The sequence below is a fragment of the Pan troglodytes genome, chromosome 1 (genome assembly GCF_028858775.2).
Source record: "Pan troglodytes isolate AG18354 chromosome 1, NHGRI_mPanTro3-v2.0_pri, whole genome shotgun sequence".
In the NCBI taxonomy this organism is placed as follows: domain Eukaryota; kingdom Metazoa; phylum Chordata; class Mammalia; order Primates; family Hominidae; genus Pan; species Pan troglodytes.
This window is the reverse complement of record NC_072398.2, coordinates 106231844-106376022: the sequence shown is the minus strand read 5'-3', so window position 1 is coordinate 106376022 and position 144179 is coordinate 106231844. Positions and strand designations below refer to the sequence as shown.

General features: G+C 36.3%; 1 pseudogene; it reads left to right on the top strand.

Annotated features, from left to right (window-relative positions):
• LOC741515 (Ras association (RalGDS/AF-6) domain family (N-terminal) member 8 pseudogene) lies at positions 91226-92791 on the top strand (annotated as a pseudogene).

Here is a 144179-nt window from a genome sequence, read left to right as displayed (position 1 = left end):
GGAAGACAGGTTTTTTGGATATAATGAACTAATATTCTATCCAGAGAGTAAAGAAAGACTCAACGCTGTTTCAGTTCATAATTCTTCCTGTGAGTCTGTGTGAACTTTCACGTGTTAATCTCTCTAACTCAATTTTCTCATGTGTAAAGGAAGATGATAATACCTGACTCATAGAGAATAAAAATATATAAAGTTCTTTATAAGAAAACATGAGTGCTAATATGTACATCCTTATAAACCAAATAAGGCAGGTATAAAATGCCCTGACACGGAAGTTATTACTGTAAATGACAGCTAGTATGTTGTGATAAGTCCTCAATATTCCTATTAGAGTAAGGTTGTCTGAACTTAGGGTTGTCACCCAAGGGAGGCTGAAGTGTCATTTCAGTCATCAGCATTACATTGTGAGATTGCTCTAGTTAGCAAATCTAATTCTATTCAAAGGAAATTAAAATTTTCACTAGCATGTGCATTCTAACTTAAACACTGAAATTAGTGAATAGAATTCTTAGCTAAAATTAATAATATTTTGACAAAGTGTTCTGCTGAAAGCTACCAAGTTGGATTGAGATACAATTCTGTGAACAGAGGTAATAAAGATTATATCATTTTACTAGATTTCATGGCTTAATTAATCAATATATGGAATTAATATTGGAGAACTCTAATTATTACAGGCTTTTGAGGTAGAAGCAGTAATTTTCCAAATATGGTCTAAAGTCATCCGAAGGGTACCCAAACTAATCTAACAATACAAAGTACTTGCTATGATGATTCTTACTGGCAAATCACACCCAATTCCATGAATGTTCATTTTTATGTACAATAAGTGCATTCACCAATAATCTACCAACATTTAATATTCACTAAAGATCCAACTACCAGATGACACTTGGCAAAACTACAAAACTCCTACTGTGCATGGCATATATAAACTCAAAGTTATTACTAAAATTATTATTTTTATGGCAGCAAAGCTGAAGACATTGATACAGTAATAGAATATAAAAATAGTATGCAATGTTATTTGGAGCACCCACCCCTCTCTTTCAACTGTCTACCCCTGCTCTGAGTACCTCTGTTCTCCCAGTGGAGGCTATAAAAAACTTTAAAAAGGGGATCAGATTTTATCCTGCAATATCTGCCAAATAACATTTTTGGTAATTAAACAGGTACCACATGACACCATACTTAAGTAATGTTTCAAAACTCTTATATACCCATTTTATATAAGAGTCAGTGAAGTAGTTCCTTTCACATAATTTCCACGAAATCATGGTTAAAAAGTATTATTAGGGAGCCCTCAGAAATACTACAATAATGACATTGTCTCAATTTGTGTTTAAAAAGACCATTGTTTTAAAAGCAAAACACCTTGGAAAGTAATTCGCTTAGAATTTCATTTTCAAAATGGTAGAATAAAATTGTTTTAAAAACAGAATTGTTTAACTAGGCTAATAATATTTTTCTCAATGCCAAAGACTGTTAATCTTCCAAAGTATTCCATCTCCCTAAAAATCAACAGCATTGATTTTAGAGAATCTTATTTGATTTTTTCAAAGAAAATTAAATAAAAATTACAAGAAATACTTTTAAATTGTGCACATTAAGGTATCAGTATTTCAATTTTTTAAAGAAATAACTTTTAAATAAAAGCAATTTTTTATTTAAATATTTGAGTTAAAGCAGTGCCTAGAAATCAAATCAGTTTTGGTTTATAGCCAACATCTGTTTTTCTAAAAATGATAGTTTTATGACAACTGTGTACTACTGCTGGCCTCCAAGTAAGAGAGATTAAATGTTTTAAAAGAGATCATTTCCTGTAGTATTGATTCCTTGGCATCCCACCCTTTCAGGAACTCCCCCTCCCTTACGTCTTGGGGTTCTGCTACAGTTATTAATCATATTATGCTATTTATACCCAGCTGCAAGGGTAGACATGTCCCCACGCCTGACCAATCATGGCACTTCATTGTCCTCTCCTCTCTCTACAATAATTGGTCCAAGAGATGGGCACAGGGCCAAAGTCCCTGCATGAGATTTGTTATTAGACTCCAAAAAGATGAGAAGCTTTAAGGACCCTGTATGACTTCGGGGTTCAGAGCTACCTTCACTGCTACACTGACAGTCTAGCTGAGAAAAAATCCAACCCAGAAGAAAAGAGAACCAAATAATAATTCTAATGACCAACACTTGAGAACATGAAGTTAGCTGTTACTGATCTATGCCTGGATTTTAATGTATGTAAGTCAATAAATTTCTTCTTAGCCTACATTAATCTCAACAGCGTTTCTGTCACTTGCTACAGAATTCTTACAAATACAGAAACTGATAAGTAAATTAAGATTTTTTTCTTTCCTGCTGAGATCTAAGCTATATATCACAAGATACTTGCTGCAAACTAGATAACCATATCCAAAGAGTAATATATCTCTGGAACTACTCCATTAAAGTGAATTTTTAAAAGTTATTTTATTGGAGGAAAAAGCAAAGCCAATTTAGCTTAATTCTATTTAAGTTCAGAAAATGAAGCATTAATAAATACTTGTTTTTTTCCTACCTTGTAGGATATTTTCCTTTCATAAAACTACTTCTGTTAAATGCCATTATGTATAGTAAAATCCCATTTTTCATAGTCATGTGTAATTCCCAATCAGAACAACAATGAGATACAGGCTTGCCTCTCACAAACTCCCCTGAAGCCAGAAAATAATAATTATGTGTTTCAAATTATGTGCAAAAAAAACAGCAAAAGCAAAGAGGCTAAAATGCCAGAAAGTTTTAATTAAGTAGATCGGTTACTGTTCACATTGTATACCCAAGACAATAAAAAGGGAAGCCTCCAAATAGAAAAGATCTTAATTATTAATAAATTTGAAACAAAATTTTTTCCAATTACCACTGCATGATATTTTTTAAAACCAAACCCTAAACTCCAAACAAATTATGGCAAAAAAGTTTAACCCTTCATAACCCATACAGAGTCTCTAAAACAATATCTCTCAGTATGTGTTAATAAAACAAGTACCTAATCACCTATGAGGACAGCGTGTCCTTTCTCAGGTATTTAGATATGTCATAAGTCAAATTATGTTCCTCAAAATGTAATCTATGTTCCCCTGGCCATGTTGGGATGACTGAAATGGGTGGGGGCTGCAGGTAAGTGGGTTGCTCCTGGAAACCACTGCAATGCAGCTGAGTGGCTGCATCAGGATAAATTGCTAGGGTTCAGGGAAGAATGGAGATATAATGATGCCACCCTTCTCACTGGAAGCCAATCGGCTGTGGCTGTAACAAAAGGGAAGGCGGGATTAAGATGAAAATATATTTTTCAATTCCCTTTTTCCTAGGCTAGCAAATTGTGTTTTCCCATAAAACTGGCTAGACTTCCAAAACAACACAAATAGGGCTATTAACCATAAAGAACAGAACTAATGGTACATTAAGGGTTAAATAAAAATATTCATAGTATAACATTATGAGTGGAATGAGGCTGAAGGCAGAAATAGCATTAAGCACCTTAGAGCATTATTTCGAGGAGATAACACATTTAAAAAAAACTTACAGGAGACTATTCATAATGGAACTACCTACACATTTAAACAATTAATATGATCTTCCCTCTATTTTCCAATTATTCTATAATGTGGATTTTGTGCCCTTGTACAAAATAATTTCCAATTATTCTATAATGTGGATTTTGTGCCCTTGTACACAAACACACACAAAATTATTGAGATGGACCACACTGTAAACCTTTCTGTATGGAACGTTTTTGCCCTGTGTTTTTCTCCTCCTCTGCTTCTTACCTACTACTGGAAAGATCCTAATTCCACTCAACCAAAATCTGTCATCTTTCAAAACCCAAACAAGTTCAAAATTATTCACAATTCATTCCTCAACCACTCAAGTCAGAAAACAAGGGCAGATGGTGTGGATCCTACCAAGATATTAAAAAGAAAAAAAGAAAAGAAATCATTCTTTCACTTCATGTACACATTTAATTTCCATAAATTCACTGTACATACCTAGATGAGGATAATTTCTTAAAAGTTTTTTTGTAAAACATATCTTTTTAATGCAAGCAAATTACTTCTTCTGGTATTCGACCAAAAAACTGCAATTGGTTCCAACATGGGTGGTAAAGTGGCATGTAGGACTCATCCTACAAACAGTACAATATAGTATTTTATGCACAATTTAAGGGCTTTTTGAAAAGACAGTTTTGCTTATATTTGATTTCCCTCTTTTTGTGATGACTTGAGAACCCAAATCCTTTCTAAAATGCAGCTCCACTACTTTTTCGAATAGCACACTATGCAGCCAGTTAGTCTCATTTTCACCAAAATTCATACTAAGACCTACCTAAAGAGTTTTAAACACTGGCAGAAAAGTGAAAAAGGCAAAACCCTTACTACAGGTATTCCTTACCAATGAGTCATTAAGCTCCCACTAAACTGCCAGCTTCTTGAAGACACACATTTCTGACTCATGTTTATATCGCCAGTGCTAGCTCCATGCTGGCACTTGGTGGGTGCACCACTAAGTATCTGCTGAGGGAATGAATGCGTGCCAGTAATAGGACTTCTTATTTTTTCTGTATTAAATAAAATATGCATCTTTTCTTGGAAAACATTCTGAATAATAGTTGTTCTTCAAAAACAAAATATTAGCAAGATATTTTGTTAGCAAAATTAGCTAGAAGAGCAATGAATGGATTTGCCTCTTTCCCTACAAACATGTCTCATAACACCAGCTTCTAAGTTTCTGAAACTCTTACTTTAGACAATAGTTTTAAATTCAGGGCATTCACTCTATCTACCAAAATGTAGTATTTCAAGAAAATTATTGCTCAAAATTTCAGAAGACAAAAAATAATTTATTAAAGGCGAAACGGTTCTAGTCTTCAATACCAAAACACTTATCTTTTGTCAAATCACACACACACACACACACACACACACACACACAACCCTGACATTCACAGATTTTGAAATTGGTAAATAATATTGAAGTAATCCATAAAAACAAGATTCTCTTTCAACATACTCCCAAAACACTAAGTCCCCCCAAAAATTACAAAGCACTTAGGGGTTACATAGTAAAGACTCTGTATGAAACTATCACTTGAGAAGATTAGGCACTGACTTCATAAGTCAGACACTTGAATGAATTTAGAAGATTTGTTTTGCCACCAGTTTACATAAATTAGCAGAAAAAAAATCACAAAAATTTGTCTCTCAAAACAAAAGGTTTTATAAAGTATGTCCCAGGATCTCAGAGGAAAAATAATGTATACGTCCCAGGAACACAGAGTTATGTTACATGAAAATCAGTTTTAGCAATAAACTGAATAAAATTTAAAATCATCTAAAAATCAAATGGCCAAATGTTAAGTATTTGTTTGTACCAGTAAGATAGCAAGAAATTAAAGAATTATTAAAATGCCTCAACCTAGGAAAATAAAGTTTTACAAACTAAATTATAAAAGTCTGGGGGTGAGGGCAGGATCAATGAAGTACCCAAAATGATATACTAGAAAATGATATACGAGAAAAGTTAACAAAAGTATGTGTGTGTGTATATACATATACATATATGCATATAATATATATATACACACACGTATATACATATATACATACTGAGATATTTGGATATAGTACTCTTAGAGAATGATGGAGAGAAAATATTTTTTAAGTACAAAGATGTTAATGATATAATAAAAGTCATCAAATATCATGCAAGCAAATCAGCTTGCAATTGCTAAGGTGTAAGCCCATTACTCATATGAATTGAAGGTGTCAATGAACAGAATCCAAAACCTGAACCCCTGAGTTATTAAGAGCTTTAGGGAAAAAAGAAAAAAAAACTACCAAAATTTGAAATAGGAAATTTTCAACTACAAGGTTTATCAAAATGTAATGCTACTTTCCCTAGCAAAGGGGCTTGGCTTGCTTCTTTTTCTATTGTTTCTAAAATAATCTCTAGGTCTCTAGATTTTCTTGTTTTAAAAAAGGTACGAAGAAATGTATTGTAAGCCTGGGAGGCTAACAATTAACTCTAAATTCTCTTACCTTTCCCATCCTCATATATTACAACCACCTAAACAAAACTCATCAAAAATCCCAAATTTCCCACTAAAAAAAAAAAAAAAAACAACAACTAACAAAAAGATTCAAGAGATAAGAAAGGCACAGCATTATTTTTATTTGAATAACATAAATATTTCTTATTTTAAAGCATCCAATAATGTTTCTTCACCAACAGGAAGTGTATTTCTAGGAATTAGTCCATTTTAACAAAACTCCCTTACAAATTGGATGTCCCAAAGAGTCAGCAGTGAAGACATTTACCTACCTTTAACATTACCCAGGAACTGTTTCAACTTGGTTTTTATTTAAACAAACTATAACATTGTTTCCTATGATTTCCATCCCTGGATACACTACTTGCTTAGGGTAGTTGAATGTAATGTGTACATATGGCAGTAGACAATGATTTCATGTATTTATTGTACTGATACTTAATCTCTGGAATAAAATACACATAATTTACTGAAACTTACTGAAAGCAAACTGCTGAAATATGAGCTTAAAGGTGTATGAAGAACCATAAAACTCTGCACAATTAGAGTCTGGGGAATTTTAGAACAAAATTCACTACTTGTATATTAATCAGAATAGAAATGGTTTAAGAATATATACTCAGTAGTAAAATCAAAGAAACTAAACCTAGTCATAGTAGTATATCACAAAACAATTTCACCAGAGGTCCAAAGTTCAACTTTACTACTGGGAAAAGACAAAGTTCAAACTCAAATGACAACTTTTCTCTTTGCAGAAAAATAAACAACAGGGTCATAATTAAGAAACAGGTAACTAATTGAGCCAAGCAATAGGTGAAACCAAAGATTCTTCTATAAGCGGGCAAAGTACTGACTACTAAGTACTACACTAACACTAAAACAATAAGAAATTACCTAATTGATTCAGGAAAAGCTTCAGATTAGAAACCGTATTTTAAAGAGTAACTTTCAATTCTCTATTAAAGATTATAACAACAAAAAAAGGGGAAAAAAATCAAAGCTAAAGACAGTAGCTGCCAGAAAGATGTTAAGTCACCTGGCTGATAGTACTGGCTTTGGGAGGGCGACCCTTAGCACCTAAGTGAAAAGAAGGCTAGGAAGAATCAGTGCTACAAAAGCCATGTTCTACAACCCAGCTCATCCTTCTGCCATGGACTTTGTCAGAAGACAATATGAGAACATTTCCGATTAGTATTACATCTTACAAAAATGGTTAAATTTTACTCTTTCACTGTGCTAGTCTCTAAATGTCATGTTATGAATATGGTTTAATAAAAAGCAACTAGTCAAGACAAGAGAGAGCTAAGTACACTTTACAATACCTTACTAAATTGAAAAATCAATTTCTGTCACAAAGTTTAGATAAAAGCAAAAAATAAAACAATGTTTATGGCAAGTTTCTTTTTAAATTCCCTTACTCTATTTTCATCCTTTCCAAAATGAATCACAATAAAGAATCTTTGTCTCTTCTGAAAATAATATTTGTTTTTAATCAAACTCAAAAGTTCTACAGATAACCTCTTCAAATTCTTAATTTCTAGTATTTAAAGTCTTGTGTTTAACCTGCAAAAATCTTGCTATTTTATAACAAATGTTGCTTTTAAGCAAAGCCATTTAAGAAAGCCATTTCATATAATACCTAACATGAGGCTATTAAGAAGCTAAGAATACTATTTTTAAAAGAGATTAAAAATTTTAAATTACGACCTGCTTAGAAACAATATTAATCTCAAATAACACAGACATAATGGTATCTTGAGAAATTACTGACACAAAGTGTCTCTTCAAAAAATAAGTGTAGTATTCAGAACTTTATTACTAATGACTACAAAATGTTCTGTGGCCATTAATACGTTATTCCCTTTATTTTGGCTAAATCTTTAAAATGGAACAGTGTCTGTGGCTGTCAAGAGGGCAAAACTGTATTACTCTAATAATGTCAACTACATACGGGGGCATAGGATGTTTATTCCACACAGTTAATATTACTAATGCTCTAAATCTTGAATTATTGTTAAATATAATATAGAGGTTGAGAAAAATGTATAACAGGTAGATTAGACTAATGTTATGAAATAGTCATCTCTTCAGTCTTCTAAAAAAGATCACAATAATTTAGAATACACCAGCTTCCATGTCAATATATCAACTTTAAAATTTCTAAAAATAAGTTATATTCTCATCTATGCCCTAACGAATCAAAACAAAACACAAAGAAATGATGCAGATGTTCTCACTATTCACTAACTCATGGGATTTGAACTAAGATTTGGCAGCTAGACTAGTAAATGCTGTCTATATAGCCTTTTGCATATTACAGACAGTGCCTGACTAGCTGAATTACAGCCCCAAAAGTCTTTCCTCTGCCTTTCACACATGGCTGTAAAAGTTAGAGTTAAGAAAAAAATTTACAAATTCTCAAAACTATACAGAAAAAGCTGTTTAAAGTCTGCCAAAGTTTGAAAAAATTAACAACAATAAAAAGAAAACCTCACCACATAAACCCATACACTTAAAATGAATACGATGGAATACGCTATAGAAAGAAAATCTTAATTATGACCTTAGGAGCATGTGAGTCTGTGTGTATACATATCCACAATACACAGACATATGTAAACTGCACCACAAACCATCAAGCCCCATTAAGCTCAAGGACTATTAAAGATATATTAATATTTCCAAAGCGAGCTGCTGAGAAAGAAATGAGAAGGAGATAACATATTAAATTTTTATCCAGAATTTTCTAGCATTTTGCCATCAAGGGATGGACTGCTACCTAGCCCAGGTAACAATTAACCAGCCCATTATATTTTGATGCACCGTATACTCAGTAGAGCACATTCAGGAAAAACAGTTTGGTTTCTAATAATGTTACAATCACAATTCTCTCTCCCACAAACATCTAAGACGACAGAACCACATTCTATCTATGCTGAAACAAAACCAACAATGCTGTCTATAACAAATTCATAAGAACTACTACATACTATCAGATCTCACTGTATGCTGTCTCTGATCAATGCTTTGAAACTGACGAGTATGCCATAAACATAACGTGCTTTGCAGCAATTTTTACTAGCATAAAAGATACCAGGGCAACAGAGGCTCCTTTAACCTACCACTTCAACAAAATTCTGTAAAATCAAAAGCGTTACAGAAGCTTTCACTCCGCTAGGCACCTAGGTCTTCCTTCAAAACCCAGACTCTATTCAACAGCTCCCTGCAAGAACACACCAGTCTGCCACATATCACATATTGTACCGTCATCGGTACTCAGACACCTGAACCACCTGGACTGACAGAGTTAGGCTGTCAGCTCTGAGATGTCTGCTAGAGTGCAAGAAACACTGAAGCAGCTAAGCCCTTCCAGGTACACCAGGTGGTAACCTTGGCACCAAGTGCCTCTATAGTAAAGTCCCTTTTTCCCTGTTAGAAGACGCGTAAGATCGTTCCAAAGAAAATGCTACAATCCTAAGGGCCTTTTTGCACAACACAGAGAGGAAAAGGCTGGCTTTCTCTAGTCAAAAACTCTTGTCTGCGGGGGGAGATGGAGCTACAAATGTAGGAAACCCAGCTTCTAGTCGCAATTCTGTGACAGCTAGCACAGCTAGCAGAGCAACCGCGCCAAGCCAGAGCTCAGTTTTCCCATCGGCAAAATGGGACTCACCAACGCCACCCCTCCCCCTCGTCAAGGAGTCAGGCACACCCCAGAGGTCTAAGATTACCCGGGACAATACGCGGTGGGGAGGTGCCGCCGCTCCCAGGACGCCCACCCTGAAGCCCCTCTCCCCAACACCCCGAGACAGATACGCAGGGCCGGCGTACCTGGTTTCACAGTCTTGAGACGGATGGGCTCGCGGAAGTGGCGGATGACAGCCAGAGTGTCCCGGTTGGTGAGCCCGCTGACAGGCGTCCCGTTTACCTCCAGCAGCACATCGCCTGGGCTGGGCGCCTTGCCCGAGACGACGCAGCAGGTGCCCCCGCCGGGCTCCTCGCGGAGCCGCCCCAGGTAGGGGAACTCGCCACGCTCCGCGCCACCGCGGATCTCCGCGCCGAAGTCGCCCGGGGGCCCGGCCCAGGACACGGCGCACTCCTGCACCTTGCTGAGCCAGTGCTTCTTCTTCTTCAGCGTCTTCGACATCCCGAACCCCGCTGCACCATGGGGGAGACCCCGCGCGGGCGGCCGGGGCGCCGCTCCGGCCCCGTCTCAGACCGGGGGCCCTGGGCGGCCCGCGCAGCCCGGTAAGGGGGGCCTCGTCGCTCCGGCCCCCACCCCGCGACCACAGCCCGCTGGGGGCCCGGCCGTTCCCAGACCCGAGACGCCCCTTGGACGCCCCTCCCGGCTGCGCTCCCCGGGGCTGACCGGACTCCGCGAGGGCCACCGCGGGTTAGGCTGAAGAAAGGAAAAGGGAATTGTCCCCAGGAGGTTCCAGAAAGGGCTTCGGGTGGGGTCACTGCCGCCGGCTGGTCCCTGGGCTCAGCGCCCGAGCGGCGGGAAAGGCTGAGGCGGGGGGGCGGTGAGGTGAAGGGGGAAGAGCCGGGAACGGGAAAAATCCGTCGGGGTCGCGCAGAAGCGCGCGTAGACCCGTCGCGGGATCGATCGTGGCCGCTGCGGAGCTGTAGCGCGGAGACCAACGCCTGCCCAAGCTGCCAGGAAACTGCCGCTTTCAAACCAGCCGCAACCTCTTCCTCCTCCCTTTTCCCTTCCCCCTGCCCTCGCCCATCCCTCATCCAGAGCCCCGCCCCCTCCCGCCGCGCGGCGCCCGGCGCGCTGCCGTCACAGGCTGGGCGCTTGGGAACGAGCCCCGGCACCGGACTCTCGCGCCAGGGATTGGCCCCCGGCGGGCAGGAGGCGGACCGCCAACGAGAATGGGGACCACTGGTTGGTCGGTGCGAGTGGAGGAGGCGGGCACTAGAATGACTGAAGTTTAGAGAGGGTGGAAAAAAGAAGTTTGGAGAGTGAGGGAGGGCGCAGAGGAGGGGCAGGGGAGTGGAACGGGCTGTAGGTCGCAGGGCCGGGAGAGGCCCTCTGCGCGGCGGCTGGAGCCGAGGAAAACTCGAATCCGAGGGGGACCGAGCTCCCCGAAGTAGGGGCGTGGCCGGCGAGTTAGGCGGAGACGCGGGCGGAGCCTCTGAGCCTGTGCGGGGCGCAGAGAGGGGCTGGTGTGCTTAGATTGGAAGACAACGTGCGGAGTCCTGAGCCGGCCGAGGTTCCGGGGCCTTTAGGGTGGCCTGTTACAGCCGATAGTTTGCATTGAGTGGATATAGCTTGTTCATTCGTTCATTCAACAAATGTTACTGAACGCCCACTGAGGCAGGGCTTAGGAGTCCGGTTGATGAAAGATATAAAATAGAGTCCGGCACTGCTGTGTGACCTAAGACAAATTAGACAACCTCTCTGAGCCGCAGCGTCCTCAGTGGAAAGTGAAGATTACAGAAGATGTACAAAATAACTGCATAGTGCCTGACAGTGGGTGGATGCCTCTTAAAGTTTGGTAGCTGCTGCTGCTGCTGCTGATGATGATGACGATGACGATTTTGTGTTAGATATTGTGCTAGGTACTGGGATTCAAGGGTGAAGAAAACAGAAGCCCCGCTATTGAGGAGGTTACAGTCTAGTGGGAGAGACTGAGAAGTAAGCAGACTGCCTGAGGTGAGGGAGTGGGGTGGAGGTAGAAGGTGGATTATTAAGAACTAACCTGGTAGCCAGCAGATCTGGTTGGAGTCCTGACATGCTACTTACTTGCTGTTTGACCTTGGCCAAATCTCAGTTAAAGGAGGTGGAGGGAGAACGAACATTAAATGAAAGATATCGTAGATCCCTTCCAGCTCTAATTTTTCAGAAATTTCACTTGAGCTTTCTCTCTTCCCCGGCATGACTTACACTCTTCCCTGTCTTTGGAATGCCCTTCATCTCATCTCTTTTAAAACTCCTCTCCGTCCTCATCCCAAATGCCAGCTCTTCCAGGTAGCTTTCTCTGATTTCTTGCCCTCAAGTGGAAAGTGTTTTCTCTGAGCTATGATCTTTGTTTCACTTTTGCAGCATGACATTTATTTGTGTAGTCTCCTGTCTCCCTTTAATAGTAGGTGAAAGCCCTTATTTAACTCCACACCTCAGATAGACTGGACCAAGTTTCAATAGCTGCAGTGATTTCTTTGACACCATTGTATCAGTCAGGGTCCTGGCAGGAAACAAATGGCATTTTGCAAAGATGTGGGCAGGGTGTGGGAAACCACAAGAGAAGCTGGAAGCCTGAGGCTACAGCTCCTAGATCTGTCCAATCAGGGGAAAGAACAGTTACCGAAAAATCCAGACACAGAGGGCCACCTGACAGGAGTCTGTGACCTTCAGTCAACGGATGCAGTCAGCCTAAGTAAACACCCAGCAAAGTACCTGGGGGATTTATATCTAACTCACCACCCTCCTCCAGTCTCCTGCTGGTGCATGTCAATGGCCAAGTCCAACCAGAAGCCAGAGGGCAAGGGAGGCTTTTGATATAGTTCATATCAGTCAGTTGCAGAAAAGGAAACAGTGCATCTGAGGGGAAAATATTCAGCACAGACACCATGTGGGTGGCTCAGATTTAACCATGTGTGAGACAAAGCTTGGAGTATTTTTTTTCTAAATTACTACCTATACTAATGGATTCCTGGATAAAATCTTCATAACCCACACATCATCTGTTTTTGCAGGAACTCTGGGAAAGCATCTTTCTGTGTCTAGATTGCATCTGTTAGAATGACTTTGGCCTCAAGGAACAGAATATTTGGCAGTAGCTTAAAGCATGAGGTCATTTACTATATCTTCAATATAAATTTAAGTGCAGATAGTTTCAGGGTTAGTTGAGCAGCACAATCATGCCATCAAGGACCCAAGCTCTTTTTTGTGTTTGCTCTCTGCCATCACATGCATGTGAGCTTTTGTCTCCAGGTTTGTCACCTCTTAATTGCAATGTGGCTGCCATAGCTCCAGACATCACATCCACAGAGGTCACTGCACAGAGCAGGAACAGAAGAAAAGGAAGTGCTGTGCCCCATTTTTATGAAGGAGAAAAATATTTCCCAGACTTTAGAATCTTCCTTATTGTCCAGAAAATGGTCATATGCCACATCAGACCAGTCACTGGCAAAAAGGGATAGGATTGGCCACAGTTCATTAAATTGATCACAAGTCACCCCTAAACAAAATGAGTGTTCTGATTGAGAGCAGAAAAGGGGAAATAGTTGCTAAGTAGGCATCCAACAGTGTTTGCCACATGCCTCAACCATGAATAAGTTGTATTCATTCTTGGGCAGAAAACTGCAGTGGTTCAGAGCTTGAGCAAATCAGACTGCAAATCCCAGCTTTTCTACTTACTGCAAATCCCAGCTTTTCTACTTACTAGCTCTGTGATCTTGAGCAAGCTATTTAACCTTGCCTATCCTCAATTTCCTCATCCACAAAATGGGTTTGATGACAGTGTTTACCTGAGTTGTCGTGAGAACTGTATGAAGCTATTTGAATCAAGTAATTTGAGTCAAGCTATTTGATAACATAGGGTGCAGCATAGAGCAAACAGTAAACTTTTATTTTAGTTTGTGCTAAATTGTACTATCTTTGACAAAGCTAAAAACATTGTATTAAATTCACCCATCTTAGTAAGCTTTGGTTCAGTTTTTTAAATATTCTAGAAATAAGCTACCCATGCTATTGAATTAATTCTGGTAGGATATTATTTTGGCAATTATTACATAAAGGGGTCATATTTTAAGCTTCTGTCTCTAAAATGACACCTAATTAAATAATCGTATTGTATTCATGTTTATCACGACTTTCCAAAAATAATGGTTGGTTTAATAGTTGTGATTTCCATTGGGGAATATTAATAAACCAAACAACATGGAACAAAAATAACAAAAATAAATGAGGCAATTGAATTTGGTGATCTCCAAGGTTTCTTGGGGCTATCCCTATCTAATCTATAGAGCTAGAGATAGCTATGTGTGTTAGGCCATTTTTGTGTCATTATAAAGAAATACCTGAGGCTGGGTAATTTATAAAGAAAAGAGGTTTAGTTGACTGACAGTTCTGCAGGCTGTACAAGCATGGCCCTGGTATCTGCTTGGCTTCCTGGTGAGGCCTCAGGTAGGATTCAGTCATGGTGAAAGGTGCAGCAGTGGCAGGCACATCACATGGTGAAAGTGGGAACAAGAGAGGGTGGAGGTGCCACACACTTTTAAACAACCAGGTCAGGTGTGAACTCACTCATCGCCAAGAAGACGGCACTAAGCCATTCATGAGGGATCCGTCCTGTCCCCATGATCCAAACACCTCCCACCAGGCCCCACCTCCAACACTGGGGATCACATTTCAACATGAGATTTGGAGGGGACAAATATCCAAAACATATCAATATGTTTCACTATGGAAACTTTACAAGTTCAGTCCCAAGATGGCTGCAGAGGCTCCAAGTATCACATCCACACACAATAATGGCTAAAGACTGAGAGGAGGGAAAAGGATATTTCCTTTCCTCATTTCGTTTTTGTAGATCAAGGAAGCCTTTCCCTGAAAGGCCTCCAGCAAGACTTCTCCTCTAGCTTCTTGGCCACAGTTTCCCAAATTTCCTTTACTAAATGAATCTTTGCCAAGGGTAATGAAATATCCTATTACTTATCCAGTGTCACCTCTGGTACTCTGAAGGGGGCCCTGCCTCTTTGGCTGCACCATATAGGGACAAAACTTGGCAGGGAGGGGGTCTCTTAGTAAATACAGGGAGGGGAGATTAGCTTTTGGGTAAGCAACTCACAGTGTCTGCCATGTGTACACTGCATTGATTTGCTTCTAATAATTTTTTTTAAGCAAGGTGGAAAGTTTGTTTTGTTTCATAATATTGTGCCTAATGTTTCTAATGACAGTTAAGTAAACCCACTCCTGACCGTGCGTGGAGGCTTAGGCCTGTAATCCCAGCACTTTTGGAGGCCAAGGCAGGCGGATCACTTGAGGTCAGGAGTTCAAGACCAGCCTGGCCAACATGGTGAAACCCTGTCTCTATTAAAAATACAAAAATTAGCCCGGCATGGTGGCAGGCACCTGTAATCCCAGCTACTCAGGAGGCTGAGGTGGGAGAATCGCTTGAACCAGGGAAGCAGAGGTTGCAGTGAGCCAAGATTGCACCATTGCACTCCAGCCTGGGCATTGCAGTGAGGCTCCATCTCAAAAAACCCACTCCTTTAAGTAGAAAACTTCAGAGTGGAAGTATAAATTTCCCATTTTTGGAAGTGACCCATACTTAGTTACTTCTTTGTACAATCAGGGATGCCTCATATGGTGGTGCAATTCAGAGTCTATGTGAGTAGTGCCCTGGAGTTGTTCATGGCTCTGTGCCAAAGCAAGACAAATGGAGGGGCAAATGTTAGATTTCGTTTATATTTATATTCTCACTAGTTTCATGGAAACCTGAATTTCTAGTAAGAATAAATCAAACCATCATTATGTAGATGAAGTCATTCTCAACTATTGAGGTGGCAGAGGGTGGGGAAAAGGTGGAGTGGACGGATGGAACAAATATGCGCCTTTTATACAGAATATAAGAAAATGTGTCCTGTTTTTTTCCCGCAGATAATTATAATAAAATCATCTTAAGTTGTTAAAATTCTGATTCACAAAATCTTTCACTGGGTTAGAAAATATTTATATTTACACATATAATGGAAATAATATATGTAATGTAGTCCAATATTAAGAGCTTAGCCAAATTCAGTATTAATGTTCTATTGTACTTTATAGTTTGTTAGTGTTTTTATTTGCCTAGGTTATGGGCCAATTTGTATGCCAATGCTAAAGTATGCTCAATTACAAAAGCAATAACATGGAAATTTTTATTTCAGTTAAATAAACTAATTCATTGTTTAAAATCAGTATTACTGTGTTTCACATATAAACATGCATTTTTACCCATAGGTGCACTTACCTACAAATGACCAAATGAATCCAGCCCAAATTCAGAGAACAACAGGAACATTAAAAATCAGTTTTGGCCAGGCACAGTGGCTCACGCCTGTAATCCCAGCACTTTGGGAGGCTGAGGTGGGCTGATCACCTTAGGTCAGGAGTTCAAGACCAGCCTGACTAACATGGTGAAACCCTGTCTCTACTAAAAATACAAAAATTAGCCAGACATAGTGGCGGGCACCTGTAATCCCAGCTACTCGGGAGGCTGAGGCAGGAGAATCGCTTGAACCCAGGAGGCGGAGGTTACAGTGAACTGAAATCTTGCCATTGCACTCCAGCCTGGGCAACAGAGCAAGACTCCATCTAAAAAAAAAAGAAAATCAGTTTCAGTGCCAACATGTTTTGGAAAGGGTAGTTAGTTAAGCAGTTAGGTGTCAAGTTTGTCTAACAAAACAGGACAAAGAGAACATTGAAAGAAATGGAAAATGCCAAAATGCCCATCTTTCTAAAGGCCACCTTTTCCCCAAGGCTGGCCTGGATTTCCTATAGGTGGATGTCATCTCTTCCTTCTCCAGTGTTATTTCTATCTATGTGTTTTATCTTTTCCAGTAGACCTCAAGATCCCTGAGGGCAAGATCTCTTTTTGGTTCATTTGTGTATCTCTCATTGAGCTGGGCGCTTTGTCTTTGGTATAGTTAGCACACATTCATTTACAGCAATGAACAGATTTACAAGGTCCTTCCTTTCATAAGGAAGAAGACAGTAAACCTGAAACAAGTAAATTATCGGGATAATTTCAGGTAGTTGGCCGGGCATGATGGCTCATGCCAAGGTGGGTGGATCACTTGAACCCAGGAGTTTCAGACCAACCTAGGCAAGATGACAAAACCCCGTCTCTACAAAAAATACAAAAATTAGCCAGGCATGGTGGCCCATGCCTATGGTCCCAGCTACTCAGGAGGCTGAGGTGGGAGGATCACCTGAGCCATGGGAGGTCGAGGCTACAGTGAGGTATGATCAGGCCACTCCACTTCAGCCTGGGTGACAGAGTGAAACGCCATCTCAAAAAAAAAAAAAAAAAAGATAATTTCTGGTAGTAATAAATATAAATAAAATAGAATATGAAACAGAATAAGTGTAAGTGATTGGGTGGTTAAAAGTAGACACAGGCTTCATTAGATAGAGGACTTAGAGAGAGGGCCTCAGGGAAAGTAACAGTTGTGATGAGACCTGAATGACAAGGAAAAGTGAGCCATATGAAGATACAAGTCCAGCACGTTCCAGACCTACACAAAGAACTTAGGTAGGCCTTTGTCTGAGTGAATGTAAGGAACAGAAAGAGTGCTGGAGTGGGGTTATGGAGGAGAGAAGGTAGGAAATGAAATCAGAGAGGTAGGCCAGATACATAAAGCTTTTAGGTCAAAGTAAGGAATTTGGAACTTATTCTGAGCACAGAAGCTTTAAAGAGAGGAATGACATAATCTGGTTTACATTTTAGGTCTGATTGCTATGATTCTGACTGCTATGTTGAAAAGGATGGGTGGGGGTGACAGTGGAAACAGAGAAGGCAGATAGAAACCCAGAATGAGAACCCACTGAGAGATGACAGTAGCTTGGACCAGGGTAGAAATAATGCAGATGAAAATTTGTTGAAGGCACTGTGGTAACCAGAAATTATAGCTTTGATTTTCTAGACTGATCATAGCTAAAGAAACATACATTACAATTGTACTTAATAAGGAATTTTGTGGAGTGTAATTGTTTTGTTGAAATGTCCTGTCCCAATAAGATAACGAGGAGAACAATAGAAAGTAAAAAGTTAGGAAAAGTTCTTAATTAAGTTTAAATTTATACAGGTTCTTTGTTTTATTACGTTTATTCAGAAGAGCTTCCAGAGAGATGTAATGTTAATTTCAAGGTTTTTGTTTAATCTCTTAAGAAAGTAACATCCACTCAAAGCACATGATGACTTAAAGTTTTTGAAACATTTATTCTATAGAATGTGTTATATGAAGTAGAATTTGTTTCTTAAATTATAAACTAACTCGCAAGCCTAGTTTTTTAAAACAGCTCTGACACCATATAAAATCATTTAGGTTATTTGACTAGTTAGAAAACTTCAAATTTTTGAGTCTTATTTTCCCATTGCAGACTGGAAGCCAATAGTGACTGTGGCAGATTCCAATAGAAAGCACAAACTGAGGCTCCTTTACTTCAACAGAAGGAAAATTCTCATTTACTTGGCTAAACTTAGGTGTAGTGCTTCCAAACACACACTCCCAAAATTTCACAGTAAATATGATTGGAAAAACACCACATGAGCTTAAAGTAAACACACGCCATTCAAAGACAGGATACTGTGGTCTTTCTTACACTAACAATTACTGACTTAACGATGCTTCCACGTATGATTTTTCAACTTTACAGCGATGCAAAAGGACTATGCATTCAGTAGAAACCATAATTCAAGTACCATCCAACCATTATATTTTTCACTTTCAGTACAGTATTCAATAAATTACATGAAATATTCAATGCTTTATTGTAAAATAGGCTCTGTGTAAGATGATTTTGCCCAACTGTGGGCTAATATGACTGTTCTGAGCATGTTTAAGATAGGGTATGCTAAGCTTATGATGTTTGGTAGGTTCAGTGTATTAAATGCATTTTCAGCTTACCATATTTTCAACTTACAATGGGTTTAACCAGGATGTAACCCCATCACAAGTCAAAGAGCATCTGTACTTAAAAAGGAATCAAAGTAAGGTCTATACTGAATTGGCCTTCATTCAAAAATAAAGAGAAATCCAAAAGAAAACACACATGTGCCCAACAGCTATGTGAAAAAATGCACAACATCATTAATCATCAGAGAAGTGCAAATTAAAATCACAATGAGGTATCACCTCACACCTGTCAGAATGGCTATTATCAAAAAGATGAGGCTGGGTGCAGTGGCTCATGCCCACAATCCCAGCACTTTCAGAGGCCGAGGTCAGAGGATCACTTGAGCCCAGGAGTTCAAGACCAGCCTGGCAACATAGTTAGATCTTGTCTCTACAAAAAACAATTTTAAAAATTAGCCAGGCATGGTGGCATGAGCCTGCGGTCCCAGCTACTCAGGAGGCTGGAGGATCACTTGAGCCCAAGAGGTCAAGGCTGCAGTGAGCCATGATTGTGCCACTGCACTCCAGTGTAGGAGACAGAGCGAGATCCTATCTAAAAAAAAAAAAAAAAAAAAAAAGAAAGGTAATAAGCGTTGGTGGTGAGGATATAAAGAAAACCCTTGTATACTGTTGATAGGAATGTAAATTAGTATAGCCACTATGGAGAACAGTATGGAGGTTCCTCAAATAAAAACCAAAAAATAGAATTACCATTTGATACCATATGATCCAGCAATCCCACTTCTGAGTGTATATCCAAAGGATTTGAAATATCTGCACTCATGTTTATTACAGCAATGTTCACAATAGTCAAGATGTGGAATCAACCTAAGTGTTCATCAGTAGATGAATGGATAAAGAAAATATGGTGTATAGATAGATAGATAGATAGATAATGAGTTAATACTATTCAGCCTTAAAAAAAAAGATGGAAATTCTGTCCTTTGTGACAACATGGATGAACCTGTAGAACATTATACTAAGTGAAATAAGCCAGGCACAGAAAAACAAATACCACATGTTCTCATTTATATGTGGAATATAAAACAATCAAACTCATAGAGTCAGAAAGCAGAATGATGTTTACCAAAGTCTGGGGGGTGGGGAGAATGGGGAGATGTTGGTCAAATGATACACTGTTTCAGTTAGGCAGGACACAAATTATAAGTATTTGAGGTGATGGATATGTTAGTTAGGTTGATTCAATCATTCCAGTGTGTGTGGCTGTGTGTGTGTTACATACATATTATATATATACATATCATAACATCACTTTATACCCCATAAATATATACAATTATAACTTGTCAAAATTCAATAATCTCTTTTAATAGAAAGTGATCTTTCTGGGTTTGGGATGAGGGAGGGAGATGAATTTCAGTCCAGAATCAGGGCAACATTCTAGGTAACATGGGTTCTGATGAGGTGCTTCTATGCTTAGAACCCAAAATTAATCTTAGCGAATTTAAATATACAATAACTGTCCAGCCACAGTCTGATAGGCACAACTTGGACAAAGAAAGTGACAGAGTATATCAACAGCAAGCCTTCAGAACCATTCATACAAATGATACCTGGTTAATTTTCAAGTTTGCCTTTTCAGCCTTGGTGTGTTTGACAATGTTTAAGAGTTAAGAGATTGAAATTTTCAAGTTGCAAGCTGCTATGGACTGAATTGCATCCTCCCCAGATTCATATGTCAAAAGCCCTGATCTCCAATGTGGAAATAGGTTTTTTGGGAGGTTATTAAGGTTAAATTAGCTGATAAGGGTGGAGCTCTAATCTCATCTCTTCCCCCACTCTCTTCCTCCCACCATGAGAGGACACAGAGAAAAAGTCAGCTGTCTACAAGCCAGGAAGACAGCCATCACCAGAAACTGGCGACGCTGCCGCCCTGATCTCAGACTTCCAGCCTCCAAAACTGTGAGAAAATAAATTTCTGTCATGTCAGCCATTTAGTCCATGGTATTTTGTTATGGCAGCCTGAGCTGACTAAGACATAAGTAGTTAGAGTGATCCTTTCCAAAAAATGAGTGAGATCTTGTCTGTCTTTGCTTAACACTGCATTGTGTTACCATTTCACTCTGAGTAAAAGCCTTTGTTCCTACAGTGACCAACAGGCCCTACCTGATGTGGACCATTTTCATCCCCAGCCATTATCCATGTATCTCTCTAATTTCATTCATTACTGCCCCCTATTCTCCCACCTGACTCCAGCCCAACTGTCCTGGCCTTCTTATAACTCATGCTACATGCAGGTATGCTTCTGCCTAAGCTCTCCCTCTGCCTGGAGTGCTCTTCCCCCAGATATCTGCATGGCCGATTCCCTCACCTCCAAGTCTTTGGTCAGATGTCACTTCTCCATGGCCTGTACTCTGACCTTCCTATTTCAAAATGCAACATTTTCCCAACCCCTAACCCTCCTTATACAGCCCTCTCTAGCTTTTCTTTTCTTTGTCCACAGCATTTAACCCTTTCTAATATACTATACAATTTATGTGTTATATCTATTATTTTGTCTGCTTCTACTCTAGAATGTAAGTTTCAAGAGGGAAGGAATCTGTGTTTTGTTCACCGGTTTGTTCCTGATGTCTAGAAGAGTGCCTAGATCATAGAAGGATCTCAATAAATACTTGTTTACCCAAGTACTTTCAGACATTTTAGCTATACTAGGTAATTGAAACTTCATGATTTTAAATAATTCAATCTATAATCATCCTATGAGGTAATCATTATATGCCTACTTGTAGTGGGTCAGAAAGCTTAATATAGTCACTCACAGGTTTCTCAACATTAAGTGTGAATCAAAACTTGCATTCAGATATTTATGCTCCAAATCTAGCTTTCTTTCCTATATCATGGTAGTCATTTTAAGACATTTCATAGTGGAACAAAACGTCAAAATACCCAGGTTAAGAAACAGTGATCACCATTACAACTGCATCAAAATGGTTACAATTAAAAGGACCGACCCTATTAAGTGTTAGCAAAAAATGTAGACTTGGGAAATCCCATACACTGCTAATAAGAATGTAACATGGTTCAACCACTTTGGTAAACTGGTAGATTCTACTAAAGTTAGCATATGTGTACTCTATGACCCATCAGTTCTATTCCTGGGTATATATCCAACAACAATGAATACGTATATCCTCCAAAAGGTCTATACAAGAATTATTCATAATAGCCTGAACCTGGAAGCAATCCAAGTGTTCATTATGACTAGAATGGTTAAATAAATCTTGGGATATTCTTACGATAGTATATACTATACCGCACAGCAAGGTAAGAAAAAACTAATCTGCACGTAATAAAATGGATAAATATCCCAGCACTTTGGGAGGCCAAGGCAGGCAGATCACTTGAGCCCAAGAATTCAAAACCAGACTGAGCAACATGGTAAAACCCCATCTCTACAAAAATAGAAAAAATTTGCCGGGAATGGTGGGGCATGCCTGTAGTCTCAGCTACTTGAGAGGATGAGATGGCCGGATCACCTGAGCCCAGGAGGTTGAGGCTCCAGTGAGCCATGATCACACTACTGCACTCCAGCCTAGACTACAGAGTGAGACCTGGTCTCAAAACAAAGCAAAACAAAAAGATAACTATCACAGGCATAATTTTTAAGCAAAAGAAACCTGACACAAAGATCACTATGTGATTCCATGGATATGAATTTCAAGAATGGGCAAAACTAATACATGGTGATTGAGGTCAGAGTAATGGTTTCCTTTGAGGGAGTATTGACTGAAGGGGGCACAAGGGACCTTCCTAGGGTTCTGACAGTGTTTTATATCTGATCTGGGTGTGTTTTACAGAGGTATAAACATATGTGGAAATTAATCTGATTGTACACTTAAGATTATACATTGTACTATGTAAGATATATATGTAGATATATATATCAATGGAGAGAGTTTTTAAAATGAATAGTATTTATCAATGAGGAAATAATGGATTAAATGGTTACAGAACCCTGGTTAGCCATGAAAAAAAATGTTGATCCTTGGGTTAGCCATGAAAAAAAATGTTGATCCTTGATTCGTACCACATTCCTTACTTAAAAATAAATTTCACTTGATCAAATATTTAAATATAAAAAACCCAAACGGTACTAGAAAAAAGATGCTAAAATTAGTTCGTAATACTGGAGGAAGGCAGTCTTTCTGGTCAAGACACAGAACACAGGATAATCTTAAGAAAAGTTTATTAAATTTGATTACAAAAAATTTAAATGTATATATGACCAAATAATTACCATAAACAAAGTTTAAAAATAAATGACATACCTTTTATTTCTTGGACCTATGAAATAAATAAGTAAAAATGACAATCTTGGAACAAATATTTATAATATTGTTGACAGAGGCAATTTTCTTCTTATACAAGGAACACTTATAAATCAATAAGCAAGCAAAACAAAATAAATAATCCAGTGGAAAAACAGGCTAAATGAGATTATAGAAAAAAACGGATTTTAAACATATAGAAAACATCAGCCTCGTTTTTAAATAATAATAAAATTCCATTTTTTACCTAACAGATTAGCAAGGATCAAAAAGTTTGATAATATGTTGCTGAGATGAGACTATAAATTAGTATAGTTCTTTGGTGGGCAACATGCCAGCATTAAAATTTTTAAATTTTCAGTGCAGTTTCACTACTAGGAATTTTCAAAGACATATACTAGCATGCACATTGTAGCACTGCATGTAGTAGAGAATGTCTAGAATAGAGGCTGGTTAAATGAATTGTGATGTATACATTCAACAGACTATTATGCAGAATGAAGTAGAGCTTCACATGCTGATGTGGAAAGATTACATAAAATATATTTTAAAGGTATAGAATTTTTTGCTCCTATTTGGAATAAAAAGGGGAAAATAGTGGATATACATATTTGCATGTACATGCCCATGTTCCTCTGAAGGATATATAAGAACTGATGGCTGTAGTTGTCTCTGGGCAATGTGACTAGGAGACTGAAAAGGAGAAATGTTTTTTTCACAAAATGCCCTTTGCACTGTGAATTATTAGTAGTAGTATTAGTAGTAGTATTTTCACTAAGTGTATATACATTACATGAAACTGAAAACATTATGTTCAAGAAAGAGGGGGGACGTGGAGTGAAAGGGAGGAGTTGGGGGAGAGGGAAGAGCAAGTGGTAGAGGAAAAAGAAAAATAATCAAGACCTCCACTTCTACATGTCCCCGCATCACCTAGCCCTGTGTCTTACAGATGGTGTTCTGAATAAATAAAACTCTCTACTAGTCTCGAATCTCGTCCAAGCCTTAGTTCAATGTTTTTAACGTAGATTAACCTTTTGAAACCGGACTATTTCGGGTATGAGATACTCAGGCTAGGGAATTTTCTGTTTCTTAAAGGTAGTTTATGCTGGTAAGATATTAGAGTTTACCTCATGTTATTAGCTTTAGAGAAGATGAAGGATAAATCAACAGTGATGGAAAAACATGATCACACCAAAGCAGCATGCTACCTGTCTGAAGCTAAAAATGGATCTGTTAAATTTACTAGAACAAGACCTATTAGCAGAAATTCCATCATTGTTGGTTTTTGGAGAGATTTGGGGTTCAACTGATTTCTAGGTTTCAGGTGGCTTGCAGAGGAGGTTCTAGCCCATGTTTATCTTGATCTAGGACGTTAATCTGTATCAAAAGGAAGTTATTTTAACGTGAATCTTAACAAAGTTTTACAGAATATTAATAGAGGAACAGCTAATATAAATAGGAAGTAAGACTTGGGAAATTAGCAGCAATTCAGTTTTGAATGTATATGTCAAGTTAGTGGATTTTTAAAGGTTTGGTAAAAATAAACATGAGGAAAATACTCGCCTATCGTGAATAAGATTCCTTCTAGTCGTAAGAGTAGAAAAACAAGAGTACAAAACAATTGACATATAGAATTGTTGAAGTTTAGAAACAACAATGGAGTTATACTTTTTATAACCAAAATTACAACCTTTCCTAGTTGCAGAAGTAGTGTGCAGCGAATGCAGCATAGTTGAACAAGGGACAAGCTTGTTTAAGGGGCCAAAATTCCCAGTTCTAGAAGAATGTGATGCCCAGACCTTTGGGGACCTTATACTCCCTGTACTCAGCTAAACCGAAAGCATGCTGTTGCTGCTTCCATCACCACCAGAGCAGAAACAAATACTGCGGAAGCATTGTGACCTGTAGAGGCAGATTCTCCCACCTTCTTTCAGTTTTCATGTCATCCCTTAGAGGCAGAAATGCATTCTCTTGATTTCTTTTCATGGATCTCGGCAAAATGCTTATGTAACAGCTTGGCCTTTTCACAAAAATTAAGCTCTGTGCTAGGACAAGTTGCTAGTTGTATAAATAATTCTAAACTTTGAAACCCCAAAATATATTATTTTAAAGGTCTTGAGTGTTCGTTCGGATTATAAATTGTGACATTTATGCAGAAACAAATCTGGATTGAATCCAGGGATATCCAGTGTGGCTGGAGCAGAGAGGTCTATGGAGAGAGAAGGTCATAGAAAGGATTGTGAAAAGAAGGTTGGAAGAAACTTGGACTATATTTGGTAATTATGGAATGCACTCATGCATTATAGAATAGAATAATATAATAATCAAAGTAGTGCTTTTAGACCATGAAAGATATGAGAAATTGAAGGAGAAGAAATCATTTTAAAATAAATTGTATATGTAATGAATAATGTCAGAAAAGCATTACAAATTGTTACCAGTAGTTGAGTAATTATCTCTTGAGCAATAGAATTATCACTGTTTTGTGTTTATCTGTGTTGTCTACTTTCATTGAGAATGTATGACTTTGTGTTGCTTTGCTTTAAAGAAGCCCTAAATTAGGTAAACATTTATTTTATAATTGAAAAATTCAAACAAATACAAGAGAAAAGAATAAAATGAACCCATACATCTGTCAACCAGATTAAACAATTACCAAGATTTTGCTGTATTTTCTCTCTCTCTCCTTTTTCTTTCTTTCTTTCTGTTTCTTTACCAATGTCTTGCCCCTGTTCGTTCCTGCACCTTGCTTTTCAGCACAGCAAGATGTCCCAGACTCCTCTGAATTTCCTGCCACAGCCCTGAAATCAGTCCATCTTTCAAGGTGCTCTGTGTCCTTTCAGTGGGTTGAAAATTGTTTTAAGAAACAGAGGTATAAGCTGACAGAAATTTTATACAGAGGTGATTCTTGAACAATTATGGGTGTTATCCTCCTCAGAGTTGTAGAGAAAATAATTAAAATAGCATAAAATAAATAAGAGTAAATTCACTTTAATAAACATACTAAAATGAATCTGTTTTTAAAACAAAACATTTGTCAGCATTAAAAACTTACCCTGTAGGTAACCCTGCTCCTGAGTTGATTTCTTCAATTTAAGAAATATTTCGCTTCTTTGTCATCTTTTGAATAAAAATTTTAAGCCTGCTCTTGCCGGATAAAATCTAGCATCTTTTAAACAAGCACCTTCATTTCATTTTCATAACTCTTAGCAAAATGCTAAGTAACATCTAATACCTTCTCCTTACTGTTTAGAACAGTTTTCATTCTCTAGTTTAGCCTAAACAGATAAAGCCCAACCCTGTCACCACCCTGGTCTCAGACTTCCAGTCTCCATAACTATAAAAATTAACATCTGTTTAAGGTGACCAGTGTATGGTATTTTGTTATAGCAGCCAGAGCTCACTAAGACAATGTATAAACATATATGTTTAAATAGTAATAGCTAAAGCATGAGAAGTATTTACCATGTGCCAGGTGCTATTCTTAAATCCTTTACATACATTAACATTTATAATCCTGAAAAAAAAAAAACTATGAAGCAGGCACCGATTACCTTAATTTTTATAAATAAGGACACTGAGGAATAAAGAGTGAATAAATAGGAAGCCCAAGACCAGTCATCTATGACATGACACAGTCAGAATTTGAATCCAGGCAATCTGGCATCAAACTCGCTCAGGGCTCTTTTTTCTCCCTAACAAATAGAAAAACCCTGAATCTCAAAACCACAGCTACAGAGAAATTACTGTTCAAGAGTGAAATACCAGAGTCCTTCATTTTAAAAGCAAAAACAAAACAACAAAACAAAACAAAAGAACAAGGTGCCCACTATCACCATTGTATTGTCAGGCTAACCCAATCATTCAGTTAACAGTTGTATAGTTTTTACTCAGGAAAGAACTAAAACATGTTTATTGTTTACAGGTGCAGTTTTCACATTGCATTATGTAAGCTCCATGTGGGCAGGAACAATATTTTCATCTTTGTATCTCAATCATTCCTTGCAGATAGGAGGTAAATAACAAATAAAATGAATACTTTTTGAATGAATTAAAGTTGATAAAGCACTGGATTTTGAAAGTCATGCATATTGCATCATGATACCTGTGTGCAGATGACCACATGTTGTCTAAATTTGGACACTTAAAATTTTTTTTTGTTTTTGTTATTGTTCCTCAAATTCCTTTTTACCAAAATCTGGACACAAATGAAAGAGGATACTAGTACTAATTACACCAGGATAACAACCCTTCTTATTTGAACAGTTTTGCTGCATAAACCAGAACTGAACAAAATAACTGAGTCCCAAGGTAAGGTAATGTGTGAAGGTGTTATTGTACCATATTTTAAAAAAATGTTATGCTATTTTATAGTATAAATTTGTCACATATACCTGCAGCTCCTTTCTCATTACCCTTTTTTTTTTTTTTTTTTTTTTTGAGACAGTCTCACTCTGTCGCCTAGGCTAGAGTGCAGTGGCAAGATCAGAGATCACTGCAACCTCCACTTCCCAGGTTCAAGTGATCCTCCCACCTCATCCTCCCAAGCACCTAAAACTATAGGAACATGCCACTATGCCCAGCTAATTTTTAATATTTTTAGAGAGAGGGCCTTGCTATGCTGCCCAGGCTGGTCTCAAACTCCTAGGCTCAAACAATCTTCCTGCTTTAGCCTCCCAAAGTGCTGCGATTACAGGTGTGAGCCACTGCACCTGGCCTCTTTACCTATTTTTATGACTTACTAGTAAAAACTTTTCCTGCCATCCTTTAAGTCCTTTATTTATGCTGCTGTTTTAAACAACATAAGTATCTGCAGATATCTACCTAAACATTTAGTCTTTGTTCTTTAGGTAAAATTTTAAAGTAAACTATAAATACCATATGGTATTTTCATAGTCAAACTCTAGAAGCTCTTTTATGTGTAATTCCAATTTTTAAGGTTTTCTAAACTTTGGGATCATCTACATATTTTAGAGGTGGCAAAACTTTGTAGACCAAGCCAGAGAGGTATTCTTTTTAGTAAAAACAAACAAACAAAAAAAACCCAGGGTCTTATCTTTGAATTTTTGTCTCTGATCAAAAGACCAACATTTATGGTTTCTATGAACTCCTTTTCTATTCTAGCATTTTGAAGATAGTGTTGATGGTGAAAATCTGGTTGTTTACATCCTAACTTTCCTGTTTTGTCAACTCAGCCTTTTAAGTCTCTTATGAGCCAGAGCAAGGATATAATATCATTTGTGGTATTATTTGCAAACATGAAAGGAAATCACTGTGTGGCTCAGACACCACTCACATTCCATCGTCGACAAGGAAGCAAAAAACATAGCATAGTATAGATTTAAATGGTTTGCCTGGTGTTTCATAAAACACTTGTTTCATTTACTTCTCCAAGTCTGTGCAATTCAGCTCAGCTACTGTGAAGCAGAAAATATTATCAATTAGAGGCACAGTATGTTAGTCCTGAATCACAGGGCTTCAGTACCCTGGTGTGTTATGATATCCAAGCTCTACCCTGCTCCCCCCACCAGCACACACATCACAGCAGGAAGGGATGTGTTCAGAGGCTAGATGTGTACTGAAAATTAATAGAGAGAAGAATTGAAAAGACAAAAACTTAAGAAACAAAAGTTTTTAAAAGGTAAAAATGTGGAAAACCATAATATGACCCCCAACTATTGCTTCTTTTAGTATAGTAAGACTAGATCTCTAAATTGACAAAATTGGAAATGACAAACAGGTCACTTAGGCCCTCACCTCAAACTCAATATACCTAAAATTGAACTTATGCTAATCCTTTCTGTCCCATCTAACTCCAAATTCTCAGTCGATAATGGCAAGACTACCAGCAAAGGCTAGAAACTGAAGTCATCTTAACTGAAGTCCAAGCCTCTTTCATTCCCATGGCAATCAGTCTGTATGTGCTGTAGGTAATTTTGCTTTGAAGTATTTCTGGAATCTGACATTTATTCTTCATTTTCATTGCCTCACTCTAATCCAGACTTTCTCTGATTTGTTTCTGGACCATTAGAACAACTTTCCAGCTTGTCCTTCCAGCAGCACATAATCTTCCACTTTTAATCCATCTTATGTACTTTGTAAGTGGCAAATTAATCTACCCCAAACACCACTTTCACTTTCCTCTATAGGGAGGCTCAACAGCTCATGGACTTCAAGACCCTCTGTGATCTGTTTTCCCTTACTTCCTCCTCAATATACATTTTTTTTTTCCAAGACAGAGTTTTGCTCTTGTTGCCCAGGCTGGGGGGCAATGGCAGAGTCTCGACTCACTGCAACCACTGCCACCTGAGTTCAAGCAATTCTCCTGCCTCAGCCTCTCAAGTAGCTGGGATTACAGGCATGCACCACCACGCCCAGCTAATTTTTGTATTTTTAGTAGAAACCGGGTTTCACCATGTTGGCCAGGCTGGTCTTGAACTCCTGACCTCAGGTGATCCACCCGCCTCGGCCTCCCAAAGTGTTGGGATTACAGGCATGAGCCACAGTGCCTGGCCTCAATTTTATCTCATTGGTTCTGAATATTTATTCTCTGATGTGGTCAAGGCCTTTTCTACACAAGCCCACAAACTATAATCCCTGCTAGCTGTTCCTTGGCCTTCTTGCCTGGCATGCCCTCTTTTCCCCCTCTATCCTTTAAAATTCAGCAACAAGTTCAAACCCTAGCTCCAACCCTTGCTTTCTCTGAATTATATCGTTTGACCAACATCTGACTCTTTTTTTCAATAAACAAAGCACTGTGCTATCACAGTGTGTGGTTCATTCAACCCTGAATGAGGGCAAACAAAGGTCATAGTGCTGGAGGGTGGGCTCCCATGTCAGATATCCTCTTTTAAGAATGTGACATTGGGTTAATTATTTAATCTTTCTTAGCCTCAGTTTATTAATCTGTAAAATGGGGATAATAATAGGACCTACTTCACAGAGCAGGTGCTATTATGTTGAGAGATGAAATAAGACAATCCAAATCAAATACTGAATATTATGCCAGATATGGCAGTGCCTGGTAAATGTTATTTGTTATAATTCATGAGATATTTGCTAGTCCAGGCTCATGGGCCCCACCTAGAGGGGTTCATGAGCCAAGGGAAGAGAAAGACTTGATGTGTGTATGTGCATGTGTGCATGTGCAGGGCTGGGGAGGTGGCATTGAGGATGGCACTGAAAGGTAGTGGTGCCTTTAACCAAGGTAACTAAGGAACCCAGGAGGAAGGTTGGGTTAATGAAGAAAGGATGCTGTGGTTGATTAGGGAGATGTTAAGTTTAAGGTGCTAACAGGACATCAGTGGAGCCATGCTTGTCACCTATATTCAGTTTTCGCCTCCAGATCTGCTTTCCATCCTTCCCCACTCTGCCCTGGGCCCCAGGAGTACTGATCTGAAGGGCTACAGCCGTAGCCTCCTGTGCCCTCTGGCTTCTGTTTGAGTTTAGCCAATGGGGAGCCTAGCAGGAAATAAGGAGGGGGAAGAATGGAGCCTGGGTATTTATTTCTCTGGTTTCTTCCCAGCGAGACCACCGTCAGGCTGGCTGCATCCCCTGAGAGGAAATTACAGTTCTCTCAAAGCAGCCTACTCTTCCCAACTTTCTCTCCTTCTTGGTTCTGGTAATTTCTTCCTCTTCTTATCCTTTCAGATTTAGGGCTAGTAAAAGCCCAGCTCACAGTAGCCCCTCATGGTTCTCCTCTCCCCCAAACCTTTTTAAGTAGTCTCTTTGCAAACAAACCCTCTCTGAATTATCCCAATTTAAATGTGCCATCTGTTTCCTGTTGAGACGTTGAGTGATATACCATGTTGGTCTGGCCATTTGGATTTCAGGTCTAGAATTTGGAAGAGAGATTAGGATTGGAAATATAGATTATAGAGTCCAGGTGAAATAGGGAGAGTGAATGAGATTGCTAACTGAGGGGAAGTAGATGGGGAATGAGCATTAAAGGCAGACCCTGGGGGACTTCTGTCTACTCCAAACAGTGAGTAAAAGAACACTTCGAGAGTGAAAGTAGTAACTTTTCTTATGACTCTGATCCTCCTAACAACTGTCAGGCCCTGTTGACACCTTAAACTCAACATTTCCCTTCCAGAAGATATAGAAATGTTATCCTACTGATGGGGCAGTCATTTTGAAACATTGTCAGGGTGCTTGACAACTTGGACTTGTCTTGGAAACAGATTCTGAGTAAATTATGCATGCCTATATGTGTAGGAACTTAATTTTTCTAATTTTTTAGTTGTATTTTTTAATAGGCAATACATTGACATAATTCAAAAAGTAAAAATAAAAATAAAAAGATACACATTGAGAGTCTCTTTTCCACCTGTCCCATTTACCTTATTTCTCATCCCCTGCTTTCTATAGTACCATTTTCTATAAGTTGCTTGTAAAATATACAGGTTTATCTTGAATATATTGTGGGTTCAATTTCAGGCAATCACAATAAAGTGAGTCACACAAATGTTTTTGTTTCCCAGTACATCTAAAAGTTATGTTTACACTATTCTTTAGTCTATTAAGTGTGCAATAGCATTATGTCTTTAAGAACAATATACATACATTATTTTTAAAATACTTTATTGCTAAAATATGCTAACAAACATCTGAGCCTTCAGTGAGTCATAATCTTTTTGCTGGTGGAGGGTCTTGCCTCGATGTGGCTGGTTGCTGACTTAACACAGTGGTGGTGGTTGAAGGTTGGTGGCTGTAGCAATTTCTTAAAATAAGCTAACAGTGAAGTTTGCCACTTTGACTCTTCCTTTCACTAAAGATCTCTCTGAAGCATGTGATGCTGTTTGATGCTTTTGCCCACATTAGAACTTCTTTCAAAATTGGAGTTAATCCTTTCAAACCCTGCCACTGCTTTATCAACTAAGTTTATGTAATACTCTAAATCTTTTGTTGTCATTTAACAATGTTCATAGCATCTACACCAGGAGTAGTTTCTGTTCAAGAAACCACTTTCTTTGCTCATCCGTAAGAAGGAACTCCTGATCTGTTCAAGTCTTATCATGAGATTGCAGCCATTCAGTCCCATCTTCAGGCTCCACTTCTAATTCTAGTTCTCTTGTTATTTCCACTACATCTGCAGTTACTGCCTCTAATGAAGTCTTGAGCCTCTCAAAGTCACCCATGAGAGTTGGAATCAAATTCTTCCAAATTCCTATTAATGTTGATATTTTGACTTCTTCCCCATGAATTATGAATGTTCATAATGTCATTTAGAATGGTGAATCTTTTCCAGAAGGTTTTCAATTTGCTTTGCCCAGATCCATAGAAAAATCCCTATTTGCGGTAGCTATAGCTTTACCAAATGTATTTCTTAAATAATAAGACTTAAAAGCCAAAATCAATCCCCAACCCATGGGCTGAGAATGGATATTGTGTTAGTGGGCATGAAAAAAACATTCATCTCCTTGTACATCTCCATCAGAGGTGATTCTGAGGACCCCAGTATTTTCAGAATGTCAAATAAGCATTGGCTTCAACTGCTGCACTATCACCAGCATTGTCACAAGCTGGATCCCGTAAGAGGAGAGCCAGCCTGTCCTTTGAAGTTTTGAAACCAGGCATTGACTTCTCCTCTCTAGCTATGAAAGTCTTAGATGGCACCATCTTCCAACAGAAGGCTGTTTGGTCTACATTGAAAGTCTGTTGTTCAGTGTAGCCACCTTCATCAATTATCTTAGCTAGATCTTCTGGATCACCTGAGGCAGCTTCTACCTCAGCAGTTGCACTTTTCTGTTTTGGGGATGGCTTCTTTCCGTAAACCTTATGAACCAACCTCTGTTAGCTTCAAACTTTTCTTCTGCAGCTTCGTCACCTCTCTTAGCCTTAATAGAACAAAAGAGAGTTAGGACCTTGCTCTGGATTAGGCTCTGGCTTAAGGGAATGTTGGGGGTGGTTTGATCTTCTATCCAGACCACTAAAGCTTTCTCCACATCAGCAATAAGGCTGTTTTGCTTTCTTATCATTTATGTGTTCACTGGAGTAATATTTTTAAGAACTTTTCCTTTGCATTCACAAATTGGCTAACTGGTACAAGAAGCTTTGCTTGTGGCCTGTCTTAGATTTTGACATGCCTTCCTCACTAAGCGTAATCATTTCTAGCTTTTTGAAGTGAGGGACATGAGACTCTTCCTTTGATGTGAACACTTAGAAGCCATTGCAGGGTTATTAATTGGCCTAGTTTGTTGTGTGTCGAACACATAGAGAGGCCCAAGATGAGATAGAGAGAGCGGGAAGAATGGTCAGTCAACGGAGCAGTCAAAAGACAGGCAATTTATTAAATTTTCTGTCTGACATGGGTGTGGCATGCAGCTCCTCCAAACAATAGTAACATAAAGATCACTGATTACAGATCATTATAACAGATATACTAACAATGAAAAACTTTGAAATATTGTGAGAATTACCAAAATGTGACACACAGACACAGAGTGAGCACATGCTCTTGAAAAATGACACCAAATACACTTGCTTGAGGCAGGGTTGCCACAAATCTTCATTTGTAAAAAATGCAATATCTGCAAAGTACAATAAAGCAATGTGCTATGAAATGAGGAATACCTGTATTCTTTCCTGTTTCTTCATGTAAATACAAGCTAATATGATATATTCTTATTTTCCCTTTTTCTTACCCAAAAGGTATTATACTAGATGACTACAACTTGTTTTTTTCACTTAACAGTATATACTGGAGATCATTTCCTCTTTCTTTAGAGTGCTTCCTTATGTTTTATGTAACTGTATAGATTCCATAGAGGGGAGATACCATTGTTTATTGACTCAGAATGTAGAAGAGCTTTGATGAGTGCTCTGCCTACCAACCTCAAGTCCCTAACTACAGCTCTCAAACCTTTTCCCCTCCCTGAAAACGTCAGTGCCCAATTCCTACCCACCTGTCTTCAGGGATTTCTCTCCCTCTAAGAAGAAAACAATTGAGGGCTTCAGAAGGAGCTTCCTCAATTTGCTGCTATCGAATATAAAAACCCACCTACATCTGTGCCTACCCTCCTCCTTTCACAGGCTGCAATACAGAACACTTTCACCTGCTGTTGAATGCCGATCCTTTCCCCTCTGGCTAGGATCTCATCTCCTTTCAGTCTTCTCAGGACTCTACTATTGACCCTAGTTTCCCTCTTGTATATTAAAGTTTCTTTCTTATACTTGGATCACATAAAAATACAATTAACCCACCTCCCCACCCCCTTGAATTCTCTCTCTAGCTACTGCCCTGTCTATCCCTCTCCTCTTCTTCAGAGCCAAATTTCTCAGAAGAGTTGTCCATAGTCAAAGTTTTGATTTCCCTGCTTGCTACTCACTTTTTCATCCATTTCAGCCCAATTCCACCCCATCACCCCACTCAGGCTTTTCACAATATGTTCCCAATGACCTTCAGATCACTCAACAAGTGTATGTTTTAGTTTTAGCTTTAGTTGACTTCTCAGCAACATTTGATACCCTTTATGATTCTCTCTTTTGGAAATACTCCGATGACACTATACTCCTGGATTTCTCTTACACCTCTGGCTACTTCTCCATATAGTGGGGATGATTCTCAGTCCATAGTTACATGTTCAAGAAATAGGACTAGAACTGGAGTGAGTTGAGTGAAGCATTCACCTTGAGTGTAAAATTAAGGGGATGCAAAAAGTAAACAAAGTGAATAATATTTTAATGCAATAAGTTTTTAAAAACCCAATTAATGTAAAAAATCTACATTGAACAAAATATCAAAATTTTAAATGAAAACCAATGCTATCTGATCCAGATTGGAGCCTAAGGCAAATGGAAAAATGTATGCCTCTGTATACATGTTTTTATGTGGTTTTTAATGGTCAATTTGTTCCCTGAACATTAACATAGGTAGAAAAATATTGAAAAATTAAAGAGTAGGTATATTACCACATTAAGTTTAAATATATTTTATCTGTACCAAAAGGAATTCTGATTTTACTTCAATTTAATTAAAATTCATTTAGATCATCACTTGGTCAAGAAAATTTATTTATTTATTTATTTTTATTTTTATTTATGTATTTTTTTTGAGACAGAGTCTTGCTCTGTCGCTCAGGCTGGAGTGCGGCGGCACGATCTCGGCTCACTGCAACCTCTGCCTCCTGGGTTCAAGCAATTCTTCTGCCTCAGCCTCCCGAGTAGCTGGGACTACAGGTGCATGCTGCCATGACTGGCTAATTTTTTGGATTTTAGTAGAGATAAGGTTTCACCGTGTTGCCCAGGCTGGTCTCGAACTCCTGAACTCAGGCAATCCGCCTGCCTTGGCCTCCCAAAGTGCTAGGATTATAGGCATGAGGCACTGCTCCTGGCCGGTCAAGATAAATTTTAAAACAGGGTAATCCTGTTATCTCAATTGAAAACAAGGTAATCAAGTAAGTAGATTTGAAAATTTTATTGATGAGTTTGCTCCCATGAAAGCCAGGGGCACATTTTTCCTTTCACCTTAGACATCCATATGACACATCATGGAACTGTTGAAAATAATCGCATTTAATTCTAATTTTTAAAGCAAAGTGCAGACTTTTTGCTACTGTCCCACCATCATGGTGAGAAATTTAACTTCAGTTATTTTTGAGCTTCCCATCCTAGAGCTGGGCAAAGATCTCAAGCCATACATATCACCAGGGCACTGGGAGAACCCTCTGACCAGTGGCCATAGACTCTCATTATCTGCAGAATACACTCACCCAGATCTACTTGGGGCCTTCAGGCCCAGGAGGTTCTGCTGCATCTAAGGACTCTGACAGGCCCTAAGATGCTCATTCAAGCAAACAGGGATGTAAGTAGTACACGTGGTACTTCTATTTTGTATGGAGACGAACTAGTCTGAAATAAGGAAATATATACATCAAGGATGACAGTAAATGGCTTGGCTGGTTGATCAGGCACCTAGAAAGTACACGATTAGAAGATCACAAACAGTGCTGGGTAAAAAGCAAGTGGATGGACCTATGGAAGTGAGTAAAAAAGCCTGTGGGTTTTTTCATCTCACCATCAAAGCTCTCCAGAGAGCATCCACGGCAGGGGAATTACTCAACAACTAGGTGGAATTAGAAGTCCTTGGTTGACTTCTGTTCTTGGGTATGACAATGCTTTTGCAAGAGGCCACAAGTGGGGTAGCATGGTAGTGAGGGTAGAGGCTATGAAAGCATTCAGCTGAGTGGCTCCTCTGACATGGAGATTGATTTAACTACTGCTGTTGCTGAATGCCCATCCTGTCAGTAGCAATGAAGGATTCCAGTTACCTCATATGATGCAATCTTGTGATAAAAACAGATTGTGATTTATTAGAAAGTTAATTACATCTGTACTGTTCAACTCTAGAAGACTCAGTGATTCATCTTTATTGGAATTTACACTGTTCTGGATATGGGTGTCTGACCACCCATTCTCTGCCAAAATTCCCGCTTAAGGCTTACAGAATGTCTGACTTTCATTCATAGGTTCCTCATAGGATCTCAGGTGGAATTTACATTAATGAGATTTTCACCATCAACCAAGAGATATATTTTCTGATAATTGGAAGTGCAAAACTGTGCATGACCACAAGATCTATGACTCTGTACATCCTCATTCAGAAGCAGTCATTCTAATAGAAAATTGAAATAGTCTATTAAAGTTTCAGATAAAACCCCAACTTAGATATAATACCCTGAGAGATTAGGGTGCTTTCCTAATGGAGTTGATGCATAGGACATACAACAAATATATGATGTTGAGTTCCTAATATCTAGAATGCACAAATCTTGGGAAAAATGGGCCAGATTCGGATTGTCCCCTCTTACCATTACTCCCAGTGACCCCTCTTAACATTACTTCTACTTATTAATTTGTGATTTAGTCTCCCAAACTATAAATCTTACCGTATTAAAGATCCTGAGGGAGACTGCATTCTTCAAGACACTATGTGAGGACACAGTAAGCTCCAGTGAACGGGCATTGATGGACCAGGAGACCAAGAATGAAATTACTGTATTGAAAGGGTTAATTGAATATGTGGAGCTAAGGCTGCTGCTACACAATGAGGAGTGGGATGAGTAGTCTGGAACTCACTGAATTTGTAGAGCTGTCTTTGTGTTTCTCTGCCTGGTGATAATAATGATCTGGTATGAACAAGAAGCTGAGGACTTAGAATCTACAGCTTAGGCTGGCAGAAGTACTAAAAAACTAAACAAAATTCAAAATAAAGATTATGAATGGCAAGGCATGGTGGCTCATGCTTGTAAACCTAGCACTTTGGGAGGCCAAGGAGGGTGGATCATTTGAGGTCAGGAGTTCAAGACAGGCCTGGGCAAAATGGCAAAACCCCATTCCTACTAAAAAATACAAAAGATTAGCTGGGTATGTTGGCATTCATCTGTAGTCCCAGCTACTCTGGAGGCTGAGGTGGGAGGATCGCTTGAACCCAGGAGTTCAAGAGTTCAGTGTTCCGTGATCATGCCACTGTACTCCAGCCTGGGCAACAGAGTGAGGTTCTGTCATGATAAATTAAAAAACTAAATATATAAAAGAGATTACAAATAATATTTATTTCTTTGAAACAAATAAAAAGGACTAGTTTGTTCCATTACCATACTACTAAAGGTTGCCTTTCATAGATTCCTGCATCTTGAAGGGTCTATGAGAGAGAAGATTTATTGATGGGGATTGTGGCAGACATTTTTCCTACCCCCTCGCACATCCTTTCAGCTCACCATGATTTTAGCTGCAGTTACAGCTGATTCTATAAACTCAGGTTCCTAGAAACTAAAGTTATCACTGTGCATTTTTTCCAGTTATTTCTTCAGAGCCTTCTCCATAACCATAGAATACCATTCATTTTATCACCAAGAGAAACCCATAATTGATGGGGGAAGATACAACCCCTGGGATAAACTCTCAATTGATGGGCAATTGAGGGTTGTTTTTGGAAAGACAATATTGGAAAATATTCATATCTTTCTCTAAGATTCCAGAATACTTTAGTTCTGACTATTCAGAACAAACCTGTTATTAGAATGCCTTCATTTTTTCTTTTCTTCATTATATTTCTGACTCTCCTCACTTCCTAATCTAGATTCATCTTGCAACTAAACTGCCCACACTCCGTCCTTTCTCTTAGGCTCTACTATGGGGAAAATTCAAACTGAGAAAGGCAGACAATGTCTTATTTTGCCATTGTATTTCTAGTTTTCATAACAATTCTTGGTATATTGTAGTACTAAGTGGTTGTTTATTTCCAAATAGTGAAGGTCATTGACCACAAAGGGAAATAATATTTAAGAAAACATTTAACTGAGAAGAGTAGAAACAACAACAAAAATATAGTCTATGTGTCATTATTTTTTTTTGGAATAGTGCAAACATTAGAAGAAAGTAAAAACCAAGCAGATAGCTAATTAGATAGAAAGGAGATAGATAGATACGTACATACATACATACATACATACATATATACATACATACATAGATACATAGATAGATACATAGACAGATACATAGATACATAGACACGTAGATTAGATAGAGGTACTGAACAAAAGCCAGAAGAAGAAATAAGGAAGGCAGTAAAAGTTCTGAAGAATGGCAAAAAAGAATTATTAAAACGCTACTTTCATTTTCTCTTTATCTCTCTCCTAATCACCACTCCAAAATTTTTTTGAAATTGATGTATTTTAACCCAACATATCCAAAATGTTTATTATTTTAACATGTAGTCAATGTAGAAATTATTAGAATTTTTTTCATTTTTTTGCTACCAAGTCATCAAAATTAGGTATGCATTTTTCACTTACAGAACACCTGAATTTGGATTTAACCCACTGCAGTTACTCAGTAGCCACATGTGGCTAGTGGTTTGATTCATATACCTTTAAGATTCTTTTATTCCTCTGCAGATCACTTTGCTGCTGTTGTTGTTTTTGGTTTTCTTTCCAAGACCCCAATGCGACTTTCATAGCTTAAATCTTATATCAATTTCTAGTTCAAGCTGACAACTAGAGTGTCTGAGCTGGGCACCCTAATTGGCAGACTGCAAATCTTCTCCGCCCAACTATGGCTATAGCACTGTATCCCAGTATACTGTTGCCTGCTCAACAGGGCTCAGAAGAACAGAATCCCAGATTGATTGCCAAAGATATCCCACAGCAAAATACGGTTGAGTAATTTTAATAGTGAATCTTTTTTTGTGTAACTACAAACATTAAATAAAAGATATATAATTTTCTTTCATAAACAAGTGATTCTATAAAGCAGTTATTTGAAAAAACCTAAATTTTACTCTTTAAGATTTACTCTGTGTTCTTATGGGATAGCTACCTATTTTTCTAAAAATCTTTGTATATTTTGTGAATATATGAATGTGAGTTATCATCTTTGATACTGGTGTTTTAAAAGAAATCTAGAAAATTTGCTATTTGTGCACATGTTCATGTAAGCCTAATGCTCAATTACATATCAGTAATTATATAATACATGTATAATATATATGAATATATATGTAATATATATAGAGAGAGTGAGTGAGAGAGAAAGATAGGCATCACATAGCTAACAAAACATCAACCTTATGCTAGAATTTTAACAAAATCACTGCTGAATTCCTTGAGCTATACCTGTTGTAAAATGGATTTTTTTGTTTTTTTTTGTGAGATGGAGTCTCACTTTGTCGCCCAGGCTGGAGTGCAGTGGCGCGATCTCAGCTCACTGCAAGCTCCGCCTCCTGGGTTCACGCCATTCTCCTGACTCAGCCTCCCGAGTAGCTGGGACTACAGGCACCCACCACCATGCTCGGCTAATTTTTTGTATTTTTGGTAGAGACGGGGTTTCACCGTGTTAGCCAGGATGGTCTCGATCTCCTGACCTCGTGATCCACCCGCCTCGGCCTCCCAAAGTGCTGGGATTACAGGCATGAGCCACCGCACCCGGCAAAATGGATTATTTTTTACGGAAAACTGTATATGCCTAATGAAGATTGGCTTAAAAAATTCCAAATTCACATGTGAAAAAATTGGTTCATCATAGTTTCATGGCTACAAACTTGCCTGTTTATATTTTTGTCAGGCCATAATACTTCATATTGTTTGCTTTTTTATTATTTTTTTTAAACTAAGAAAGGATGAGTGATTAAGGATGCTAGGAAGAAAATGATTGCCTTTTCGAATTTAATTAATTTGACTTTAACTCAAGACAAGAGATTCTGCTAGCTGTCAGCTACTATTTGGGTCTCTAGCTAATTGAAGCTCTGAGGGAGCCTATTAAAATTGTTCAAAAGTCAAGACCCGCTTAAAACATCTCCAGCATTGCCACACAAAAAGTGATGGTGATATTATTGCTCACATATCTTGTTTATTGCCTTTGTCTTGAAAATGAGCCAGAATATGCCATCAACTTAGCTCTGCCTTTTATTTTTATTTTTGACAAATGCTTTGAAATGCATCAACATTTAACGTACAATACTTTTATCATGCTAATACATACATACCTCGTGATAAAACGGATGTAAGAACAATTTAGAGTCCCCTTCTCTGGAACACCTTCCAAAGTATTTTATTTCTTTGTGTTTTTAGAGCACCAGTTTCTATACTTACAAATATTTCTGCTAAAATAAAAATTATTTGCCTGATTTTGTTTATTCACAGCACTATCAATTTAATAATCTGGATCTGCTGGCCATGTTTAGAGTGGGGTTTTTAAACTTGAGACTTACTAAAGAAATAAAAGAGTATGTTGCCCATAATTAAACTTATACTCTAAAATAAAATCTATATTAGGCACTCAATCTACATTTATACATTTTAGAGTATGTGACTTCTTCTCTAATAGAATACTCTGGTTTCCCCACTGAGATATAATGTGACAATCTTCATAGTAAAGATTAAAATGTAGCTCTAGGCAAACTGACACACACACCCTCTTGTGTCTCTTCCTTTTTTCCACTTATTTTTACTAGTTCTGCTCTATGCCGTGGTACCCGCTGCCTACCTAAGGGACATCGATAATGGATCTTAGTCTTTCTACATTCACATGCTCAAAGATTAATGTGTGCGCATCAAGGCTATAAATTAATTTATATGAGAAGCTTTTCTTTCTCCAATATTCCCTGCAGGATCATAGCTATGACTTTGAGATATTGAAGCTCTCTTTCTCTCTAAACTTACCACATGGGTTGCATTGTCTCTGGAAAGTGAGCTTCAAATTCATGAACTAAAGCACTGAAGAAAGAGACCATAAAACCCTTCATGGCAGGAAGAATTCATTTCTTTTCAGAGGGACACTTGCAAACCAATGCTTAAAGTTTCAGCAACTGTGATGCCATAATCATTTCTGAAAAAGACAATCAAACTGTCCCAGGGAAGGCTAGCTAAAATTTTTACTTATTTATAATTTCATCTGCATCATTATATTATTGCTAGCATAAAAACAAGTACCAGGTTCCTACTTTATAAACACTGTTTAATGAAGTGGCCTAGCCTCTATGACATCACCAAATAAATATATCATGCTTCATTTTAGGATTCTTATGAAGGACAGACTCTGTGAGTTAACCTGTGTGAGAAGCTTTAGGCCCAAAGTTTTATAGACTTTCATTACACACACACACAAACACACACACACAAAACAAAACAAAACAAAACAAAATCTTTTTCTTCCATATACAGTTTTTAAAATCTTCAAATAAAGATTTTTATATATTTTAAAATGATATTTATTCAAATTCTTATTTGAATTCTGGACTATAAGTTGTTTTAGAACTGAGTTTCATTCATCATTAAATGCCTTGCAGTAAACAGTACCTGGCCCATGGTAAACATCAATAAGTGATTATGAAACGAATGAATACAAAGCAAAGCTAAGTAGGAATCAAGCACAGATTTCATGCTGATCTTTTTATAATACAATTAGTTGTGGCTCATAAACTATTAAGTCACAAAATCAACTCTCATAATTTTATAAAAGATAAGTAAAAATTGTATGTGTAAATAATTTTTCTGATACTGTATAGTCCTATTGGTGTTGGTTTATTTAAAATAGTAAGTTTTAAGATTTGGTTTTCGAGATACATCTGGGTGCTTATCCTGGTACACTTAAATGAGTCATGTGATCTTGAAGGGATTTAAGTTTTCAGCCTGGAAATTAGAGGCCTAAACCAGGGGAATAGCTAAATTCTTTTTCGTCTTTACAGTTAGATTAAATCCTTTGAATTTCTTCTAGGTGTTACGTACTGCCATGTGACCCTAATTCTCTATTTGAAGTATATATTTTCATTGACATTCTACTTATTTAGTTTTGGCCGTAAAATAAGAATTCTATTACCCTAAACTCTGTTTATCTCTTTATTACTGTCAATCAAAATTTAATTCAGTGTTATAGAAATAAGTTAAGGTGGTAATATATATAAATAAAAATTGATAAATGAATAAAGATTATAAACTAGGAATTTAGGATTCTGTTTCATTCTGAAAATGAGAAAGAAGAAAAATTGAGAGTGTATACAGAGACTTCAACAGTATTGAAAGTGCTTTTTGCTTAAGCTGTTTCGTGGGTTTATGATGATTCATTATATTGCTTAAAATGAGTTTAAATGATATGCCTGTAACATTTCATAGCAAAAAAGGAGACCAATAATCTTTCTTTTACATTTTAACAATTAGAAAGTTATCATAATACTAGTTCCTCAAATTATTATGTATTTTACCCACATACCAGGCTCTAGAAATAAAAAAGTTCATAAAATAAAGCAAGAATAAATCACTTTCAGGAAGATTGTTGTTAACTTCTACTCTTACAAAATCACTCATTGAACCTAAACCCAAATATCTGTAAAACAAATAGCGAATTAATAGTTTCCTGAGATCTTAATATTTTTTCTCATAACTGGCCTATTTTATACATATCATTTCTAAATAATTTTGATAATGAGAGTAAACCATATTCCCGCAAATTCTCTTGGTACTATTCAATACTGTTTTATATTAAGTACAAAGTTAAAATTAAAATTATAAACATGTTATTATAAAGAAGAATCACATTACTTAGAAATAAAATGATGTATTCTGTGCTGTACTTTTAGTGAGATATAGTTTTACTGTTATATAGAACAATAATTAGTTAATTGTAACCTAAATGTCTTTTAGTTACTAAAAACGTTAACGTAAGCCTACAAATCTTTAAACATTTAAATTGCCAATAGAAGGTATATATCTGTATGGCCAAAATAGTGGTATATTTTGATGCAAACTTAAAAAAAATACCCTTATCTTTAAATTGAACTCTCAAGTGAGAGATAAATATATCTAATCACAGACATACCCTGGTTGCATTGGCTTAGATATAGCGCTTGATGGTACCAACTATGTTTATTGAATCCTCGATGACTAACGAGCTCCTGAGTCTTTTTCATTATTATAGCTTCCTATAGTTGTGAGGTTTTCTAGCACATACGCATGAGTACATTTATGTTTAAATAAATGTAGGTTTCAAAATTATGGCATATAAAATTCCTATTTAAAATAATACTCAGACTTCATATCTGCAATATTCACATGCATCTTTGTTGAATAAAAAATATAAAAGTAAAAAAATAAATTTCTTTCTTAAACATATCAATTTGTTAAACTCCAAAAGTAATTTATATTAAAGAGTTTATTGTGAAAATTATCAATATATAGCTTGAAATGCCATAGCCTGGTGTGATACTATTTTCATCAAAGAAAAAAAAAGCTACACGAAATGGAATTTTAAAGAAACATACAAATGATGGGCTATTTTAATTTAGCAACAGTTTTCTCCTTTAAGGCTTCCACTCAATTTATGTAAGAATCAGCTTTTATTTCATATATGGCAGTCCACAGAAGAAAAATGTTATTCAAAAAAAGTTTCATGTAATGATTATTTTAAGCGATAACAATTTTTATCTACTTTGTTTTTTACTTATTTTTACTGTATATATTTAAATAAAATCAAAATGATAATCTAGAATTCAGTTTTGGAACTTTCCAATATTTTAATATTATATCATGCAATATTTTACAATATGATCGCAACTTTTTAAATATTATTATCACTATATAGAAAAATGCAAGGGAGAAAAATCTAAAGCTTTGAAGCTTTGTGCAGTTACTGTAGTAGCAAATTTAATTATCTGTGAACAAGTGGCAGAAGTAATAGAAAGTCAAGTGCCTTAGTTAAGTGGAGATGTTTACTTCCACATTTATAAATATTTACATAGTATTGTTATTTTATATACATTTACCTAGAATAAAGTTAATAATACAAAAATTCAAGAAAAAATGTTCGTTGAGTATACTAAAGTTATAAAAAGTGGTAGAAACTGTCATCTATCTTATAATTTTCTTAAGTATAAAATGGCTTTTGTATGTATGTGCCATATTCTTTTTAAACTTTACAATTTTCTAAATTTCTGTTTGGACAAATGTATAGGGTACATAAGAAATTTTCTCATGTGTGTATTATGCATAGTGACCCAATCAGAGCATTTACAGTGCCCATCACTTGAGTACAAACCTTTTTTTTCAAGTATGGTCGCCATATTCTGCTGTTAAGCATTAAATTTATTACTTTAATCTTATAGTTTATTTGTACCTTTCAACCTACTTCTCTTTATCCTCCCCTTTACCCGTGACTCATCATTTCCTGTCTCTGTAATCTATTTTTTCCACTCTCTACCTTTATGTGTTCAATTTTTCTAGCTCCTACATGTAAGTGAAAACATTTGATATTTATCTTTTTGTGATTGACTTGTTTCATTTAAGATAATGACTTCCAGTTCTATCCAACTTGTTGCAAATGGCATGGTTTAATCTTTTTATGACTAAATAGTATTCCATTGTGTATATATACCACATTTTCTTTATTCATTCATCTATTGATGGATACTTAGGTTGTTTTATATTTTTGCTATTGTCAATAGTACAGCAATAAGCACGTGAGTACAGGTATCCCTCTGATATACTGATTTATTTTCCTTTAGATAAATAAATACACAGCAGCAAAATTGGTAGATTGAATGGTAATCCTATTTTTGACTTTTTGAGAAATCGCCATATTGTTTTGCATAGTGGCTTTGTTAGTTTACACTCCCACCAATGGTATGTAAGTGTTCCCATTTCTCTGCATCCCTGCCAACATTTTTTTTGTCTCTTTAATAATAGCTCTTCTCACTGGGATAAGACGATATTTCATTGTGGTTTTAATTTTTATTTCTGTGATGATTAGTGACGTTGAGCATTTTTTACATACCTGTTAACCAATTGTATGTCTTCTTTTGGAGAATGTGTATTCACGTCTTTTGGCTATTTTTTAATGGGATTTTTTTCCTGTTGAGTTTGTTGTGTACTCTGAATATTAGTCCCCTGTTGGATGAATAGTTTGCAAATATTTTCTCCTATTCTGCAGGTTGCTTATTCAATCTACTGATTATTGCTTTCACTATGAAGAAGCTTTTTAGTTTAAGTAGTTTTCTATTTTTGTTTTTGTTGCCTGTGCTTTTGAAATCTGTCACACATATTTTGCCTAGATCAATATCCATGAGACTTTTTCCTAGCTTTTCTTCTAGTATTTTTATAGTTTCAATTCTCACATAGTAAATCTTTAATCTATCTTGAGTTAATGTGAATATCACTGTACAATATATGGTGCCTTGTGTCTGGCTTCTTTTACTTAGCATAATGTTTTTAAGGTTCACACATGTTATAGCATGTGAAAGTACTTTACTTTTTAAATAAACTATATTTTTAAGAACAATTTTAGATTCTAAAAAAAAAGCAACTCCAAGTGGAAGGTACAGAGATTTCTAACATACCTGTTTCCCCTACATGTTTAAAGCATCCTTCTTATCAGCATTCCTTATCAGAGTAATACATTTGTTACAATTTATGGATCTACACTGACACAACATTACATTAGGGTTCACTTTTGATGTTGTACATTCTATGAGTTTGGACAAATTTATGTCATCCACCATTATATTGTCATAGAAAGTAATTTCACTGACCTAAAAATTATCTGTGCTCTGCCTATTCATCTCTCTCTTCCCTCTAGCTCCTGAAAACCATGGATATTTTTACTCTTTTTCATTTTACAGAATAGTTGAAGTGATACCATATGTAGCCTTTTCAGAATGACTTTTTTCCATTTCTTTTTTTCCTTTATTCTCTTTTAAAAATAAAACATGACACGTGCAGAATGTGCAGGTTTGTTACATAGGTATATGTGTGTCATGGTGGTTTGCTGCACCTATTAACCCGTCCTCTAGGTTTCCTCCCCTCTTCCCCAACCTCCACAGGCTGTGGTGTGTGTTGTTCCCCTCCCTATGTCCATGTGTTCTCAACGTTCAACTTCCACTTATGAGTGAGAACATGTGGTGTTTGTTTTCTGTTCCCGTGTCAGTTTGTTGAGGATGATTGTTTCCAGCTTCATCCATGTCCCTGCAAAGGACATGATCTCATTCCTTTTTATGGTTGCATAGTATTGCATGGTGTATATGTGCCACATTTTCTTTATCCAGTCTATCACTGATGGATATTTGGGTTGGCTCCATGTCTTTGCTATTGTAGATAGCGCTGCAATAAATATAGGTGTGCATGTGTCTTTATAGTAGAATAATTTATATTCCTTTGGGTATACACCCAGTAATGGGATTGCTGGTATTTCTGGTTCTAGATCCTCGAAAAATCGCCATACTGTCTTCCACAATGGTTGAACTAATTTATATTCTCACCAACAGTGTAAAAGTGTTCCTATTTCTCCACAGCCTCACCAGCATCTATCGTTTCCTGATTTTTTAATAATCTCCATTCTGACTGGCATGAGATGGTGTCTCATTGTGATTTTGATATACATTTCTCTGATGATCAGTGATGTTGAATTTTTTTCATGTTTGTTGGCTGTGCAAAGCTGTAGGCATCATGCTACCTGACTTGAAACTATACTACAAGGCTACAGTAACCAAAACACTATGGTACTGGTATCACAACAGAGATATAGACCAATGGAGCAGAACAGCGACCTCAGAAATAACACCACACATCTACAACCATCTAATCTTCAACAAACCTGATTAAAAATAAGCAATGGGGAAAGGATTTCCTATTCAGTAAATGGTGCTGGGAAAACTGGCTAGCCATATGCAGAAAAGTGAAACTGGACCCCTTCCTTACACCTTATATAAAAATTAACTCAAGATGGATTAAAGACTTAAATGTAAAATCCAAAACCATGAAAACCCTAGAAGAAAACCTAGGAAATACCATTCAGGACATATGCACGGGCAAAGACTTCATGGGATAATGCAGCAGAACGGCCCTCTCCAGATCTCAGTGCCTTAATATTGGAATTTCCCAGCTTTCAGAACAGTAAGCCAATAAACTTCATTATAAATTACCAGCCTGATATATTTTGTTTTAGCAATATAAAATGAATTAAGATATATATACACACACACATCTACACATATATACAAATATATAGATCTGTGTTTTATATAAAACAGACTGATTCACCTCCTACTAGACAAATACCATAAAATATACAGATTGAGTATACAAGATATCTTTTAGCAAAATAACGACAGAACTATGATGAGAAAAGCTTTGAGAATAACCAAAACATTAAGAGTTTGGAAACTTATTCCCATATGCAATGCATGAAAAACAAGTAGATCAGCCAGCTCCACCCTCATTACAATAAGTGAGTAGTAGAGTAATTGGGTGGGACAAAGTTTGGACTAGAAATAAAAAGATTGAGAATATATTCTCAGCTTGCTTCAGAAAAGTGTAACCTTGTCTTAGTTCACATTTTCAGAAATATGACAACCTACTTTCATTAACATGATATTCATATTTATTTCTCCACTTACATGCTTTGTTTTTAAAATGTATATATAATAATATATTCATTTTGTATTATGTAGAGACATAATGTTATTGTATCATTGTTATATTATGTGGAGACATAATGTTATATATGTGGAGACATATATAACATACTATTATATGTTATATAATAGTATCATGTGTATTAATAAATAATATGTAAATATATAAATATATAATTATATATGATACGCATAACATACCTCATGTAATTACATAAACAGAATAACTGACATAAATAGCTTAAAAACAAACATAACTAGTTAAGCATAAAACTGAAATGTTGAATCAAATATACATGCATTTGGTAGAAAAGAGATTGGTCAAATATTCACAAGCATTTATCTTTCAAAGAATGTTGTGTTTTGTAGTGTGCTTTATGAAGCAAATGTGGTGTTGATTAATCAGGAAAGTCAGTTTTAGATATTATTTAAGTAGACTTGTACAATATCAATACACTAATAAACAGAAAGGCCTTGTTTAAACACAGTCAATTATTCTTGTATCTCTATACTGTTAGATCAACAAATTAGGAACTCTTTGATACATTCTGTACAATCAAATCATCATCAACTGTCAATTGAAAAATGATAAACTTAAAATGGCTAAAGGCACACATTGTTTTATGGAACTTTACAGATACTGTGTTCTTTTAACAAACTGAAGATTTGTGGCAAGCCTGATCCAGCAAGCCAGTTGGCACCATTTTTCCAACAGCATATCCTACTTGGTTTCTCTGTATCATATCGCATTTTGATAATTCTCACAATATTTCTAACATTTATAGTTTTTATTTTTATTATTATACCTGTTATGTTAATTTGCGATTCGTGATCTTTGATGTTACATTGTAATTGTTATGGGACACCACAAAGCACATCCATATGAGGCAGCCAACTTAATCATAAATGAGTGTGCTCTGACTGCTTCCTCAACCAGCCGTTCCCTTGTCTCTCTCCCTCTCCTTAGGCCTCCTTATTCCCTGAAACACAACAATATTAAAATTAGGTCAATTATTTATCCTACAATGGCCTCTAAGTGTTCAGATGAAAGAAACAAATTATACATCTCTTTCTTTAAATCAAAAGCTAGAAATGATTAAGCTTAGTGAAAAAGGCACATAAAAAGCTAAAATAGACTGAAAGCTAGGTCCCTTAGCCAGGTTTTGAATGGAAAGGAAAAGTTATTGAAGGAAATTAAAAATGCTACTCTAATGAACATACAAATGATAAAAAAGCAAAACAGCTTTATTGCTGATATGAAGAAAGTCTGAGTGATCTGAATAGAATATCAAACCAGCTACATTTCCTTAAGCTAAAGCCTAATCCAGAACAAGGCCTTAAGTCTCCTTAGTTCTATGGAGGCTGAAAGAGGTGAGGAAGCTGGAGAAGAAAGTTTTAGGCAAGCAGAGGTTGGTTCATAAGGTTTAAGGAAAGAAGCCACCTCCATAACATAAAATTGCAAAGTAAAGCACCAGGTGTTGATAGAGAAACTCTAGCAAGTTATCTGGAGGCTCTAGCTAGGAAACTGGTAAAGATAGTTACATTAAGCAACAGACTTTGGGTGTAGAATAAACAGCCTTCTATTGGATGAAGATGCCATCTAGGATTTTCATAGCTAGAGATGAGAAGTTAGTGCCTGGCTTCAAACAGTCAAAGAACAGGCTCACGCTCTTGTTCTGGGATAAAGCAGCTGCTGACTTTAAGTTGAAGCCAATACTCACTTTCCTTTCTGAAAATATTGGGACCCTAAATAATTACACTAAATTTACTCTGCCTGTGCTTTATAAATGAAATAACAAAGCCCGAATGTCAACATATCTTTTTTCCCCCTTAATTGTGCTCATAAATACTTCAAAATTTAGAATTAAAAAAAAAATACTTGAGAAGTGACCAAATGGAAATTATAATAAAGTGGCAGTTTAAGTTTACAATACTTATTGATTCTTCAAGTCATTTAAAGCACCTTAATATATTTATAAATATTAAATATACATTTTTACTTTATAACACAGTACATAAATCTTGAACCAATTTAGTGTCAGTTACCTTGTGTTGATTAATATTCCTTTGAAATAAGCAGTAATTAACTCAAAAGCTATTTTTATATCATAATTAGTTTAGCATAATTGTACTGAACTAAGTAAAAATACTGAGAATTTCTGATATCATGTTCTTTTATGTTGCTCAGTGAGGACAGTCACCAGATAAAATCATAAGTATTATTCTCAAAAAATTTTGGAAGGCTATAATAAATTAGAACACCACATTTTAAAGTTAGATATTAGTATGTTTCAAGGTTTTTGCCTAAAATAGCATCTATGGAAATGGCAAGATTTATTACATACTAAATTTGCAAAAAACAAAAAACAAAAAAAACTACTATCATATACATTGATTTTTTAAAGTTTAATATGAACATTTATAAACAGGAAATGAGTATTTTAAAGATATTTCATGATTAGATCCTTGAGACGTTTTTAAACAAAGCCAAATTTAGGCTAGGCACTGTGGCTCACGCCTGTAATCCAAGCACTTTGGGAGGCTGAGGCAGGTGGATCACCTGAGGGCAGGAGTTCAAGACCAGCCTGGCCAACATGGTGAAGCCCCATCTCTACTAAACAAAACAAAACAAAACAAATACAAAAATTAGCTGGGGGAGAGAGAGAGAGAGAGAAAAGAAAGAAAAAGAAAGAGAGAAAATAGAAGAAGATATCCATAGGAAACAAACAAAAGAAAGCAAGCCTTTTAGTTACAGCAAAATACAATAGAAAGTTTCAGGAAATAAAGTCAGCATAAATTGAAAAAGTAATGTAAAAGTTTGTGGGTTATTTTTTAAAAGAGTAACAAAAGATTATTAGAATAAGGAATTACAGAACTGTTGGATATGCTACTGTAAAACAGTAAATAATTACAAGATTAATCTCAAAAACCTCAGAATGCTATAGCTATACTTTTAGTTTCACATGGCACTGCAAATCTGAAGAGTTTTAAAATGTGCTTTTTAAAGTATGTGTTTTTGTTGCTCAAACAAATAAGTGACTCAGGTGCCATAGCCTCATTTCTTATGTTGGGATGTTAATGATGTCTGAAATAGAAGATGCAATGTGAAGAAATATATTAAAGTGTTCTAAATAAAATAGTAATGTATGGTTACAGGCTATATTCATCATTACTCAAAATTTATCATGTAAAATATTCCATGTAAATTGATGAAATTTAAATAAATATCTAGAATATTAGAGCAGATGCTTGTTCCTTGTGATCTAATATACTCACCAAATAGGAAACTGTTGACTTTTTAAAGCCATCTATTATTTCATTTGTGTTTTCTTCATTATCTTTCTGTCGGACCATAATTTGTTTTAATCATCTTGAAAAGATCTAAACAGCCAGCAACACCCTGCTTGGTAAAAGTTATGAGAAGTCATTAATTCTTTTAGTGATTTTCATAGCAAGCTCCAGAGCAATTGGAAATTAATGCCAAAGGTCACTTCACATTAAAAATATTCCAATAACTTAAAAATGCAGGAATTTATCAATTATACAGTTATTGCTGGTAAAACAGAACATGTAATGTTTCTATAAATATCTATGAGAAAATTGCACTAGGCCTCTATTCTACTGACAGTATGCTAGAATAGTACCAATATCTTTATAATTATCAACACAATACAACAAATGAGGGTTGGCAGATATTGTTGATATATTTATAAATGCAGAAACATTAGCATTATGATAATTTTGCCCCTATTGTGAACATATCTTTCTGTACTGATGAACAAGAATAAGCATAACCATTGATATAAATGACAAAGAATATTAAAATCTGTATTCTGTAAAATGGTAATTGTCTATAATATTTTATTTTATTTAATTTATTTAGTTTTTGAAGTTCTTAATTTTAATCAAAGGAGATTATTTTGGAACTTTAAGGTTTAATGACTGCCCTGCTGGATTTTGGACTTGCATGGGGCCTGTAGCCCCTTTATTTTGGCCAATTTCTCCCATTTGGAATGGGTGTATTTACCCAATGCCTGTACCCCCATCGTATCTAGGAAGTAACTAACTTGCTATTGACTTTATAGTCTCGTAGGTGGAAGGGACTTGCCTTGTCTCAGATGAGACATTGGACTTGGACTTTTGAGTTAATGATGAAATGAGTTAAGACGTTGGAGGGCTGTTGGGAAGGCATGATTGGTTTTGAAATGTGAGGACATGAGATTTGGGACAGACCAGGGGCAGAATGATATGGTTTGGCTGTGTCCCCACCCACATCTTATCTTGAATTGTTGTTCTCATAATCCTCACATGTCATGGGAGGGATCCAGTGGGAGGTAATTGAATCATAGTGGTGGTTTTATCCCATGTTATTTTCATAAGAGTGAATAAATCTCATAAGATCTGATGGTTTTATAAAGGGCAGTTCCCCTGCACATGCTTTCTTGCCTGCTGCCATGTAAGACTTGCCTTTCCTCCTCCTTGGCCTTCCACCATGATTGTGATGCCTCCTAGCCATGTGGAACTGTGAGTCCATTAAACCCCTTATCTTTATAAATTACCCAGTCTTGCACTTGTCTTTATTAGCATTGTGAGAACAGATTAATAGAGTCATCTTACTTTGAATTCCTAGGCAAAAATTTTCATAATTTTACTAAGTTCTATGGACAGAATATAGAGAAAAGAGAAAAGGCTTAGTACAGGTTTCTTTCACTACTTAATAGTAAAAATGGTTAATGGAGGAGGGCAGAAACTAAAATAACATTCTCCTAAAGATGCTTCCCCTGTGGATCACCTGGATGCTGCTGTGTTGACATAAACATCATAACAGTGATTATCTTTATTAATTTAATAATCTGGTTAAAATCAACCTCAAATAGAAAACAGATTTGATTGTTATTGATAAATGAGGAAAACAGATCAAATGTATCAGAGATCAAGTGGGTTTGGCTTGGAACTGACAACAAATGCCAGAAAAATCCACCCACCGTCATTTGCCACAATTATAGACGCTTAAGCAAGAATCTAAAGTTAAAGCTTTGAAAAACTAATACTTTCTAACCAAACCTAGATAAGTATTACTTCTCAGCCCAGAAGACAGTATTGCCAGAGAAAAACAACAAAACAAAAAGAGTGAGAAACAGCAAAGGAAACTCAGAACCTTGGTAGTCCAACATTGAAGTTAGAGATGTTTGGGGAACCTCTCGCTGGTGCAAGATAAATGGTTGCAGTCATTTGAAGAGTGGACTCAAATGTAATGCTATTTCCTCAACTTTGTCTCCCAATCTCAAGTTTCTGACCTCAGCTTGAAAAGGGCTTCTATAATCTGTCCAGTTTAATTTTCTGCTCCTGACTTCACCTTGCCCTTTTTGTTTATTTGTTTTAATGAGAAGCCTCTGCCAATGCCTAACTGTAAATTTTAACCCTCCTTTGATTAGCATGTTCAGGTTTCTCTCCTACTTCAAATTAACCTCAGCTCCTCTCATGTAACTAAATTTTACTATCTCCAGCATTGTTAATCAACTTAGAACAGCCCCTGAATTCTACTCTTAGATAGATCTCAGTCTTCAAAATTGTAGCCAGAGCCTCTAAGGGTAAATTGGGTGAAACTTCTTATCAGCATTTATCAGATTTCTACACTCAGGCATTTCTCCTCTGGCTGCTGAAACTGTTCCTGTTTCTTACTCTGTGGCTACTTGGGGAATTTCTCCTGAGCTCTAAACTCAAATCCAAAAGCCTTCTATTGAACGAAGCAGAACAGAAATTGCTGAAAAATTAGAGCACTACAGTCCCTCATTAAGAATTTACGGAATTATTATTCACAGAAATATAGAAGTTCCCTTTTTTTAAATTCAGTTTGGTTTTCTGCCAGTTGTACTTCAGGGGGGAAATTCATGAAAGGTAGGACTGCCTGATATACCAAATGCCTGAAAGAACCCATGATATAATGTACAAAATTTAATGAAAGATTTGGAACATTTTGGCTATAGTAAAGCATATTATAACCCCAGAGTACCTTTTTAAGAAAAAAAAGTTGTTTTTGTCTGCATGTATTACTGCAATTCACCTTTTGTGTAAGGGTTCTACTTTTTATTAATAAAATGACAGCTGATGCAATATTCATAAGTTGCGCATTTATAAAATGGTATCTTCCCATATATTTACCATGTATCTTCTTTCATGTAAAGAAACAATATCTGTCCATCAAGACTCTTTTGGTATTTCTGTTTTGAATTATCCAACATGAATTTCACTATCAAACTAACAGAAATAGTTATAAATCAGTACTTTGACATGAGTTGACTATCATCTCTCATTATTAATACCGTAAAACTACACTCCTAGATAGTATATATCAGCTTCTAATTCCCATTATTACCCATAAAGGATTACGATAAAATTTTGCATTTAAGTTTTATTGAAGATTTTCTTAAGAATTGCAATCAGTGTACATAAAACTTCAAGACAACAGAAATAAATCATTTTTATATATGCTTTAAAGTCTCGAATATGAAAAGCAGCTCATCATATTCTTTTCAGAATTTAGAGCTATAAGTAAAACAAGCCCACGGTTTAAAAAAAAGTATGCTTTGTTTATTAGATAATAAAAACATCATGGCATTTTTATTTTCTTCTTTTCAAAGAAACTCAGTGTTAAGTTCTCAGACTTTATCATCATAGATGTTCAAAAAAATTTACATTTTTATTCACCTCCCTTTTCAATTTATTTAGCTCATGGATTTTATTTTTTATAGTGCTTTTTTGATTTATTATATCTGTGATTTTTTAATAAATTAGGTAAAATATACTTTAGAATTATATTGGCTATATATTTTAAAGTATTCTGATGATTCATACTTCTATTTTCACAGTGAACTGTAGTTAAGATAGGAGCAAGACTGACAATAAAAGGGGCAGAAAAAACAAGGTATATTTTTGGTTTAATGTGTTAAATGGGTACAAGATGATAAAAGTTATGTACATAGATATGAATAAAAATGTGTTAATTTTTATAACAAGTAGAAATTACTAAAGATTAGAAGAAAGGTACATATGACATCATGAAAATTCTTCTGAGGTGTTATTTTGATATCAGTTCTTTAAAATGAAGACTTTAGTCAGTTGGATGGTCCAAAGAGAAGAGACAAGAATAATTCTAATTTATGCTATGCTAAAAAACAAAATACAAATTACTCTCATGGAAAATGGTGGGCAAAGAGCTGTTGGAGCAGGGGTAGTTTTAACAAAAAAAATAAATAGAGGAAATGACAGAAATAAATGCTATGGCCAACATTTTCTATATATAACAAAACTATTCACATAATACTACAGGACAGTTCTAACAAGGCATATACACTTATTTTACAGCTTAATATATAAACATTATCCAAGAAAGCATCTACCAGGCTGTCAAAAAACAAATGCACATCATCATTAGATAGTGGGGAGAAAAAAAGCATTTAAATGTTATTGAGACCATTCTCATTTTTATGAGTGTTTGTTGTATCATTCACATTATAATTATCATCATTTACATTGATTGAAAATTAGAGATTAGATTATATCCTTCAGGATATATTGCTGCAGGCCTAGTGGCTTAAATTATGTTATTTTCATTGAATATAAAAAACATACCATGCAAACATTTACATTAAGATCTAATTTCCCTCATTGTTGAACACTTTAGATAGATATTCCCAATATTTCTTGGAATTATTACTTTCAGGAGAAATTCATAAGAAGGAATATAGTACCTCTGAAACAAATGATAATGTCCTAGAGAAATAAGAGCATACAAGAAAAAAAAAAAAGTGAGGCACTTTCAAAAGCCGTATCCAAAGCCTTCAGGAAACATTTTGTGCTGCTCTAAACATAATGGTATTCTAGTTTTTATATAAATTCACATCAATAAGACAGGTCTTGTTAACAAAGTTTTCAAACATTTTAATACATATTTTAAACAAAGTTTATTCTTTATTGATATTTATGTTTTAAAAATTCCCTCTTTAATATTCATTATTTGACTACATTTTTACAAATTTTCACTCATTAATTTTTAATATTATTTTGTGTATATTTTTAATGAGTAAAACAATTAACATGCAGTTTGTATAAATAATTACTACAGGATTTCTGCTCCCAGCAATAGAGGAACAGCTTAACTGAAAACAACTGTCTCAGTGAAGACAAGTAAAAAAACCTATATTTGGAAGGCAAAAAAAAGATGTGAGGGACAAAGATCACGCAAAAAGTAGTGATCTGGATAAGTTTTGCCTTTTGAAGCATTTTTCAATTTTAAAATAGGTGCTGAGAAGCAAAACATTTGGCAGAGCTTTTTACAGTCACATAAACAGTGGCTGAAGCATTGAAGTTTAATGTCCGACAAAGAAGTCAAGCATGACTGTTAGGGAACAGAAAGGAATAGGCCTTAGTGATAAAAGAAATTGTCAAAATCTAGAGATCACCAAGACTGAAGTATATCTTCCAGTCATTTGATTAAAGGTTATCTGTGCCTAATTATTCAACCCCTGGAAAGCAAGAATATATTATTTCTGAAGAAAGGTAACAGGATTAAGAATTTCAAATCATGATAATTTTTTTAATTCAATTTTTAGCATTCAATTAAATTATGTAAAAATGACAAGAATTTACAAGAAACAAATAAAATAGCAATAGTAATGACAGCAAACATTATTCAGATATTAGGGCTAATATGTATATATATTATTTTAATAAAAGTGTTATGTTAAAAAATTTTAAGTGACAAGATGAAATATTTTAGCAAAAAAATAACAACATAACAAGGAATCAAATAGAAATATTACAACTTGGAAACAAAAGATAAAATTAAGATAAAAGGTATACTTTAATGGCAAATTAGACAAATCAGAGTAGAGAATTATAGCCCAAAGACTGAAATACATGTAGAATTCCAGAATAAAACACATAAAAAATAAAATAATATATCAAAAAACCCACCTTTTTCAAATGTGACATATGAAACCTTGAAAATCTCTCCTGTTCTTAGAAAAAATAAACCAATGAGTAAACTAAAAATCAGTGATTTTTTTTGGACTATCAGTAAACTGAATTTGCAGTGCAAACCACCACCCTGAAAATATGGAGATAAGAAGTCCAGAGGGTCTCAGCCATGATTTGATACCCTGGAGCAGAAGTTACTGGAGCGACAGATTGGTAGGAATACTAAAATGTTCATTATAATTAATTGCTAGAGCTTAAATGTAGACTGGAAAAAGAGTAAGAAACTCCAAGGGCTCTAGTATATGGGCGCCAACACATGTTTTTGTGGTTACCTCTTGGAATCCCACCAGTTCTCATATTGTAAAGCTAAGAAATATCCACTGACAGACTGGCAGGGAGACTGGAAATTAAGCATTGTGAAATATGTTCAGAACATTATCTATTAAAAAGACCTACTCTCCAGAGGGAAATATTTTATCAGAATATGTCTTTAGTTGCAGGAAGACATTTCTTCACACTCTAGCACCTCTTAACATTTCTTTCTTACATAGGAGGGAAAAAAATTTACAGCACTGGGGAGATAGTTGTGAATGTCACAGTTCAGAGACATAGGATTACTAAAAGACTGAGATTTAATCTTAAGATTTAGACTGCTTCCTCATCTTCACATATTAACATCAAACCAACAGGTACTTTAGTGTAATTACAGTAGATTGCATCTGAAAGCGGGAAAAGAGGCAAATTTTTTCTGAGGAGAGTACATAGGGAAGTAGAAAGTCAAAAGTGAAGACAAAAACAGGACATTAGAAAAAAGTTAAACCTCTGGTAACTACAGTTATAGAAAATATTAAACACAGCACAACTCCTATTCAGATTTACATAAACCCTCACACTAAAGGTGTACTTACCACAGATGTTATTACTCAATACAATATTTCTGATTTTCAACAAAAATCATAAGCGATGCTAAAAGCCAAGAAAAATACAATCTGAAGTAACTAAGCAATCAATACCAGACTCAGATATGACACAGATATTGAAATTATTAGACAGAGAATTTAAAATAATAATTATTAATATTTTCATGGCTCTAATGAAAACATAGATAACATGTAAGGAAAATAGATTACATTAGCAGAGCAATAGAAACTCAAAGAAAGATTCTAAAGGAAAAGCCAGAAATAAAAATATTGTAACAGAACTAAAGAATATCTCAAAAATACTATAACATATATGAAGCCTAGCATTGACAGTGTCATCAGAAGACTGGACACAGCAGAAGAAAAAGCAACATTGAGTTTAAAGATAGATCAATAGAATATTCCAAAGCTGAAATGTGGAGGAAACATCTTGAAATAAAATATGCACAAACTTTGGGACAATTTCCAAAGGTATCACACATTAATATTAGTGATATCTAAAAAAAAAATAGAAGACAGAACAGAGCTGCAGAACTATTCAGTTAATAATAGCTGTGAATTTTTCCCAATTAAAAACACATAACAGATATAAAAAATAAGGAAACAAATATGAAAACAAAATAAGACAAGACCAAAACACCTGGGCATATTGTATTCAAACGGCAGACAAACTAACACAAAGAAAATATCCCGAAAGAGACTGTGGAAGGAGTTGAGTAGGAAACACCTTAGCTATATGAGAATTACAGCACACTTCTCATGATAAACCATACAAGCAAAAACGTAGTGGAATGACGTTTTAAATATTGGAAGGACCATCATTCTCAGTAAACTATCGCAAGAACAAAAAACCAAACACCGCATATTCTCACTCATAGGTGGGAATTGAACAATGAGATCACATGGACACAGGAAGGGGAACATCACACTCTGGAGACTGTTGTGGGGTGGGGGGAGGGGGGAGGGATAGCGTTGGGAGATATACCTAATGCTAGATGACGAGTTAGTGGGTGCAGCACACCTGCATGGCACATGTATACGTATGTAACTAACCTGCACACTGTGCACACGTACCCTAAAACTTAAAGTATAATAATAAAAAAAAAATTATAGAAGAAAAGATAGGAGAAAAGCTATGAGATCTTGAGTTTGGCAATGGATCTTAAGATTACATTCAAAGCATGACATAAAAAATTGATAAGTTGTACTTTATTAAGATTGAAAACTTCTCCTCCATGAAATACTGTTAAGAGAATAAATAGATATACCACAGATTGGGAGAATATATTTGCCAAACACATATCTGATGAAAAATGTGGATTCAACATATAAAAATAACCTAAAATTGAACAATAAAAAGAAAAACAATAAATTTTTTAAATTCACAAATACACGAATTGACCCTTTACTAAAAAATATAAAGATGGAAAATAGGCATAAGAAAAGATGCTTTAGTTTGCTTCTAATTAGAGCACTGAAAATCAAAATAACCAGGTGAAACCCTACACACCTGTTAGAATAGTAAACATGAAAAAAAACTGTCAATACTAAATATTACTGAGAATGTGGAGCTATAGCAACACTTATTCATTGCTGGTGGGTTGCAAAATTGTACAGCCACTTTGGAAACAGCTTTACAGTTTCCTGAAAAGCTAAACGTTATCTACCATATTATCCAGCAATCATGCTCCTGGCGTATTGACTTAACAATTTTGAAAGCTGATGTTGAGAGATGACAACATGCTAGCAGCCCTGGCTCGCTCTTGGTTCCTCCTCTGCCTCTGTGTCAGCTGCACTGTGGGGGCCCCTCTCTGGGGTTGGCCAAGGCTGGAGCCGGCTCCCTCTGCTCGACGGGTGGTATGGAGGGAGAGGCACAGGTGGGAGTTGGGGTTCTGGGTGGGTGCGGGCTCCACCAGTCCCACACTCAGCAGGGCCAGCTGGCGCCTGCCTGGGCTTGATGGGGGGATGAGCTCCCTCTGAGCTGCCAGAGTGCCTGGGCTAGGTGCCCCAAAGTCGGGTGGGGAGTGTCAGTGAGAGGTGAAGCCGGCTGGGCTTCTGGGATGGGTGGGAGAACTTTTGTGTCTAGCTAAAGGATTGTAAACACACCAATCAGCACTCTGTGTCTAGCTAAAAGTTTGTAAACACACCAATCAGTACTCTGTGTCTAGCTAATCTAGTGGGGACTTGGAGAACTTTCGTGTCTAGCTAAAGGATTGTAAACGCACCAATCAGCACTCTGTGTCTAGCTAAAGGTTTGTAAATGCACCAATCAGCACCCTGTCAAAATGGACCAATCAGCTCTGTGTAAAATGGACCAATCAGCAGGATGTGAGTGGGGTCAGATAAAGGGATAAAAGCAGGGTGCCCAAGCCGCTGGCGAAAACCTGCTGGCGTCCTCTTTCCTGCTGTGGAAGCGTTGTTCTTTCGCTCTTTGTAGTAAATCTTGCTGCTTTTCACTCTGGGTGTGTGTTTCTTTTGTGAGTTGTAACACTCAGGGCAAAGGTCTGCAGCTTCACTCCTGAAGCCAGCAAGATCATGAACTCTCTGCAAAGGACAACAACTTGGGCCAGCAAGACCATGAACCCTCCGTGAAGGACGAACAACTCTGGATGGGAAGAAGGAACAATTCCGGATGCACAACTTTTATGAGCTGTAACATTCACTGGGAAGGTCTGCAGCTTTATTCCTGAGGCCAGAGAGAACATGAACTCACCGGAAAGAATGAACGCCATCTTTAAGAGCCGTAACACTCACTGCGAAGGTCTGCAGCTTCGCTCCCGAAGTCAGCGAAACCACGAACCCACCAGAAGCAAGAAACTCCAGACACACCATCTTTAAGAATCATAACCCTCACCGCAAGGGTCCGCGGCTTCATTCTTTAAGTGAGCAAGACCAAGAACCCACCAATTCCGGACACAAGGTCAGCACAAAAATTCAAATGTTTATAGAAATTTTACTCATGTTACTGAAAGCTGGAGTCAACCAAGATATCCTTCTATAAACAAATTAATAAATACAGTACAACCATACACTTAAATGTTACTATACATTAAAAAGGTTGAGTTACCAAACAAGGAAACAACATGAATATTGTTGAATGCATATTGCTAAGTACAAGGAAGCAGTCTGAAAGATTACATACTGTATTATACCAGTAATATAAAATTCTGGAAAAACAAAACAGTAGTGAGTATAAAATGATCAGCGGTTGCCAGGGGTTTGGGTTGGGCAGGCAGTGTGGGATAGGTGAAGCACAAGGAATTTTTTTTTTTCCTATTTAAAGGTTAACCTTAGACTGGGTAATTTATAAAGAAAAAAAGATTTATTTGGCTGACTGTGCTGCTGGTTTGAACACTGGGCCTCTGGTAAAAGCCTCAGGCTGCTTTCATTCATGGCAGAAAACAAAGGGGAGCCTGTATGTGCAGAGTACGCGGTGACAGAGGAAGCATGTAAGGGGGAGTAGGGGCAGACTATTTTTAACCATGGGCTCTCATACAAACTAACAGTGCAAGAACTCACTCAGGCCCCCCATCACCACAGGGAGGGGATTAATTTATTCATAAAGACTCTGCCCCTATGACCCAGACACCTTCCATTAGGCCTCACCTTCAACACCATAGATCAAATTTCAACATGAGGTTCAGGGAAGCAAACATCCATACTATAGCAGGATACATGACATTGCATTTGTCAAAATCCATTGAATTATATGGCACAAAAATATGAACCTTAATGAATGCAAATTTTTAAAATATCATGTAGGAGGTGTAATGATTCAATTGTGGAATGAGGAATGTGACAAAACAATGTGACTGTGTTCAAAATGTATGAAACTGGCTGGGCGCCGTGGCTCAAGTCTGTAATCCCAGCAGTTTGGAAGGCCGAGGTGAGCAGATCACCTGAAGTCAGGAGTTTGAGACCAGCCTAGCCAACATGGCTATAAACCCCGTCTCTACTAAAAATACAAACATTAGCTGGGCATGGTGGCAGGCGACTATAATCTCAGCAACTTGGGAGGCTGAGGCAGCAGAATTCCTTGAACCTGGGAGGCGGAGGTTGCAGTGAGCCGAGATCACACCATTGCACTCCAGCCTGCGCAACAGTGAGACTTCATCTCAAAGGAAAAAAAAAAAGTATGAAACAACCTTACTAAAGAAGGTTGAGGGAATAGTAACTCCAATAGAGTTTGTAATACTAAAGGCAAAGAACTGTACATAGCTACTATATTCTGGTTAATAAAATAGTTTACCACAGGGGTTGGATAAAAAGTTTGAATACTCTTATATGTATACTGGAATTGAACAATTAGGCAAATGGATGGCAAATGATAGAAGTCAGATTTCTCACTGTGTGAGTTGGAAGTTACAGGTAAGCAAGAGAAGATGGGCAGAACAATTCACATAATAGTGAATTAGAGTCAGAGACACTAGTATGAATTTGCTTAGTCTGATATAGAAAAATTGGTAACAAAAAATATTTACAGAAATGCGTATGCACACATACTAGTATACACACCTGTATTTGTGTATGTATCTATGCCTTGTTTTGTCTGGGCCTAGAGGACCTTTTGAGAGGGTCTAGAAATAATGACACCGTGGTAACCCAACAAGGATCTGGATCTTAGTTTCCATTCTCCAATTAAAAGAACCAGAGTTCACTAAATACAATTCTCGGATGAGTTCAAGAAGTATACAAGATAAGTTTGGGCCATCTTTCAGTGTCAGAAAGTAAGGATGTGTACCACAGTACGTTCAGTAAGTACTTAAAGAGCACCCTTGCAGATGATCATTAAAGTATTTGAACTAAAATGACTCTAAATTTCTACGGGAAGCCACAATAACACACTAAAAATAATTAAATTAAATTTTGAATTAAAGAGCATTTATCTGTCTTTAATACTGTAAAAATACTTGAAACTTCTCTATTGAAAAATGCTAAAATATCTCTGTGGGTGTAATGGCAAATACAAAAACATAAATCAACAGACACTGACATTTTCAGCTCTACTAATCAAACAAATGGGCTCTTCTTACTATAAAATCTAACACTGAAAGTTTGAGCATGCTTATATTGATATTTTGGACAGATTTTATTGTTTTAAATGTCTACAGAGGGAATTTTTATGAAACCTCTGATAAAACAAGTAGAGTTATAAATCAAAATTTTAAAAGCAGTTATAAATCAGAAAATCAGAGAAAAAAGAGCATAGTAAAGCCTTAAACACATAATGAAAGAGTATATATGTAATAAGAAAAGATGTTATGTCCATGAAATAACAACAGAATACAATATAAAAGTCACATGAAGAGAACAAAAATTATTGTGTCTGGGTGTATCTGCCTTTGTGTATGAAGTAATCCAATCATAAAGTTAGAATATAAATTTGAGAATATTCTCACAGTAAGCTGAGCATGAAAAAAATTAAATGAATTACAAAAATTATCAGAGATAAATTTTTAAAATTTGAGATATAGTTCAGGGAGGTTAATATCCAAACTAGAAATTCCAGAAAGCTTGGAATAATAGTATGGATGGGGAAAAAGATCAACAAAATATAACACAGAAAATTTCTCAAAACTTTATTAACCATAGAGTGTTTAGAATATTGGATGAAATAAAAATGTGAATTTGATAATATTTTGTTTTCAAACATATACAAATTATGACATTCTTAAAATATTTTAAAAAGGAAAGTAATTTTAATCTAAAAAGCTAAACTGGAAGCTAGAAAGCATTTTTTAGTTTTTAAGTCTTCTCTTTTTCTACATTGAATTCTATATCTATCCACTTTATCAATGTAATATTGAAGTAAAAATATTTTCAGACATGTGTGGCCTCCAAAAACTCACTTCTTGCTCACAATTTCTCAGAAACTACTGGAAGCATTTCATCAAAAAGAATTTAAACAAAAACAGCATCCAGAAAATAGGGAAATCAGTGCAGGAAAGAGAGAAAGGGGGAAAAAAAGGAAAAAAGAAAGAAAAAAAAGAAACCCTGATTTGATAGTAAGAAGAGAATCACTTCTATATCAGATCTACTGAGAACCACTATTTATAATTGGTTAGTAATTTGAGTATTTGTTAACATATTGAATGAAATTTTCTGGCAGATTTTTGGCATGAATTAATCATAAGTACTTAGAAGAAACTAAGCAAATGGAAAACAAAAGAAACAAAAATACTCATTTCCTTCAGGAAAAAAAAGCAAATTGCGTTGAGAAGAAAATGTAATTTTATTTTATTTGCTGACTCAGCTTTGAATAATACTTGTATAATTATATTAATGTTGATCTAAACAAAACTATTATAATGTTGTTTTGCATGTGGTAGAAGAAATATATGTCTCTGTGTTTATGGTAGAGAGATAATATGAGGGGCATAGGTCTTCCTTTTTCCCAATAGGAAGTCAGTCTAAAATTAGTAATATTAGCATATTTAACATGTAATTTTATAATATTTAGCATATTTATTTTATAATATTTAGCATATAGTATTTGTATACTAATATTTAAATTAATGTATTTAGCATATAATATTTAGCATATTATTTTATAATATTTAGCATATAATATTTAGCATATTTAACATGTAATTTTATAATATTAAGAAACAAAGGAAACAGCTAAAAGCATGAAAAATACCCTTTTTTAAGAAGCAGGAATTGACAAAAGTAGAAAAAAAGAGACTAGTTTTTTTTTTTTCATTCTCCCCATTGAGCATTTATTCATTATTTACAAATAGGTGCCCAAGGCAGGAAGATCGCTTGAGGTCATCAGTTAGAGACATGCCTGGGCTACACAGCAAGATCACATCAATACAAAAAACAATAATAATGATAAATAAACAAATTAGCTGGACATGGTCTCACACACCTGTTAAATCCCAGCTATTCAGGATGCTGAGGTGGGAGGATCATCTGAGCCCAGGAGTTTAAAGCTGCAATATGTTATGATGGCACCCTTGTACTCCAGCTTGGATGACAGAGACAGACCCTGGTCTCTAAGAAAAACAAGAAAGAAAAAAATAAGAAAACGAATAAATACTAGTAACTTCATTTCATACACAAGAAAATTGAAATACAAGTATGTTAAGTGATTTCCTAGGTCACCAAACTAGTAGTAGAACTTCAGTATCAAGCCATGTAGTTTGCCTTTAATGTCTATGTTCTTAACAACAGTAGTTATAGTCCCTAGAATGCTTTGACTGGATAAACTATAAGTTAATCAATGTTAAAAATAAGAAGTAAGTTTGAAAAACTTTAATGTGTTCTGAAACATTTAAAAATATTTTATGTCGATATTATTCCCATGTCAAAGATAATTCAATGTGTAAGTCATGTTTAATTTGAATGTTTGTGTGAATTTAAATATTGGGGCATGAGAAAAGCTTATGAATATATTGTGTATAAACATTATTACCACTAAAATTCAGAGTCTCTTGAGAGGTGAAATTTGTTGACCAATTTTTGTGAGTAAATAGTTATTTTATTGAGGAAGCTTCACATAGACAAAACCTGAGTCTCAGAAACACATGAGTTCATTGCCAATATTGTGACAAAACTGCACTAGGCTACTTATGTTGATTTACAGGGGAAGCTAAGTAAATTTAAACAAAACATAAATGATAATTCACAAAAAAAAACCAAGAAAAAATAAAATCAGAAAAATACTCTTAAATTTAAAAATAGAATAAATAATTAAAAATTTGCTTCTGAAGCATTCCTAAGACATCACCTTCCTATCTTGCTTTGTTGTTAGGTAATGAATCAAATGACACAGAAGTTAGTGCAAATTTATTTTTTGTAGACGTTCAACCTACTCTATAAGGGTGCCCCTGGGCAGACTTCTGGTGCAGACGTCTTCTCATTCTCTCCTTCAAGCATAATCACCATTGAATGTGATAATAAAGGATTCCAGCCATGGCAAATTTGGCATTGTGTCCAGTTTAGTTAAACCCAATATCAAACAATAACTAGAGCTTATTCCAAACCATTTATATGTAAATGTCCCAAACGTGGATCTTTTTAAAGGAATGTACTGACAAGATATTTTCTCTTTAGCAATCCTGCAGCTCAAGTTATGGACTTCAGACATTTGACATAATTTCCTAACATCCAAGAAGATACTAAAATATCTTATGAAAATTTAGAAATACATATTTAACATATTATAGTTCTACATAAAGAGATTTCAGCTGATTTATGAGTGCAAAGACACCCTTCACATTTAGAATCAACCTCAATCAGAGAGGCTAAGATGTTTGCCTACATACCTGGTACCAAAATTACTCTCAACCTGGCCTGAAGCCACCTAACAAATGTTGAATTAAGAAAATGTTACAACATGAGTTAGGTTAGAGCTCAAAGGACTTGTCTACATTCAAGGAGTTTTAAAATAAACACTCAGACACAATTCAGGGTTGTTTGGAATTTTGTTTAAGAGCCAAGCAGAAAACAAGTGATGTAAAAGATAAATAACTGACAAGAATATATGCAAGTATGTATGTATTCAAAAACCACAAGGGAAGATTATCTCTTTGTTTCATTAGGCAATATACTATGAAGCAGATCTACACATTCCATGAGATTATAACTTTTAATTGCTACATTTTTTTCCTTTCTGCAAAAAGGGGGCATATTCATTAAATTTGTTCTCTAACTTTAACATTAACTGGACTAGTTTTAATGTGTTATCATTCTCCTAGCCAATAATAGGGCAGGAAACTAAGTCTGAAAATTTAACTTCAGAGATATTCACACTTGCATATCGACCACTAGCCAGTCGACCTCTAAAAATCTCACTCAGTTCAGCTGACCTTTCCACATGAACTTGCAGACTTAGTTTGTGTTTTGTCTAATCGCTTGGCATTTTTCATTTTAGAATACATTGAAAATTGAATAGATTCATTTTAAAAGATGCAAAACTTTTACCAAAAAGTCTTAGAGACATAGCAGGTGATGAAATTAAAATGATGCAATTGTAGCACAAATTTTCTTTTGATGATTATATTAGCCATGGGATTTCATTTTCTTTCAGGAGATGATATGTGATCCAGAACTTAAATATATTTAGGTTATTTTAAGAAACTCAATATTCCATGGGAAGGTCCAGAATATGTAGACTACCAATACTGCTAAATTGTGTGTTCCATTTACTCCATCAAATACATTAAAGATTAAATTAATTAAAATAAAATCTCACATTGTCACTGATAATTGTATCTCACACCTTTTATAGGTGAGAATTTTATTACAACATTTTTGACATTAGCTTATAGTAATTGAAACTCCAAAGTAGTCTCATTATAAGGATCTCTTGTATAAATGTATTTCATTGCATAAACCAACTGAAATAAAATGTTCTCAAAAGTTTATTTTGCTAAACTATATACTTCCATTTTTTTCTCTCTAAATATCACTTTGTATCTGCATTCATACACAGCAAAACAATTCTATGAGTGCTTTCATTTCTATTCCAAACTGCAACTGAGAAATGTTTCTAAAAATGATGGATATAAAACATTTCCTCAAAACTGATGTTAACAGAAAAGACATTAAAGGTTGCTTCTACAAATGAGGACAAATGTTGGTTTTTTATAAATAGAGTTCTACTGTTCTTTTCATGTGTTCCGTCATTAACCAGAGTATCTGGATTATAAAGATTTTATGATTCTCTCAACACATATAGTCTGATTTAATTTTAGCATTCTTATTGATTTCAAGGGGTGTCACAGAGGGCAGAAGGATGAAAAGGGTTGACAGAGTTCAACATATGGCATCCAATTAGAGACACAAGAGAATATCAGTACTTTCTCTTTTACTCATAAAAAAGGAAACACTCTACTGCTATTTATTCTTGAGAGAAGAATACACACTAGATTCCAGTCAAAGACGTTATGAAATATTTGTTTTTATCATATTTTATCATGGTAGATTTCATGAGTTATACATAAGTTTTATGTGATTTTTAAAACAACAAGAAATACAGTGAAAAAACACTGGGTTTGACACAGACAATATTACTTACCATCAATATGGTAAACTTGGATAATTTATTTAACCTTTCTGAGCCCCTGATAGAAATGACAATCTTTCTCACAAAGTTTATATTAGTTTTCTAGGTGTGCTGCAACAAAGTAACAAAAACAGCGTGGCTTAAAACAACAAACATTTATCATCTCACAGCAGTTGAGGCCAGAAATTCAAGAACAAGGTGTTAGCAGTGCCGTACTATTTCCGAAACCTGTGTGAAAGAATCATTTCTTGCCTCTCTCCTAGCTTTTATAAGCTTGCCAGCAATGCTTCTTCTTTAATTTGGACTGTCTGCCTCTGTTGCAGATGTCATTCTCCCTGTGTCTCTGTCTCTGTGTCTCTTCTCTTTTGATAAGCACACCAGTCACGCTGCAATATGAGCCCACTCTATTCAAGAATTACCTCATTTTAACTACAGGCATACCTTTCTTTTAGTTTGCTTTACTTTGTTTTGATTCATAGATACTGCACTTTTTTTTTGAGATGGAGTCTTGCTCTGTCACCAGGCTGGAGTGCAGTGGCGCGATCTCGGCTCACTGCAACCTCTGTCTCCCAGGTTCAAGCTATTTTCCTGCCTCAGCCTCCCAAGTAGCTGGGACTACAGGCACATGCCACCATGCCTGGCTAATTTTTTGTATTTTTAGTAGAGACGGGGTTTCACCACATTAGCCAGGATGGTCTCGATCTCCTGACCTTGTGATCTGCCCGCCTCGGCCTCCCAAAGTGCTGGGATTACAGGGGTGAGCCACAGCTCCCGGCCCAGATACTGCCCTTTTTTTTTTTTTTTTTCTGGATTTTATTTTATTTTATTTATTTATTTATTTTTTTTTTTTCATTTTCTTTTTTTTTTTTTCCTGCCCTTTTTAAAAATTGAAAGTTTGTGCAATCCTATATCCAGCCAATCTATCAGTGACTTTTTTTTAACAGCATGTTCTCACTTCATGTCTCTGTGTTACATTTTCATAATTCTCACAATATTTCAAATATTTTTATTATTAAAACTGTTATGGTAATATATGATCAATGACCTTTTATGGTACTGTTATAATTGTTTTGGGGCACCACAAATTATGCCCATGTAACACAGGAAACTTAATTGATAAATGTGTGTTCTAACTGATCCACTAACCAACCATTCCCCTGCTTCTCTCCCTATCCTCAGGCCTCCCTATTCCCTGAGACACATGATAATGAAATTAAACCAATTAATAACCCCATATTGGCCTGTAAGTATTCAAGTGGAAGGATGCATCCCAGGAACTCACTTTAAATCATAAGCTAGAAAAGATTAGGTTTATTGAAGAAGTCAAATCAAAAGCTTAGACAGGTTAAAAGCTGGACCTTTTGCACCAGTTGGATAAGTTGTAAATGAAAAGAGAAAGTTTTTGAAGGGAATATAAGGTACTACTCCAGAACACACAAATTAGAAAAAAAAAAGCAAAAAGCCTTGTTACTAATAGAAAGTTTGGTCTGGGTAGAACAAGAAGTCAGATGCAATATTTCTTTAAGTCAAAGCATAATCCAGAGCAAATCCCTAAATCTCTTCAATTTTTTGAAAGCTGAGAGGGGTAAGGAAGCTGCAGAAGAAAAGTTTCAAGCAAGCAAAGGTTGGTTCATGATGTTTAAGGAAAGAAGCTGTCTCCGTAACATAAAATTGCAAGATGAAGCAGCAAGTCGTGAAGTAGTCACTTTAGCACGTTATCCAGAAGATGTACCTAAGATCATTGATAAGAGTGGCTACACTAAACAAGAGATTTTTGTGTAGACAAAACGTTCTGTTACTGGTAGATGTCATCTAGAACTTTCATAGCTAAGGAGGAAAAGTCAATGTTTGGCTTTCGAAGACATGCTGACTACCTTTTTAGGAGCTAGTGAAGCTGATGACTTTAAGTTGAAGCCAATGCTCATTCAACATTCCAAAAATCCTAAGGCCCTTAGTAATTATACTAAATTTACTCTGCTTGTGCTCCGTAAATTAAGCACAGCCTGGATGGTAGTGCATCTATTTAGAGCAATGTTCAAAGAGTTTTAAACCTGTATCAGTCTGCTCTCACACTGCTATGAAGAAATACCTGAGACTGGCTAATTTGTAAAGAAAAGAGGTTTAATTTACTCACAGTTTTGCCTGGCTGGGGAGGCCTCAGGAAACTTACAATTAGAGTGGAAGGCACTTCTTTACAGAGAAGCAGGGGGGTTCTCTGTGAGAAAATGATTGCTGAGCGAAGAGTGGGGGAAGCCCCTTATAAAACCATCAGACTCCTGTAAACTCCCTCACTAACATGATAAAAGCATGGGGGACCACCACCATGATCTAATCACCTCCCACGAGGTTCCCCTCTTGACACATGAAGATTATTACAATTGAAGGTGACATTTGGATGGGGACACAGAGCCAAACCTTATCAAAGCCCATTGTTGAGATTTACTCCTAAGAAAAAAAAAAATCTCCCTCCAAAGTATTACTGTTCATTAACAATACACCTGATCACCCAAGAGCTCTGATGGAGATGTACATGAAGATGAATGTTTTGTTCTTGCTAACACAATATTTATTTTGTAGATCATGGATGAAAAGTAATTTTAACTTTCAAATCTTATTTAAGAAATACATTTTGTAAAGTTGTAATGCCATAGATAGTGATTCCTCTGGTGGATCTGGGTAAGGTAAATTTAAAACTCTTTAAAAAGCATTCACCATTCTAGATTCCATTAAAACATTCATGATTCACGAGAGGATGTCAAAATATCAAAATTAATAGGAGTTTAGAACATGTTCATTTCAACTGTCATAGATGATTTTGTAAGGTGCAAAACTTCAGTGAAGAAAGTCACTGCAAATATGGCGGAAATAGTAAGAAAACTAGAATTGGAACCTAAAGATATAACCGAATTGCTATAATCTCATGGTAAATCTTGAATTAATGAGGACTTGCTTCTTATGGATGAACAAATAAACTGGTTTCTTGAGATGAAAACTACTACTGGTAAAGATGTTGTAAATACCGTTAAAATAACAAATGATTTAGAACATCCCATGAACTTAGTTGATAAAGCCGTGTCAGAATTGGAAAGGATTGATGTCAATCAATGTGACAAAGTTTATTGTTGTCTTATTTTAAGAAATTGCCACAACCACACCAGCCTATAGCTACCACCATACGGATCAGTCAGCAGCTATGTACATTTGAGACAAGACCTCCACCAGCAATAAAGATTACAACTCACCGAGGGCCCTGATGACAGCTAGCATTATAGCAATAATGTAATTTTTCATTAATATATGTACATTTTTAGACATAATGTTACTGCACAATTAAAAGATGAAGACATAGTATAAAAGCAACTTTTATATGTACTGGGAAACCTAGAAATTGGTGTTGCTTGCTTTATTGTGTTATTTGCTTTATCATGGTGGTCTGAGTCAGACTTGTAATTACATCTGCAATGACTGTATTTTCAAATAGGAACACATTCTGAGATACTGTGGGTTAGAAATTCAACATATTCTTTTTGGGGAGACAATTCAATCCACAACAGAATTGGAATAAGGGCTCAAGAAAAATATGATTAAATTTTCTTGCACAATATTTAGCAACAGTTTCTTAATAAATATTAAAAAATAATTGAGAAGAGAAAGTTTAAAACAAATAGTCTTTGGGTCAATCAAGAGGCTTATACTTACAATAATGACTAATAAAGTTAATAGGACATACCTCACCAACTAGGGGGTTAATTCAGAGATTCAGTAACACATTGTATAGACAGGGGACTACTAGGTTAGATTTTACAGAATACACATTGGAAGAGGTTGTACCTGTCTCATTTTGAGAACTTTAAATACAGTGAGGGGACCCGTAACCATTCTGGTTCAATAGATTAAGGAAGCCAGGATGTGCTAGAGAGTTAATATTTTCATAAAGTTTCATTGTTTCTGATACCAAGCTCTTGCTCAAAAAACAAACATATTTCAGTGAATCCTACAAATTTTAGACTGTTTTCAATCTTAACGTAAATATTTACTTTTAGAAAGTAAATTTTCCTCTGGAGCTGTTCCTAGTTTACATGTCAAGATTTGTCTGTTATTTAGCTACTTAGATTCCATACCTTCTTTCCATAAAGTACATGGTATGAAGCTAAAACAAGGAAGAAAATTAAGTTTGTTACTACAGTCAGAAAGAAGTAGTGACCATGATAATCAGGCTTCTTAGAAAGAAAAAAAAAGAATATGAGAAAATAGCTTTGCAAGGCATTCAGATTTCCAGATTCTTTTTCCGCTCTGTTCCTCTGAATGACTGAAATTCTCCTACATATAAGTCAATGTGAATTATCTGAAGAAGTTAAAAATGTGGATTTATGTGCTGGGGGTTAATGGGTAGAGTTAAGAGGTTGAACCCTCCCTATAGACAGGTATAGGTCAATAATTATAAATCAAAAAATTTATGTACTTTAAGGTGCTCTCTTGAAGAGCAATAATATAAAATTATAAGTACATAATTAGATTAAACAGTGAGTACTCTATTAGAATGAGATAAAAATTTACAAATTACAATGCTTATAAATACAAAAGGTCACAAAATTTAGAAAATAAAAAATATATTTATACATTGTCAGAGAAAATTCTATATTTCTCCTATATATCTGTGTTTTTAAAAGTTTCATTTTGTTTTTAATTGACACATAATAATTGCACAAATTTATGGGGTATAATGTGATGTTTTGACACATGGATACATTGTGTAATGATCAAATCAGGGTAATTAGCAAATTCATCATCTCAAACATTTATGTCTTTGTGGTGAGAACATTCAAAATCCTTCTAGGTATTTTGAAATGTGAAATACATTATTGTTAACTATGCTCACTCTGCTGTACAATTGAATTAATATATCCTAACTAACTTTGTACCTGTTAAACAGCCTCTCGCCTTCTCCCCTCTATTCTACGCTCCCCATCCTCTGGTAATCACCATTCTATATTTCCTGAATCTGAATGTTGGCCTGCCTTGCTAGATTGGGGAAGTTTTCCTGGATAATATCCTGCAGAGTGTTTTCCCCGTCACTTTCAGGTACACCAATCAGACATAGATTTGGTCTTTTCACGTAGTCCCATATTCGTTGGTGGAACTGTAAACTAGTTCAACCATTGTGGAAGTCAGTGTGGCGATTCCTCAGGGATCTAGAACTAGAAATACCATTTGACCCAGCCATCCCATTACTGGGTATATAACCAAAGGATTATAAATCATGCTGCTATAAAGACACATGCACACGTATGTTTATTGTGGCACTATTCACAATAGCAAAGACTTGGAACCAACCCAAATGTCCAACAACGATAGACTGGATTAAGAAAATGTGGCACATATACACCATGGAATACTATGCAGCCATAAAAAATGATGAGTTCATGTCCTTTGTAGGGACATGGATGAAATTGGAAACCATCATTCTCCGCAAACTATCGCAAGGACAAAAAACCAAACACTGCATGTTCTCACTCATAGATGGGAATTGAACATTGAGAACACATGGACACAGGAAGGGGAACATCACACTCCAGGGACTGTTGTGGGGTGGGGGGAGGGGGGAGGGATAGCATTAGGAAATATACCTAATGCTAAATGACGAGTTAATGGGTGCAGCACACCAACATGGCACATGTACACATATGTAACAAACCTGCACATTGTGCACATGTACCCTAAAGCTTAAAGTATAATAATAATAAAATTAAAAAAAAATCACCATTCTACTCTCAATTTCTATGAGATTAACTTTTTTAGATTTTACATTTGGGTGAGATTATGTGGCATTTGTCCTTCTGTGTTTGACATATCATACTTATATAATGTACTCCAGGTTCATCCATGTTGTCACAAATGACATTATCTAATTATTTTCAATGGCTGAATAGTGTCACAATTTATAAAACCTTTTGTTTATCCATTTATGCATTAATGGGCACTTTGGTTGGTACCATATTTTGGCTATTGTGATTAGTGTCGCAATAAATATGGGAGTACAGATATCGTTGACATACTGATTTAATTTCCTTCGAATGTATATCCAGCAATGAGATTGGTGGATCATATGGTGATCCTATTTTTATTTTTAATTAATTATTTATTTTTAATTTTTGTGGGCTTATAGTAGATGTATATATTTATGAATTACATGAAATATTTTGATACAGGTATGCCATGCATAATAATTAAATCAGGGCAAAAGAGGTACCCATCACATGAAGCATTTATTCTTTGTTTTCAAACAATCCGATTATATCCTTTCAGTAATTTGAAAATGTAGATTTAAATTATTTTTTACTGTAATCCCCCTGTTGTACTAGCAAATACTAGGTCTTATACATTCTATCTAATTATTTCTTATACTCAATAGCCATCCCCACATCCTGCCTATCCCCCAAATACCCTTCCCGGCTCCTGGTAACCATCCTTCTACTCTCCATCTACACAAGTTCAAATGTTTTAACCTTTGGTTCCAACAAATAAGTGAGAACATGCAAAGTTTGTCTTTCTGTGCCTATCTTATTTAACTTTACGTGATTACCTCCAATTCTATCCATGTAGTTGCAAATGACAGGATCTCATTCTTTTTTATGACCAAATAGTTATCCGTTATGTATATGTACCACCTTTTCTTTATCCATTCATCTCTTGCCTATGAATATGAAGTTTTCCTAGAATTATTTATTGAAGAGACTGGCCTTTTCCCAGTGTATATTCTTGGCAATTTTGTCCAAAATGAGTTCACTGTAAGTATATGGATTTATTTCTGGGTTCTTATTCTGTTCCTCTGATCTATGTGTTTGTTTTTATGCCAGTATCATGCCGTTCTTTTTTAACCATTTGATAGAATTCAGCAATAAAGCCATTGGGTCGTGGGCTTCTTTTTGCTGGGAGACATTTTATTATGGCTTTAATCTCATTATTTGTTATTAGTCTGTTCAGTTTTTGGATTTATTTATGGTACAATCTTGGTTAGTTTTATAGGTCTAGAGATTTATTCATTTTTTATATATTTCCCAATTTATTTGCAGACAGTTGCTCATAGTTGCAACTAATGATCCTTTGGATTTCTACAGTATGAGTTGTAATGTCTCTTTTTTGTCTCTGATTTTATTTATTTGAGTCTTCCCTCTTTTTCTCTTTCTTAATTTTTTTTTATTAATTAGTCTGACTAAAGGTTTGTCACTTCTGTTGACTTAAAAAAACTTTTTGTTTCATTGATCTTTTGTATTGCTTTTTTCGTTTCAATGTCATTTGTCTCTCCTCTGAGCTATTTTTTTTCTATTAATTTTGGGGTTGGTTTGCTCTTGCTTTTATAGTTACTTAATATGCATTCTTAGGTTGTTTATTTGAAGTTTTTCTTATTTTTTGATGTAGGCACTTCAAATGATGTATGCACTTCAAAAAAAAAAAACCTGATGTGATCTAACATATGGTTTATCCTTGAGAATAATCCATGTGCTGAGGATAATAATGTGTATTCTGCAGCTGTTGGATGAAATGCTCTCTAAATATCTACTAGGTTTATTTGCTCTGTAGTTACGATTAAGGCTGATGTTTCTTTGCTGATTTTTGTCTGAAAGATCTGTCCAGTGCTGAAAGTGCAGTGTTGAAATTTCCAGCTGTTATTTTATTGGAGCCTATCTCTCTCTTTAGCTCTAATAATATTTGCTTTATACCTCTCTGTGCTCCACTGTTGGGTGCAGATATATCTAAAATTGTTATATCCTCTTGCTAAATTAGCCCTTTTATCATTATATAGTGACTTTGTCTCTTCTTATAGTTTATGTCTTAAAATATATTTTGTCTGATATAAGTATAGTAACTCTTGCTCTCTTTTGGTTTCCATTGGCATGAAATACCTTTTTCCATAACTTCATATTCAGTCTATGTGTGTCTTCATAGGTGAAGTGGGTTTCTTGTAGGCAAGAGGTTAATCGGTCTTGTTATTTCATTCATTCAGCCAGTCTATATCTTTTGATTGGAGAGTTTAGTCCATTTACATTCAGTGTTATTATTGATAAGTAAGGACTTGCTCCTGCCATTTTGTTATTTGTTTAGTTGTCACTTTATGGTCTTGTCTTCCTTCTTTCTGTTCTTCCTGTTTTCCTTTTAGTGAAGGTAATTTTCTCTGGTGATATGATTTGGTTTCTCACTTTGTATTTTTTTGTGTATCCATTGTATTATTATTATTATTATTATTTTGGTTTGAGGTTTCCATGAGACCTCCATATACTATCTTATAACCTATTATTTTAACCTGATAACAACTAACAGCATTTGCATAATCCAACAAGCAAAAAAATACTAATAAAAACTTTTTTAACCTTATTTCTCCACTTTTAATCTTTTTGTTGTTTTTATTCATGTATTATTGTACTAAGTCTTGAAAAATTGTGGTAATAATTATTTCTGATTGGTTCATCATTTAGTCTTTCTACTGAGGATAAGAGTAGTTTACACACCACAGCTATGGTGTTATAATGTTCTGTGTTTTGCTGTGTACTGACTATTACCAGTGAGTTTTATACCTTCAGGTGATTATTTACTGCTCATTAATGTGCGTTTCTTTCTAACTGAAGTACTCCCTTTAGCATTTAATGTAGGACAGGTCTGGTATTGATGAAATTCCTCAGCTTTTGTTTGTCTAGGGAAGTCAATTTCTCCTTTATGGTTAAAGAATATTTTCACCACATATACTATTGTAGTGTGAATTTTTTTTTTCTTCAGCACTTTATGTTATGCCTCTCTCGGCTATAAAATTTCTACACAAAGTCTGTTGACAGACATATTTGAGCTCAGTTGTATGTTATTTGTTTCTTTTCTCTTGTTGCTTCTAGAATTATTTCTTTATCCTTGACCTTTGGGAGCTTGATTGTTAAGTGTCTTGAGGAGTCTTCTTTGAGTTAAATCTACTTCGTGTTCTATAACCTTCTTGTATTTGAATATTGATATCTTTCCCCAGGTTTGGGAAGTTTTCTGGTATTATCCCTTTTAACTAAATGTCTATCCTTATCTCTTTCTCTGCCTTCCCTTTAAGGCCAGTAACTCTTAAATTTGTCCTTTTAAGGCTATTTTCTAGATCCTGTAGGCATGCTTCATTGTTTTGTTTTGTTTTTGTCTCCTCTGACTGTGTATTTTTAAATAGATTGTCTTCAAGCTCACTAATCTTTCTTCTGCTTAATCCATTCTGCTATTGAAGGATGCTGATGCATTCTTCAGTATGCCAATTGCATTTTTCAGCTCTGGAATTCCTGTTTGATTTTTTAAAATTATTTTGATCTCTCTGTTAAATTTATTTGATAGGTTTCTGAATTTCTTCTCCGTATTATCTTGAATTTCTTTGCATTTCTTCAACACATCTATTTTGAATTCTGTCTGAAAGATCACATATCTTTGTTTCTCCAGGAATGGTCCTTGGTTCCTTATTCATTTCCTTCGGTGAAATCATGTTGTCCTGGATGCTGTTGATGCTAGTAGATATTCTTCAGTGTCTTGGCATTGAAGACTTATGTATATATTGTAGTCTTTATTGTCACAACTTATTTGCAGCTGTCCTTCTTGGAAGGCTTTTCACGTATTTGAAAGGACTTGGGTGTTTTCCTCTAAGCCGTGTCTATTTTAGGGGCACCACAGGCCCAGTAATGCTGTTCTTGCAGACTCATAGAGGTACTGCCTTGATGGTCTTGGACAAGATCTGGGAAAACTTTCTGTATTACCACATAGATCCTTTTTGTCTTCTCTTACATTGTCCCAAACATACAGAGTCTGCCTCTCTGTTCTAAGCCACCTAAAGCTGGAAATAGAGTAACACAAGCACCACTGTGGCCACCACCACTATGGTTATACTGGATCAGACATGAAGCCAGCACAGTGCTGGGTCTCTCCCAAGGCCTGTTGTAACCAGTTCCTGATGACTGCCTATGCTCACTCAATGGCCTGAGGCTCTCCAATCAGCAAATGGCAAAACCAGCCAGGTCTGTGTCTTTCCTTTTAGGGCTGTGAGGTACCCTAGGCCCCGGGTGGGTCCTCAAGTGCCAGCAGGAAGTCAGGGGCCAGAATCAAAAATCTACCTGGAATCTATCTGGAGTTCTCTTGTATTGTGGCCGAACTGGAACTCAAACCACAAGACACAGTCTTTCCCACTCTGCCCTCTCCTTTCCAAAGGCAGAGAAGCCTCAACTCATAGCTACCACCACCCAGGCCAGGAGGAGTACAGCCAGACTACTGCTGATGTTCCCTTAAGGCCTAAGGTTTCTTACATCAGCTTGTGGTGAATGCTGTCTGGCCTGAGATCACACTTTAGGGCAGTGGGCTCCCCTCTGGGAGTCAGCTGAGTTTGGTCTGGTTTTTCTTTCTGCTGTAACAGGACAACACTGAGTTCAATGTCTCACAATTGCTGTGTTCTCCATCCCCCAGCACCCAGAGATACTGTTTGCACCTTGCCTCTGCTGAGGGTTAATGTCAGCCATTCAGGACTGTGTTTTCTATCTCTTCAGTGCTTCTTTCAGTGATGTAAAGTTAAAATGAGGTAGTATGAGTGCACACCTGATTTCTAGTGCTTTTAAAGGTGTGTTTTCTGTATACATAGTTGTTAACTTGGTGTCCTCACAGGGAAGATGATCAGTTGAGCTTTCTATTCCACCATCTTGTTCTGCCAGCACAATCTATTTGTATATCTTCTTTTAAGAAATGTCTATACAGGTTTTTTGCCTACTTTTTATTGAAGTATAATAACTGCTGAATTATTTGAGTTTCATACATATTTTGGATATTAAACTCCTATCAGATAACCAGATGTATAGTTTGTTAATATTTTGTTTCATTATGTAGGCTTTACTTCACCCTGTTGATTGTTTTCTTTTTTTGTGCAGAAGCTTTTTAATTTGATGAAATCCTTTGTCTATTTTTGCTTTTGCTGCTTTTATGTTTGAGATTTTTATCTAAAAAGTCTTTGTGCCGAGCAATGTCACGAAGTGTGTTCCCTACGTTGTCTTCTAGTAGTTTCATACTTTTCATTCTCACATTTTAGTTTTTAATTTGAGTCAATAGGTGTCTAGTTTCATTATTCTTGCATGTTGATATCAAATTTCCATCATACTATTTATTGAAGAGACTATTTGTTCTCCAATGTGAGTTTTTGACAACTTTGGAAAAACTTAGTTGGCTGTAGATGCATTTTTTTGAAGCATTTATTCTATTACATTGGTCTGTGTGTCTCTTTTTATAACAATACTATGCTGTTGGCATGACTGTAGCTTTGCCTGTCATACAAATCTTTGTCTTAGTCTGTGACTAACACCAAATCTTAGGTAGTGTGATGCATTTAGCTTCATTTTTTTTGCTTCCATAATTACTTTCATAATTCACAGTCATTTGTGCTTTCATGGGATTTTAGGATAGTTTTTTTTCTGTTTCTGTGAAGAGTGCCATTGGTATTTTTATAGTGATTGCGTTGAATCTGCAGACTGCTTTGGCAGTATAAACTTTTTAAAAATATTAATTCTTCCAATTCATCAACTTGGAATATATTTATGTCCTCTTTAATTTCTTTCATTTATGATTTATAATTTTCATGTAGTGCTGTTTCACTTCCCTGGGCAAATACATTTCTAGAAATTTTATTTTTTATAGCTATTGTAAATGGGATTATTTTCTTTATTTCTTATTCAGATAGTTTACTATTAGCATGTAGAAGTGCTACTTGTCAAGCACATCCATGTGAAGAGAGCCACCAAGTTGTGTCTTTGTGTGAGCAACAAGGTTGTTTATTTCACTTGGGTGCAAGTGGGCTGAGTCCGAAAAGAGAGTCAGCCAAGGGAGGTAGGTGTGGGGCAGTTTTATAGTACTGGGGCAAGCAGTAGAAAGTTACAGTTAAAGATGGTTATCTATTGTCAGCAGAGGAGGGGGGTCACAAGGTGCATGGTGGGAAGATCATAAGGCTCATTGTCCAGAAGAAGAATGTCACAAGGTCGACTGATCCATCAGTTGCGGCAGGGCAGGAACAAGTCATAATGGAATGTTGTAAGGCTGACCAGTCAGTTAAGACAGGAGCTGGCTGTTTCACTTCCTTTCTAGTTTTTGGTTGCCTCAGGCCATCTGGATGTATACATGCAAACTTGGTCTCAGAGGCTTTACATTCCTGTCTTCTTATATTAATAAGAAAAATAAAGCAAAATAGTGGTGAAGTGTTAGGGCAGCAAAAATTTTTGGGGGTGGTATGGAGAGATAATGGGTAATGTTTCTCAGGGCTGCTTCAAGCAGGATTAGGGTCTGTGTGGACACCTTAAAGAAAATTTTATAATGAGTTACAAGGAAGAGGAACTTAGGCTGTGGGGAGATCTTGAGGCAGAGGATGGTATCGTCGGGTTGTTAAAAGTAGCATTTGTCATATAGAATGACTGGTGATGGTCTGAATGTGGTTTTGTATGAATCGAGAAACCAAACAAAAGACACAAGACCTAAATAAGAGAAAGAGAAACACAGGGACCAGGGAACTAAGAATAGGGAGGAGACAAGAGACCCAGTTAGAGAGTGTCCAGGTGGGTCCAGTGTAATTATTTGCCTGGTTGGCGAGTTTTGGGGCTCTATCCTTGAGTTTTTTTTATGTTGTCATATACCAGGCAAGATTGATTTAGGTAAAAACAACACTCTTCATTTAAAAATATACAAAGTCCTCCTTTTTTAGCAGTGAGTAGGTCAAGGCCTCAGCAATTTTGGAGGACAACTGTGGCTGAGGAGTCAACCTGGGCCTGACGGACTGATAAAGTTTGTGATATATCTGTAATGCTAATAGAAAAGTCACTAGAAAGGCTGTGGAAGGTTGTGACAGAAGTTGAAACGCCTGCTATTCCAGCTCCAAGGGCGATAGTGGAAGCAGAAAGTCCTAACCCTACAAATAGAGGGATTCAAGGAATAACTCTTTTTTGTCTGGTTGGTGTCATTAGAGGGACAAGAAGTTGTTCAGTCCCATTTACAAATTAAATTTTGGGAATCAGAAAAACTAGTGAACATGTACCTGTCCTATTAGCAGGTAGACACATGTAGGCGGAGGAGCCACAGAGGCAGAAGAGGCCTTGTGCAAGGCAAAATTGGAAATGCAAAGTGAAAAGATGAGAAGGAGTAGTAAAAGAGGTGTCTTGTACCCAGTCTCCTAAGGATCCAGCTAGGGCGGCAGCCATCAGAGGTTGTAATGGGGACTGATGGGGTAACTGCATAGAGGGGGAGGTTCAGTTTTCATGGTGTATGAGAAAACATTGAGTATCTATGAGCAATCTTTCAGTGTTATTTAAAGGGCTGGGTATAAGTAAACAAGAAGAGGGCATGGGAGGAGAATCTGGAGAGCAAGGGGAAGGTAGCCGAGGATGGAGTGAAATGCAGGGTAAATGTTTTCCTAAGCAATAATTACTGCTAATGTTTTTAAGTTTGTAAGTATTGATAGAGAGCTTATCTGTAATATGGAGCTGGAAAGCCCCAATTGTTTCAGTGATGTGTGTAGTTGAACTTTGGAGAGGAAGAGTGAAGGAGGATTGAGAAGGGAAAGGTTACCCAGTGGAATTCCAGTGGGTCTTTGCTGAGAGATGCATAAAGGAGCAGCCACAGGAATAGTAGTTTGTGTTGTGAGGGGTCCAAATATGGGGGAAGTAGAGTTGATATAAGGAGAAAGTCTTTTTCAGTAAGTGCAGAGAAGGGCAGCAGCTTGCTGATGTGAAATGTCTGGGGAGGTTTTGCTGGACCTGTCTAGAAAGTAAAGAAGTTCTTCAGGAGGGTAAAGGTGAGGGCTGTTAAAGGAAGTTCAGAGGTGTAGGGAGACAGGAGATGTTGCCCAGTCTGTATGTAAGGCAGGGACAGCTGTGTAAGCATAGGAAGAAACGGAAATGCAAAGCCAGCAATTGTCCACTAAGGAGGGATTAGAAATGGCTAGGAGAGAGTGAGTGAGATTGATAGTGTGGTGGAGATAGCTGGGGAGATGTAGAGGGTGGCATGTAATGGGAATGAGAATAAGAGTGAGTATAAAAGTAAAGAATAGGACTTCACGAGGGTGAAAGTATTGGAGGGTCCCCTGCCAGCAAAGATCCTCTATCCACTCCAAGAGGGAGTCAAGAGTGGCAGATTGAGGATAGCACAAGAAGATATCAGTTGTGATTGTTTGGAGAAACATTGGAAACTGGCAGTGTAAATAAGAGCAGGGCATTTATGAGTAGTTGAGAATGGTGAATAGGAGTATGACTAGACAGAAGATAGTATGGATGACAAGTTTTCAGGGCACAGTCTAATTAGTGGGGCTGACTGCATAAAGTCCTGTTGCAAAAAGTAGGGTAAAGGATGAATAGATCTAATAGAATGAAGGGACATATTAGGCTCATAAGGTTTATTAATGTTCTTTAGAAATGTGAGTGAGTTTAAGGGAAGAAGGAGAGAGTACTTGCGACTTCCAGGAGGAAGAAGAGAAATCGGGCTAGCTGTCTGATGGGCACAGCTTTACTCTGGAATGATGAACCCAGTGTGGGTGTGGTGTGGGGGTGGGTTCCTGCAGATGAACAGCCATTGGGGTACTATAGATGACTAAGTGGGATCCGGTCCACTGAGGTTGTAGAGTCTGAGGGGTCAGATTCTTAGCAAGAACTGACTGTCAAACTAGAGTGTCTTCATATGGCTGGAAATCTGGAGTAGGCAAAAGAAGATTAGCAGCTCGGAAAATTTCCTGTCTAGCTTGATGGAGGACTGGAAGATAATCACCTAGAGAGCAGGTGTCTGGAATGAGACTGGGGCCTAATAAAAAGGAGCATCCATACAGGAGCTCAAATGGGCTGTACCCTGTAGCATCCTGAGGACAGGCCTGAATTCTGAGAAGGGCAAGTGGTAAAAGTACTGTCCAGTCATTTTTAAATTGGAGGCTGAGTTTGCTGAGGTGTGTCTTTAAAAGACCATTAATTCTTTCTACCTTTCCTGGGGATTAAGGGCGATAAGGAGCATGACGTTTCCATTGAATGCCCAGGTCCTGGGAGACTGCCTGAGTGACTTGACTAACGAAGGCTGACCCATTGTTGGACTGTATAGAGCTAGGAAGGCCAAATTGAGGAATTATGTCATATATCAAGGAGATGATCACAGTGGCCTTCTCAGACTCTGAGGGAAAGACCTCTACCTACCCAGTGAAACTGTCTACCCAGACCAAGAGGCATTTTAATTTTTTGTCTCGGGGCATGTGGATAGATTCAATTTGCCAGTCCTGGGCAGGAGCAGATTCTGATGTGTAGGGAAGGGAGGGGGCCTGAACAATCCCTGAGGAGTAGTAGAATAGCAGATGGAACACTGAAAAATTATTTCCTTGAGTATAGATTTCCACAATGGAAAGGAAATGAGAGGTTCTAAGAGGAGGGCTAGCAGCTTGTAACCTACATGGAAGAGGTCATGCAATGATGACAGAATAGAATGGGCCTGTGAGGCTGGAAGAAGATATTTTCCTTGGTCCAAGAACCATTTGCCTCGTCTGGGAAGAGATTGATAGGTGGAAGTTTCAGTGGGACAGTAGGTAGGAGTGACCAATGAGAAGGAGTAAAACTGGCCATGAGGGACAGAAGTTGGAACACTAGCTGCTTCTTCAGCTACCCTATCAGCATAAGGGTTGCCCTGAGCAATGGGATCTAATGCCTTTTGGTGGCCTTTGCAGTGAATGACTCCAGCTTCCTTTGGAAGTAAAGTGACCTTGAGAAGAGTTTTTATTAAAGAAGCATTAATGATGGAGGACCCATGCATAGTGAGGAAACCTCTTTCAGCCCACATAACATCATGGTGGTACAGTATATGGAAGATATATTTAGAGTCAGTATAAATATTGACACATTGTCCCTTTGCAAGACTGAAGACCTGAGTTAGGGCAATGGGTTCAGTTTGCTGAGAGGTAGTGGAGTGGAGCAGAGCAGTAGCCTCAACGATAGATGTGGAAGATACTATAGCATAGCCTGCCTTTGCTGGTGAGTGATGATTAGGCCTGGTGGAACTGCTGTCAATAAACTAAGTGTGGTCTGGATAGGGAACAGGAAAGAGGGAAATATGGGGAAATGGAGTGAATGCCAGGTGGATCAGAGAGATACAGTCATGGGGGTCAGGTGTGGTATCAGGAATAATGTGGGGGCCAGCCTAAAACAGTAAGGTCAAGTTGTTTGGGCAGAAAGGCTACAGGGTGTGGTCCCAGCTCTTGTGTAAGAATTCTGACCCCATAGCCCTGCACTTCAGCTAAGTGTAATGAAAAAAGGTTGGGATGAGTTGGGAGAGCTAGTGGGGGAACAGTTTCTAGGGCTATTTTTAAAGAATGAAAAGAGGAGTGGGGAAAGTATTTAGGATCTATGGGGTCAGCTAGGTTTCCTTTTGTGAGTTTATGTAATGGTTTAGTCAGGATGGCAAAACCAGGTATCCAGAGGTGAAAGTACCTAACTATGCCTAGGAAGGAAAGGAGTTGTTGCTTTGTAAAAGAGGTTGGGGTTTGGGAAATTAGCCAAACACAATCGGCAGGGAGAGCATGTGTGTTTTTATGAAGAATTATGCCAATGTAGGTAATGGATGGGGAAGAAATTTGAGCTTTAGAAGGGGATACCCAATATCCTCTGGAGAATAAATGTTGAAGGAGCAGGAGGGTATCTGCTTGAGAAGACTCAAAGGAGGGACTACAGAGTAGAAGGTCATCAATTTTGAATTGAATAAGGTGAGAAGCAGAGGGGAGGAAAGAAAGTAAATCATGAGAAAGAGTTTGGCTGAAGTAATGAGGGCTGTCCTGCAAGCCTTGTGGCAGTACAGCCCAGGAAAGTTGCTGGGACTGATGGGTGTCAGGGTCAGTCCAGGTAAAAGCAAAGAGAGGCTTGGATGAGGGGTGCAGGGGAATAGTGAAAAAAGCATCTTTAAGATCAAGAATGGAATAGTGAGTTGTAGAGGGAGGTATTGAGGACAAGAGAGTGTATGGGTTGGGCACCACAGGGTGGATTGGCAAAACAATTTGGTTGATAAGGCACAGATCCTGAACCAACCTGTAAGACTTGTCCAGTTTTAGGACAGGTAAAATGGGGGAATTGTAAGGAGAGTTTATAGGCTTTAGAAGCCCGTGCTCTAGTAGGCAAGTGATAACAGGCTTTAGTCCCTTTAGAGCCTGTTGTGGGATAGGATACTGGCTTTGAGTGGTGTAAGGGTGATTAGGTTTTAATGGTATAGAAATGGGCTTGCGATTGGTTGCCAGGGAGGATGTAAAGGTGTCCTATACTTGTGGATTAAGGTGGGGGTATACAAGAGGAAGACGTGAAGGAGGCGTTGGGTTGGGAATAAGGGTGGCAATGAGATGTGGCTGTAGTCCAGGAATGGTCAGGGAAGCAGATAATCTGGTTAAAATGTCTCAGCCTAATAAGGAAACTGCGCAGGAGGGGATAACTAAAAAGGAGTGCATAAAGGAATGTTGTCCAAGTTGGCACCAAAGTGGAGGAGTTTTAATCGGTTTAGAAGCCTGGCCGTCAATACCCACTAATAGTTATGGAGGCAAGGGAAACAGGCCCTTGAAAAGAAGATAATGTTGAGTGGGTAGCCTCTGTATTGATTAAGAAGGGGATAGGCATACCCTCCACTGTAAGACTTACCCAAAGCATCTGTGATGGTCCAGGAGGCTTCCAAGGTGATTGGGTAGTGTCAGTCTTCTGCTGCTAAGCTGAGAAAATCTGGGAAGGGGTCAGTCAGAGAGCCTTGGGCTAGAGTTCCAGGGGCTCTGGGAGTGACTGTCAGGTGAGTTGGATAGTCTGATTTCCAGTGGGGTCCTGCACAGATGAGACATGGCTTAGGAGGAATCCTGGGCTGCGGGCACTCCTTGCTCCAGTTGCCAGATTTCCAGCACTTGAAGCAAGATCCTGGGGGAGGAGGTCCTGGAGGAATGCCTGGCCACTTTAGTTTAGGCGTTTTGAAGTTCTTGTGTGCTGGAGATGCGGCTGGGATTTCTTTCACAGGGGAGGCAAGTAATTGCAGCTCAGAAATATGTTGCACTTGGCTGTCATTTCTCTATTATTGTACACCTTGAAGGCGAGGTAAATTAAGTCCTGTTGTGGGGTTTGAGGGGAGGAATCTAATTTTTGGAGCTTTTTGTAATGTTGGGAGCAGATTGGGTAATAAAATGCATATTGAGAATAAGACAGCCTTCTGGGTCTAGGGCAGTAAAGCATCTCAGGGTTGCTGCCAAATGAGCCACGAACTGGCCTGGGTTTTTGTCTTTACCTTGGGTAGTTTCTTTAAGTTTGTTATAATGAACAGCTTTGTAAGCTGCCTTTTTAAGCCCTTCAACTAGGCAGGAAATTATATAATCTTGCCTAGCTATACCTGGGGAGCCTGTCTGGTATTCCTATTGGGGATGTTTATGGGGAACTGCCCTCATGTCTTCTTGAAGGTCTGGCTTATGACACTGGTGGGTGTCAGCATGAGATTGGGCCAGGGTATAAACTCTATCCCACTCATCTGGGGAAAGCTTAGAAGCTAGAATGACATTAAGTCACTCCAGGTTAAATTGTAGGACTGGGTTAAATACTGGAATTCCTGCATATATTTAGTGGGGTCTGATGAGAAGGAGCCTAAGCATTGATTAATTTGGGAAAGGTCTGATAGAGAAAATGGTACATGCACGCACTCTGACAATACCATCAGATCCAGCCACCTCTCAAAGAGGAAATTGTTGGGCAGGTGGGGGAATATTTGCTGCAGAACAAAGTTGTAAGCCAGACCAAGTGTGGGGAGGGGAGGTGACAGAAGGGTTATAGGGTAGGGGAGCAGAGGCTGAGGAAGAATTGGGACTTGATTCAGCCTGCCAAGGATTGACCTGGCGGGGGTGGAGAGATGTCAGAGGGGTCTTCAGAAAAGGAAGAGTCAGAAGATTCAGCAGCACGTGGGGTTGGGACTGAAGGGACAGACAGGAGGAAAAGAAGGAAGATTTGGGACTAGTTGCATTGGAGCAGAGCTAGGGAGGAACCAATGTGTAAAAGAATGTCTGGATGTCAGGCACCTCAGACCATTTGCTCATTTTTTTGACAAAAATTATCTAGATCTTCTAGGATGGAGAAATCATAAGTGCTGTTTTCTGGCTATTTGGAGCCATTATCAAGTTTGTATTGGGGCCAAGCAGTGTTGCAGAAGAAAATAAGATGCTTAGGTTTTAGGTCAGGCAAGAGTTGAAGAGGCTTTACATTTTTTAGAACACAAGCTAAGGGAGAAGAAAGAGCAATGGAGGGCAGAAGTTTCCCCATAGTAAAAATGTAAGTTTAGAGAAAAGAGGGGTAGAGACACGGAGAGAGGGGGGTGGTATTTGCCACCCAGAGGAGGTGGTACTTGCCACCAAGGTGAAGGATCAAGGCAGGTGTCCCCACGGTGATCGAACACATCTGAAATGTGGGTGAATAATCAGGCAGGTGTCCCTGCAGTGCTTAAATACCAAGAGAAGACTGTCTTCCTGAGTCCATGACAAGCACCGGGGTTTTGGGCCCATGGATAAAACGTGTCTCTACCAGAAAAGGAAAGGAACTGAAATTAAGGGAAGGGAGAGATTGAAGGGTGGCACTGAAATTGAAAGGAGAAAGAGGTTGAGGGATAGTGAGAGAGGTTGGAGAAGAAAGTAAAAAGAGACCACTTACCCGATTTAAAATTGATGAGGTGTTTTTTGGGCTGATCTGAGGACCCTAGGTCATAGGTGGATTTTGTCATGGAGCAAAGTACAGGAGGACAGGGGATTGATCTCCCAAGGGAGGCCTCCTGATCCAAGTCGTGACACCAAATGTCAAGCACATCCGTGTAAAGAGACCACCAACAGGCTTTGTGTGAGCAACAAGGCTGTTTATGTCACTTGGGGGCAAGTGGGCTGAGTCCGAAAAGAGAGTCAGCCAAGGGAGGTAGGGGTGGGGTAGCTTTATAAGACTGGGACAGTAGAAAGTTACAGTTAAAGGTGGTTATCTATTGTCAGAAGAGGAGGGGGGTCACAAGGTGCATGGTGGGGAGATCATAAGTCTCATTGTCCAGAAGAAGAATGTCACGAGGTGGATCGATCAGTTGGCGCAGGGCAGGAACAAATCATAATGGAATGTCCTAAGGGTGGTCAATCAGTTAAGACAGGAGCTGACTGTTTCACTTCCTTTGTAGTTTTTGGTTGCCTCAGGCCATCTGGAAGTATACTTGCAGGCTTGGGCTCAGAGGCCTGACACTACTGATTTTGGCATGTTACTTCATATACTGTAAATAAACCAAGTTTATTGGTTCTAACTGTTTATGATGGAGTCTTTAAGGTTTTCTATATATAAAATTCTGTAATCTGCACATATGAATAATTTGATTTCCTCTTTTTCAATTCAGATGACTTTTATTTCTCTTTCTTGCCTAATTGATCTTGTTAGGAATTCCAGTATTATGGAATAAAAGTTATGCAAATGGAATCTTTGTCTCATTCCAGATCTTAGAGGAAAAGCATTCAACTTTTCCCCAAACTGTGAGGTTGGCACATATGGCTTTAATTGTGTTGAGGTATGTACCTTCTATGCCTAACTTGTTAAGAGTTTTTATTATGAAGGATGTTGAATAATATCAAATACTTTTTCTGTATTTATTGAAATAATACAGTTTTTGCCCTTCATTCTATTAAAGTAATGACTTGCACTTACTGATTTGCATAGGTTGATCCATCTTTGCATTGCTGAGATAAATCTCACTTGATCATGGTAAATGCTATTTTTAACATTTTGTTAAATAAATTTAGTTTGCTAATATTTTGTTGATGTTTGCATCAATGTTTATCAGATATTTTGGCCTATAAATTTCTTTTTTTCTTGTCTGGTTTTGGTATTGGAATAATGTTGGCCTCATAGAATAAGTTTGAAAGGTTTTCTTCCTTTTAATTTTCTGGAATATTTGAGAAAAAATATGTTAGTTCTTCTTTAAATATTTGGTAGAATTCTACAATTAATATTTTAGGTGTTCGGCTTTTCTTTGATGGGAGATATTTTATTACAGATTCAATCTTATTACTTATTATTATTCTGTTTATATTTCCTTTTTTGATTCAGAATTTGTAGGCAGTACGTGTCCATGAATTTGTTTTTCTTATAGGTTTTCCAATGTGTTGGCATATAGTCATTCACAATAATCTCTTATAATCCTTTGTTTTTCTGAATCAGTACTGTCTCCTATTTCATCTCTGATTTTATTTGAATTTTCTCCTGCTTTTCCTTTGTAAGTCTGACCTAAAGCTTGTCATTTTTGTTTATCTTCTCAAAAATCCAGCTATTCATTTCATAGAATTTTTTTACCTATATAATTAATTGACACATAATAATTGTACATATTTATGGGATAGAGAGTGACATTTCAATGCCTGTATACAATATATAATGATCAAATCAAGTGTGAAACCTGAATATCTGAGACAGACTCAGTTAATTTAGAAAGTTTATGTTGCCAAGGTGGAGAAAGTGCATTCTTGACACAGCCTCAGAGAGCCTGATGACATAGGCATATGATGGTCAGGAACAAGATTGGTTTTATACATTTTAGGGGGACTTGAGACATCAATCAATACATGTGAGATGTTATTGGTTCCATCCAGAAAGGTGGGACAATTCAAAGCAGGTAGGGGGCTTCCAGGTCACAGATAGGTGAGAGAAGTGGTTGCATTATTTTGAGTTTCTGCTTAGCCTGTCCAAAGGAGGCATTCAGATCTGCATTTATCTGAGTGAAAAGAGAGGTGACTTTGAATAGAATGGAATGCAGGTTTGCTGTAAGCAGTTCCCAGCTTGACATTTTCCTTTAGCTTAGTGATTTGGGTGCCCCCAAATTTATTTTCTTTTCACACAAGGTAATTAGCATATGTGCCACCTCAACATTTATTAATTTTTAAAAATTTCAATAGTTTTTGGGTAGTTTTTGGTTACATGGTTAGGTTATTTAGCAGTGATTTCTGAGATTTTGATACACCCATTTTCTGAGCAGTGTACATTCTACCCAATATGTAGTCTTTTATTTCTCACCCCCCTCTGATCCTTCCCCCCAAGTCCACAAAGTTCATTATATTATTCTTATGCCTTTGCATCCTCTTACCTTAGCTGCTACTTATAAGTGAAAACATACAATATTTGGTTTTTCATTCCTGAGTTACTTCACTTAGAATAATGGCATCCAGCTCTATCCAAGTTGCTGCAAAGGCCATTGTTTTGTTTCACTTTATGGCTGAATAGATTGTGATGTGTATATATACCACATTTTTTTAAACCACTCATTGGTTGATGGGCGTTTAGGTTGGTTTCATATTTTTACAATTTTGAATTGTGCTGCTATAAAGATGTATGTGCAGGCTTCTTTTTCATATGATGACTTCTTTTCATCTGGAAAGATATCCAGTACCAGTAGTGGGATTGCTAGATTGAAAGGTAATTCTACTTTTAGTTCTATAAGGAATCTCAATACTGTTTTCCATAATGGTAGTACTAGTTTACATTCCCATCAGAATTGTAAAGGTGTTCCCTTTTCACTACATCCACACCAACATCTATTATATTTTGACCTTTTAATTATGGACAATTTTGCCAGAGTAAGGTGGCATTTTATTATGGTTTTAATTTGCATTTCCCTAACAATTAGTTATGTTGAACATTTTTTTCATGTTTGTTGACCATTTGTATATTTCCTTTGAGAATTATCTATTCACGTATTTTGCCCACTTTTTGATGAGATTGTTTGTTTGCTTTTTCTGATTTATTTGAATTCTTTGTAGATTCTGGATATTAGTCCTTTGTCACATGCATGGTTTGCAAAAATTTTCTCCCACTCTGTGCATTGTCTGTTTACTCTGCTAATTATTTCTTTTGCTGTGTAGAAGCTTATTAGTTTCATTAAGTCCCATTTATTTTTGTGTTTATTCCATTTGTTTCTTTGTTCTTAGTCATAGTTCTTTTTTTTTTTTTTTTTTTTTTTTTTGCCTAGGCCAATGTCTAGAAAAGTTTTTTGAATGTTATCTTCTAGAAATTTTGTGGTTTCGGCGCTCGCGCACCGCGGCACCCCCGCCAGTGGCGTCCACACTCACCTAGCGCGGGCCGGGAGGTGCGCGGAGAGGGAACGCCGGGGGGCCGGGGCCTCCAGCCGGTGCGGGGCGCGCGGCGCCGGGAGCGCCGGGGAGTGCCGGGGAGTGCGGCGCGGGGACGGGCACTGGGCGGCCGCGGAGCTCCGGGTGCCGCCGCGTCCCCAGCGCCCCGGCCGGCCCCTCTGGGCGGCCTGCGGGGGCGGCGCAGTTGCGAAACTGAGTGCCTGTGTAGATCCTCCTAGAATACCTGTGTGGTGCTGTCCTTCCTCAAGACTACCTCATTCTCACTGGCTCGGAGACTCCTGCCTGCTGAGCTGACTACACAGACTTAGTCTTCTCCACTCCGTGTTCCTGCAGCTAGAGACATGACCTAACACCCTGATGACCACTCTCAGGGACCTTGAGTGACTGGCCGGTGCACCATGGAACTTAAAGTATGGGTGGATGGAGTTCAGAGGATTGTTTGTGGAGTCACTGAAGTCACAACTTGCCAGGAGGTTGTCATAGCCTTAGCTCAAGCAATAGGTCGAACTGGAAGGTACACCCTTATAGAGAAATGGAGAGATACTGAAAGACACTTAGCACCTCATGAAAATCCTATCATATCCTTAAACAAATGGGGGCAGTATGCTAGTGATGTGCAGCTCATTCTACGACGAACTGGGCCGTCTCTCAGTGAGCGACCCACTTCAGACAGTGTGGCTCGAATTCCTGAAAGAACTTTATACAGGCGGAGTCTGCCCCCCTTAGCTAAACTGAGGCCTCAGATTGACAAATCAATCAAAAGGAGGGAACCGAAAAGGAAATCACTGACATTTACAGGAGGTGCCAAAGGATTAATGGACATTTTTGGAAAAGGTAAAGAAACTGAGTTTAAGCAAAAGGTGCTGAATAACTGCAAAACAACAGCAGATGAGTTGAAGAAGCTGATCCGTCTGCAGACAGAGAAGCTTCAATCCATTGAGAAACAGCTGGAATCTAATGAAATAGAAATAAGATTTTGGGAGCAAAAGTATAATTCCAACCTTGAAGAGGAAATTGTCCGTCTAGAGCAAAAGATCAAAAGAAACGATGTAGAAATTGAGGAGGAAGAATTCTGGGAAAATGAATTACAGATTGAACAGGAAAATGAAAAACAGCTGAAGGATCAACTTCAAGAAATAAGACAGAAAATAACAGAATGTGAAAACAAATTAAAGGACTATTTGGCACAGATCCGGACTATGGAAAGTGGTCTTGAAGCAGAAAAATTGCAACGGGAAGTTCAAGAGGCACAGGTCAATGAGGAAGAGGTTAAAGGAAAGATCGGTAAGGTCAAAGGGGAGATTGACATTCAAGGCCAGCAGAGTCTGAGGTTGGAAAATGGCATCAAAGCTGTGGAAAGATCTCTTGGACAAGCCACCAAACGCTTACAGGACAAAGAACAGGAACTGGAGCAGTTGACTAAGGAGTTGCGGCAAGTCAATCTCCAGCAGTTCATCCAGCAGACAGGGACAAAAGTTACCGTTTTGCCAGCGGAGCCCATTGAAATAGAGGCCTCACATGCAGACATTGAAAGGGAGGCACCATTCCAGTCTGGGTCCCTGAAGCGACCTGGTTCATCTCGGCAGCTCCCCAGTAATCTCCGCATTCTGCAGAATCCTATCTCATCTGGTTTTAATCCTGAAGGCATATATGTATGACATTATCTGTCTTTAGGGAGGAGACCCAACAGAGGTACCAAGGACAGTAAACTTCCTTTTTGATTTGTGCCAATGATGAACAGAGGATCTATTCCACAAGCCGCTGTATGTTTTTTCTCTCCTAAATTGCATACCACTTGGAGCCATACCCTGTGCACTGATGCTAAAGAACAAAGAAACTGTGTTTTCACACATCAACAGTGTTGATATTTTTGTCCAGCAGCTATAATGCAAAGCCTTCGTTTTTATTTGTAGCATTTTGAGAGCTTTAGGAAAGTATTATATAGTGTGTATACATAAATAAGCCGTGACTTAAGTAAGAGTGAAGAGAAATTTGTGACTGGCTTAGTTTAATTTATTTCATGTAATCAATGTGTGAATGTTGATGTTTTAATATTTTTATTGACTTATCTTGTGACTGACTTACGTTACATATTGTGTGATTATGACCGTGTGCATGTTGCCAGACTCCATCCATGCATTGCTGATTTACACTACACAAGTGTCCTAGGGTGCTCCACCATCGAAACTAACTCCACAGGAAGCCACTTGCATTTGTTTTGTGAAACTGTCCTAGCCATTGCTTAATTAGGTGAAATAATTCAGGGTTTTTTAAAATCTGGAATTTAGTCATTCCTTTACAATATTTCCAAATATATGTGTGGCCACAGAGCATAACAGATATTTTTCATGAGCTAAATTGTATGTATAAAACATTTGCAGTGTTTCAGACACTGTTGAACAAAAATGTAATTGTTAAGTATGTATCCTAACAGGCATGGGGTTTCCTGTTACATTATGTGTTTTGTTTCTGCCGTGTCTTATCATTTACACTCATGGATCTTCAGAATTAATCTAACATGGAAGTTATAGATACCTGAAAGCTGGGTTGGTCTACTTCAGGAACATTGCTTTAAGTGATGTATTTTAAAATAACCCGCTTCATATGTATGATCTGTTGGTGTACACACCATGGGTAAGGTATTGCTTGCACATAATTTGCTCTGCATATTATGGACCATTGTGGTTTCTTCCAGTCACTTAGATGGAAAGGAGATTAAACCTAGGTACTTTTTAGCAAGGATATAAAGTCAAATTCAGCATATGTTTTTATTTTTAGGCTTGACTTTTACAAGACATTAATCTCCATTTGTACATATGTTATTTTATTTGTAAAACCAAATATGACTCAACACCTTTTTGATGAGTAGTGACTTAACTAAGATTTACAAGTAATATTTAGACAGATTCAGTCAGACACCACTTAAGCCATTTTTACATTCCCTCTGGTTAGATTTGGTACAGTATAATTAAGACTTTAATCTGAAATTTAAAGTAGTTTTAATTCTGAAGAAGTTACATCCTCTGTATTATTTACATGCAACAAAATAAAAGTGGATTAATATAGTAATGCCATGGTAACAATAGAGCTATGTCTTATGCATGAAGGCAACTTTGGATGTTTTAACACATTTGACTGGTTTAGTGAATGCTGACAATGCTGCTCTACTTAGGTTTCCTATGAAATTTTTAAGAATGGCTATGAGACTGTATAGAAGCTTCTAGAGAACTGAAAGTCATAATGCAGAGTTGCCTTTTCTAGTGCAGCTAAGTGGCGGACCTCAACTGAAGATATGAGTTTCTTTGGGTTCTTGGAGTTATCAAATTGATCTTGCCATTATGTTACTTTGCAAATAACTGAAGTAAATGATTCTTACCTAAATAACCACAACCTGTACACATTTGCTCACAATTTATAGTAGTTATTTTCTATCTACCTATATTTAAAATTAGGATGATTAAAAAATAATTTATAGATTTTGTGACAGTAATGATTTACATATGCCCAATATATGCCTTATTTTTAAATAAGTCATTCTGTATAAAGTCATTTTGTTGTTGTTCAGAGAAATCAAGATCTTATTCACAAAGAAAAACATTTTATAAATTGATCGCATTTTCTTTAAGTCAAAATGTTAAACTGGAGGCAGTATTAAACTTTGCAATTAGGAGTTTCAGAGATGCCTTGGCATACCACGAAAAACACTGTCAATATCCAACTCATTATAAATTGTTATCAGAATTAACCTAATAACTTTAAGTAAGGACAAGCAGCATCCTAGCAACTTGTAGTAGTCTTGGGTTCCCAGCAGAGTATCACAGTTAACCTCTCTGACAACTTCATCAGAATTTCCAAGCTGCCAAATAATCTTCATAGACCTAATTACAGATTTAAAAAAATTTCCTAGGCGACGAAAGTATAGAAATGTGAATATGATGAATACATTGAGAAGCTGTACTTTTTAATTAGTTATATTACTTCTGGAAGCACATATCTAAGGAATATTTTCTAAGACTCAGAGGGAAAAAACTCATTTTCATAGGATCATCTGAAGATACTTTAGTATATTTGTGATCATTTTTATCTATTGCAAATACAAATGAATTAGATAAGTGCCACATCCTGGATGCATTTCGGAGGGGTAGTGGGCAATGGTATACAAAAATACCAAATATAAAATTTTCATCTGGGGGAATATTCAGGTTCTAAATACTAAATTAGATTTCAATGTTTTGTGTTTTTTAAAAAAAAATCATATTGCAACTTGTTTTATCATGATTTTCTACAAGTATTAAATACATTTAAAGATCTTTTTATCTTACCGAGAAATAATTTGGAATAGCATTGGTATATTTGACCTTTTGAGTGTCTGTCATCCTCAGAGAATGGCCCATAGTGTGTTGCCTGTGGACATAGTGTCCATAGTCCCTTTCTTGTCCTTCTGAGATATTTTGGTTTGATAACATTTTGTTTTTTGTCTTGATGCACAGGGACTTTTTGATAATATGAGACTTCAGTTGGTATTAATAGGAGTTACCTATTTAATTCTCCCAGTCATCAATGAGGTAATCATCAATTCCTATAGTTCAAATTAGTCATAAACAAGAGCTACAGCAAGACTGATAGAGTAAAAACTATATAAATACAGTAAAAAAAAAAATAGAATTTATGGTGTGAAATGTGAAGTATAGCAATATATAACAAGAACATGTAAGCACTTGCTTCCACAGCATAAATGTAATTTACATCTGCATTAAAGGATAATTTTCTCTGTGAATAAGAGCAAAATGGTCTTCAGAGAAACAGACTGTTCATTTGAAGCCATTTCTGTAAACATCTTCCAAGATACAACTGTAATGGATTGAGGAAATAACACAGAAAAGACAAAAACTTTTGATTTCAGGCATGCAAAGTGCGTGGGCAGATGGACAGTTCCCATTGTGCATTGCCTTTGATAAATTGGGCCTTAATTTATATAACGATGCTGTGTTCACATCCCTCTTCTACCTAAAGTTGTCTTTATTGGTTTATATTGTGTTAAATTTAGCTTATAATTATTACTTTTGTATTGTGTTCAGTTTTTTAAGTTGCATGTTTATACTATTTGCTACAGTATTTTTAAGTTTGGGGTGAAGGCCATCAGCTGTATCAAAAAGACAAAACTATCACTATTTATTCAGTATTGCTGCTTTACATCTCCAGAATAAGCTTTCGATGCCAGGACAGTGACTGCCTGAAAGCTGCAGGAGCTCTTTTCAATGCATTTTATATATTTTTAGAAACCAAATAAATGCAGAAAACTATTTAGTATACTAATTATATTAAACCAGCAGAAATATAAAGGCAATAAAGTATATACATATATATGGGGGGAGGGGAAAGATTAAAAAATAGATTTACAACCAGACATGGTGATAGCCCTAAATGTATTTCTCAATATGTTTTTCTTTATTGACCCTAGGAGGATTTGAGTTGCTGCAGCTTTAAACAGAAAATTGCCATGTTCACTAATTGTGAGCACATAAATATGCTTTTAGTACTGCTTTGCTTATGTACAAATAAATCTGTAATATGTATTATATGTAATTATCCTTTTCTTTGACTTTCATTTTAAATGTATATTTTCTGATCATTATGAGCTGTAAAACAAAGAATCAATATTGGATATTCTCCCAAATAATAAATTTTCAGGATTCATTGGGGCAAAAAAAAAAAAAGAAATTTTGTGGTTTCAATCTTAGATTCAAGTCTTTGATCCACCTTGAGTTCATTTTTGCATAAGGTGAGAGATGAGGATTAGGTTTAATTCTACATGTGACTTGCCAGTTTTCTCAGCATGATTTATTGAATAAAGTGTACTTTCACCACTTTATGTTTTTGTATGTTTTGTAGAAGATCACTTTGCTGTATGTATTTGGCTTTATATCTGGGTTATCTAATCTGTTCCATTGATCTACATGCCTATTTTTATACTAGTATCATGTTTTTTTGGTAACTATTACCTCATAGTAATGAAGTCAGGTAATGCGATGCCTCCAGATTTGTTCATATTGCTTAGTCTTGCTTTGTCCATGTGGGCTCTTTTTTGGTTCCATATAAAATTAAAATTTATTTTTCTAGTTCTCTCAAGAATGACGATGACATTTTCATGGGAATTACATTGAATCTGTAGATTGCTTTAGGCTGTATGGTCATTTTCACAATACTGATTCTACATATCCATGAGCATGGGATGTGTTTCCATTTGTTTGTATCGTCTATGATTTCCTTCAACAGTGTTTTGTAGTTTTTCATGTAGAGATATTTCACTTCCTTGGGCAAGTATATTCGTAAGTATTTTTATTTATTTGTTTGTTTTTTATTATAATTTAAGTTTTAGGGTACATGTGCACAACGTGCAGGTTTGTTACATATGTATACATGTGCCATGTTGGTGTGCTGCACCCATTAACTCGTCATTTAACATTAGGTGTATCTCCTGATGCTATCCCTCCACCCTCCCCCCACCCCATAACAGGCCCTGGTGTGTGATGTTCCCCTTCCTGTGTCCATGTGTTCTCATTGTTCAATTCCCACCTATGAGTGAGAACATGCAGTGTTTTTGTCCTTGCGATAGTTTGCTGAGAATGATGATTTCCAGCTTCATCCATGCCCCTACAAAGGACATGAACTCATCATTTTTTATGGCTGCATAGTATTCCATGGTGTATATGTGCCACATTTTCTAAATCCAGTCTATTGTTGTTGGACATTTGGGTGGTTCCAAGTCTTTGCTATTGTGAATAGTGCCACAATAAACATACGTGTGCATGTGTCTTTATAGCAGCACGTTTTATAATCCTTTGGGTATATACCCAGTAATGGGATTGCTGGGTCAAATGGTATTTCTAGTTCTAGATCCCTGAGGAATCACCACACTGACTTCCACAATGGTTGAACTAGTTTACAGTCCCACCAACAGTGTAAAAGTGTTCCTATTTCTCCACATCCTCTCCAGCATCTGTTGTTTCCTGACTTTTTAATGATCGCCATTCTAACTGGTGTGGGATGGTATCTCATTGTGGTTTTGATTTGCATTTCTCTGATGGCCAGTGATGATAAGCATTTCTTCATGTGTCTTTTGGCTGCATAAATGTCTTCTTTTGAGAAGTGTCTGCTCATATCCTTTGCCCACTTTTTGATGGGGTTGTTTGTTTTTTTCTTGTAAATTTGTTGGAGTTCATTGTAGATTCTGGATATTAGCCCTTTGTCAGATGAGTAGATTGCAAACATTTTCTCCCATTCTGTAGGTTGCCTTTTCACTCTGTTGGTAGTTTCTTTTGCTGTGCAGAAGCTCTTTAGTTTAATTAGATCCCATTCATCAATTTTGGCTTTTGTTGCCATTGCTTTTGGTGTTTTAGACATGAAGTCCTTGCCCATGCCTATGTCCTGAATGGTATTGCCTAGGTTTTCTTCTAGGGTTTTTATGGTTTTAGGTCTAATATTTAAGTCTTTAATCCATCTTGAATTAATTTTTGTGTAAGATGTAAGGAAGGGATCCAGTTTCAGCTTTCTACATATGGCTAGCCAGTTTTGCCAGCCCCATTTATTAAATAGGGAATCCTTTCCCCATTTCTTGTTTTTGTCAGGTTTGTCAAAGATCAGATAGTTGTAGATATGTGGCATTATTTCTGAGGACTCTATTCTGTTCCATTGGTCTATATCTCTGTTTTGGTACCAGTACCATGCTGTTTTGGTTACTGTAGCCTTGTAGTATAGTTTGAAGTCAGGTAGCCTGATGCCTCCAGCTTTGTTCTTTTGGCTTAGGATTGACTTGGCAAAGTGGGCTCTTTTTTGGTTGAACATGAACTTTAAAGTAGCTTTTTCCAATTCTGTGAAGAAAATCATTGCTAGCTTGATGGGGATGGCATTGAATCTATAAATTACCTTGGGGAGTATGGCCATTTTCACAATATTGATTCTTCCTACCCATGAGCATGGAATGTTCTTCCATTTGTTTGTATCCTCTTTTATTTCATTGAGCAGTGCTTGTAGTACTCCTTGAAGAGGTCTTTCAAGTCCATTGTAATTGGATTCCTAGGTATTTTATTCTCCTTGAAGCAATTTTGAATGGGAGTTCATTCGTGATTTGGCTCTCTGTTTGTCTGTTATTGTTGTATAAGAATGCCTGTGATTTTTGCACATTGATTTTGTATCCTGGGACTTTGCTGAAGTTGCTTATCAGCATAAGGAAATTTTGGGCTGAGACGATGGGGTTTTCTAAATATGCAATCATGTCATCTGCAAACAGGAACAATTTGACTTCCTCTTTTCCTAACTGAATGCCCTTTATTTCCTTCTCCTGTCTGATTGCCCTGGCCAGAGCTTCCAACACTATGTTGAATAGGAGTGGTGAGAGAGGGCATCCCTGTCTTGTGCCAATTTTCAAAGGGAATGCTTCCAGTTTTTGCCCATTTAGTATGATATTGGCTATAGGTTTGTCAGAGACAGCTCTTATTATTTTGAGGTATGTCTCATCAATGCCTAATTTATTGAGAGTTTTTAGCATGAAGAGTTGTTAAATTTTGTCAAAGGCCTTTTCTGCATCTATTGAGATAATCATGTGGTTTTTGTCATTGGTTCTGTTTATATGCTGGATTACATTTTTTGATTTGTGTATGTTGAACCAACCTCGCATCCCAGAGATGAAGACCCCTTGATCATGGTGGATAAGCTTTTTGATGTGTTGCTGGATTCTGTTTGCCAGTATTTTATTGAGGATTTTTGAATCGATGTTCATTAGGGATATTGGTCTAAAATTCTCCTTTTTGGTTGTGTCTCTGCCAGGCTTTGGTATCAGGATGATGCTGGCCTCATAAAATGAGTTAGGGAGGATTCCCTCTTTTTCTATTGATTGGAATAGTTTCAGAAGGAATGGAACCAACTCCTCCTTGTACCTCTGGTAGAATTCGGTTGTGAATCCATCTGGTCTTGGACTTTTTTTGGTTGGTAAGCTATTAATTATTGCCTCAATTTCAGAGCCTGTTATTGGTCTATTCAGAGATTCAACTTCTTCCTGGTTTAGTCTCAGGAGGGTGTATGTGTCTAGGAATTTATCCATTTCTTCTAGATTTTCTAGTTTATTTGCATAGAGATGCTCATAGTATTCTCTGTTGGTAGTTTGTATTTCTGTGGGATCAGTGGTGATATCCCCTTTATCATTTTTATTGTGTCTATTTGATTCTTCTCTCTTTTCTTCTTTATTAGTCTTGCTAGTGGTCTATAAATTTTGTTGATCTTTTCAAAAAACCAGCTCCTGTATTCATTGATTTTTTGAAGGTTTTTTGTGTCTCTATTTCCTTCAGTTCTGCTCTGATCTTAGTTATTTCTTGCCTTCTGCTAGCTTTTGAATGTGCTTGCTCTTGCTTCCCTAGTTCTTTTAATAGGGATGTTAGGGTGTCAATTTTAGATCTTTCCTGCTTTCTCTTGTGGGCATTTAGTGTTATAAATTTCCCTCTACACACTGCTTTGAATGTATCCCAGAGATTCTGGTATGTTGTGTCTTTGTTCTCATTGGTTTCAAAGGACATCTTTTTTTCTGCCTTCATTTCGTTATATACCCAGTAGTCATTCAGGAGCAGGTTGTTTAGTTTCCATGTAGTTGAGTGGTTTTGAGTGGGTTTCTTAATCCTGAGTTCTAGTTTGATTGCACTGTGGTCTGAGAGAGAATTTGTTATAATTTCTGTCCTTTTCCATTTGCTGAGGAGAGCTTTACTTCCAACTATGTGGTCAATTTTGGAATAGGTGTGTTGTGGTGCTGAAAAGAATGTATATTCTGTTGACTTGGGGTGGAGAGTTCTGTAGATGTCTGTTAGGTCCGCTTGGTGCAGAGCTGAGTTCAGTTGCTGGATATCTTGTTAACTTTCTGTCTCGTTGATCTGTCTAATGTGGACAGTGGGGCGTTAAAGTCTCCCATTATTATTGTGTGGGAGTCTAAGTCTCTTTGTAGGTCTCTCAGGACTTGCTTTATGAATCTGGGTGCTCCTGTATTGGGTACATATATATTTAGGATAGTTAGCTCCTCTTGTTGAATTGATCCCTTTATCATTATGTAATGGCCTTCTTTGTCTCTTTGATCTTTGTTAGTTTAAAGTCTGTTTTATCAGAGACTAGGATTGCAACTCCTGCCTTTTTTTGTTTTCCATTTGGTTGGTAGATCTTCCTCCATCCCTTTATTTTGAGCCTATGTGTGTCTCTGCACATGAGATGGGTTTCCTGAATACAGCACTCTAATGGGTCTTGACTCTTTATCCAATTTGCCAGTCTGTGTCTTTTTAATTGGAGCATTTAGCCCATTTACATTTAAGGTTAATATTGTTATGTGTGAATTTGTTCCTGTCATTATGATGTTAGCTGGTTATTTTGCTCATTAGTTGATGCAGTTTCTTCCTAGCCTCAATGGTCTTTACAATTTGGCATGTTTTTGCAGTGGCTGGTACCGGTTGTTCCTTTCCATGTTTAGTGCTTCCCTCAGGAGCTCTTTTAGGGCAGGCCTGGTGGTGACAAAATCTCTCAACCTTTGCTTGCCTGTAAATTATTTACTTATTTATATTCTGCAGCTGTTGTAAATATCATTGAGTTCTTGATTTGATTCTCGGCTTAGTAGTTTTTGGGGTATAGTAGTGCTACTGATTTATTTGTATACATTGATTTGTATCCTGAGAGTTTTCTGAATTCATTTTTTCAGGTCTAGGAGCTTTTTGGATCAGTTTAGGGTTTTCTAGGTATACAATCATATCATCAATGAACAGCAACAGTTTGGCTTCCTCTTTTCCAATGTGGATGTTATTTATTTCTTTCTTTTTTCTGATTGCTCTGGCTAGAACTTCTAGTACTATGTTGAATAGAAGTGGTGAAAGTGGGCATTTTTGTCTTATTCTAGTGCTATTGTCTTATTATTTTTGGAGAGGGGCTTCATTTGATTTATTTCTGCTTTGGTCTTCATTGTTTGTTTCCTTATATTATTTTTTGTTTATCTTGTTCCTGTTCTTTTAATTTATTGAGGTGCAACATTAGGTTGTTTGAGATCTTTTTTCTTTTTTGATGTAGGCGTTTATTTCCTTCTGATTACTGCTTTGACTGTATCGTGGGGGTGTTTGCATGTTCTGTTGTGATTTACATTTGTCCTTAGGGGATTATTTAAAAAGGAATTTTAATTTCTAAATTGACCCATTGGTTTTTCAAGGATTTACTTTCCATATATTTGTACAGTTTCTAGAGATCCTCTTGTTATTGATTTCCAGTTTCATGCCATTGTGTTTGAAAACAACAGTTGATGTAACTTCAGAGTTTTTTTTTTTTAATTTGTTAAGACTAGTTTTGTACTATACTACATGGTCGATCCTGGAGAATGTTCTCTGTGCACAAGAAAAGAATGTGTATTCTGCTGCTGTTGGATGGAAAGTTGTACTTTTGGTCTATTTTGTCTAAAGTACTATTTGATTCCATTATTTCCTCATATATTTTATGCCTAGATGATCTGTCCATTGTCGAAAATGGGATATTGATGTCAGTCTTGTTCTAGAGTCCATGCTGTTAATTCATATACTATTCTACCCAAATAAGTGCAATTGTCTTTAATATACATAAATATATGTAAATGCTAATAATATCTCTAAAAGGATTTGCAGTAAGTTGGAAGAGTAGTTACCACAGGTAAGGCTAAGGAAAAAGGATGTGAAACAGAGCTTTTTAAGTTTTCCTCTTTTTTCTTTTGATTTTTATATTATGTTCACGTTTTCATAAATAAATAAAGTAGAAAAAAAGAAAGAAAGGAAAGGAAGAAGGTGAACAGAAGGAAGAAAAGAAGTAGGAAGGAAGGAGGGAATAAAGGCAAAGAGAAACACCACAGAGGGAAGAAACTAATATAGCCCATGTCTTTGGAGAATGTTTTTTTGCTTTTAAAATAACGTAAAAGAATATTTATTGACATAAAAGTGTGTATATTATTAACCACACAAGCAATTTTTAGAACATTTGTATAGTTTGATGCTTTTAAGGGAGAAAAATTTTGTATGTATACATTATAGATATCAATAACATATAGAATGAAAAATCTCAAAATTAAAAAAATTATAGGGACAGATATGATTTTTTCTTGTGACTGTGTTTTTTTAACCTCTTACCTAAAATCAAACAGTATACAATCTTATTATAAAATAAATATTTCAACAAAAAATTGATTTGGCTTAGAAAACAACCATATAATAGTGAACCATGTATTTTAGGCTATACTTAGTGTTAACATAATTAGTGACTTTAAGGAAATGAATTACTTTTTATTTATAGTAGTAAGTATAACAAGGTTTTATTATGAATTATGGGAAGCCAAGAAACAGCCTTCATATACTCAGGGCATAAAATATTTTTAACTTTGGAGAACATAGTCTTCTTGACTAATTCCTTTATATAAACACATCAACTCTGCAGACTTATAAAGAACATTAGACAGACACATACTATAATCTTCATTATTCAAGAATAAATAACACTTGCTATCTGGTGGTACACGGTGCCTATTTATCTATAGCTATGATCATACTAGCAATACATTTTGATAAGATTGTACTGATTTGATAACATAATTGTAAAAGTGACAAAATACAAAGGCAGAGATACACAGCAATGACAGCATTCAGCCTCTCACTGCTTTGTGCAGAGTACACAGAAGTCTGGATGAGGAAGATAAGAGTTCATCTCTGTCAAATGAGAAAATGCACATAAACATCCTTTGATGAAACACCAAATGTCTGCTAACCCTGATTAAGTTTCTTTTCTCCAAGAAGGAAAATAAAACCAATAAAATAGAAGTCAGAAATCTGACATATATGTGTAGATGCATATTTATATTATCTTGTGTTTATATGTATATATATATATACACACACAATTTTTAAAGCAAAATCAAATCAATAAATACAAAATATTATTAAGTATAAAAACGAATTAAATATTGGTCATAGAAATCATTAATGGGGTTTCAGGGAAATCTTTAAAGGAATGTGTAAACATAATAAAAATGACTGACATTGCTGCATGGTGGCTACCTGCAGCTCTGAAAATAATTCTCAACTACTAAGCTTGAATTTTCTCTCCTATGTTCAATAACGAAGTTGTTCTCCAAAGCCTCCCTGGCATTTTACTTTTATTATGCAGTTATATCCACAGCAGAATAACTAGTGCTCTATTCAGTTCCATAGGCCAATTTATTATTCAGTTTTGTTTTGTGGTTTTGGTTATCTGCTCACTGTACGGTCCCATAAGTAAACATCTTATTTTCATGAAAGAATCAAAGAAAGAGTTGTTAAACAAACATTATTTGAGTTAAAAAATGTATTTAAACTCAGGACACAGAACAAAAAAATTAGATATGTTAGTAAAAGGTTTTTATGACTTCTTGAATAAGGCATATACATTCATTTATTATATATAAATTTCCTCTGGAGATTTTATTTTTGCCATAGGATAAAATAGCATGACCTATTAAACAATAAAAAACAAATTATAAGGTAGGAGTTTATTTTCTCCAATCATATAATTTTATTCTGTTCAAAGATTCTGTATGAATCAATTTTTCCCTCTCTCTCTCTTTGTATATATTGTGTGTGTGTGTGTGTGTGTGTACAACCATTTTAGAAGGCATGGTATCAGGACAAGATCCAGTTAAATCAATGCAGAAAGAAATGACATTTACTTCCAGGAGAATGTAATTAGCATCTACTATGTCCCTGGCATTGTTATGAGAGTATAAATGCCTTTGGGTGATTTCATCATGCCCAATATAATACACATTCATATCAACGTGTTAATACAATATAATGCATTTCAGATTTTATACAAGTGGATGTACCAGTTTTTCCCAGATCTACTGTTAATGCTTAAAACTACTAACACACTGTTCCTCTTTTCTATGTATTTGTTACATTCTGGAACACAGTGGGGGATTGAAATTGTGCCACTGTTGCCTCATAAGCATGGGAACTGAAAGGCTCATAAGGGATAGAAAGAGTGTGACTTGGTTATGATTGATTTGGAGGTTTTCTGTTATTGATTAACAGAATTGAGAAGACTAGAATTTTTCTAGGATGTAGATTCCATTTGTAATGAATTTGCCATTAAAAGTAATCATCAGAAAGTTCTGCTTCTGTAATAAATTTTATATAATTTTGGAGGCAGGTGAGAAGGGAAGCATCAGGTTACAGGCATTTCTATTATTGTTTTTTCACATCGTGTTATAATTATTAGTTTACATATTGTCTTCCACTGAACTCAAAAAGGATAGGAGTCATGTGTTACTACAAATGAGCACAGTGACTGACACCATAGAAAACAAACAAACAAACAAACAAACAAACAAAAAATGTTGATTTAGATCCAATCAGTGATAGCCCTCAAAATGATAATAATAGATATGACTTTTAGAGTGTTCAATTTCTTGGAAAGGAAAATCAATGGCGATTATTTTTTGATATATTCAGTCCTTAAATTCAAAAAATCAACCTCTAATTTTGTGTTACTAAAATTATTTTCCCCAATTATCTAGACATAAATCTGAAAAGTTAATGAATGAATTTTAGCTTTCATAACAGATTATTCTTCCATCTTTCAGCTGCAGAGCTGGAATTCATATGCTAGTTTAGCAAGTTGAAACACCCATTTGTATTGCTAAGATGTCTTTTATTATGTTTGTAGGCAGTTATAGAACTAGAGAAAATTATTGAAAAAATATTAGTGACTTTGTTTTTGCTGTTGTTGAAATTTATGTTTATGTTTTTACCAATAGCCTTTTAGTAACAATGCCATTTCTAACAAACTTTCCTCAAGCTTCTATGAAAAGTAATTATAACAATTTGTGATATGACAGATTAGTTAGATCATCTATCTAAAGAGTAGCAAGACTATTAGGAATTAACTATCAGAGACTCTCTAGCTTATTTTTATTTAACTTCACAATAATCATCACAAATATATCTGAACACATACACATGTACACACACATGAATATGTAATTTCTCTTTCTTCTGTGTATCTCTCTGTCTTGAATATAAGCTCAGTGAGCTCAAAGCCCATGGGCCTTAATTCTTTTTCATTGAATGAAATATGCCACCATAGTAAAGGCATCCAATTATACAGTGAGGATTGTGATGCATGTTCAAGAAATGATGCACCCATCTTTTATGAGAGTCCCTTTGTTTTTCCATTCTCCAGCAGGAATGTTTAGCTTTAAAAATGGTCTTTGTTTGCATCCAATTTTGTTAGCTTTCAGTACCTATTAACTTATTTTGATCAAAGTTAAGATAATGCATAACATGTAAGTTAGATATTCAGACAATGGTCAGTAAAATAGTAAAACTTATTGTACCATGATATTTTGAACCATTCAATTAAAGCAAAAAATGTCAAGATACTTTCACTGTTGTAACAAGTTAAATGATACAGCAGGATTTCAAACAATGATGTCAAACTATCCCCAAATTAAAGGGTTTTCAATTGTTGAAATGCAAAAAAGACTATGCAGAATAAACAACTAATAGTGATAGCATGAACCATTTACAACCAAAGCTTGGTAGTTAGTAACATGGAAATGCAATGATAATTAGGAGCTGACAACTCAGAGAAATCTGTAGTCTTCACAGATGTGTTTATATAAACAAAAAGGAGAATTTTTTTAAAGTTCTTGGGGTTAAAGATAAATGATCTGTTTCAGAAATTACCCAAGCAAAGGCCAGTCTAAATACAGTAAGTAATAGAATAACTCAACCAATGGGGCAATGTAGAAATGGGAGATTTAAGTTAACTTTACGAACTCAGGCATTTAACAATCCAAAACTATGGGAAACTCAGTTGCCTAGCAAGATTTCATCTTGCAAGAAAAGTGCCTGTAAAGGGCCAGGTAACATCCCAGAGTTAGAAAGACACTGGGAATTAACAAAAACAGATACCCATACAGATCAATTGAAAAAGAAAAAAATATTCTCATTATGTATAGAATTGCCATTAATTTATTCACTCATTTACTCTACATAATGCACAGTTTAACTGAAAAAGAAAAGGCTTGTTTTGGACATACGTGTACAGTGTCTCCATCATCTTAGTATGTGCTCAGCACTGAGAACAGTATAAAGAGCATACCTCTGAAATTAAACAGACACATTGTTATGATTTAGATCAGTTACTAAACAAAATCATGGACTAGTCACTTAAACCACCAGTGACTCTATTGACTCATTGTAAACAAAGAATAGATACAAACAACTTCATAGGATGGCTAGAAGATGGTAAAGTTTCTACAGGAAAATGTATATAAAACACCTAGCATAGTAAATGCCGGCAGAAGGCACCAGTATATATTATTTTATTTTTTTTTCCCATAATACGCGTATGGTATGGTCAGGGTCTTCTAGGAAATGATTTGTGAGCTGAATCAAACATCAGCTTTGGGATATGAAATAATTTCTAGATGATGATAAAGGAAGAGAAACAGTAAGATGTGTAATACAGTTGTTGCTTTGGGAAACTGTCAGTATTAATATTTTGATTGAAACCATGCTCCACTTTCTTTTTTATCTATTATTTATTTGTAGCCACTGAATTGAGGTATAATTGACTTACAAAGAACTGCGTGCATTTAATATATGAAATTTGCTAAATTTGGACATATATAAATATCAATGGCACTGTCATTACAATTGAGGTAAAAGACATATCCAACACCTCCCAAACTTCCTTGTGCCTTTTTGTTTGTTTGTTTGTTTTATCTTCTGTGGTGAGAACACTTAACTTGAGATCTACCTTCTTAAATTTTGAAGTGCACAATATATAATATAACTTTAGACACTATGTTGTAAAGCAGACCTCTAGAAGTTATCTTTCATAACTAAAACTTCAAATCCATTGAATAACTCCCCATTTCCCCTACTGTCAGCCCCCGACAGCCACCGTTATATGGTATACTTCTAAGAGTTTAGCTATTTTATATACCTCAGATAACTGGACTCATGCAGTATTTGTTCTTCTGTGATTGGCTTATTTTGTGTTACAAAATGTCCTTTATGTTCATCCATTTTGTGCATATGACAGGATTTCTTTCCTTTTTGAGACTGAGCGATATTTTCTTCTCCCTCTATACCACATTTTCTTATCTGTTCATCTGTTAAAGGAAATTTGAGTTACTTCCATTTCTTTGATATTGTGAATAATGTTGCAATAAACGAGGAAATACAGATATATCTTTGAAATCCTAACTTCAATTGTTTTGGATATATATCCATATGTGAAATCACTGGATTATATGATAGTTCTATATATATGTATATATATTTTTAAATGGAGTCTCACTCTGTCGCCCATGCTGGAGTGCAGTGGCGCGATCTCGGCTCACTGCAAACTCTGCCTCCCAGATTCAAGCAGTTCTCCTACCTCAGCCTCCCGAGTAGCTGGGACTACAGGCACGTGCCACCACGCATGGCTAATTTTTTGTATTTTTTAGTAAAGACGGGGTTTCACCGTGTTAGCCAGGACGGCTTCGATCTCCTGACCTCGTGATCCACGTGCCTCGGCCTCTCAAAGTGCTGGTATTACAGGCATGAGCCTCCGTGCCTGGCCTCTATTTTCAATTTTTTGAAGAACCTCAGTACTGTTCTACATATCCGTTGTGCCATTTTACATTCCCACCAACAGTGTACAAGAGTTTCAATTTCTCCACATCCTTGACAACACTTGATTTCTTTTATTTTGTTTTATTTTTTATAATAACCATTGTTAACAGGTGTAAAGAGGTATCTCATAGTTTTGATTTCTCTTTCTTTGATAATTAATGATATTGAGTATCACTTCATATATCTGGTAGCCATTTGTATGTCTTCTTTGATATAGCTGTTCAAGTCTTTTGCCAATTTTTTTTTTGGGGGGGGTGTCGTGTTGTTGAGTTGTAAGAGTTTCTTTTATGTTTTGGAAATTAACCCCTTATGAGATATATGGTTTGAGAATATTTTCTCCCATTCCAAAGGTTTCCTTTTCATTCTGTTTATTGTTTATTTTGCTGCTGAGAAGCTTTGTAGTTTGACGTAGTTACACTTGTACATTTTTGCTTTTGTTAACTGCTTCTGAGGTCATATCCAAATTTCATTGCTTCAACTAATGTCAATAAGTTGTTTCCTTGTTTTCAACTAGGGGTTTTTATCCTTCTGCTAGGAATTTTACAGTTTAAGTTCTTACATTTAAGTCTTTAATCTATTTTTAGTTAATATTGTGTATGGTTTAATATTGGAGGTCCAGTTTTATGTTTTTGCATGCTGATATAGAGTTTTCCAAAAACTATTTGTTGAAGACATTATCCATTTTCTATTCTGTATTCTTGGCAGCTTTGATGGAAATTAGGTGACTTTATATGCATGGTTTTATTTCTGGGGCTTTTATTATGTTGCATTGGTGTACACATCTTCTTTAAGTTGGTACCATACTGAGTTATTTTCTGTAACTTGGTAATATATTTTGAAATCAGAAAATGTGATGCCTTCTGCTTTGTTCTTCTTTCTTTGTGGCTCCACATAAATTTAAAAATGGTTTTGTTTTAATTTCTGTTAAAAAATCTCATTGGCATTTTATGGAGACAGCATTGAATCTGTCGATCAACTTGGTAATATTTTAACAATATTGTCTTCTAATCCATGAACACATTGTGTCTTTTCATTTATTTTTGTTTTCTTTTATTTCTTTTTATACATACTTTATCAATGCTTTGGTTTGGCTTTGTAGTTTTCAGTGTATAAGTCTTTCACGTCCTTGTTTTAATTTATTCCTTTTTTATATTTTAAATGAGTTTTTTTTTAATTGCCTTTTTGGATGGTTTGTTGTTGGTGTATAAAAACAGTTAATTTTTATATCTTGATTTTGTGTAGTATAACTTTACTGAATTTTTTCACTACTAACAGGGTTTTATGGTGTCTTCAAAGTTTTCTACATATAGAATATGTCATCTATAAACAGAAATGATTTTATTTATTTCCTTCTGATTTGGAGTCCTTTTATTTATTTTTCTCAACTAGTTGCTCTGGCTAGAGTTTCACTGGTCTAAGAGGAAAGCTTTGAAATTTTCACCACTGAAGAAGATATTGGCAGAGGGTTTGTCATATATTACCTTTACTATGTTGAGGTGCATTCCTTCTATACTTAATTTGTTGAGAAATTTTATCATAAATTAATATTGGATTTTGTCATGTGCATTTTTCACAGCTTCTCAGATGATCATGCTATATAAATGTTAATTCTGTTAATATGATGTGTTGCATTTATTGATTTGCATGTGTTGAGCCATCTTTGCATCCCAGGGATAAATGCTACTCATCATGGTGAATAATATTTTTAATGTGCTGTTGAATTTGGTTTGCTAATATTTTGATGAGAATGTTTTGCATCTGTGTTGATCAGGGATATTAGACTATAATTTTTATTGTAATGTCTTTTTCTGGCTATCGTATCAGAATAATGCTGGCCTCATAAAATGAATTTAAAAGTATTCTCTTAAATTTTTGGAAGGATTTGAGAAGCATTGTTGTTAATTATTTAAATGTTTCAAACAATTCACTAGTGAAGTCGTCTAGTCTTGGGCTTTCGTTTGTTGAGAAGTTTTTGAAAGCTGATTTAATCAATTAGTCATTATTGATCCCTTCAAATGTATCTACTTCTTCATGATTCAGTCTTGATATGTTGTATGTATCTACAAATGTATCCATTTATTCTAGGTTATTCAATTTCTTGGTATAAATTGTTCAGAGTAATCTCTTATGATCCTTTGCATTTCTGTGGCATCAGTTATAATTTCTACTCTTCCATTTCTGAACTCATTTACTTATGTGCGTTTTCCCGTTTTTGTGCGTGTGTGCAGCTAAAGTTTTATTCATTTTGTATATCTTTCCAAAAAAACAAACTCTTGCTTTCATTCTTTTTGCCCCTGTTGTTTTTCTAGTCTCTATTTCATGTATTTGTGTTCTGATCTTTATTATCTTCTTTATTCTACTTTGAGTTTAGTTTCTCTTCTTTTCCTGGCTTGAGGTGTAACGTTAGGTTGTTTATGTGGAGTCTTTTTTTTTTTTTTCAAGACAGAGTCTCACCCTCTCACCCAAGCTGGAGTGCAGTGGCGCGATCTTGCTCACTGCAACCTCCTCCTCCCAGGTTCAAGTGATTTTCGTGCTTCAGCCTCCTGAGTAGCAGGGATTACAGGCGCCTGCCACCACGCCTATCTATTTTTTTTTATTTTTAGTAGAGACAGGGTTTTGCCATGTTGGCCAGGCTGGTCTCAAACTCCTGACCTCAGGGATTCAACCACCTTCGCCCCCAAAAGTGTTGAGATTACAGGCGTGAGCCACCATGCCCGGCCTTTATGTGAAGTCATTTTAAAAATGTTTGTGTTATTGCTGTAAACATCCGTAGGCTTTTTTTGTATCTCATATATTTTGATGTGTTGTATTTTCATTTGTTTCAAAACATTTTCTGACTTTCTCTGTCACTTCTTTGATCAATTGATTGTTTAGGGTTGTATTGTTTAATTTCCCCATATATAAGATTTTCAATTTTCTTCTCATTACTGATTTCTAAGTTCATACACTTTTGGTTGGAAATAATATGTGGTATTATTTCAATGTTAAAATTTTTTATGACTTGTTTTATCATGTGAAGTATACTGGAGAATGTTCCAATGCACTTCAGAAGAAGGCATATTCTGCTTCAGGTGAAATATTCTTTATATGTCTTTTGGGTCTATTTGGTCTATTAGGTTGTTCATTGTTTCCCTACTAATTTTCTGTCTGGATATTCTATTTGTGAAAGTGGGTGATTGATGTCTCTTACCATTTTTGTATTGTTGTATTTTTCTCTCTTTAATTCTGTGAATATTTGCTTTATTTATTTAGATGCTCTGATGTTTGGTACGTATGTATTTACAATTGTTGTAGCTTCCTAATGAATTAACTTTTTATCATTATATAATGCCCTTCTTTGTCCCTTGTGACTATTTTTGGCTTAAAGTCTGTTTTGTCTGGTATAAATGACTTACCATTGCCATTTTTAATTTTTTTTGTCTTTTTTGAAATTCTTTCCCCCCTCTTCTCCTGTCTTTCTTTATGCTTCTTAGATTGTTTTTGTAATGGTATTCTTTGATTTCTGTCTGTTTTTTGTTTGTTTATTTGTATTTAGTATTCTTTTTGTTGTGGTTATCAAGAGACATATATTAAACATCTTATAATTATGGTGGTTTATTTTAAGCTGACGACTTTAATTGCATATGAAAACTCTACACTATTACGTCTCCCCCAACACATGCTTCATGTTATTGATGTCACAATTTGCATCATTTAATATAGTGAATCCATTAGGAAATGTTTGTATTTATAGTTATTCCCAAATTTTTTGTTTTAGAACTTTTATTCTAAAAAATTTTAAGTGATTTACATACCACCATTACTGTATTACATTATTCTGTACTTGTTGATAAATTTACCTTTACTAATGAGTTTTATACTTTGAAATGTTTTGACTTGCTGTTAGTAGTCCTTCATTTTTAGTTGAATAATTCACTTCGCCATTTCTTGTAAAGCAGGTCTAGTGGTGATGAGCTCTTTTAGCTGTTGTTTATCCTGGAAAGTTTTTATCTCTCCTTCATTTTTGAGGGACAATTTTGCCAAATATAATATCTTGGTTGGCAGATGTTTTCATTTAGTGCTTCGACTACATCATTCAACTCTCTTCTGGTCTACAAGGTTTCTGCTGATACATCCACTCATTAGCTTAGAGAGGCTCTCTTCTACAGTATAAGTCATTTTTTTCTTGCTGTTTTCAAAATTATCTTTTTCATTTTTGACTTTTGACAATTTGATATAATATGTCTCCATGTGGATTTCATTAGGTCCTTATCTGGGTCTTTAAATCTTCAAAAGGCCAGGTGCAGTGCTTCACACCTGTAATCTCAGCACTTTGGGAGGGTAAGGCAGGAGATCACTTGAGCCCAGGAGTTTGAGACCATCCTGGGCAACATGGTAAAATCCCATCCTACAAAAAATAGAAAAATTAGCTAAGTGTTGGGGTGTGTGCCTGTGACTCTAGCTACTCAGAAGGCTAAGGTGGGAGGAGCACTTGAGCCTGGTAGGTGAAGACTGCAATGAGTTGTGACTGTGTGACTGTACTCCAGCCTGGGCAACACAGCAAGACCCTGTTTCAAAAAAAATAAAGCTTCAATAATCTTGGTACCCATTTTTATGATGTTTTGAATGTTATTTCTTTAGATAAGCTTGCTGTTCCACTTCTGTCTCTCCCTCATGGGAGAGAAGTTTCATAGTCATATGCCTTTTCCCAATATCACAGAGCCATGCTGCCCTCATCTTTACCCAAATGCAGTGCACTGATAGGCTTGAGTACTGCATATACATTCCATTGCTTTGCCTTGCTGCTGGAGGAAAATGTCTGGGTTGTGTGCCTTTTTTTCCAATCATGCACAGCTATGTGAACCACCATAAAACTCCATTTCATTTACTTTGTGAAAGTGTGCCAAAATTATGAGACACTGGACACAAGCTCTACTTCTCTTTCTTCCTCCTGAAGGATAAGATTATGGGTTGCCTGTCTTCTTCCCCTCATCCTGCAGAGCTTTGTCAGCTGCTAAGAGCTGCTCACCCATTTCCTTCAGGCAGGGACTGAAATGCTAGGACATTAGGTGCAAGTTTCACTTACGTTTCTTCCTCCTGAAGGAGAACTCTCAGGATTGTGTACCTTCTTTCAATCAAGCAGATTCATCCCCCTTCCCCTTTTCCTTAGGAAAGTGTACCAGAATGCTGAAAGGCTAAATCCAAGCTACAGTTTTCTCCCTTCTTCTTAAAGTAAGAATATTAGAGTTGTACATCTTCTCTTAATCCTGCAGCACTGTGCAGGCTGCTGAGGGTCCCTGACCCCTCCCTTCATTCTTAGCTGCCCCATGGTGTTTTTCATATGCTGCTGGCCTCAGTGTTCTGAGTGAGGTGAGACAAAAGTAGAACTGGTGAATAATGCCCTGAAATGCTGAGGGATATAAGAGGCATGCTGCCCTCACTCTTTCTCCCAAGAGAGACATCCCAAGCCTGGATCTCAGTAGGTGCTAAGCTGTGTCAGCTTAAAAGAGGCACTAACATAAATAAAATCAAACTGTTCTTTATATGCATTTTCAAAGTCATTTTTCTTGGTTTGGTGCTTGCCTGAAGTGTTGTAACTTTTAAAATGGATTCTGGAGTTCACATACAGGTATTTTGAGATTGTTTCATTAGTGTTTCTTCAAGGGGATGACGGCTGCAACTTCTCATGTGCCATGTTGCTGATGTCACTTCAAACAAACGTTGTTCAGTGGCAGTTCTAAGAAGTTAGTAACTGTTTATATACATGTAGGAAAGCATATGCAGGGATCCACAAATTTATAATTCTTTATGCCAATCTCCTTCTTTTCTTAATAGCACTGACATTTTAATATTTTCTTTTTAACTTAATTTTTAAAATATCATATATTTTCTTTTCCAGGTCCACTACTGTGTCACATAGGGACATCTGTCACATAGCCAGATGGAGAGTTATGTGGAATAAGATCTGGGAGCATCTCAAGCACAGGAGCTTATTTTCCCATGGAGTCGGGGCATAACAACCTCCCAGCTCATAAATGCATTCATTCACCTTGAAGCTTCCATTATTCCTTTTTAAATTTTAGTCATCTTCATTTTTTTCAGAGTTACCACTAACTACACTAAATGCATTATTCTAAGCATATTGCATGAGGATATAATTTTTATGGAAATTCTAAATGAAACAGGTTAGGCATGTGCAAATCAAAACATTAACCAAGAATAGAAATTTCAATCATATCATTTTCTTACCATGTCTTAATATTTTTTAAAAATGTGTTTAGATATAAAAATCTATGATTTTCTAATGTAATTTCTACTAGAAAAAATTTTAAAGTTCTTGTACATACAAGTATCTAAGTAAAATGTCTAAAGCCATTAATGCCCTATCAGACTCTGTTACAGATCTAACTGATGGTTAAGTGGTGATATTATAAGGTTGTCTTGTTCTAGGAAAGTAATGTGCTAGAGACAATCCTCTCTGAAGAGCTGCATGATAGTTGAGATTCAACTGAAAAAGGAAATGATGACCCTTACAAAGCTACGTGTTTGAATAAGAACTTTGTCTTGTACAGACGTATTTTGAAAGAAGAATCAAGTTGAAATCTTAGGAAAAAAAATGAGTCACGTTCCACAAAATAATCTGAATAAAAGTTCAGGCATTTGGCATAACATGATATTTTTACAATGATGCCTATTAGTGTTTTTCTACTTTTAATAAAAATGCTTTGAGCATAAATTTAAAAGAAAGAGAGACAAAGCCTTTTGTTTCATAAGCTGTGTGTTCCTTTCTCTCTTAGGAGGATCATGTTTTTGTAAGATTAATACTGAATGACTCAAGAGGCTTAAATACAATTTACTTCTTTCCCTAAGGTTGATGGAAATGGTAATACAGAGAACTAAGCATAATTTTCCACAAAAAATTCTCACTTCAGCAACTATATTCTCTTCTAGGCTGCTAGCATGTTATAAAATATGTCTACAGTTTACAGTACACTGTAGAGAATACATTAAAATGCACACTCACAGTTTCATATACAGGGATGGAGACACATTTGATGGATGAAGAATTCACCATTCATCCTCTGATATGTTCCAGTTCGAACAAGCAAAAGAGCTGGCAGACCAGACTCTTCTACTTGAATCAACCTGTGACAGAAGCAGTACCAGGTCAACTCTTGTGACTAAAACAGATTAAGGCTTTGGGGCATTGCAATTTCCATAACAGCATAAAAATCACAGCCATTCAGGTATCTCTCAGTGTTATGTAACATAGGTATTAATGACAATTTTATCTCATATTTTAGTAATTTTCATAGTAATAGTATTTCTCTATTGAAAACAATATAAGCCATACTCTGTTTATGATTTTCTAATCATTATGAGGTAGTAATATTATTTTTTAATAAAAAGTCCCTTTAAAAATAAATAAGTGGTGATTACAGTAAATAAAATTGAACATAAATTATAATTTATTATTGCTATCATCTTACTAGTTCTTTGCAACATGCAAGACAAAAAAGGGCTAGCTTTTCTGAAAATATTTATGTTAAGAATTAAAACTTAGCTGTGAGTTATTCAAGGTAAATAAATGAATTAATTAATGAGAATGCTGTATATCTGTGTGCCAGTTTTTCTGCTGTAGGTAAGTTCCATGATTTAATAGTAATTTGGATTTAAGTGTGTTCTTTTCTTTAATTCTTAAACTTACTATTACTTTGTTATTTCAAAGAACAACATTAAAATTATTCAAAGAACTGCGTCTTAATTTTTCATCAGATTGCATCTATATTCACAAATTAAAATTTATTTGTTGAAAATAATCACTCTTTTAAATGGACGTGAAATATATAAAGCTGTGCCTTCCATATGTTCAATATACGTTAAATGACGTTTGCTAAAATAACTTGTTAAATTCATTACAGAGAACTCTTAAAATGACCATAAATATATCTTATTCTAAAACCAATTAACTTAGCAAATATGAATAATTCAATTGAGTGTAATTTAAATATTGGTAAACACTGTACTGTTTTCAGAAAAACGTAAAAAATGCAGAAAATAATCAAATTTAAATATAGTTGAGCTCAATCAAGTGGTGAAGTAATCAGTAAATATATCACAGAATTTCATCTTCTAAAACTCTTTGGCATTAATCTACTACTACATTGTCTTCTACTTCACAAACAAAGATATCACCTCATAGTGTTAAGGGGAAGAGTGGAGTTCAGGTAAAATCTAAACAAAGCAGTATTTTGATAGGTGCAATGTGTGACTGGGCTGTGTGAAAACATAGCACATCAGACCTTGGCTGAGAAGTATACTCATTAAGAAATTACAAAGTAAACTAGATATACAGTATTGGGTTTAGAAACTCCTTTTCTAAAGCTCTAAACATGGTCTAAAAATTGAGGGCTTTTCTCTGTCAAAGTGGTTCAGATCCTCCATGTAACTGTATGATACTCCATTCTTACTCATTTCACTTTAAACAAATTTCTATCTGTCTATAATTTGATAAAACTGTTTCAGTACTATGTCTTTCTTATTAATTAACAATAACAGTTTTCTCAGGTTAATACAGAACACGAATTTGAAGGAAGTTACCCAGGAATTAGGTAAGGACGTCACTTGAACTCTAGAGACTTGGACTGTCCTGCCAACCTCATTTACAGCCTTTTAAAGGGGCTGAATGTTATAATTACCCTTGTGTCTCTAGAATTCATTCCTTGACCAATTTTTTTTTAATAAGCAACCTCAATCAACTGTGAAAATAAATTCAAATTTGCTTAGCATAGAAAACCCAATTATCTTGGAAAGTATAATGTTATTCTTATGAAAAAAATGCCTTTACCATGAGAATGCTTGTAATTAGGTATAAATGATGAAAGAAATGAACACAGGCTCTTTCATTGAAACTCAAATGATCTGTTCCTGAAATCCCATGTCCTACATAAAAAGAATAACTGAGAATGTATGCCCCATTATTTCTAATAAGACCCTATTGTAGTGTACTGCCTATTAACCCAATGCTGTCTGAAAATTTCTTAAAACTTGGTTAAACCACAGGACATACTTAGGTATAAATAATAAACTGTCATAGTAGGATAAAATGGGGAAAATTTTGTTGATTACCGAAAATATTGCTTCTTGATAATCAAAGTGCTAATATCGTAGTTAGCAATATTGTCATTAGTGCTAATATTGTAGTTAGCAATATTGTCATTAGTGCTAATGTGGTTAGTAGTAAGTTAATATTGTCAGCTCGACAGCTGAGAGGATATCTATTGATACTTGAAAGATGTTTTTTCAGGGCACATGATTCCAATTTCTACAAGTTACATTTTGTATGTAACATTTATTTTGTTATGCAACTCATATTGAGATTTGGGAATGGAATTATATATTTCTTCTGATCTGGCTTAAGATGTTATCTTGAGAGAGTTACATTCTATGAAATGTGGCTATTACACACAAAATATTAGGTAAGTGTTTCACATGAACTCAAAAGAGTTGGACTGACTATGGAAATATTCTAAGGAGGACATTCATGTTACATATTTATTTTAACTGAGGATGATTTAAAAAAATAATTTGGCATGTTAGAATATCTAATTGATTAGTTTCTTAACTTTAATTTACCTTTTTAATTTCTAACTTATGTATGAAACAATATCAAAAATTCAAAGAAAAATATTTTTCATATTTATAATTTAATATATCCAATTTAGAGAAGTCATATTTTGGAAAATTTAATTTTTAGACAAACAATATATGTCCTTAACTATTTAATGTACTTTAATATATAACAAAATTTAATTAGCTTAAATAATTATTTAAGGTTTACATTTCCAAACAGAATAGTATAATTTGTTTGTAAGATAGACTCAAAAACTAATAGAAATATACTCTTAATTTTTTATACATAAAACACTTACAAGTTGAGTAATAATTCCATGATACAAGTAGCCACATATATGTTTATTAAAAACAAAGGCCACCATAAAGAAACAATAAAGCTCATATTGATGGGAATTAGGGAAAATGAATTTTTCTAAATTTTATCTAGAAATTCTAATTTTTTGAAGAAGTTTAAAATTATCTTTTAAATTAAAAACTTTGGTTCTCTTTGCCTCTCATCTGATAGTTCAAAGTTTGTTATTCCAAGGCATGATACTGACACTTTCTGTGTTCCCTGTATTACAATCAAATGTAGAAGACCACTTTAAAATGGTGACTCAGTTTTGAATAGGAGGTTGATATGATTTGGCTGTGTTCCTACCCAAATCTCATCTTGAATTTTAGCTCCCATAATCTCCACATGTTGTGGGAGGAACCTGTTGTGAGGTGATTGAATCATAAGGACAGATTTTTTCCCATGCTGTTCTCATGATAGTGAATAAGTTTCATGAGCTCTGATGGTTTTATAAAGAAGAGTATTCCTGCGCATGCTCTCTTGCCTGCCACCATGTAAGACATTCCTTTGATTCTTCTTCACCTTCCACCATGATTGTGAGGCTTCTCCAGCCATGTGGAACTGTAAATCCATTAAACCTCTTTACTTTATAAATTACCCAATCTCAGGTATGCATTTATTAGCAGTATGAGAACAGACTAATACAGAGGTGCTACCTTGGTTTTATGTAGTTATATCATAAACACAAAAAGAAAAATAATAAGAAAATGTAGCACTTTGATATGCTCAAGATATTTATTTTGGAAAGTTAAGTTACTATTCATACACTATTGCTGAAACATAAAACTTAAGGGTTATATAAAACATGTATTCTTGAAGCTGATTCAGCAGGCTGGTCCTAGCATAAAGTAGCTTAGATGGGAGATATTTACTAAAACCTATTTTCTACTCCTGAGCCAGCAGGTGATAATGCTGCTGCTGCTGAAGCTTTATTTTTGTTTTGCTTTATTTTGATTTTGATTTTTGAAGCTTTGTTTTTGGTCTCGCAATTGGTGGGAGTGCAAACAAAAATTGCTTTTCATCATTTGGCAGCAGCTGTTCAGCCAATTTATAACCTTTGGAAAGAGGCTTAACTTTAAGGAAACTTCCATTGTATCAGATTGTGGTAAAATATGCATTTCAATGTTTTAATACAATTAAATGAGTTTATACCAAATTAGAAAGAGAAAATATTACTATATTGTGCACAACCTTACAAGCTAATAAAGTATAATTTTTGTATGGCTTAGTAGTTAACATTCTGATTATTCAAGATTATGAATAATACAATTATTTGATTAATATAATATTTTAAAAGATTACTTTCAACTCACTTCAAGGATTCCCGAATGCTAGCGTGAAGCTATTAGTATAGAATACTGTAGAATAGTGGTCCTATTCTGTTGCAGCTGGAAAATTTTTTTTGGTAAAGGTTAGATAGTAAATCTTTTAGGCTTTGTCAACTATATAATGTCTGATGTAAGTATTTAACTCTGGTGGTGTATTGCAAAGGAAACCATACACAATATGTAAATGTATGTTCCAATAAAACTATTTACAAAAATAGACAAGAGACCTGAATTAGCTTGCAGGCCACATGTTGCTGATCATAATCTTGGAAACCAGTCAGGAAGTCATTATAATAAATATATTCTCTGACTTCCTGGAACTTCACAATGAGGTGTTTGTAAGCTTCACACTAGAAGAGCTTTACTGAATATAAAACACTGGGCCCGCTCTTTTAATAGACTTCTTAGAACTAGATTTCTACTCTCTACAGACATTAGAAGTTGTGAGAAATGTGATTTTACAATTTATTTCCAAGGGGAAACTCTTTTGAGAGAAAAAAATAAGAAAAAAATTTGGACGGCACTCAAAGTATAAATCAGCAAAGGCCCAGGAAAACCAAAATGTGGAGTTATTCTCCTTAAAGTAAAAAGATCTTTTACTTAGACCGCCAAAGGATTTTTTTTCTTTTTATTTATAATCCAACCAGTTTACTAAAATATTTTCATTCTGGGTTAATTTTTCCTGGAATGCAATGTATTTTATTTTTGAAGCACGTACACTAATATTCTCTATTATTTTATAAAGTGCTTTTTGAATTTTATTTTTGAACATTTAGTTTTGATTATCTTTTGCAGGGATTTTAATATGAATATGTTGCCGCTTCTCTGAGGTCTTATCTAGCTATTGCTTTAAAACTTTGTTTATATCTCTTTGTGATTCATTCTGATCATAATTTTTATTATAAAGTTTACATTCTTTTTTGCACATTTTTAGCATCTATTTTTCATTTTGTTCTTTGTAGCTTAGCCTTTACTTTCCAATTACTTTGTATTTTCTTCTACTTCTATCAAAATTTAACCAGTTCTACCAGGTTCAACATTTGGCCACAGTCTTATGTTATCTGGCCACATTTTGCTGTATGCTTGTGGAATTTCTTTCTGTTTTCTGATTTTCTTTATTTTTTTATTGAAATATTAAGATAATAAAAAGTGGTGTATATTTGGCTCATGAATTTCCTGTGTCACTTTTTTCTTAGGTGAATTTGTCATCGTCAGAGATATTTTACTGCCTTTACTTAGTTATCTCCCCTTTTCCTCTGGATATTACTTGTATTAATAGTATATTTGATTGAAACATTCCTTAGGCTTTTTTGTCACTTATATCGAAGGTGGATCTTCCTATTAAGCAATGCCAAGTCCTGAGAAGTGAGTAAAGGAACAGTGCAGTTTGTGCCATCTCTTGGCAATCAAATGGGCTCTTTGTGTAGCTAAAATAAGGAACAGGTTCTTTGCAAACGGTGCTTCTGTGTGGCCAAGCCACCTCTGATTCTCTCAGGACAGAATACAGCTAATGATAGCTTCTACTCAGGGGTTGGAAATTGTCTGAGTTCTTCATGATTGACCACTGAAGAGACAGTAAGGGATACTATTCCCACTTTCAAAGGATGGAACTTCTCTTTCATAAGTGGTAGTTTGTTAAATTTACCATGTCCATGCTCCCTAGGAACCTGCTCCCCATCTCCATCTCTAGCCCAATCATATCTTTATTTTGCCTACTACTGTACCTGTACTCTGTTTGTTTCATATCAGTTTTCATTCAGTGTTGGGCCATCTCCTTCTGGATGTGCATATTTGATATAATTTCTAAGATCTGTCTTATACTTTCCCTGACCATTCCCACCAAATGTCATTTACCTCTTCAGTTTTTGCTGTTGATTCTGCTGTATTTAGTTATTGGTCATATACATAGAGTACATAAATTTGTTAGCTTTTTTAAAAAGGCGTTTTAAATAAATTTGCATTTTTGTTTTATTTTATTTTATTTTATTTTTTTTTTAACTTTTTTTTTTTTTTAATTATACTTTAAGTTTTAGGGTACATGTGCACATTGTGCAGGTTAGTTACATATGTATACATGTGCCATGCTGGTGCGCTGCACCCTTGTTTTATTTTAAACCCCTTCATTGTAATCTCTGGTTTTGAGGACAATTACTGGCTCAATTTGAATCTAGGATGTTGCTATGCATGTATCAAAAATGTAAGGCATTGTTTTTTATATCCCAGAAACCAATAATATACTATTACATCTACTGTATGCTATATTATTTTCACGTTCTAACATCTCTAAAATATGGTTGCCTTTTGCATTTAATAAAATCTTAAAATTATAATTGCAAGCATTTAAAAAAATTACTGGCATACAACACAATAATTTTTAGAGTATATGTATTCAATTCTATGTAACATAGTAAAAAGAAAATGTATAACTTTTCACTAATATTAAATGAATGAATGGTTTAGTTTCATTGAACCTCATCAAAACCCTTTTAGTGTTTGGAAGCTATGAATTCTCATATTTGGGCAGGGTGTGGTGGCTCACATCTGTAATCCCAGCACTTCAGGAGGCCAAGGCGCGTGTATTGCTTGAGTCTAGCAGTTCCAGACAAACCTGGGTAACATGGCAAAGCCCTGTCTCTACCATAAATAGAAAAATTAGCCAGGCATGGTGGCACACACCTGTAATCCCAGCTACTCGAGAGGCTGAGGTGGGATGATGGCTTGAGCCTGGGAGGCATAGGTTGCAGTGAGCCAAGATCGTGCCACTGCACTCCAGCCTGGGAGTGAAAAAAATAATAATAATAAAGCAAAAAAAGAAAAAAAAAGAAAAGCTCATATTTAAGAGTTGAGTTAAAAAAAAAGCTGTGCAGTTTAAATAATCCTGATAACTATTACAGTTAGAGGATATTTCCAGGATATATGAAAATAAAATCATTTAACTTTAAATTCACTACTATAGGGAGAGACTAAATCTATGCCTAGTTTTTCAAACAGTAGTAGTTAGGGAATTAAATGGATAAGTCATAATGCTTTGTTCTATCAAGGAAGGTGAAGTTCATTTTTCTGAAACTTACAGAATGAAAATAAATGACACTTTACTAAGTCAGAAAATGATCAGAAAATATGAGCATCAAAACCACTGATATCAAGATAAAATATTCTTCAAACAGTACAAGCCAAATTTGTATAAAAGGTGCACACACACACATACACACACACACATAATCACTTAAATGAAAATAGGAATGAAAGAATAAAAAAGAAAAATGCAATTAAATATTCAGGCATGGTGGCGGGCACCTGTAATCCCAGTTACTCAAGGCCAGGGTGGTGGGGAAACAGGGGAGCTAAGGCAGGGGAAACACTTGAACCCAGGAGGCAGAGGTTTCAGTGAGCTGAGATAGCGCCACTGCACTCCAGCCTGGGCGACAGAGCAAAAAACTCAGTCTCAATAAAAAGAAAAAATGCAATTCAAAACGTCTACATACCTGGGGATTAAAGAAAGAGACACAGAGAAGTAGAGACTTAAACCACTTTTTTTCTTCTTTTTTTGCCCAGGTTGGAGTGCAGTGGCGGGAACATGGCTCACTACAGCTTGGACCTCTAAGGCTTAAGTGATCCTCCCACCTCAGTCCCCTGAATAGCTGGGAATACAGGCGGGTGCCACCACAACCTGCTAATTTTTAAATTTTTTTGTAGAGACAGGGTCTCCCTATGTTGCCCAGGCTGGTCTCAAACTCCTGGGCTCAACAAATCCTCTTGCCTTGGCCTCCCAAAGTGCTGGAATTACAAGCATGAACCATCTTGCCTGCTTATGCCTACACCAGTTATATTTTAAACAAACGTTATTAAGAGTAGGCTGAAGAGTTAGAAATGATGCTATAATTTAGGATGCCATGTTTCAGCCACTGTCTGTATTCCAGCTCCCTGGGCAGTACCATTCCTCTACTCTCTCTGGCCTAGTCAAATTGTCCAATAATTAGTTATCAGAAAATACCATGATCTCAAATATCATAGTGCCTTTGCCTGAGCTGCATGTTCTGGAATGTTCAACCCTTCTCTCTCTTTCAGGCTAACTAGTTAACTACTAAACATAATATATGTCTTTTGTTTCAGATCATAAGTCACCTTCTCAGGGACACTTTTCCTGATACCATCCCTGGTACAATAGGTGATACTCTCTAATTCCAGTTGCTTTGTTACATACAGTTGTCCCTTGGTATCCACATGGGTTTGCTTCCTGTACATCTCCTCCCCAACCCCTACAGATCCCAAAATGTGGACACTCAAGTTCCTAATATAAAATGACATAGTATTTGCATATAACCTACACACATTCTCCCATATACTTTAAATAAATTCTATATTGCTTATAATACATAATGCAAAGTAAATAGTTGCTATCCTATATTTTAAAATTTGTATAATTTGTATTGTATTATTAATATTATTATTACTGTATTTTCGGAAGACAATTGACCCTTGAACAAGGCAGGACTTAGGGGCCCAGTCACAAATTGCATACAACTTTTATCTCCCCCAAAACACAACTACTAATATCTTATTGTTATCTGAAAGGCTTACTAATAAAATAAACAGTGAATTAACACACATTTTGTATGTTATATGTATTAAATATGATATTCTTACAATAAAGAAAGCTGGCAAATGTTATTAATAAAATCATGAGGAAGGGAAAATACATTTACTATTCATTAGGTGGAATTGGTTTATCATAAAGGTCTTCATCCTCATGATGTCTCAGGTTGAGTAGGCTAAGGAGGAGAAGGAAGAAGTTGAGTTTGTCTTGCTGTCTCCGGGGTGGCAGAGGTGGAAGAAAATCCAAGTATAAGTGAATCTGTCCAGTTCAAACCTGTGCTTTTCAAGGGCCAATTGTATTTTCTATCTGGTTGGTTGAATCCGATATGGAGGGCCTCAAAGAAACACTCAAACAGTGGTGGATAGTGATGTGGTTGAAATGTAAGATTTGAGATCCCTCACTTCCTGGCACGCCTTCTAATTTCCTTTACCTTAGGTTTTGTTTGTACCTGTTCTTTGTATTTTTTTTTCTTGAAACGACTGTCAAATTATTAATACAATAGTTTCAGGCCTATGACACCTAAGTCTATTTTTGCCTTCAAAGAATCCTTATTTTCCTCCTAGGGCATCTTTATCATTATTATTTAATATCTGTCTCCCAGAGAGAGTAAGAATTCTGTCTCTTTATAGTCACCATTTTATCCTAAGGGCCTGAAACACTATCAGGCTTAACAGGAGTGTCAAGTAAACATTTACTGGATGAATGAGCATAACTGTAGATAATGATCTTTCTTCTCTTCATGCACAACTTTGTATTTAGTCAAAAGTATCACAGACACAGGTATACTGCATTTCTTTTAATATATCTTCTATAGAATTGAAGGTAAAAAAGATTATGACTATTTAGCATAACATTGCATTACAGATAACATTTGTTGTAAAGGCAGGATTACTCTGAGATATCTGTATTTGTAAGCCCTTAACAACAAGTAAGACATATTTCTTCAGAGCTCTCTTTCTTAATAGGATTTCAGGCAGCTTGTGGAAGCAGCTAAAATAAATGGCTTTTAAAAACATGTGTGTCATATCACATTAAATGGGGTTATGAATCAATATCCATGTGCTATAATATCTATCCTAGCCATACAATGGGATTAATTCTGGATTAAAAAGAGAAATCCATTCCTAATTTTCCCTCCAGCCCACTTTCCCTTCTCTTCTTGAAAATATGAGTTTTTCAAATGACATATGAGTGGAAGAATCCATTATAAGCATCCACTGTTTTGCCTGCTCTAAAGTAATTTGGTTCTGCATTAATAACTCTCACTTCACAATCTCTCATAAACTATGTTTAAATGCCTATGCTTTTAAATGAGATTGCTTATTTTATGAAGGAATGTTTGATGGTCCACATTTTCTGTGTTTCATCATGTGGTGTAAAGAGTACTGGATGAAACTGTAGAGAGCTCCCTCAGGTTTGTCCTCTGCACTTCCTCTCTGCGTCTTCAGCTTACTACCCTCAGCTTGTTTTTGAAATCATCAATTTAAAAGCAAACACCTATCAAGGTGTCAATAAACTCAGAAACTAGTGTAAAGGACAACTATATTAATAGGTAAGTCTGATTCAGTGTAATCAATTTTATATGAGAGTTAAAATTATATATAAATTTGTAGAGACAGAAAGACGATTTTAACTAAGGCAATCAGGCTATTTAGAAAATATTTCACAGAAAAGTGATATTTCAAGCTTTTAGAAAGATAAAAATCCTGCTGTTGGAGAAATATGTAAAGCAAGCAGGGCCATTTCAGGAATGATGAGAATTTCAAAGTCAATAAAGAAAATTACAAAACTGGAAATGAATGAATTAACAGAATATAAAGGGCCTTCTAAAGACCTATAAAGCAAGTTACATACTATCTGCAGACTACAGGGAGATTGAGGAGTTTAAACAGAATATAAAAATATTAAGACATGTTTTATTTATGTATTTATTTATTCATTTATTATATTCTTGTGAAGCAACATATGACACTTATGTAGAGAATATACTTAAGTGATCAGGTCCAAGTTGCAATATTCCAGGTAAGAAATCAGGTGGCCAGAACTAACACTGAGCTAGAAGAATATAAAGGGGGATCAACATGCAAAGGTATTTATAGTGATATGCTGGTAAATATTTCACAACTAGTTCAAAACAAACAGTACCTGATGAGTACCATTTGCCAGATCTGTGGTATATGAATGCTCCTACCATGGCCAATTTCAAACTGCCAATGCTTTTATCACTGAATGCAAAATTGGGAAGAGATGTGCACAGTCAGCATTCCTGAGCTCATACCAACCAACTCCAGAGCACCACTAGACATTTCTGAGTTGCAATCAATAAAATGTGGAGGTCGATGGAATACAGTGTTGATAGAAAAAAATTGTATATAAATCCCAGATTTCCATTTTGAGAAACCAAATGTGTTAACATTTAATGGCTTTGCTGCTTTCTAAAAAATAATAACAATAAAAATGCTTACTAAAGGAAATATTTCAAGTAAATATTTGCATTTTAACTAATATTCTTTAGAAATATAATATCTTAATTTAAAGATACATAATTCTGGGGATTTCAGTAAAGGACATCAGCTAAGTAATACTTGATGTTGAGGACAAGAGAAGTTAAGCACACTTCGATGATTCAATCTAGGTCAATAATCCCCAAACCAGCTCATTTCTAGTTATCAAAAACTTTAATAAAGTGTAAAAAAAGCTTTCTTCTGGACTTTTCAAATATTTTTTATGCTACTTCATTTTGTGTCATTCTAAAGCAGGAATAAACTTCAGAATTTTTTCAGATTTAGTTGGATAAGGATTTCTATTTGGACTAAGCACCCTGGTGAAGATATCTTCTTCCCAAACCATATTATACAGGAATTCGTAGAACAATTTTGAAGATTTGTACATTACAAAATAGATGAGCAGGTGAGGTATGGGGAAATTAACTCACTGACCAATTGCATTCAAAACTATACCTATGACAATTGGATAGTACCTTGTCTGATGAAATAATATGCACAGCAGGAGGTATGCAGCATGTAGTATTAAAAGAGAAAGGCAGCCCGAGGCGGGCAGATCACGAGGTCAGGAGATTGAGACCATCCTGGCCAACATGGTGAAACCCCACCTCTACTAACTGGTGGCGCGCGCCTATAGTCCCAGCTACTCGGGAGGCTGAGGCAGGGGAATAGCTTGAACCCGGGAGGCGGAGGTTGCAGTGACCCGAGATCGCACCACCGCACTCCAGCCTGGCCACAGAGGAAGACTCCATCAACAACAACAACAACAACACTCCCAGCTGCCACTTATTTCCAGATGAAAATAATAACACCAAACGAACAATAAAAGTTATCAGGAACAAGGTATGTAACTTATTAACTTCTTTAATCTTCTAATACCCCTATGAGTTATAAATATTATTGTCTCTATCTTTCATATGAAGAAATTCAATTTGGGGAGGTTAAAACACTTGGTATATAAATTAATTTCTGTCAAGATCATTAATGTTAATGCTCTCAAGCACTGCATTTTACTGTTTTTATTTTATCAAAAGAAAAAAATATTACTCTGTATTCATCACTGTGTGAAAATTAATATGTCCAAAGATACACTTTCTAAGAGGCAAAGCTGATAAGTTTTCTCAGTAAATGAATAAATGTCCTAACATTTCTCAGAACAAAAAAATATATATATATATATGCACAATGGAAATTTGACTTTTACATTAGCTTACGTCCAATAACTATTTGTAGGATGATTCATGCTATTGCACCAATGAAATATTTGCAACTCTCTGTGTAATAATCATTGCAGAAAAAAATCAAGATTGCCCTTGACTTATTTTAGGCAGGTGTCTGTAGACTCTTGACATTGAAATTTTGCTGAAAATATTACTGCAGGGGACAATAGAGACACGCAAATCTACTTTCTCAGTATACACAGAAAAAACCTTCTAGGCAGAGTGTTCAGTTCAGCACATTCATTACCTTTTAATTGCTTCTAAATTGCATAGTGACCTGTTGCATGAATAGCAAAATCTATCTAACTGAAACAAGCATAGTTCGGGCATGTGTGCTGTGAAAAGCTTTTTCATCAATTGGTATGTGTGTTCATTCGGGCATGCTTGTTCAGCTGTACCTATTATAAAACCAGGTAAAGACATAGTCAAAATAAAAAGGTAAATACATTGTTAAGAAAACAGCTACATATTAAAAACACACAAATTTCATCCAACCATTTGTTACGTTATACATGGTTAAATAAGGAGCGTGTTAATAACTGAAAACTTATAACTGTTAAATATGATTACAATATCAGACTTTTCATATGTCAGAAGAAAAAGCATGGTAAATGACTGTAATGTTGAGCATTGTATTTAAGAATCTAAGCTATAAAGAAAAAATCCACTAGGAGAAAAGATAAGTTTGAAAATTTTATTCTGGGCCACCATAAATGCAATGCCATAAAAAATAAACTATTGCACCAACCACTGTGAGCAATGAGGTATAAAAATTATAACACCCCTAGAAGATTTACTCAAAGCTATTTCACAATCCCTCATAGACTATACACACATCATCCTCCCTTCAAAAAAGTGCAATCCTAAAGCTCATGCTTCTGCACTTTCAAAGAAAAATTCCATAATTAAGAAATTTAAGTAGTGCCTTCAATTCACCTTACCAATTTACATTTCTTTCCTATATCCATTTTCATAGTTTAGTAAAATAAAATATAGACAGAGAGGAAATTAACTTATTGTCTTCTTTGCGTTCTTAAAAAAGTTCCTTGTTGCCAATTAAAATCTTTTTCAAAGAAGCCGTTGGGAACCACGGGAAATGCAACTTCTACCCAAAGGAAGAAAGCGTCATATCCAGTCAGTCTGTGGACAAAAGGCCTACCAAGATTATAGTGGCACTGCGCTGAGTCAGCCATCACGAGTAGCAAGTTCAACAGTGTCATTGGCATTCCATGAAGGAGTGTAAATGAAATATTCTGCTCCCTACACCTAGATGTATGCAGTGATTTAAATGGGAGACTAGAAGAGAAGAAGGAAGAATAGTAAGACCAGATCATTTGATTAGAAATGAAGAGCCAGCAAAAGAAACTGCAAGCACTAACACTAATCAGTGAAGTTGGAGGATAATGAAGAGAGAATGAGATTCCAAAGGCCAGGTAAAAAATGGACTTCAAAAAGTTGAGACCTGCTTTCCAGATAGGCCAAACAACACAGACACTGAGAATTAATCTTTGAATTTCATAATATCCAAGTGATTGCTGATCTTCTCAAAAAAACTCCGGATGAAATGTTGAAGGATAGAAAGCATTTAGGAAAGAATAGGAGGAGAAATATAGACAATGAATATAGAGGGCTCTTTCAAGGTATTTTGTTATAAAGAAGAAAGGACATAACACATTGAACGATAGTTGCTGGAGTGTGTGAGTTGAGATAATTTTTAAGATAAGGAATATCATATTACTTGAATAATGGCGAGGATAAATGAGACACGAGAGAGAGAAAATATAACCCTGATGATATAGAGATATTACAGTGACAATTCTATAGGAATATTCTTGGAAAGACTAGAAGTGATGGAATTCAGTGCACAAATAGAGTCCTTTGTATTTCAAGGCATGTGTAATCCATTAGTTGGAAAATAAGGGATTGTGGATTGTATGAGTACAGAAACAAACAGGAAATAATTGTTGGTAGGAAAGTGTGGAAGTTTTTATTTGATTTCTGTTACTTTTCCCAGTGAAATAGGAAATTAGATCATTAACTAAAAACGATGAGAAAGAATGGCATGCTTAATATTTGAGGGGATAAAGTAAGAAATTGTTATCTCAGAGAATGAAGGAGAAAATGTCATAGAAAACTGTAACAGTATTACTGGACTAACTTGAGATTCCACTTAAGTTTAAGTTTCAGTAATTTAAACTGTGGTTAATCTTTATGGTTGCATTTTTTCTATAGCCATACATAGGTATGAGGGTGCAAATTAAAGGTTGTAAAGCTGGATTTAATCATGGATGAGATTTTTCTTACTGAGTTGAGAAATGTAAGGAAATAGAGGTTGCATGTGTGGGAATAATTGAAATAGTGGACTATTGAATCTAAGATGGGGAGTGAGGGAAGGAAGAACATGAAGATTGACAGAAAGTTTAAAAAAATGGTTGGTTAAGAACATAAGAGTAAGTCGGTTTTATATCAGATAATTGTGGGAGTTAAAGTTGTAAGAATGAGAGCTGGAGAGGTAAGAGGGGTTGCCAGAGGCTAGAAAGCTTGAATATAAGATTATGGACTGGAGAGTGATTGGGAATATTGATGTCTAGATCATGACCATTGGAGTAAGTCACTAAAATGTTGTTAAGAAAAAGATCATTACAGAAAAGGAGGTCAAGAAAATAAAAGATCATGGAGGCACTAATTAAGTGGCCATAAAACCTCCAGGAATTATGACAGGAATAAATGAAAACAAGAGTGAAAGTGAGCTCAATGTGGAATTGGTGTTTAAAATGGTGGACTCCGGAGGCAGGCTGGGCTCTCAAAGCTCAAATGTAGTTTCCAAATGAACCTGTAGAATTTGAATAAATTACTAAAAGTTCTCTTTTCCCATATATAAAATTGAAGTAATAGTAATAATAAATAATAATATCATTATTAATTAGAAAATAATAATGATACTAAGACCTCATTTGAGTATTAAATAAGTAAACATTATGTCTGTAAAAAGCTCCATAAGGAATTATTTCAGCAGTTCTCTCTTGTCTAACATTATCTTTTTCCTACACTATTATTAGCTTCAATACATGTTTTTATTTCTCCTATTTAAAAAGCAAACTGTTCCCCTTTGGCCCACATACGACTTTATCATTATTTTTATTTCTAGTCCATCTGTATTTGTTTGTCATAGCTTAGATTACTTTCGTTTCTTATTGAGGCAAAATTCCTAGCAGATCATCTATATTTATTGTCTCCAAATAATTTGTCTTTTCTTTTTAAAACCCACTTCAAATAAAGTTTTTTCCCCTTGAAACTGCTTTTGTCAAGGTCATCAATATTCTTTATGTTTCTAAATCAATGACAAAGTTTTCATCATTGTTACCTAGAAAGAGCACTTAATTCTGCTCATTAATCCTTAATCCTATTCATTCTCTTCTTGAAATATTTTCACATTTGGTGTCTTAGACACCACATTCTATTTATCTTCTCATTTTGGTGCTCATTCTCATGATCTTTACTCCTTAACCTATAAATATTGGGGTGCCCCAGAATTCAGCCTGTGTTCCTCTTCCCTTCCCTATTTATCCTTACATCATTTGTGATCTGTTCTAGCCACGTTTTATTTATTTATTTATTATTTATTTATTTATTTATTTATTTATTTATTATGCTTTAAGTTCTGAGATACATGTGCAGAACATACAGGTTTGTTACATAGATATATACGTTCCGTGGTGGTTTGCTGCACCCATCAACCTGTCACCTACATTAGGTATTTCTCCTAATGCTATCCCTCCCTCAGCCCCCACCCCATGACAAGCCCCAGTGTGAGATGTTCCCTCCCTATGTCCATGTGTTCTCATTGTTCAATTCCCACTTATGAGTGAGAACATGTGGTACTTGGTTTTCTGTTCCTGTGTTAGTTTGCTGAGGATGGTGGTTTCCAGCTTCATCCATGTCCCTGCAAAACACATGGACTCATCCTTTTTAATGGCTGCATAGTATTCCATGGTGTATATGAGCTACATTTTCTTTATCCAGTCTATCATTGATAAGTATTTGGGTTGAGTCCAAGCTTTTGCTATTGTGAATAGTGCTGCAATAAACATACATGTGCATGTGTCTTTATAGTAGAATGATTTATAATCCTGTAGGTATATACCCAGGAATGGGATTGCTGGGTCAAATGCATTTCTGATTCTAGATCCTTGAGGAATTGCCACACTGTCTTCCACAATGATTGAACTAATTTACACTCCCACCAACAGTGTAAGAGCGTTACTATTTCTCCACATCCTCTTCAGCATCTGTTGTTTCCTGACGTTTTAATGATCAACATTCTAACTGGTGTGAGATGGTATCTCATTGTGGTTTTGATTTGTATTTCTGTAATGACCAGTGATGATGAGATTTTTTTCATAAGGTTTTTGGCTGCATAAATGTCTTCTTTTGCGAAGTATCTATTCATACCCTCTACCCACTTTTCGATGGGTTGTTTTTTTCTTGTAAATTTGTTTAAGCTCCTTATAGATTCTGGATATCAGCCCTTTGTCAGATGGATAGATTGCAAAAAAATTTCTCCCATTCTGTACATTGCCTGTTCACTCTGATGATGGTTACTTTTGCTGTGCAGAAGCTCTTTAGTTTAATTAGATCCCATTTGTCAATTTTGGCTTTTGTTGCCATTGCTTTTGGTGTTTTAGTTGTGAAGTCTTTGCCCATGCCTATGTCCTGAATGATATTGCCTAGGTTTTCTTCTAGGGTTTTTATGGTTTTAGGTCTTATGTTTAAGTCTTTAACTGATCTTGAGTTAATTTTTGTATAAAGTGTAAGGAAGGCATCCAGTTTCAGTTTTCTACATATGGCTAGCCAGTTTTCCCAACACCATTTATTAAATAGGGAATCCTTTACCCATTGCTTGTATTTATCATGAGTTAACTCCCATTCACAATTGGCACAAAGAGAATAAAATAACTAGGAATACAACTTACAAGAGATGTGAAGGACCTCTTCAAGGAGAGCTACAAACCACTGAGCAAGAAAATAAGAGAGGACAAAAAGAAATGGAAAATAGGGAATCCTTTCCCCATTGCTTGTTTTTCTCAGGTTTGTCAAAGATCAGATAGTTGTAGGTAAGTGGCGTTATTTCTGAGGGCTCTGTTCTGTTCCATTGATCTATATCTCTGTTTTGGTACCAGTACCATGCTGTTTTGGTTACTGTAGCCTTGTAGTATAGTTTGAAGTCAGGTAGTGTGATGCCTCCAGCTTTGTTCTTTTGGCTTAGGATTGACTTGGCGATGCGGGCTCTTTTTTGGTTCCATATGAACTTTAAAGTAGTTTTTTCCAATTCTGTGAAGAAAGTCATTGGTAGCTTGATGGGGATGGCATTGAATCTGTAAATTACCTTGGGCAGTATGGCCATTTTCACGATATTGATTCTTCCTACCCATGAGCATGGAATGTTCTTCCATTTGTTTGTATCCTCTTTTATTTCTTTGAGCAGTGGTTTGTAGTTCTCCTTGAAGAGGTCCTTCACATCCCTTGTAAGTTGGATTCCTAGGTATTTTATTCTCTTTGAAGCAATTGTGAATGGGAGTTCACTCATCATTTGGCTCTCTGTTTGTCTGTTGTTGGTGTATAGGAATGCTTGTGATTTTTGTACATTGATTTTGTATCCTGAGACTTTGCTGAAGTTGCTTATCAGCTTAAGGAGATTTTGGGCTGAGACGATGGGGTTTTCTAGATAAACAATCATGTCGTCTGCAAACAGGGACAATTTGACTTCCTCTTTTCCTAATTGAATACCCTTTATTTCCTTCTCCTGCCTGATTGCCCTGGCCAGAACTTCCAACACTATGTTGAATAGGAGCGGTGAGAGAGGGCATCCCTGTCTTGTGCCAGTTTTCAAAGGGAATGCTTCCAGTTTTTGCCCATTCAGTATGATATTGGCTGTGGGTTTGTCATAGATAGCTCTTATTATTTTGAAATACGTCCCATCAATACCGAATTTATTGACAGTTTTTAGCATGAAGGGTTGTTGAATTTTGTCAAAGGCTTTTTCTGCATCTATGGTAGTTTCTTTTGCTGTGCAGAAGCTCTTTCATTTAATTAGATCCCATTTGTCAATTTTGGCTTTTGTTGCCATTGTTTTTGGTGTTTTGGACATGAAGTCCTTGCCCACGCCTATGTCCTGAATGGTAATGCCTAAGTTTTCTTCTAGGGTTTTTATGGTTTTAGGTCTAATGTTTAAATCTTTAATCCATCTTGAATTGATTTTTGTATAAGGTGTAAGGAAGGGATCCAGTTTCAGCTTTCTACATATGGCTAGCCAGTTTTCCCAGCACCATTTATTAAATAGGGAATCCTTTCCCCACTACCATCAGAGTGAACAGGCAACCTACAACATGGGAGAAAATTTTTGCAACCTACTCATCTGACAAAGGGCTAATATCCAGAATCTACAATGAACTCAAACAAATTTACAAGAAAAAAACAAACAACCCCATCAAAAAGTGGGCGAAGGACATGAAGAGACACTTCTCAAAAGAAGACATTTATGCAGCCAAAGAACACATGAAAAAATGCTCATCACTGGCCATCAGAGAAATGCAAATTAAAACCACTATGAGATATCATCTCACACCAGTTAGAATGGCAATCATTAAAAAGTCAGGAAACAACAGGTGCTGGAGAGGATGTGGAGAAATAGGAACACTTTTACACTGTTGGTGGGACTGTAAACTAGTTCAACCATTGTGGAAGTCAGTGTGGTGATTCCTCAGGGATCTAGAACTAGAAATACCATTTGACCCAGCCATCCCATTACTGGGTATATACCCAAATGACTATAAATCATGCTGCTATAAAGACACATGCACACGTATGTTTATTGCGGCATTATTCACAATAGCAAAGACTTGGAACCAACCCAAATGTCCAACAATGATAGACTGGATTAAGAAAATGTGGCACATATACACCATGGAATACTATGCAGCCATAAAAAATGATGAGTTCATGTCCTTTGTAGGGACATGGATGAAATTGGAAACCATCATTCTCAGTAAACTATCGCAAGAACAAAAAACCAAACACCGCATATTCTCACTCATAGGTGGGAATTGAACAATGAAATCACATGGACACAGGAAGGGGAATATCACACTCTGGGGACTGTGGTGGGGAGGGGGAGGGGGGAGGGATAGCATTGGGAGATATACCTAATGCTAGATGACGAGTTAGTGGGTGTAGCGCACCAGCATGGCACATGTATACATATGTAACTAACCTGCACAATGTGCACATGTACCCTAAAACTTAAAGTATAAAAAAAAAAAAAAGAAATGGAAAAACATTCCATGCTCATGGATAGCAAGAATCAATATCACAAAAATGGCCATAATGCCCAAAGTAATTTGTAGAGTAAATGCTATCCCCATCAAGCTAACATTTACTTTCTTCACAGAATTAGAAAAAAACTGCTTTAAATTTCATATGGAACCAAAAAGAGCCCACATAGCCAAGACAATCCTTATCAAAAAGAACAAAGCTGGAGTCATCATGCTACCTGACTTCAAACTATACTACAAGGCTACAGTAACCAAAATTTCATGGTACTGGTACCAAAATAGACATATAGGACAATGAAACAGAACCGAGACCTCAGAAATAATGCCACACATCTATACCCATCTGATCTTTGACTAGCCACATGTATTAAAATATTTGTACAGGTTAATGACTCTTCTATTTATGTCTATTTTCCAGTTCCCAATATAGATTTGGAATTTATATAATAAATTCTCTTCTCAAAACTTTCAGCAGCTGCTGTTTTCCCCCATCTCACTTAATGGTAAATCCATTCTTTAAGTGGCTGAAGCCAAAAATCTTAAAATCATCTTTGATTCCTTTACTTTCTGACACTCTATCTCCAAACGAATATCAAGCCTTGTTGGATTTACATTATAAATATTCCCCAAACTGGCTTCTCCCAGCTATGAAAAAGTAGCTTATATCATAAAATAACCTTTCCAATAATAATAACTTAATAGATGATGGCTTCCAATAATAACAACTAAAAACATAATAAAAAACAGAATGTACACACACACAAACAAACATACACAAGTAGGCTTCACAGCAAACTAAGTCAGCTGGAATCTGAGAGAGAAGCTAAGATTCCCCCAAAAAAGGAAACGTTATATTGCATTATTTATCTTGAGGAATCTGCAAGTTTGTAAACATAAAAAAGCCAATTTGCAGTTCCTATGTGATCTTCACTCATTGCCATAATGGTCTCATCTACTATTCTTTTTTACATTTTCTTGCCTTATAGTCCTGACTGGCACATGTACATGTCATGCATACTTTACTTTTGTGTTTTTAATTTAATAGATACATAATAATTGCACATATCTTTTAGGTACATGTGATATTTTCATACAAGCATACACTATGTAATTATCAGATTTGGGTACTTGGGATATTCACAATAATGATTATTTTGTTGTCTTGGGAATATTCCATCTCTACTCTTCCACTTATTTTGAAATTTATAATAAATTATTGATAACCACAATTGCCCTATTTTACCACTCTAGATCACCAGACTCCTATGTCTTACCATATACAAAAATCAAATCAAAGTGGATTAAAGTCTTAAATTTAAGATGTATAACCTTCAAAAATACTAGAAATAAACATTCAGGAATTGTTTTAAGACATTAGTTTGAGAAAGATTTCTTGAGTAAGACCTCAAAAGCATGGGAAAACAAATCAAAATGGACAAATGGAATCACACCACACTAAACAGCTTCTGCATAGCAAAGGAAACAATCAAACAGGAGAAGAGGACATCTACAAAACCCAAAATAGTAGATAATATTTGCAAAGTATTCAACTGACAAGAGATGAATAACAGAATAGGAAACTCAACTCAACAGCAATGTATCTATCTATCATCTATCTGCCTATCTATCTAAATTCTAATTAAATATTGAGCAAAACATCTGAATAGACATTTCTCAAAAGATGACATACAAATGGCCAATGGGCATATGAAAATATGCTTACCATCACTAATCATCTGGGAAACACAATTCAAAACTATATTGACATTATCACTCCACCCCAGTTAAAATGGCTACAATCAAAAGGACAGAAACTAACAAATGATGGTGAGAATGCAAAAAAAGAGGAACACTCAGACATTTTTGTTGGAAATGCTAATTTGTACAGTGACCATGGAAAACAGTATTGATGTCCCTCAAAAAACTATGAATAGAACTACCTTAGGATAGGGCAATTCCACTAGTCATATATCTAAAAGAAAGAAAATTAGGATATTGGAGAGATATCTGTACTGTCATGTTTACTGCATCATTATTCACAATAGCCAAGATAAAAAATCAACCTAAGTGTTCATCAATGAATTAACGGATAAAGAAAATGTGGTATGGGTATATATAATGAAATATTATCTAGCCATCAAAAAGAATAAAATCCTGTCATTTGCAGTATGGAAATGGAGGACATTATGTTAAATGAAATAAGACAGGCTGGGGTGGTTTTAAGATGGCTGAATAGGAACAGCTCCAGTCTGCAGCTCCCAGGGTGAGCCACACAGAAGACATGTGATTTCTGCATTTCCAACTGAGGTACCAGGTTCATCCCATTGAGATTGGTTGGACAGTGGGTGTAGCCCACAGAATGGGAGCTGAAGCAGGGCGGGGCATCGCCTAACCTGGGAAGCACAAGAGGTTGGGGAATTCCCTTTCTTAGCCAAGGGAAGCCATGACAGATGGTACCTGGAAAATCAGGACACTTCCACCCTAATACTGCACTTTTCCAACAGTCTTAGTAAATGGCATACCAGGAGATTATATCTTCTGTCTGGCTCAGCGGGTCCCACGTCCAGGGAGCCTTGTTCACTGCTAGCACAGCAGTCCAAGATCTAACTGCAAGGTGGCAACGAGGCTGAGGGAGGGCTGTCCACCATTGCTGAGGCTTAACTAGGTAAACAAAGTGGCCAGGAAGCTCGAACTGGGTGGAGCCCACCACAGCTCAGCGAGGCCTGCCTGCCTCTGTAGACTCCACCTCTGGGGGCAGGGCATGGCTGAACAAAAGGCAGCAGAAACTTCTGCAGACATAAACGTCCCTGTCTGCCAGCTTTGAAGAGAGCAGTAGTTCTCCCAGCATGGAGGTTGAGATCTGAGAATGGACAGACTGCCTCCTCAAGTGGGTCCCTGACCTCTGAGTAACCTAACTGGGAGGCACCTCCCTGTAGGGGCCGACTGACACCTCACACAGCTGGGTGCCCCTCTGAGATGAAGCTTCCAGAGGAAGGATCAGGCAGCCACATTTGCTGTTCTGCAATATTTGCTGTTCTGTAGCCTCTGCTGGTGATACCCAGTCAAACAGCGTCTGGAGTGGACCTCCAGCAAACTCCAACAGACCTGCAGCTGAAGGTCCTGACTGTTGGAAGGAAAACTAACAAACAGAAAGAAATAGCATCAACATCAACAAAAAGGACATCCACACCAAAACCCCATCTGTAGGTCACCATCATCAAAGACCAAAGGTAGGTAAAACCACAAAGATGGGGAGAAAACAGAGCAGAAAAGCTGAAAATTCTAAAAACCTGAGCGTCTCTTCTCCTCCAAAGGATTGCAGCTCCCTGCTGGCAATGGAACAAAGCTGGACAGAGAATGACTTTGATGAGTTGACAGAAGTAGGCTTCAGAAGACTGGTAATAACAAACTTCTCTGAGCTAAAGGAGGAAGTTTGAACCCATTGCAAGGAAGCTAAAAACCTTGAAAAAAGATTGGACAAATGGCTAACTAGAATAAACAGTGTAGAGAAGACCTTAAATGACCTGATGGAGCTGAAAACCATGGCATGTGAACTATCTGATGCAGGCACAAGCTTCAGTAGCCAATTCGAACAAGTAGAAGAAAGGGTATCAGTGATTGAAATTCAAATGAATGAAATGAAGAGAGAAGAGAAGTTTAGAGAAAAAAGAATAAAAAGAAATGAACAAAGCCTCCAAGAAATATGGGACAATGTGAAAAGACCAAATCTACATTTGATTGGTGTACTTGAAAGTGATGGGGAGGCCGGGCGCAGTGGCTCAGGCCTGTAATCCCAGCACTTTGGGAGGCCAAGGCGGGCAGATCACGAGGTCAGGAGATCGAGACCATCCTGGATAACGCGTTATAACCCCGTCTCTACTAAAAATACAAAAAAATAGCCAGGCGTGGTGGCGGGCGCTTGTAGTCCCAGCTACTCAGGAGGCTGAGGCAGGAGAATGGCCTGAACCTGGGAGGTGGAGCTTGCAGTAAGCCGAGATGGCGCCACTGCACTCCAGTCTCTGGGCGACAGAGCAAGACTCCATCTCAAAAAAAAAAAAAAAAAAAAAAGAAAGAAAGTGACAGGGAGAATGGCACCAAGCTGGAAAACACTCCTCAGGATGTTATTCAAGAGAACTTCCCCAACCTAGCAAGGCAGGCCAACATTCAAATTCAGGAAATACAGAGAACACCACAAAGATACTCCTTGGGAAGAGCAACCCCAAGACACATAATTGTCAGATTCATCAAGGTTGAAATGAAGGAAAAAATGTTAAGGGCAGCCAGAGAGAAAGGGCAGGTTATGCACAAAGGAAAGCCCATCAGACTAACAGCTGATCTCTTGGCAGAAACTCTACCAGCCAGAAGAGAGTGGGGGCCAATATTCAACATTCTTAAAGAAAAGAATTTTCAACCCAGAATTTCATATCCAGCCAAACTAAGCTTCATAAGTGAAGGAGAAATAAAATCCTTTACAGACAAAAAAATGCTGAGACATTTTGTCACCACCAGGCCTGCCTTACAAGAGCTCCTGAAGGAAGCACTGAACATGGAAAGGAACAACCAGTACCAGCCAGTGCAAAAATATGCCAAATTGTAAAGACCATCAATGCGAGGAAGAAACTGCATCAACTAATGAGCAAAATAACCAGCTAACATCATAACAACAGAATCAAATTCACACATAACAATATTAACCATAAATGTAAATGGGCTAAATGCCCCCATTAAAAGACACAGACAGGTAAATTTGATAAAGAGTCAAGACCCATCAGTGTGCTGTATTCAGGAGACGCATCTCACATGCAGAGACATACATAGGCTCAAAATAAAGGGATGGAGGAAGATCTACCAACCAAATGGAAAACAAAACAAAAAAAAAGCAGGGCTGGCAATACTAGTCCCTGATAAAACAGACTTTAAACCAACAAAGATCAAAAGAGACAAAGAAGGCCATTACATAAAGGTAAAGGGATCAATTCAACAAGAAGAGCTAACTATGCTAAATATATATGCACCCAATACAGGAGCACCCAAATTAATAAAGCAAGTCCTCAGAGACCTACAAAGAGACTTAGACTCCCACACAATAATAATGGGAGACTTTAACACCCCACTGTCAATATTAGACAGATCAACGAGATAGAAACTTAACAAGGATATCCAGGACTTGAAGTCAGCTCTGCACCAAGCGGACCTAATAGACATCTACAGAACTCTCCACCCCAAATCAACAGAACATACATTCTTCTCAGTACCACATTGCACTTATTCCAAAATTGACCACATAGTTGGAAGTAAAGCACTCCTCAGCAAATGGAAAAGGACAGAAATTATAACAAAGTGTCTCTCAGACCACAGTGCAATCAAATTGGAACCCAAGATTAAGAAACTTACTCAAAACCACACAACTACATGGAAACTGAACAACCTGCTCCTGAATGACTATTGGGTAAATAACAAAATGAAGGCAGAAATAAAGATGTTCTTTGAAACCAATGAGAACAAAGACACAAAGTACCAGAATCTCTGAGACACATTTAAAGCAGTGTGTAGAGGGAAATTTATAGCACTAAATTCCCACAAGAGAAAGCAGGAAAGATCTAAAATCAACAACCTAACTTCATAATTAAAAGAACTAGAGAAGCAAGAGCAAACACATTCAAAAGCTAGCAGAAGGCAAGAAACAACTAAGATCAGAGCAGAACTGAAGGAGACAGAGACACGAAAAACACTTTAAAAAAATCAATTAATCCAGGAGCCGGTTTTTTGAAAAGATCAACAAAATAGATAGACCCCTAGCAAGACTAATAAAGAAGAAAAGAGAGAAGAATCAAATAGATGCAATAAAAAATGATAAAGGGGATATCACCACCAATCCCACAGGAATACAAACTACCATCAGAGAATAATGTAAACACCTCTATGCAAATAAACTAGAAAATGTAGAAGAAACGGATGAATTCGTGGACACATACACCCTCCCAAGACTAAACCAGGAAGAAGTTGAATCCCTGAATAGACCAATAACAGGCTCTGAAATTGAGGCAATAATTAATAGCCTACCAACCAAGAAAAGCCCAGGACCAGATAGATTCACAGACAAATTCTACTAGAGGTACAAAGAGCAGCTGGTACCATTCCTTCTGAAACTATTCTAATCAATAGAAAAAGAGAGAATCCTCCCTAACTCATTTTATGAGGACAGTATCATTCTGATACCAAACCCTGACAGAGATACAGCAAAAAAAAAAAAAAAAAAAGAATTTTAGACCAATATCCCTGATGAACATCAATGTGAAAATCCTCAATAAAATACTGGCAAACTGAATCCAGCAGCACATCAAAAAGCTTATCCACCACAATCAGGTTGGCTTCATCCCTGGGATGCAAGGCTGGTTCAACATACATAAATCAATAAACGTAATCCATCATATAAACAGAACCAAAGACAAAAACCACATGATTATCTCAATAGATACAGAGAAGACCTTTGACAAAATTCAACAGCCCTTCATGCTAAAAACTCTCAATAAACAAGCTATTGATGGAATGTATCCCAAAATAATAAGAGCTATTTATGAAAAACCCACAGCCAACATCAAACTGAATGGGAAAAACTGGAAGAATTCCCTTTGAAAACTGCCACAAGACAGGGATGCCCTCTCTCACCACTCCTATTCAACATAGTGTTGGAAGTTCTGGCTGGGGCAGTCAGGCAGGAGAAAGAAATAAAAGGTATTCAATTAGGAAAAGAGGAAGTCAAATTGTCCCTGTTTGCAGATGACATGATTGTATATTTAGAAAACCCCATCCTCTCAGCCCAAAGTCTCCTTAAGCTGATAAGCAAATTCAGCAAACTCTCAGGATACAAAATCAATGTGCAAAAATCAAAAGCATTCCTATGCAGCAATAACAGACAAACAGAGAGCAAATCATGAGTGAACTCCCATTCACAATTGTTTCAAAGAGAATAAAATACCTAGGAATCCAACTTAAAAGGGATGTGAAAGACCTCTTCAAGGAGAACTACAAACCACTGCTCAATGAAATAAAACAGGACACAAACAAATGGAAGAACATTCTATGCTCATGGATAGGAAGAATTAATATTGTGAAAATGGCCATACTGCCCAAGGTAATTTACAGATTCAATGCCATCCCCTTCAAGCTACGGATGACTTTCTTCACAGAATTGGAAAAAAACTACTTTAAAGTTCATATGGAACCAAAAAAGAGCCTGCATTGCCGAGACAATCCTAAGCAAAAAGAACAAAGCTGGAGGCATCACACTACCTTACTTCAAACTATACTACAAGGCTAAAGTAACCAAAACATCATGGTACTGGTACCAAAACAGAGATACAGACCAGTGGAACAGAACAGAGCCCTCAGAAATAATACCACACATCAACAACCATCTGATCTTTGGCAAACGTGACAAAAACAAGAAATGGGGAAAGGATTCCCTATTTACTAAATGGTGCTGGGAAAACTGGCTAGCTATATGTAGAAAGCTGAAACTGGATCCCTTCCTTACACCTAATACAAAAATTAATTCAAGATGAATTAAAGTCTTAAATGTTTGACCTAAAACTCTAAAAAACCCTGGAAGAAAACCTAGGCAGTACCATTCAGGACATAGGCATGGGTAAGGACTTCATGATTAAAACACCAAAAGTAATGGCAACAAAAGCCAAAATTGACAAATGGGATCTAATTAAACTAAAGAGCTTCTGCACAGCAAAAGAAACTACCAACAGAGTGAACAGGCAACCTACAGAATGGGAGAAAATTTTTGCAATCTACCCATCTGACAAAGGGCTAATATCCAGAATCTACAAATAACTTAAACAAATGTACTAGAAAAAAAATTTTTAAAAATCAAAAAAGTGGGCGAAGGATATGAACCGACACTTCTCAAAAGAAGACATTTATGCAGTCAACAGACACATGAAAAAATGCTCATCATCACTAGCCATCAGAGAAATGCAAGTCAAAACCACAATGAGATACCATCTCATACCAGTTAGAATGGTGATCATTAAAAAGTCAGGAAACAGCAGATGCTGGAGAGGATGTGGAGAAATAAGAACACTTTTACACTGTTGGTGGGGGTGTAAACTAGTTCAACCATTGTGGAAGACAGTGTGGCGATTTCTCAAGGATCTAGACCTGGAAATACCATTTGACCCAGCGATCCCATTACTGGCTATATATCTGAAGGATTGTAAATCATGCTACTAAAAAGACACATGCACACGTATGTTTATTGTGGCACTATTCACAATAGCAAAGACTGGGAACCACCCCAAATATCCATCAGTGATAGACTGGATTAAGAAAATGTGGCACATATACACCATGGAATACTATGCAGCCATAAAAAAGGATGAGTTCATGTCTTTTGTAGGGACATGGATGAAGCTGGAAACCATCATTCTGAGTAAACTCTCATAAGGACAGAAAACCAAACACTGCATGTTCTTACTCATAGGTGGGAATTGAACAATGAAAACACTTGGACACAGGGTGTGGAACATCACACACCAGGGCCTGTCGTGGGGTGGGGAGTGAGGGAGGGATAGCAATAGGAGAAATACCTAACGTTAAATGATGAGT